We start from the raw sequence: 141605 nt of genomic DNA on the forward strand, positions 1-141605 counted from the left end.
ATCTTAATATGCATATTCTAGTTTGATTGGTTTTAATTAGCGTATTTTCTTGCATATGCTGTTGGGGAACAAGTTTGGTGGTCTATTTTAGATCAGAAACATTGAATAATTAAATACTGCAGTGTGTTTGAGGTGTGACCACACGTTCAGTTTTTTTTATACATAATCCCATTTTGCAGTATGTTACAACATTGCTTGATTTATATTTATATTTATAGATTTATATTACTTTCTTATAAGTCTTTGTTCTCATATACATCTACAGAGATCCCAGACCTCTGCTTTTGTGTGGTGTCTATATAACCCTCTGGAGGAGTCAGTTGGCAATAAAGAAAGGTTCAGGTAATGAGCAGAAGATTAAATCTCATTCGCATTTTTTATTAAATTACCTGTTAGATGGTAAGCAGAATTTAAAGTGAGAAATATGCTTATGACTGCTTATGGTGATATGCAAATTATTATAAATTTTTTACTGCTCTGCGGGTGAAGTTTCACTGGTGTTTTAAAACACCCCTGAAATTTTTCCATCAAGGGAGTAGATGTTTTTGAAATATTCTGAACTCGATGTGTCTGCGACTCTAAACTTGTGGCAGCTTAATTAGTCCAGTTTAGGGGTTTACAAAACTCTGTTTCAATTATGCGAATTCAACGCCCTCGAATCTTTTCTGTTTTTAATTAATTACATTTAATTTGTTTTTGCAAGTTTCATTATATTATTATTTGAATCCAAATCATTCTTATCATTTATTCTTCCACGTGCCTAAAATGTGTATCTGGTTTGCCTTTCAACAGCAAATAAAAATCTCTCAAAGAAGCCATTACTCATTAAATATGCCAAAATAAAAATGTTTCACTTGTCTAATATGGAAATGAGTGCATAGGTGCACAAGCGCTGTTTTTTTTGTGAGTAGGGACTTACGCTATGTTTGTTTTGGTATTTGTGATAGAACGGAGAACACAGCAAGCATTTGGGTTGTCAGTATACTACTGAATGAGTATAGAATGTTGGAGGTCCTTATAAAGTTCAGATGATTTTGTATCATTAATAAACTTTTTGTATTGAAGTAAACTTGATTTTCTTGTGTTGTACAAGTTTGGCTTTAAAAATGTTTTCAGCTTTGGTCAAATTAAGCGACCAAATCAAATGTTCAGACTCACAGTGGGTATGTGCCCTTAAAATTTATCCATATTCTTTCATGAACTAATAACAACTCAACAATCAATAGTGGGAGAAATAACCGTGATTGTTATTCAAAAATATGGGGCGATCACTTCATTTTTTCAGAACTGTAATGACTTGCCGGAAGACAACAACGTGGAAGACTTAACTCCACGGGATTCGGTAATTTATGCACCACTAGATGGCGACATTTCACAGTTTTTGATTCAATTGACTTTCATAAACGTACTGACGGAGGTTGACACCCTCCTATTTTCCCATTCATTAAGACGACATGCGGAGAATTTAATTATTCTGGGGCCGGAGAATTAGTTACCGCAGTAACACTACATCCACATTTACGAAATCGCATAAAATATTACATAAAACATAAAATCTAATGATGGTTTAGCATTTCTTGTTTTTTCCAAAAGCCTACTTCTAGTTCATCCGCGTGGAATGTATCATTTTGTAAATCTTGACTACTGGTTTTTATTGGTTGTTGTTACTGGCATGTTAAATTGCTGTGAAAAAAGGCAAAAATAAGCTGAGCATTTATTATTTGAGTGATAACAAATATACCAATGCTCAAAACTTTTCGCAGGAATACTACTCGACATTTTAAGAAACATTCAGATGCACTATAAATTTGGCATATTGCAGCCCCTGTTGCTCCTGTGCAAGTAGATTATAACAAAAATAAATTACTCACAGATGTTTCGAAAGTGTGGGTCCTATAGACCATACAACTTTTGTCATACAATTGTTTAGAAGTGTAAGGTTCGAGTTGAATGAAGGTAGATTAAACACAATGTAGTACTGAAGCTGTACATGGTTCTTAAAACAGCACGCATTCAGATGTGTGCGTACGTGAACATATTAAATCATTTTCTGTTGACCTGTTAATACGGGGGACTACTGTATGTACAAACTAGTGATTTGTATTTGTTTATTAAGCAGTGCAGAGAAATGCTCTCACCCTCTAGAGAGAGGGGAGAACAATGTGTTCTGTACACAACACCATTTCCAGCTTCCGTCTCGCCCTCATCTTCAACCTCCCAAAAACTGCCAGCAGGCTGCAGAGGTCAGCGAAAGGTCAGAAGGATCTGGGATCGCTCCCAGTTCTGAGATGGTTACAGGAAAAGACCCTTCACAGACCCCCCACCCCCACCCCCTTTTCCAGTAAGAGGAAGAAACCATTATGTAAGGAAAGGTGGGGTTCAGATCTAGGCCCCAAACCTCTTAAGGAGACAGTCCTAGTTTTAAAAGGTTGCTTTATTAGGCTTATTTTATGCTTTTCAGCTTTAGTAAAATTTCCTAAATTTCCCGCTTTCCTAAATGATGTAAAATAAGAAAATGTAAATTATGAACAGCGTTGAGATGTACCTATACCTGTTGTGCAGGGTGTGTTTCATAGAATTTCTTTAGCCAAGACGTGCACCGAACATGCTCCAAACATATTCCATGGCATACCCCCAAAAATCAGAACCCCGCCTTTACACAGGCTGCAGACTTTGATGTGGTGTATATTCTACGTTACATTACATTACATTTATTTTCCATAAATGTAATGTAACGCACCAAAGGTCTGAAGGAACAGCTACAAGACACAGGTCCGATAAGGCACGACACTCATTATGTAACAGCTGTTCATAGCCATGAACGCATTACGTCCAGTTCACACAGTAAACATTACTCTATAATGAGGTCATATCAGAGAGGCAATGTCATTACTCTCTGACCTGACCTATGCTAAGTCAAACTAGAAGGCATGACAAGCTACAACATGAAGATAATGATACAAAGTGAAATGTAAGTGCTAGAAGTACTATAGGAACAAAGTAGAGGGATTATATAGAGGGAACAAAGTAGTACAATGAAGAACGTCATGAGGTTTTGGGGATGTGAAGAGCAGACGAGGCACAGGCTTGAAGGTTTATCTATAAGTGTAACGTACTGATTATAGAAATATAAAATAATACTTTCAATGACACTTAAAATTTTTTCAGAACTTAACTACTTAATGAGGACCCCCTGAGAGACTCACATGGGGTGTGTGTGTGTGTGTGTGTGTGCGCATGTGCGTGTGCATGTGTGAGCGTCTGTGTGTGTGTTTGTGTGTGAGTGCGTGTGCATGTGTGTGTATGTGTGTGTGTGGGTGTGTGTGCATCCGTGTGTGTGTGCGCGCGCACTGCGTCTGTCAGTGTGTGTGTGTGTATTCCATGTATTTGCATGTGTGTGTGTGTGTGTGTGTGTGTGCACATGTGCGTGTGCATGTGTGAGCGTCTGTGTGTGTGTGTATTCCATGTATTTGCGTGTGTGTGTGTGTGTGTATTCCATGTATTTGCGTGTGTGTGTGTGTGCGTATATTCCATGTATTTGCATGTTTATGTGTATTCTGACATTCACATCATGCCAGTGTGAGTTTCCGGTCTGTAATGTTGCTTCAACGTTGTGGCCATGTTATAAGAACGTTGTGCACCAGGTGCGCTGGCATCTGTCTTTCACGTTGGGATGCATTCAAGAAAAACGCTGTAACCCTACCCACGTCCTCATAGGCCTAACTACTGAGCAGGACACACGGGCGCGTGCACACACACACACACACACACACACACACACCACATAAACACTGACTACGCACACGCGCACACAGAACAGCACAACATTCTTGAGAAACACCAGCCGCCAGCTGACAAGAGGGAGCCATTCTCCAGCCACCCAGCTTGTGAGTAAGTAACTAAGTAACATTTCTTGGTGCTTAGCTTGTAGTTTTTCCAATGTCATTTGTTCAGCATTCAGCTTCTGTGCTATTCCAGTCTAGCAATTTAACCCGGAAACTGTATCAATGATAAACTTTCTTTAACTTGCAGTGACATCACAAATAGAGGAACCGTATTAGGGAAAATAAGAATTTATAATCAAAAGATATGTTCGTTAGCATATTTAATAGTTACCAAACAATGGCAATTTATTTTCCACTAAATTTGATGTAGACTTTGATCAAATTGTTTTGTTAATTTGTTTTGCTTACTTAAATTGTTAATTCAAATGCAATAGACGGCAATCTTCAAGAGTAAGTTTCAATATCAGAGCTTATTATTCTCTTGACACAGTGATTGTCCTGACACTTTAATTTTTCAATTAAGAACACTGAAATAATTATTATGTTACTTTATTTGTGGGGGAAAATACAACTTAACACTGCTACAACACTGCTGATTATTTTTGAGGCTCATTTCCCCAAACCCCTTTCCCTGGTTAGGCTTTTGTGTTTTAACTAAAAATAAAATAATTATATGATATTGAAGCATTGATCCTTAAATATGTGCTGCCAAGCAATTACAAAATGCATGCATGGATCAGGAGATTAAATATGTTTTAATAATTGCACAGAATGATCAGAATTTCTCAATGTGGAAAACCACATCTGCATTTAAAGTGGTTTCCTGTCTTGTGAGTAATTTTAATTTATTTTGAACATTAGGCCACCCAAGAAAAGATGATAACAAAATGAGAGAATGAAGGGAAATAGGATTTAGAAAGGGAATGCCATGCTCTGTGTCCTCCCTCCTCCCTCTTATAGATTCATTTATTCTTCTTTGTTTGCCTCAAATTGTTGTTTGATTTGAAATACAAGAGGAAAAACAACCAGTTTGCCAGGACTGTCCCAATACTTTTGCATTTACCTGAATGTAATATATGCACACTGTCTGATATGCAAGACTTTGTTGATTATATTAATCAAATTTGTAATCAACAAAATAAAAGTCATATGCACAAATGCAAATTATTACAACATACAATCGTCTGAGCTATTCCTGCACTACATTTCCCATAATCCCTATCTCAGAGTTCCTATTCCATGATGCGTACCTCTGTCATTTAGGTGTTGTTCCTGTTGCCTGCTGGCCGCTGTGTCCACTCTGATTGGTCCCGTTTGAGAACCTCCACTCCTCGGCACGCGTAGGGTCACGTGATGTCACCGGCAGGTCCCGCCCTCGCCCTGCTGGCCTTCCTCTGCGCCCCGGGCCTCGGCCTGGGGTGCTTCTGCGACCACTACCCCTGGAGCGCGTGGACCGCCTGCTCCAAAACCTGCAACTACGGCACGCAGAGCCGCCACAGGTACGCCGGCGCTAACCGTGCGCCACATCGCCATGGTGACGCCACGGGCGCATACCGAATCACTCATTTTACCGTATGCCCCCTACAAAACGGCCATCCTAATAATACATGCTTAACGAAATCACTCTCATATCACCACAAACCCCCTACCAAATGGCCATCATAATACCACATGCTTAACTAAATCACTCTCATATTACCACATACCCCTTACCAAATGTGCATCATAATACCACATGCTTAACTAAATCACTCTCATATTACCACATACCCCTTACCAAATGTGCATCATAATACCACATGCTTAACTAAATCACCCTCATATTACCACATACCCCTTACCAAATGGCCATCATAATACCACATGTTTAACTAAATCACTCTCATATTACCACATACCCCTTACCAAATGGCCATCACATATATGTCTATGTTCTAGGCATAAACGAAGGAGGCAACCTTCCACCAATCCAAGTGTTTTGGCCAGGCGTGGTCTGAAACGTGCACCGGAAAACATTAACGGAGGCCAACTTTTCCACAGACCCGCATCAGTTCGCCACTATTTGGGGAAAATGATTGTATTAATTGTAACGGTCAAACAATCATAACCATTGCTTCTTCTGGCCATTTTTCTGTTTTTATTTGATAGCAGACTGCATACCGTTGGCCACGCTTGAAAAATTAAACTTTTACCAAATACTGTAGGCAAGCAAGCGAGTACATCTCTGTTCGATAACAGCGAATCCAAACATATGCGCTGAAGATCCTTCAACAAAGTCACGCCATGTATTTGGCAAGTCTGATATAACAGAATTGAAATCTTCTTCAAATAATTCTGTACATATTCTGTTTTTAGCAGATAATTTGGGTTAGCTCAATAGCTTTGTCCTTTTCTCTGGTGTGTTTCAGTCGAGACTTAGATTGCAGCAAACTCGGAACAGAGGGAAGAAATATCTGTTTCCATCGCATTATTCGTGCTTTCCCGAATACAGTATTCGGATTCAGATACATCCCTACCACATAGCCCCTACCAAATGGTTATCATAAAATCACATGCTTGCCCAAAGTACCCTCAAAATACCCACAGACCTCACTAAATCATCTTCATATTGCCATGCAGTTCAGACCAGGGCCGGCCCGTGGCATAAACGGTCTATGCAGTTGTTTAGGGCCACAACCGCTAGGGGGGGCCACACGATCCAATGTTTATCTGAGGTAAATAACGTTATTTTCGTAATTACGTTATTCATCCCCTATTGCGGAACTAGCGGTATAAATTTTAAATGGAATGGCAACCGAACATTTCATAACAATGTAATGTAAGAAGGATTTTGGATTTCACCCAGCGATCCAACTCCCCCCCCCCAAAACGCTTAGGGCCACCGAAATCCCAGGGTTCACACGAGTAGCTCTCGCCTTTGCCGTTAATTCGCACAGCGACGTGAGCTCAGCACGGCGCTCTCTGTATTAGGCCGGGTGGATGTCACGAGTGACAGCGGCTTCTGTGTGCAGGAGCATCACGTACGACGCGTATTACTGGAAGAACATGTGCGAGCAGCTCTGTGAGAAGCAGGAGAGCCGGGCCTGCAACGTGGAGGCGTGTCCTCTTCACTGTCGGCTGACCGAGTACGGACCCTGGTCCCAGTGCTCCCCCTGCGCCAAGAAACAGGTGAACACACACACACACACACACACACATGCACACGATTGTACGCAGGCACACACGCACACACGAGCACGCACGCACACACATACATGCACACGATTGTACACATGCACACAGACATACACGTACACACACAGACACAAATAAAATATAGATAATAAAAAATATAGATTAAAATATTGATAATATTGATAACATTCAGTCTGCCTCTCCATCCTTCCATCTTCCATTTTCTAAATCAAATTCTCATGACAATAAGTCTGCCTCTAAGTAAGTCTCTCTCTGTCTGTCTCTCTTTCTCAGTTTCGGACACGGTCATTGGTGAAGCCAGCCCAGTTTGGGGGCGTGGACTGCAGTGGAACGCTGATGGAGGAGCGGGCGTGTCACCCTAGCACTGAGTGCCAGATAGAGCGCGTGAACTGCAAGAACCGATTCGAGTGTGACAACGGTACACACTCACACACACACACACACACACACACACACACACACATTCACACACATACTCACCCACTCACACACACATGCATACTCACACACTCACACACACACACGCACACTCACACACATACTCACACACACACACACACACACACACATTCACACACATACTCACCCACTCACACACACACGCATATTCACACACTCACACACTCACACACATACTCACCCACTCACACACACACGCATACTCACACACTCACACACACACACACACACACTCACACACATACTCACACACACACACACACACACACACACACACACATTCACACACATACTCTCACGCTCATCACATACCCACACACATACTCACACATGCACATGCACTCACTATACTCACATACTCTCACACATACTCTCGCACTCACACATACTCACACACACACACGCACATGCACACCGCTCCAGTGGGGTGAAATCGTCAGTCACGAGACTCCTCCCCTTTTCCAGGTCGCTGCATCGACCCCAAACTGAAGTGCAACTCGCAGAACGACTGCGGGGACAATTCCGACGAGAGACACTGCGGTCGGATCAAGAAAGTCTGCGTGCGCACCTATGAGATCATCCCTGGCGCTGACCTCATGGCGAACGGGTGAGACATGACGTCCGCGGCGGTCAGTCTGCGGTCAGGGACGATCAGCGGTCCCGAGCCGTCGGCAGAGCAGCAGGACCGGCGATCAGTGTCGCCGTACCTTGCTAACTGTACTGAGCTGGTCTTGTAACCTTAAGGTCAGCAGGTTTGATTCCCGAGTAGGATGCTGCCGTTGTGCCCTTGCGCAACGTACTTAGCCTGCATTGCTCCAGTATATATCCAGCTGTATAAATGGATGCAATGTTAAAAACAAAAAACAACAAAAAAAGTCTGCTAAATGCCGGTAATGTGATGTAATGAGAGTTCAGAGTGTATTACCTCCCCCCTGTAACGAATGCTTACGGAGTTTATTTTGAGCGGTTGGGTTCCACGCGCGTCCAGAGCGGTCGCGGGTCGCGGGCGAGTGATCAGAGCGTTGCGGTGACGCAGGTTCGACGCCGTCGCCGAGCAGATGCGGGCCGCCGTTCTCGACAGCTCCTTCCTGGGCGACGAGTGCGTCACGAACCGCAGCCGGGAGGACAGGAAGTCGTACCGTGTCCCGGCGAACATCGAAAGCGTCCAGCTCAAGGTACGAGGAACGCGTGGCTGTATTTGCCTGCACGCACACACATACACACATACACACACCAATGTACACACGTGCACCTACACACACACACACACACACACACACACATACACACATACACACACTGATGCACACACACACGTGCACCTACACACACACGTGCACACACACACACACACACACACACACATACGCACATAAACACATGCACATGCACACACATACATAGACACATGCACACACACACACACACACGTGCACACACACATAAATACACGCACACATACACAAACACACACATGCACACGCTCATCATACACACATAGACACATGCACACACACACACACACACACTCACACATGCACACAAACTTAACATTTGGTGACATGGCGAGGATCTCACTTTAATGCAATCAATAGCGTTGTGACCGTTTGGAAATGCGCACATTATCAGGCATGTTCTGGAATTCACTGCTTCAGGCGAAACTCCATCTAAACATCGTGTCACCTGCAGGTGGAGTTGCTGGAGGACTTCAAAGAGCAGGAGGGGGAAGTAGAGAGTGAGCCGGTGGAGCTGACATCAGGCACGGCCGGTGCCCAGGGCCCCAGTACCTCCAGCTCCGGGATCACCATCTTCATCCCCATCCTGTTTTCCGTGAGCCGCTATCACCAGTCCCGCAGCTCCAGCTCCTTCCGCTCCACAGTCAAGGCCTCGCAGAAGAAGGCAGGTCATCTGACCCTATTCACCGTCTGTCCCTATTCACCATCTGACCCTATTCACCGTCTGTCCCTATTCACCATCTGTCCCTATTCACCATCTGTCCCTATTCAGCATCTGTCCCTATTCACCATCTGACCCTATTCAGCATCTGTCCCTATTCAGCAACTCAGATATTCACCATCTGACCCTATTCAGCATCTGTCCCTATTCACCATCTGACCCTATTCACCATCTGTCCCTATTCACCATCTGACCCAATTCACCATCTGTCCCTATTCACCATCTGTCCCTATTCACCATCTCAACTATTTACCATCTGTCCCTATTCACCATCTGTCCCTATTCACCATCTCAACTATTTACCATCTGTCCCTATTCACCATCTGTCCCTATTCACTGTCTCGGCTATTCGCCATTTCAGCTGCTCACCATCTCACATCATTAACTTCCCGCCACCTAATAAATGTACTCTGAGCAAACGAGTGAATTTCATGATTTCTTTCTGAATTTGACGATCGCCTTTTCTTCAGATGGTAGGATGAAAACACAGGACCAATTTAGGATAATTCAGGAAACATTGCATAGTGCTGCTTTGGAGTAGAGCTTGTTTAATTTAGCTTGTGTGAGCTAAGGTAGCCAATATTGTTTGTTGTAACTTGGCCTCATTTTGATATCAATACTTTTAATGACAAGCCTAAATTTAGCAAGTTTTAATTAAAGTCTTATAGACGGTGCTTTGTATTCGTGAGTAACGTGCATTTTTACACATTGGAAATGTGTTTTTTAATTAAATACACAAAGACTGCTGAACAAGAGAGAACTGAAAATGTCATAAAGAACAAAGCTCATGATTAGGTACAAAGCTCATGATTAGGAAAAGGTAGCATTACATTTATAGGGTTGTCTTCTGAATCACTGGATGATACACAGCAATGACGCACCACAGTTTTTCTCCATCAAAACTTTCAGACTCATTGCCTCTAATAACTTGACCTATATCCACCTATCTCACCGTTCTCTCTTTGCTCCCCACAGGATTCCAAATTCTTCCGCGTCCACCAGGTAGCGGCTGTGTCGACGTTCAGGACGAAGCAGTCGAACCTCTACATGTCTCTTCCCTTCCTGGGCTTTCTGAACGATCTGCCCCTGGATTACAGCTATGCCATGTACAGGCAGGTCTTCCAGGTGTTTGGGACGCACTACTTTGGATCAGGCACGCTAGGGGGGGTCTACGACCTCCTCTACCAGTATGACCGAGAGGAACTGAAGAATTCAGGTACGACAGCTCGACGTCTGCTTTTTCATTCATCAGATTTGCTCTTCATGTTTCTACAAAACATGTGGGGTGACATAGCTTAAGAGGTAAGAGCGGTTGTCTGGCAGTCGGAGGGTTGCCGGTTCAATCCCCTGCCCTCGGCGTGTCGAAGTGTCCCTGAGCAAGACACCCAACCCCTAATTTCTCCCAACGAGCTGATTGGTACCTTGCATGGCAGCCTTTCACCGTTGGTGTGTGAATGGGTGAATGAGAGGCATCAATTGTAAAGCGCTTTGGATAAAAGCGCTATATAAATGCCGTCCATTTACAAAAGCTATAATTGGCACTTTGCAAAAGGCAGATTCACTCAGGTAAGGTTGTAGTTCAGAAATGAAAGTGAAAAGAAGTTTATGTGCTGCGGTGGTGTGTGTGCCGAGTTCCCCCCTCTCTCTCTGCCTTCCAGGTGTGACGGATGAGGTGGCCAACAACTGCATCCAGTCAGGAAGCTCGTTTTCCATCCTGTTCTTTTCTTCATCAAGACGGGTCAATACGTGCAGTAAAAATACAATGTCTGAAAAATATGAAGGTATGTGTGAATGTTTTTTTACCGTTTTTGTAGAATTACCTTTTACTTTGCACTGGCGAGGTTTCAAAGTCAAGAACATTGACCGCTACCCCACACTAACCTTTGACCCTCAGGACCAGAGTCCAGAGCTCTGATGACTATTCCACACTGACCTTTGACCCTCAGGACCAGAGTCCAGAGCTCTGATGACTATTCCACACTGACCTTTGACCCTCAGGACCAGAGTCCAGAGCTCTGATGACTATTCCACACTGACCTTTGACCCTCAGGACCAGAGCCCAGAGCTCTGATGACTATTCCACACTGACCTTTGACCCTCAGGACCAGAGCCCAGAGCTCTGACTGTAACTCCACACTGACCTTTGACCCTCAGGACCAGAGTCCAGAGCTCTGATGACTATTCCACACTGACCTTGACCTCAGACCAGAGCCCAGAGCTCTGATGACTATTCCACACTGACCTTTGACCCTCAGGACCAGAGCCCAGAGCTCTGACTGTAACTCCACACTGACCTTTGACCCTCAGGACCAGAGTCCAGAGCTCTGATGACTATTCCACACTGACTTTTGACCCTCAGGACCAGAGCCCAGAGCTCTGATGACTATTCCACACTGACCTTTGACCCTCAGGACCAGAGCCCAGAGGTCTGACTGTGACTCCACATGCTGTGTTTGCTGTCTGTTAGGATGGAGTTCAGAGTTCAGAGCTTCTGCTCGTCTCCTCAGGGTCCTTCGTGAAGGCGTCAGAGAAGTCCATCTCCATGGTGAAGGGGGGGAGGGCCGAATATGCAGCTGCCTTAGCCTGGGAAAGACAGGGAGCCCTCCCTGACAGCACCACCTATAAAGACTGGTTGGAGTCAACCAAAGACAACCCTGCCATAGTAGAGTATGAGGTAACCAATCATATTGTTGTAGAGAATGACATAGCCAATGGGGACCATTCTAGAGCAGCATCATCCTTTCAGCAGCATAAGCATAAGCAGCATCATCCTTTCAGAGTTTGGGTTGATTATCTCCAACACCCTAAAATACAAAATAAACAATCCCTTTTGAAGTGTGTGAGGTAAAGACTACATAAGTTCAACAAATTTTTGTTGAAAAATATTTTTTGAATGTAATAGTTCTTTTGAGTTGAGAACATTCCTGTGAGTGGATCAAAGGGACTTTGTTTGAGTCGAAATTACGTTGAGTTTTCACTGAAATGATGTTACTGTATCTCCACCTTGATACGATGCCACCTCGAAGCTGAGACAATGTTTTCTGTGCATGGGTCAGCTGTTGCCCATCCTGAACCTGGTGAGAGGGTTTCCCTGCGCGGTCACTAAAAGGAGGCACCTGGAGAGGGCGCTGTTGGAGTACATGGAAGAGGTGGACTCCTGCAAGTGCGCCCCCTGTCCCAACAACGCCCGGCCTGTTCTGTCCAGGACCGAGTGTCTGTGTGTCTGTCAGACTGGCACCTACGGGTCCAACTGTGAGAAACGCGCTCCAGACTACACTTCTGGTAAACCTGCTCCTCTCCCTGTATGTACAGTGATCGCTTTCTTTCTTTCTCTCAAACTCACACACGCACATACATACAACTCCTATTGTGTCAACATATTTCAGCTCTGGATTCAGTGTGACTCCTGGTGTGTTTACATACGTCTGCTCTGGATTCAGTGTGACTCCTGGTGTGTTCACATACGTCTGCTCTGGATTCAGTGTGACTCCTGGTGTGTTCACATAAGTCTGCACTGGATTCAGTGTGACTCCTGGTACATTAACTTACTTTTCCCCTGGATTCACCGTGACTTCTGGTGTGTTTACATACGTCTGCTCTGGATTCAGTGTGACTCTTGATGCGTTTACATAGGCCTACATCTGCTCCTGATTCAGTGTGACTCCTGCCACATCTATTTTCCTCTTTCAGACGCAGTAGACGGACGCTGGAGCTGCTGGGGACCTTGGAGTGAATGCGACTCCTCCATGAGGAGGCACCGGGTTCGAGAGTGCAACAACCCCGCCCCTCTCCGTGGCGGGAAGCCGTGTCAAGGAAGCAACAGGCAGGAGGAGGGGTGCTATGTGTCCATCTTCCAAAAGTGCGTCTTTTTCAGCAGTGATGACGTTGTAGTAAGATTGCACAAGGCTGTGGTGATGTTTTTACAATGTTTATTTAACTACGTACAGTCAAACCACAATTTTCCAGCTGCAATGAAAATTGTTCCAGCTCACAATATAGCTTTTACCGCAGGAAGACTTTCTGTGTGTTAGTGTGTGTGTGTGGTGTGAGTTCATGTATGTGTGTGTGTCTGTGTGCGTGTGCATGTGTACATGTGTATGTGTGTATAAATACGTGTTACTCTGCCATCTCTCTGCAGGCAGGATGTGTGTATCAGTGATGATGAGATGGAGAAAGAGGTTGATCAGGAGGAGCTGGAGCCTAGCTCACCTGGATGCCGCAAACCCAGGCCGCCAGCGAACAGCTACCTGAGGGTGAGGAAGGCAGAGGGCCTCAGCTTGCTACTGCACCTGAAGGGCGGAGGGCCATATTAGCCATAATCTTCCCACTGGGCCTCATTTTCTAAAATTAAGTCTCATGAGGATAACGCTCTCTCTCTTGCCTTTTCCACTCCACTCTCTCTCTCTCTCTCTCTTGTCTGGCCCCCTCTTTCCCCCTCCCTCCCTCCCCTGCAGCTGGATAAGAAGCGCTATGATTTTGGGGAGCAGGAGGAGGTGCTGTGTTTCACCCAGTACAAGATGGAGGGATACCAGTACCTCCGCTGCCTGCCGGAGGGGAAGTGGAGCGAGCTGCAGGCAGTGTGCATCAGTAAGGGGGGGGGGGGTAGGGGGTGGGGCAGAGGGGGCCAGACATGTTGGGCTGCACATTCACACGATTAACGTTTTGGGATTTCGAAGCCCAGTTAGCACTTGGAGCTTCTGGTGTAAATGGAACCAGCTTCAGATTTATCCATTTTAGCTTCTTCTCTCTAAATTTGACCATTGTACAAAATTATGGGTAAATATTTTGTCATTTTAAAATTGAAATACTTTGACAAAATGGAGAAATCATACAAAATGGAACCAGCTTCAGAACTATCCATTTTAGCTTCTTCTCCTTAAATCTTACCTTAAATCAGTTTTAAAGTGCCCATAATTGCACAGAATTCTGGGTAAATATTTTGTCTTTTAAAAAATTAAGTAAATCCTGCAAAGCACCAGGCCCTCTGTGGCCTGAACACTGGGCTGGCGTGTGCAGAAGATCCGCTTCCAGCAACTCCAGAGCTAATCTGCCCATTTCAACGATTAGTTTGATTTGCACTGCATACGTCTCAGGGTTGAACAAAAAAAAAAAACGTTAATAAATAAATCATCCACGCTGGTTATGAAATAAATGCAGCTCGCGCTGACGCCGCGCTTTCCGTCGCGCAGAGAAAGTCTGCGCGAAGCCGTCCCTCCCCGACGACGTCGCGGCGCAGCCGCAGAAGGAGGAGTACGGGATCGGGGACACGGTGGCGCTGAGCTGCGCGGCCCCGGGCACGGTGCTGTCGGGACGCCGCTACTACACCTGCGGGGCGGGCCTCACCTGGGACCCGCCCCTGCCCGCGGACATACGCTGTGAGAACGGTAGGAGGCGCCTATTTAAGCTCCGCCTACAGCGGCCTCCACCGCCGCCACTCTTGAACACTGCGGGGTTAGCAGACTGGTAAAGGGTTGTGTCACTTCCTTGGCAAAGGTTTATAATTCACGTTTCAGATTCATTCTGATCGTAACTGCGGCACTCGGATGCCCTCAGATTATCCACAGCTTCCCGTTGCATTATGATTCTCATTTACGATTGGTTAGTCAAAGCAGTATTTTGTCTCGGTTTGAGTGACATCACCGTGGGCATTGTGCTCTGAGTGGCCTGTAGGGCTGTGCTTGCTTCGTCACGGTGTGCGCTGTGGATTTACAGCCGCGGTGCGATTGATAACAGCGCTCCCGCTGTGTCACACAGAGCGTCCGTTCGTCCCCGACAGCAGCTGCAAGAGAGGGGAGAAGAAAGACGGCTCCCAGTGCGTGTGTATCCCACAGGAGGAGTGCAGGTGAGGGACAGAAACGCACACACACACGCATACACGCACATACAACACACACACACACACACACCACATGCATACGTGCAAACACACCCACACACACACGCGCACTCGCACACATACACACACACATACCCACACAATACACACATGCACACACTCTTGTGTTTGCACCATTTAGCTTGTTTTGTCAGTGTGTACTATTTTTGTGCCCCCTTCCCCTTGATAGCTGAGCATTGCTAATGTTTCCCGTGGCTGAGGATGTTACTGTGCATGAAACATGGTTTGCTGGGAAATGTAGTCCATACAGAGCGGACCTCTGCGTACTGGACGCAGCGACTGGCAGAGCTGTGATGAAGTCGGCCTGTGCCTTCCACGCTGGCCAGTGCCGTGGAGACCCGCTCTTCTTCCTGAGCACTGAGGCCTGTGATGGGGTTCAGGACCAGCTGGAGTGGGCCCGCTTCCGAGCGAGTGTGGCCAACCGCAGTGTGGACCAGAACCCCTGTGGGCCTGACACCTGCTATGAGTGGGAGACCTGCCCTGGTATTATGATTATTATTATTATTTATTTATTTTTCTTATTAGTAGTAGTAGTAGTAGTATTGTAGTAGTTGTAGTCGTAGAAGTAGTAGTAGCAGCAGTAGTAGTTATTGTAGGAGTAGTAACAGTGCTAGTAGCAGAAGTAGTAGTAGTAATATGTGGAGGAAGGAAGAGGGGGAGGCTCGGTCAGCACACTAACATGATAGCTTCATTAATTTCAGGATGTAAAAAGAGCCCTACTCTGTTATCAGTGAGTTTTGTTAGTCGTGTTCAAATTCACAGAATCTTTCATCTCAGGCTATATACATGGTAAATCGTAAACGGACTGCATTTATATAGCACTTTTATCCAAAGCGCTTTACAATTGATTCCTCGCATTCACCAGAGCAATTAGGGGTTAGGTGTCTTGCTCAGGGATACTTAGACACGCCCAGGGAGGGGGATTGAACCGGCAACCCTCCAACTGCCAAACAAACGCTCTTACCTCCTGAGCTATGTTGTCCCTATACACTATTGTATCCCTGTATCCTTTCTTACACAAATGAACAACCTGTCCTCCTGTGCTTCTGTCCCACAGACTCAAAGCACTGCGAGTGCAAGCTGCCGCGTGACTGTCCCAAGGACGGACAGCACACCTTCTGTCTGGAGGTCCTGAAGACCAGGAGCAGGAAGACCATGAACCTCTGCTTCATGGCCGCCATGAAATGCGCCAGGATTGAGTTTGACATCGTCCACGAAGGGTCTTGTTAGACGTCTGCCTTGGGTTGGGTTTGGCATTGACAGAAGCCCGTCCCTAGCACACATCTGGATTGCCTTTTACCATTCGAAAGACTGTGGATAACAATACAATACAATACAACTTTATTTGTCCACACGGAGAGGAAAATTGCCTTTGGCTCACATGGCGTGACATAGTACACAACAATACACAAAGTATAAAATAAACACATAAGGACACATAAGAAACACATAAGAGCATAAAAGATACAAATAAAAGATTAAGAACCTAACAGGATAAGAGCAGCAGATCGTTACAGTGCATTATATAGAATTTAACATGGTGATTGCATGGTGATTAACTAATAAACCCACATCGTGTATTAAATAAATTTGAATAACATATCAGAAATTGTAAAAATGGTTGTAAAGTGAATGATTTTTTTTGTGCCAATAAATACCCTTAAATTTGATATCACACATTGGAGTAGATACTATTTTATTATTCCACAGCAACCTAAATGACATTTTCACAGACCAATTCTCACATAGAAGTGCATTTGTTTTACACATAATATATTGACTAAAGTCTCAACGTCTTTTCAAACTCGAAACAACAATAGAAAACATTTTCCTATCCATCAATGTTTCGAAATCTGTTATGCACTTTAATATGAAAGCATCAATGATTTTAGTTTTAGCTGGCAATTTATTTTTGTGTGATTACCGGTGAACACCACAAAAGTAGGATACTGTGATAAAAACATGTTTGTTAGAATTCCACCAAATAACTTTGAGCATACTGAACAGGACCTGTGTACAGAAAAACGAGGGCCCTGATCAATATCATTATTCCTTACATTTATATAGCGCCTTTTCTCAAAACTCAAAGCACTTTACAGTAATGAGGATAGGGAAGCCGACCTCAGCCACCACCGATGTGTAGCACCCACCTGGGTGGTGCAGGGCAGCCATTTTGTTCCAGAACGCCCACCACACATCAGCTGAGGTGGACAGGGTGAGAATGATTTTTTTTTTGCAATTAAAGTGGCAGATGATCAGGTGGCGGATTGTGAAAGCCAGGTTGGGAATTTGGCCAGGACACCCAGGAACCCCTTACTGCAGGGGTGCACAACAAAGGGCCGATATGTTTCAGGGTTTTGTGCCAACTTCTCTTCTTAATTATTCAATTAGCTCAATCATATCTTGATCTGAGAAATTGCATAAGCACCAGCTACAGCTGCACACTGCAAGCGTATCCTAAAGAGTTTACTGTGCTCAAGTCCAGGAGTTAACCAGCCTAGTTTACAGAGCTGTCAAAAAACTAAAACTAAGGTAATTGGTTGGAACAGAAACCAGAATGCACACCAGCCCCCCAGGACCGGAGTTGTGCACCCCTGCCCTACTGTTTGCGAATGTGCATAATTTAAACCCCTTACCCCTGACCTCTGGGGTTTGGGACAGGCACATTTATACAATAAAAGGGCGTTTTTCTGTGTGTGTGTGTGTGTGTGTAGAGGCTCCTAATTTCCACACCACTCATTATTCTGTCAGACGGTCACAGTCAGTCTTATTAGATGGTCACAGTCAGTCTCTGGGGGTGGGGGAAAGTTTGACCACTTGGTCAGTGTTGATTCGTCTCTTTGTGTTTCACAAATTCATTATTTCTATATTTATGATTACATGCTATGTTTGTGCATTTCCATATTACCACGTATATATGGATGAACAAGGGTAGAGACTTTTCAGCATAACAATCAAATGTTATATTATCTTAGACTTTAAAGGAAGCTCATTGGGCAAGCCACACTGATTAAAATAACAAAACAAAAAAGCACAAGATTAACCCAACACAGAAATCAAAATATTGTTAAATTTATTTCATGTCGCAGTCAAATCAAAGGTATTCATGCATCAGTTGAGCATCACATGAAACTCCCGCCCCATACAACGTTCTTCAATACTTTACATTTTCATTGAAATGGAAGTTCATGCTTGTCAAGTTTAATGAATGAGCACCAGCCATTTATTAGAAAATGAAGGACTGAAATCTGATGCTGACAGAGGGCTGATATACTACCAATAATAGACAGATTAGAGTTGCTCTATACTTGTTTTTCATTTTTTAATTAAAGCGTTGCCCTTGCTGTCTATCTGTACTGTTTTCTATGTACATTGCAATCGTGAACTCCCCTCGGACAAGGAGCACTGTGTGCAGTAGTCTGAATGTACGTTAAACTACCGATCTCCATTACAGAGAGAACATTTATGCTGCATCAGGAAGAGCAGGCTCCCAGGGCGACGATGGTGATCGGGTCCCCTCTGCACCTCCTGATTCCCGCCTCGCATTCCGCCATCGTCACGGCGACGGCGTCTTCCCCCCCCAGCCGGACGCACAGGTGGGTCCCGGGCTCGGGGCACTGGCCCACCTCTCTGCACGTACACACAGTGCCCCCCTCTGCAGGAGGAATAAACGTGGGTCAGACCCCGGTCCTGGAGGACCTGAACTCGTTCAAACCACAGACAGTTGGGCATTGTTGTCAATAACCAGGTTTGAGTACTGATGATAAAAACCACAGAGCATGACCACGCCCATTTGCACTGAGGTAAATTAAATGCAGATGCAAATGCGGAGTTTCAAAGATCAGAAAACAGTAGGGGGCGCACTACTCGCCTTCGCACTTCTCCCACGGCGGGCAGTCTGGGCAGGGTGCGGCCTCACGCTTCGGCCAATCGCAGGCGCTGTCCTCAGCCAGGGTGTAAGTCTGCCCCAGACACTGCAGGGCTTTGACTTTGCACACGCTCACTCTGTGCGTCGCTCTCCGCCCGGTCGCGCACACTTCCAGGGAAGAGCTGCAAACAGTCAGCGCACCGCAGTGCTGTTACAGCAGATTCATCATAACCTGCCCAGTTATTTACATTTACATATATACTGCTTTCTTTCAGGCCGTAATGTGGGTCAACCAGGCTCTCCTCTTTGCCCTGTGGGACTCCAGGCCTTTCGCTCCTCCTTGCTGTGAGTGATGGTTGGGGGGGGGGGTCGCGAGACTGTCCCACAGCCTGGAGATTGCCGCAGTCTTTAGCCTGTAGGACAATTGTCTTTCCAGCGGTGTTTACAGCCTTCTGGTCCTTACGGCTCCACAGGAGTTCAGGCAGTGGAAGGATCAAAGCCCAGAGACAGTCCAAATCGAACCTTGCACAGCACAATCACAGCCACACTACTCTGCTGTTACACCACAGTCACACTACTCTGCTGTTACACCACAGTCACACTACTCTGCTGTTACACCACAGTCACACTACTCTGCTGTTACACCAGCCACACTACTCTCCTGTTAGAGCACAGTCACCATACACCCGTACACATTAAATATAAGTGCTTCTGTTGAGAACACTGGGTTCTGTCATCATACAAACCTTAAAAGGAAAGTCTCACCTGCATTCATAGGGCAGTTTACACACACAGTGGTCCTTCACTGCTTTCTCCCATGGTTTGCACTGCTGTTTGGGTTGTTCTGGAACTTCTCTTGACACTTCTGTCCCTCAGAACATACACATTAAAACCGCTAATTAACAAAAATGAATGTGGCTCTTTTGTATTACTCTATGAAATGGGAAAGAATATATGTCTTGAGGTGTCGAGGTGTACATGGGGGGGCGGGGTGGGATCGTACCTGCTTGGCACCTTACGTCTCCAGCAGACGGCGACCAGTGGAGGCTGGAGTCGCACGCGATCTCGGCCGCGCCCTCTCGCCGCGTCCCAGGCGGGCAGAGCAGGGACACCTTCTCTCCGATCTGATAGGTCAGTTTCCATGGGGCGCCCGTGACGTTGTGCCGCAGGGGCGGAAACCTGCACACTGTGCCTGCATAGATAATGAGCAGGAAGGACAGGAAGGAAGGCCCGTAGTCAGGCGGGAGGGAAGACTCTTCGTCCGCCTCACCTTTACCTCAGCAGGAGGAAAGAAGACCAACTTTTCGCTTTGTTGTTACATTGGCAGCGTCCGCTGGTTGCAGTTCTCAGACCCTTGTTTTTATCAACCCTTTGAGGGTCATGTCCAGACCTGGGTCAAATACGTATTTGTTTTGGATTCAAATACTTTTCTACACTTCACTGATCTTGTCTGGTGCAGCACTGGAACCAATCAAATACTCTCAAAAAGTGCAAACCCCGCCTTCTGGTCATATTGACAGGCTCAATTACACCGGGCAAGATCAACAGCGCACAGAAAAGCATTTGAGTCCAAAACAAACAGGTCGGTCTGTGGCTGTCGTGGAGCACGTAAAGCCAAGTGTGTAAGGCATGCATGCGAGGTCAGCACAGTACGTACTCTTGCACTCGACTGCATGTTTCCTCCAGGTCTGCTGGTCTGTGCATACGGCCACCGGATCCCCGATGATGTGGTGTCCTTCGATGCACGAGTACACTATTTTACTGCCAATGGCGTAGACGTCTTTGGGGTCCTGAGTGTAGACGGATGTAAGCGGACGGAGAATAAAACGTTAACGATCAATATGGTTCAAACCGGCAAGACCGTTGGACACTGTGTGGGAGTACCTTCACATAGCAACAGCAGATACGATTCGCGAGACATGAAGATAAATTCTAGCAGTGAATCTTCGGTCATAGAGAAGGGGTTCCTTACCATGACAAATCCATTCCTCAGAGGGGGTGGAGTCTTACAGACTTTTTCGGGTTTGAGGGAGGAGTGAAAACAGTGAGACTCCATCATTCTTGAAAAGAGATTAATTAGGATTATTGTAGGCTAATGTCTAGCCTTGATACAGGTAAATCATTAGCTTTAATATGGGCCAATGTTGAGCTTCATTACAGGAAAACTGCTAGCTTTATTTCAAGAAAATCACAAGATTTATTGTAGGCTAATCATTATCCTTAGTATGGGCTGATGTTTAGCTTCATTACAGGCAAATCGCTAGCTTGATTTCAGGCTAATCACAAGCTTTATTGTCAGCTCATCATTAGCTTCAATATGGGTTACCAATTAGCTTAATTACAGACTAATAAGTTTTGGCTTTATTGCAGGGTATTTGCTAGCTTTATTACAGGCTAAATATTATTTAATTGTGATTAATGTAATTCTGTGCAGGGGGTCCAGTGGATGGACTCACTGTTGGTGTTGAAGGTCCTGTTCGGGGCACAATTGAAGTTCAACCGTCTCCCCAATGCAGTGCTTGCCTCCCATCTTGGGGGACGGGTTTGAGCAGGAGCGAGTCCTTGACCTTCGACCTTCGGAACAGGAAGTCCAAGCAGACCAGCAACTCCAGTCACCATGGATGACCCCTGAGAGAAAGCGCGTCACGTGAGTCTTAGCATTCAGATTCGCGCTCAACCCGAAGGCCGTTTCGCAGAGACGGAGCGCCACTGGGCTGGGGTACCTGGCTGCTCCTCCAGGACCATCCCATGCTGGCAGGAGAGGCCCGAGGTGTCTGCCGGGCAGATGCAGGTGCAGCTGGTTCCCCGCAGCAGGACGTGGCCGTTGTTCTGGCAGGGCCTGCAGTGGCAGGGGTCGTCCTCCTCCAGGTAGTCCTGAACCGCCCGTCTGAGAAGAAGCCTCTTCACCGACGCGCACGGCACCTCCTTCACCAGCTCGTACAGCGGCCTCAGCTACAGCCACCCACACAAAATGGCCGCCACAGAGTCAGCATCCTCACCAGCTCGTACAGCGGCCTCAGCTACAGCCACCCGCACAAAATGGCCGCCACAGAGTCAGCACCCTCACCAGCTCGTACAGCGGCCTCAGCTACAGCCACCCGCACAACATGGCCGCCACAGAGTCAGCACCCTCACCAGCTCGTACAGCGGCCTCAGCTACAGCCACCCGCACAAAATGGCCGCCACAGAGTCAGCACCCTCACCAGCTCGTACAACGGCCTCAGCTACAGCCACCCGCACAAAATGGCCGCCACAGAGTCAGCACCCTCACCAGCTCGTACAACGGCCTCAGCTACAGCCACCCGCACAAAATGTCCGCCACAGATTCAGCACCCTCACCCACCCACCCAGCCACGAAGCTCAAAAACAACACAGTTATCTCAGTACACTGACACACTGGTTTGATTCCCAAGTAGGACACTGCCATTTGTACCCTTGAGCAAGGTACCTAACCTGCATTGCTTCAGTATATATCCAGCGGGTGTACGTGGATACTTTTTGTTCTTCGCTTTGGATAAAAGCGTCTGCTAAATAAATGTATGTAATGTACATGGATGCAAATGTAAATGCTATGTAACAAAATGTTGTGTAAATCGCTCTGGATAAGAGAATCTGCTAAATGCCTGTAAAGTAATGTAATATCAAACCCAGTGGACAAGATACCAAGCACGTACCAACCTCTCTCATCATCTCAAAAGTTCTCCAGCATGTGCAGCACATGGCAACGCTACATGTGAAACGTAGCCGACGGTTTTCATGCGCGAAGCCCCACCTCCCCCGTTCCTGCTCTGAGGTTCGGGAGCCCCGCCCACCTTTTGCTTGATGACTTGGGGGAAGTTTTTCACAGACCCCGCCCACTTGGAGTACATGGCGCTGTTGCTGCCGGGGTCCTCCAGGTCCACGTAGCCGAGTCCGGCGACGTAGGCCGGGTCGCCTCCCAGAACGTCCGTCTTGACCGGGATCTTGTTCTTGCTGAACCCTGACCAATGAGAGCCGGGCGTTCGTAAGGGCTCCCCAGTATGACAAGTTCTCAAGCACCAGAATGTTGAAGTGATGTCACTGAATAAATGAGGACTCATTACCTTTTGTGCTCTTGAGATGCTCGATGAGTTTTTCGCATTTGGTGGTGGTCTTCTTCCGGAACAGACGGCGTTTCACTTTGGTCACGCACTTGTGGTAGTCGGTGTCGGTGGAACCTTCACCAGAGCGGAGGAAAGAGAGAGAGAGAGAAGTTTGCCATCATATCTTATTTATTTTCATACCGTCTTCATCGTTATCATCGCAATTGATTGTTACATCATATACGGTGTTTTATAAGCACGATGCTATTCTTGTGCTTGCTTGGTTGAAAGCATCAAGGGAGAGCAAGCATCACAAATAATGGATTAATAATAGCTTCTCAGTTTATGCATTGTAATACATGAAATGAGTCTTGCATGTAAAATGCAATACGCAGAAGTTTCATAATGAAGAACTGAACCTCACTGTCACCTCACTGTGCATCGGAGCTTAATGGAATGCTGCACGTGCAAGGGATTCTGGGTGTGCGTGCGGAGCTTTCACTCACTCGTCTCCTTCATGGACTCGGCGTCGAACTGCAGCAGGAGCTGGTACTGCCCCCCCAGGGAGCCCTCGGACAGGAAGTGGGTGCCGTACTTCCGGATGAGCGAGCGGTAGGCGGAGGCCTCGTACGCCGTCGGCAGGGCGGACAGGGCCTTCCAGAACTCCTCCGACAGCGGCAGGTACTCCGGGGGACTGTTCTGGAACTGGGCCACCTCCACCTCGTTCCTGACGATCAGCAGCCTGTGGGCCTGAGGGCATTCAACATTGTGATTCAACGATGCCATCAACTGTGAAATTGGACATCTATGGTTTTGGCTCCAAATCGAGAAAATGGCCGCGCCCGCCATTGAGCTTCAAAACGTGTTTTAGAGACCCACGGAGAGGCAATGGGTGATGTCAAAGTGGCTTTGTCCATATTTTTTACAGTCTCTGGACTGGACTCAAAAAAAAAAAAACCTGGACTGGATTTTTTTTTAAAAACTGGACTGGACTCAAAGAAATCTGGACTGGAATTTTAAATAAAACTGGAATGGACTCAAAAAAAAACCTGGACTGGATTTTTGAAAAAAACTGGACTGGACTCGGAAAAGAAAACCTGGACTGGATTTTTTTTTAAAAACTGGACTGGACTCAGGGGAAAAAAACCTGGACTGGATTTAAAAAAAAAAAACTGGACTGGACCTGGGCTCAACCCATTATCATTCCGGTATAGGGGGGGAAAAAACGCTCTGGCTTGTTTGTGTCTCTTTAAACCAATCATGATCGTCTTGGGCGGCGCTAAGCCCAGGATGCAGCGACGGTGCCCTTGCAACCACGGTAACACGCAGATAGCGGGAAAGAGGAGGAGAATTCCGACTGACATAGTCGGCCAATGGCAGGCTTATACCCACAGTCTATATCCTGTGAGTCAGGCTAGCCTCTAATCAAACCGGTTCATATTTTTTGTCTAAAATTCTCGACAGGAAGTCAACTAGCGTTGCACGAGTGACCGTCATACCACCTCACATTGCCGGTCAACCAGTTATCATCTCTGCAGCGTGTGCGGGCGGTGGTTGCTAATTAAGCGCGGTTAAATCTTCGGGGAGGTACGGGACACCAGTGCGGACGTGGTCTGCTGCCATCGCACATGCCACACGTGCCGCACGAAACTTAAGCAAACCAATTTTTACATGCATTCCACTCTGCGGAGGTATAAAACAGCCCTCAGGGCAGTGGTCTCCAACCCTGGTCCTGGAGAGCTACAGGGTCTGCTGGTTTTTGTTTTCACCTTAAAATCAGCACCCAATTGAGACCCAAGACACCAGGTCAGTCGAGTTAACAGTGTAATCAACTGCTCTAATTGATTCATGAAGTGCAGAGTCACTATGAAAACCAGCAGACCCTGTCTGTAGCTCTCCAGGACCAGGGGTGGAGACCACTGCCTTAGGGCATTTAGTGCACTGTGAGTCCGGCACAGCATCCCTTAAACTCAAGTGATCGTGGGCTCACTTATGCTGCGTTTAGCTCAGTTTAACTCAGTTTAGCTCAGTTTGGTTCAGTTTGGCTCTGTTTGGTTCAGTTCGGCTCTGTTTGGTTCAGTTCGGCTCTGTTTGGTTGGGTTTGGCTCTGTTTGGTTCAGTTTGGCTCAGTTTAGCTCAGTTTGGTTCAGTTTGGTTCAGTTTGGCTCAGTTTGGTTCAGTTTGGCTCTGTTTGGTTCAGTTTGGCTCAGTTTGGTTCAGTTTGGTTCAGTTTGGTTCAGTTTGGTTCAGTTTGGCTCAGTTTAGCTCTGTTTGGTTGGGTTTGGCTCTGTTTGGTTCAGTTTGGCTCTGTTTGGTTCAGTTCGGCTCTGTTTGGTTTAGGTTGCGTAGGTGTGAATGCATTCAAGTGTCCACTCCACATGGAATATGAAAGCGTGCGGAATGTTTTTTTTTGTTTGTTTGTTTTCCATATTTTTCCGTCAGAGAGATACATATCCATTAGAGGAATACATATTTCCAATATTTAATCTGATTCAACACATTCAGAAAGCTTGTTCAGTATTATAATACTCGCAAATGTGACAGAAATGGCTGATTAGATTTGATTCTACTCACCTTGTCGTTAGTCAGCTCGTTATGAAAAGTCTTATAGCGGTGGCCCCCTCTGAAAGTCTCTCTGTTCTCCGTGTGCTTCATGTAGGACCACGAGCTGTTGTAGAATTCATCGCTGAAGTCGTTCTCAACGCTGACCTGGAAAAAGACAAAGAAAATCGTCAAGGGATCGAGCTTTGCGCCCCTACTGCATGATAATCTGCGCGAAAGTGAGCCGCGAGCAAGGTCACCTGGAAGCTGTATCCCAGTGTGCTCTGGGGCAGCCGGTAGTAGTTCCTGTGGTCCCCGCTGAACACGTTCCTGCACTGCCCGCCAAAGCTCTTGGTGTTAATCACACCGCTCCTCAGCTCCCCCGTCAGTATGTCAAACCTGCAGAGATGAGTATCCAACCAATCACAGCGTCGTTCGCTGTCAACTGATCACTATAGTACTCACTATCAACCCGTCACAGCATTACTCACAGTCAACTAATTGCTATGCAAATCACAATCAACCAATCAGAGTGCCACTCACAATCAACCAATTACAGCATTACTTACAGTCAACCAATTAAAGCGCCACTCACAATCAACCAATCACAGCTTTACTCACAGTCAACCGATCACAATGGCACTCGTAATCAACCAATCGCCACGCCACTCACAGTCGACTGATCCCCAAATCAACCAGTCACAGGGTCAATCAAAATCAACCAATCAAATCAAGGATCCAGCCAAGAGGAATGCAAACTCACTCCAACACCATACCCCTTGCCCACAGCAGACCCATTGGACCCCTCCCACGGCTGTACCCCTTGCCCACAGCAGACCCATTGGACCCCTCCCACGGCTGTACCCCTTGCTCCACCCAGCCCGGTGGTCGTACCCCTTGCCGGTGAGCTCAATGTTGGGGGGGACTCTGTGGTTGTCACACACACTGGAGCTGCTGGACTCTGGACAGTTCTGCTCATCCAGCCCATCTTCCTCACAGTCCTGGTCCCCATTACAGACCAGCGCCATGCTGATACACTGCCCTGCAACACACACACACACTGTAATGTCACACACAGTATAACAGCGCACACACACACACACAGTACTATAGCGCACACATTCACACACACACACACACACTCACACACACAGTACTATATCACACACATTCACACACACACACACACTCACACACACACAGTGTACTGTCACACACGGTACTATATCACACACACACACACACACACACTGTAATGTCACACACAGTATAACAGCGCACACACACACACACAGTACTATAGCGCACACATTCACACACACACACACACACACTCACACACACAGTACTATATCACACACATTCACACACACACACACTCACACACACACAGTGTACTGTCACACACGGTACTATATCACACACACACACACACACACTGTAATGTCACACACAGTATAACAGCGCACACACACACACACACACACACACACTCACACACACAGTACTATATCACACACATTCACACACACACACACTCACACACACACAGTGTACTGTCACACACGGTACTATATCACACACACACACACACACTGTAATGTCACACACAGTATAACAGCGCACACACACACACACAGTACTATAGCGCACACATTCACACACACACACTCACACACACAGTACTATATCACACACATTCACTCACACACACAGTGTACTGTCACACACGGTACTATATCACACACATACACACACACACTGTAATGTCACACACAGTATAACAGCGCACACACACACACACACACACACACACACACTCACACACACAGTACTATATCACACACATGCACACACACACACACTCACACACACACAGTGTACTGTCACACACGGTACTATATCACACACACACACACACACACTGTACTGTCACACACAGTACTATATCACACACACACACACACACTGTACTGTCACGCACAGTACTATATCACACACATTCACACACACACACACACACACTGTACTGTCACACACAGTATTATATCACACACACACACACACACTACTGTCACACACAGTACTATATCACACACATTCACACACACTCACACACACACACTGTACTGTCACACACAGTACTATATCACATGCACACTCACACACTGTACTGCCACACAGTACTATATCACACACATTCACACACACACACACACACACACACACAGACACTGTCTGGACTAAAACATACACACACACAGAGTACACACACACACCTTACTGTAATACACACACACACACACACACACACACAGAGTACTGTCACACCTTACTGTAATACACACACACACACACACACACACGCATATGCACGCACATACATTACACATGCACACACACACACACAGTACTGTAACACACACACACACACACACACCTGACGAGCAGCGGAACCTCTCTCCACAGCCCAGGTCTAGAGGACAGCCTTTTGTTGGGACACACTCTCGTTTCTCAGTGGGCTCGCCCAAACAGGGGACCCCCCCAAATTGGGCAAACACCTGGACATGGCGTGTCCTTGTCTGGAAAAATTCCCCCCAAAACACTCCACAATGTCAACATTACCCACAAACATCTATACATTTATTCATCTACAGCATTTACATGCAGTACTCACAATATGAAAAATAAGCATTACAGCTGTGGATAGAAGTGACGATTCAGTCTCTAGATTAGCTCTCTGTAATCACAGCATTATGCTCTTCCCTACCATATTCAGATCTGGTAAGGCAGAGTGTATATTTATATTTTAACAGTAGAATGCAGGGCTAAAATGCTGTGGTCTAAGGCTATGATAAGGCTATGGCCTAAACCCTGTGTGTATAAGTGTTTCTATGTGTTGGTGCTGAGATTTAAACGTGAGGTGTCCAAACGCCTCATTACATGAAACCTTGTTTTTTCCCCCCGTTTTTAGAGCCCGTAGTTCTTTTGTTTCATTCTTGTTTTATAACCAAGTTGTCCTTCAATTCTCCACTTGTACTTGCTGTCTCTCTGGAGGCTGTACCTCTAGGAAATTACTGTACATTGAGCCATGATCATTGCACTCCTGTTTGCAGTGTGAATTGCTCCGGATAGGAGGACCTGTTCAATAGCAGAAAGGTAGGAAAATACTGGCATACCTGTGTTTTAGTGCAGCCATCACACTCCGTCCAGTTTCCATAGGGGCCCCAGAGACAGTTAATCGGCTGCTCTCCGCTGCAGAGAAACGCCACTGCTTAACATCTAAATCTCATCGATACTAACACGACAGCTTACGCTATATGCTAACATTAGTACCACCATCAGTAACTATATTTGCTTCAGAAACCAAAGGACATTTTAAAGCAACCTCCTGCCTGAAAATCCTCCACATACATGCTATATGTGCAGCATGTATGCTACAGTATGTCACATTGCTTATAATGGTACAGTACACGTATGTCCTTTGTGTTAATGGTGACTCACCTCACGAAGTGCAGGAGAGAGGGCAGAGCTGTCAGCCATGTCAGAATTGCAGTAATGCACACCTGTAAGGAACAACAGATAGGGCCTAAGATATCAACTGGTCACGTGAGCTCCAAGTGTAGAATTACAATAACAAGAAAGAACAGCAGCCTTCCATATAGCCGCAAGCAGAAATTCCTGGGGTCCAAGCACGTTATACTGCTTATATACAGTCAACTCCATAACGTTTGGGACATATACTTTTTCCTGATTTGGTACTGTACTCCACAAATTTAGATTTATAATCAAACAATTCACACATGGTTAAAGTTTTGGTTTCACCATGTATAAATTACACCACTCTTTATGCATAGTCCTCCCATTTCAGGATGCCTTTATGTTTGGGACAAATGGCTTCACAAGTGTTTCTGATTAGTCCAGTGTATTTAATTGTTGCCTCAGTGCATGTGTAGGAGAGCTTGTCTTGATTCTAGGCTTCCTCTTGTCTTTGGAGTTTATAATTGGCTTTAGTCAACATGAGGACCAGATTCTTTCAATTATAAAAACTATCTACATATAACCAATGCAATGTATGTACATGGGCATGTATGAAGTCATTTGTCATGAAAAATGTATTGTGCCAAAAAAGTCAGATTACACAACACTGCAGAAGAATGTGTCAACAGACAGGACTGCTCTTTGTGAAAGCACAAGTGTGGCTGTTTGTAAATGCATGAGAGTGCTGCGTCTTGTGAAAGTGTCACTGTGAAAGGGTGAGTATCACTCTGTGAAAGTGTGAGTGTTACTCTATGAAAGGGTGAGTATCACTCTGTGAAAGTGTGAGTGTCACTGTGAAAGGGTGAGTATCACTCTGTGAAAGTGTGTGTGTTACTCTATGAAAGGGTGAGTATCACTCTGTGAAAGTGTGAGTGTTACTCTATGAAAGGGTGAGTATCACTCTGTGAAAGTGTGAGTGTTACTCTATGAAAGGGTGAGTATCACTCTGTGAAAGTGTGAGTGTTACTCTATGAAAGGGTGAGTATCACTCTGTGAAAGTGTGAGTGTTACTCTATGAAAGGGTGAGTATCACTCTGTGAAAGTGTGAGTGTTACTCTATGAAAGGTGAGTATCACTCTGTGAAAGTGTGAGTGTCACTGGAAAGGGGAGTATCACTCTGTGAAAGTGTGTGTGTTACTCATGAAGGTGAGTATCACTCTGTGAAAGTGTGAGTGTTACTCATGAAAGGGTGAGTATCACTCTGTGAAAGTGTGAGTGTTACTCTATGAAAGGGTGAGTATCACTCTGTGAAAGTGTGAGTGTTACTCTATGAAAGGGTGAGTATCACTCTGTGAAAGTGTGAGTGTTACTCTATGAAAGGGTGAGTATCACTCTGTGAAAGTGTGAGTGTTACTCTGTGAAAGGGTGAGTTTGGTCAGAAACTGCTGCAAAGCGGCTCGGGTCTTACCTTCATGGTGTCTGGCGGGAGAGCGGGAGAGGAGAAGCAGACGGCTTTTTCTCTGAGCAGCCCAGAGCTGGGCTGATATACACCAGGAACGGCCATCCATCATGGTGCCAGAGTCGGGCAGATTCCTGCTCGGGGGGGGGGGTCTGCTGTTTCCCAGCTGCCAGATGCAGCCCGGTCGTGACCTCTCACCCCTCCATGTCCGCCATGTTCGCACATTCTGTGATTTCCACTGTTTCCTGACTCCAGCGAGCAAGGACAAGCTGCAGCTAAGATGCCTGTAGTGTCTTAAGCTCTCCTCTCTGCGCTGCATCGATTGCTGTAGCTGGATGCGTATACTGTATAATTACCATAGTGTGAAAACCTTGTTAATGACATCATTTAATAAAATAATTTATGCTGAGTATTAATTGTTTTCAGAATTTGAAATTTTCAAACGATATCAAAACGATTCTGAAGTATTCCACAAATCAAATAAACAGATAAATATAAACGATTGAAATTTATAGAAACGTTCTTAACTTTTTGTTTTATCAAACTAAATGTTATAATTAATCAGTTCTAATTATATATAGCATATTGCAGTAACCAGTTGAAAGGAATACAAATTATTAAATAAAAAATGACTCAAAGGAATTTTATTATTGTGAAATCTATCATTTCAGAAGACATTAAATATGGACTATTTATAGCATGCAAATGGACTGATCATTAGATATAACCAAATTTGTGAAAGTTTGGTCAAAACCAGAAATACTCAAATCAAGGCCAGTAGTTTTGCTGATTTTCTTTTCTACCTGAATTCTACTGATTGGGCAGATGTTTACTACCTGATTTCTACTTATTGTTTCCCAGGTGAATTAAGTACCCCTGCCCAGTTTGGACTAGGGGTACTCAGATCTGTTCCTCCAGGTCAATAATAATACTAGTTTTCATTATTTCCATTGTTGACCTGGAGGACCATATCTCAGTACCCCTGGTCTAAACTGAGCAGTGAAAACAGGTAAACAGTCCATTCCTGGCACAGGAAATGGAATAAGGCTGGGTTCTCCTGGAGGTATGCAGTGTCTGCAGGTTTCTGACACATTGCATCATTGACTGGCTAAGTCATCTATTAGACAATCTGGTAAGTAGAATATCTTCGAATTTTGAATCTACTGTTTTAAGGGGTGGATCTGTGCTGTTGTATGACCAAGTCAGACGAAGCCAAAGAAGGGAATTACTGAAGGGAATATGTTGCCTAATACAATCCAGGATAGTACCTTGTTTTATTCAATCGTGAAAGAACACTATTTCTAACCATATTTCCATTTATTAAATCATAGAAAGTATTTTGAAAAAAAAGAAAGAAAATAAATTCAGCCACATTATATATATTATATATTATATTCAGGAATGATTCTCGAGGGGCCTTGCAATCTGAATTGTAAAAACAGAAGAAAGTTTGTTCACATAACTGATGCTAAAGCACTGCCAGAAAGCACATTCGAATTAGAAGGAAATTTTTAATGAATAAACATCAAGTAAAAATACATTAATAAACATGTCCTTGGCTATGACAACGTCACTCTTAAAAAGCATTAATTCAATACATACATTTTCACAATACACATACACACACACACAAAATATCACAGTCATTACTCAAAAGTCACACTTTTAAAAAAAGACACTGTTACATATTTTATATGTTGGATGTCCATTGTGATGTCCATTGTTATATGTCGATTATTTTACACTAGAATGGCCCTCAAAACAGTATTAGGCAGAACAGAGATGCCATAATATGTAGATACGTACACACACTTATATACGTGTGTTTACACATATTTGCACTCACAGAAACACACACTGACATGCATACTCACACGTATATGCACACACACACACACATGCACACACACACTCACATACACACACACAGTCACACAGACACACACACACACACACACAACCTACATGCAGAGCGAGAGAGAGAGAGAGGGAGAGATGAGATAAAAGGGAGAATTAAACATAAATTATTCTCATGAGATTCGGATATTCAAAAAACAAGTGTCCCTTTCAAGTGAGCATCACATTTAAACATTACCATGTCGGAGTAGATTTAGACAGGATAATAGCACGTACTGACAATCAGTTGAGATGGGAAATACTGAGATTAGTGGAACCACACGACCCAGACCACGCCTCCGCCACCCCCCCACCCCCACCCCCACCCCCAGTTTTACATCTCTGGCATACAGACTAAGCAACACCTACTTTGCCTTCTGAGGTGACAGACACTAACTCTCATGCTAAATGTTTATTATAAGTGCTTATGACATCTGACAGTTACATTTAAAAACCACAGTCCACCCATTTCAGTTCTCACACTATTATCTGTTATAAGGGCTTAATGTATGACTGCTTTCATGAAGATCACAGTTGTTAATGAAGTCCTCTTTCATCCAACTGAAGTACTATATATGACAAAAATTATTTTTTTTAAATCAGACATGTGTATTACCTATTTACATTAATTAACAAATTCATGTAAGAAATTGAGCCTGCACGGATGTATTGTGTGAATTTTGGAAAAGAAAAATTCCCAGCAATTGTGTGGCATGCTGAATTGATTTATGTTGTCATCCCTATATATTTACACTTGGGTGGATTGTTTGATATGTTTCTGTTATGGCCCCTGTCTCTGCATCTGAACCCAAGGGACAGACAGTCAGGGCTCACACGCATGGCTTACCAAAAGACGCAACAAAAAGAGAAAGCTTACTGTGCCCCCTACTGGTGGAACTTGCACAATGCCCCTAATGTCCATTATTTTTGAATAAATTACATGGAATGTGAGCTGTGGCAGCACAGCAAGCTGTAAGGCAGACTGAAAGACTGGACACCTGGGGAAATCTTTAACATAGATGCATGGGAACTGGGTCTGAGAAACCGCGCCAGTATGGGAGGAATTTCCTTTACGGCAGGTCGGAAAACCATTAGGCCGAGGCTGCTGTACCCTGGAAAATGGATTTCGACCTCCTGAACTCCAGGGTGCCTTATTCAGGACAAGAACCATCTGTTTGCAGAGGTCACTGCCCGGCCACAACTGGACATTACTTGTAGACAGCGAAACACTACCATCATGAGGAAAAAGTGAGTCGGGACACCTCCTTCCTTTTTCCTTTACTCCAAACAAGGGATCTCACTCAGAAACCATGCACTGAGCTGGAAAAATACATTTTTCTTTCCAGAAGCACTGTATAAAGGAAACCGGACATTTTATTCAAATACTCTGCATTATGTGATCATTAAGATATTGTTTTGTCTGATGAAATATATTGTATTAGAGTAACATAATTACAATATACTGAACAAATGTAATATCTATATTAATACACATACTTTACCTAACTTAGGTTAACCCTCCTGTTATGTTGGGTAAATTGCCCATTAATCAGTTGAATTGGAATTTAAACATTATTTGTTCAGTAGAAACCTTCTCTGGCAAAGGGATCCTTATGACAAAGGTGAATTTCATGATGCAACCTGTTGTTATCTCATGGACTTTTTGTTACCTAATACAACAGGGGGTAAGTTATATTAATTTCATAAATCAGGGACTGATTTTTTATCTATTAATACTTAGTGAAGGAAAAACAGACAATGAGTGACAAACTATATCTCTTGCAGAAGGTCATCTCGGTCTTTTGAACGCTACATGGACTACCGTACTTTAATCTACACATTTTCTTATCTATTACTATGATCTTACTCTAATCCATTTCATATTCTTTTCGGCCAAAATTCTGACTAAATACTCAGGGGGACAATTCTGACTAAGACCCACTGATCAGGGGTCTAGTACAGCGAAAGTCTTTAGTGAGGTCCTCAAGTTAGATTGGCGACCAGGATCTGCCCGCTAACGGGATTGGCGTTGCATTGGTTCTGGGTTTTTGGTTAAGAGGACCCTTGGGCTTATACGTCGGTTCTTGTCAAATTCGCCTTAAGGAGCCCGATAAATGCGCACTGGCCTGGGCTCATAACTGTCTATGCAAAAATGAATGCATGTATTATGGTGGTCAGCCTTCTACCCTCTGTAGGCTTCACCGAACTGAGATTTAGCAATAGTGCTAATCCCGGGAGCATATATTGAGGAATGATGGCACAAGACAGAGTCGAGTGTAACCACCCCAAGCTCCACGTATAGTTAAAACCAAATTTTAAATTCTAATTTCATTTGGAGTCAGATAATTGCGAGAGTAAACAATGGTAACTGTTACGCTTACTTTCTGTGGTCACGGATATATTTGATGCATTGTTCCGCTCCTTTGTGAATTTTCTGAATATCCATTGGAATACTGACAGCCCGGCGACAAGTCAGATATATCTCTGATGACAACATAGCCCTGTTTGCGAACGGAGAGTAACAAGAATGTTGCTGGTCTGTTTCAGGCCAGTCTTAACCGGGATATGGAGCAGCGCATTCATACCTGAACCGTGGCGACGGATCCAGTGCATTCTTAAGTAAAATTGTGCCCTGTTCTTACGAACAGAGGAAAAATAAATAACATCTCTGATTTTGACTCACACCAGCCAAGGAAAAACACGCTGTGCCTTCCCCTTCAGCTACAAACCCCCATTGGTCTAGCTGTGAGGAGTTTACAAAGCGGTTCTCAGTGGTGACACAGAGTCACACACATGGTGTACAGCACTTTACAGCATAGCCATGACATGGGACAATGCGAGAGAGAGAGAGAGAGAGAGAGAGAGAGAGAGAGAGAGAGAGAGAGAGAGAGAGAGAGAGAGAGAGAGAGAGCACCCTTCATGTTAGTGGCTGGATAGAAAAACACAGAAACCTTTGGTCTCAAAGAAAAAAACAAGAAAGAGGAAGTCAGGAGCCCAGAGCCAGGAAGCTGGAATTTCGTGTGTTCTTATAAAATCTCAGACTACAGGTAGTGTGTAGATTTACTGTAAAATCTCAGACTACAGGTAGTGTGTAGATTTATTGTAAAATCTCATACTACAGGTAGTGTGCAGACCTATTGTAAAATCTCAGACTGCAGGTAGTGCACAGACCTGTTGTAAAATCTCAGACTGTAGGTAGTGTGCAGGTGTATTGTTAAATATCAGACTACAGGTAGCATGTAAATCACAGACTACAGGTAGTGTGCAGACCTATTGTAAAATCTCAGACTGCAGGTAGTGTACAGACCTGTTGTAAAATCTCAGACTGCAGGTAGTGTGCAGATTTATTGTTAAATCTCAGACTGCAGGTAGTGTGCAGAGTGACATAACGCATGGATATATGCATTATGTCACTCTCTCTCTTTCTCTCGAGTGAAGAGCGTGCCCGTGGGGGCTCCTCAGTTGGACGCGTTGGACGGCAGGCGAGGGCGCTCCCTCCAGGAGGCGCTGTCCTCCTCCTCCTCCTCCAGCAGGTAGTTGAGCGCGATGACAGTGCCGATAAAATCGCCAAGCTCCACAAAGTCCGCCGTCACGATGTTGATGCCGCTCTCCCCCGGCCTCTGAGCCTTCACCCACTGCATCATCCCTGGCAACGCCCTGCAAGGTGCACCAAAACGCCCCCCAAAATCAGACACACCCCACAGACCCCACCCACATGTCCCCCAATCAGACACACCCTACAGGCCCCACCCACACGTGCCCCAAAACAAAAGGCACTGACAGACAGAAAGGTACAGACAAACAGAGAAGATATTTAGAGGTAGACATGCATACAGATAAACAGACAGACGGACAGACAGATGGATGGACAGACAGACAGGCAGGCAGACAAACAGACAGACAGACGGACGGACAGACGGCCGGACGGATGGATGGATGGACAGACAGATCACAGACAGACAGACAGACAGGCAAGCAGGCAGAGAGACAGAAGTACAGACAGACAGACAGATGAACGAAAGAATAGACAGACAGGCAGGCAGGGAGGCAGAAAGACAGACAGACAGACAGACGGACGGACGGACAGGCAGGCAGACAGGCAGACAGACGGACGCGTCCCTACCTCTCGGTGATGGTCTCCCTCAGCCCGCTGGCCATGCCCTTCATGACGGTGCTGGCTTTGGGGGTGAGGACCATCTGGGACACAAAGAAGTTGCCCTGCCTCCGTCGGTCGGCCACGGAGGCCTGGAGGAACTGGACCAGCTTCTCTGGGTCGGTGGTGTTGGCCCAGGGGGCGGGCATCATCTGGCCGGGCCACAGGAAGGGCACCTCCAGCGCCACGGGGTTGTGGTAGAAGACCAGCACCTGGTACTCCCTCTCCCACAGGTACTTGAGCGTCACCTCCTGGGCGAAGAGGGCGGGGCAGAGGCGGTCGCCGAACACCTCGCGCAGCATGGCCACCAGGCTCTCGTGGTGCGCGTTCTGCACGCCGTAGAAGTGGTTGAAGTCCAGGAAGACGGCCTCGCGGGCGTGGCCAGCCAGGAAGCCGGCGATCTGCTCCAGGCCCTCCCTGACGGTGGCGCTGTAGAGGCCGTGCGCGAAGTAGAGCCTGCCGTCGGGGTCGCGGGGCTTGGTGGAGATGCGCAGGTCGAAGAAGCGCACGCCGGCCTCCAGCTGCCGGGCAAAGTCCATGCTCTGCGTGGCCAGCCACTTCCGCATCAGCTTCTTGGCCACGGCGCCGAAGACGGAGACGAAGCTCTGCACCGTCTCGGGCTGCTCGGGCCCCACCGGCGACGCCTCGTCGATGTGGAAGCTGAAGGAGTCGTGGGAGCCTGGGGGGGGGGGAGGGAAGGGGAGCGTCAGCCGCCAGGAGCGAGGCTCTGCTTTTCGGTCCCGCTCGAGCGGAAAATTGAGATCTTTCGATTGAATAAAGCCTGAGCTTCTGCAAGCGAAGCGAAACGGAGGAGAGCGGTTCACACGTGGAGTTCAGACGAGATCATATAAAGAGGCAAGCGCAGGATCAGGGAACGTTATTCTGTAGGAGTGCTGAAACCTGCCGTGTGTGAGTAAACAGCTCGAGCGCCTCCAGCACACACACCACACACACCACACACACACACATACACACACACCACACATACACAGACCACACACACACACCACACACACGCATGCACGCACACAAACACCACACACACACACACATACACACACACCACACACACACACACACACACACACACACACACACACAATCACACATGCATGCACACACACACAAATACACAAACTGAACATACAAATACAACAATCGGTAGATCTGCGGCTGTCTCTTATAGGAACCCAAAGCCCTGTATCAGCTCACAGCTGTATAAAGATGGCCGAGCTGTAGTCAGTGATAGTACAGTAGGGCCCTGGAGAGGCCATTAGCTTGGCATTCTGCACATTTCACTGGGACAAATGAAAAGGGGAAATTACATTTCAGTGTGCTTCGATTTCCTGACCCTTTCAGCCTCTGGAACCATGTCTCCGACCTCCCCCGCCCCCCCCAAGCAACTCCAGCCATGCCAGCCCCACTCAGCCACTCAGACAGCAGAAAGATCATAAACCAGCCACAATCAGCCAATCAGATCGCAGAAAGGCCACACACTGGCCTCAGTGAGCCAATCAAATCACAGAAAGATAACGCACTAGCAACAATCAGCCAATCATATCTCATCTTCCCTGTTATTGCATCATAGACTGAAAAGAAACCAAGAGGGTTTAGAACTCAAACTATAATTCTATATTACCGACTGCAGGCTATGAAATGTTCATGTACACATACAAGTGTACAAGCTTTAGGGACATAATGGACTGACAAGTCCGCCATCTTGGCAATGATGGATATCAATAATGGACTGCAATTACACAGTGCTTTTCAATCTCAGTGCACTTCAGCGTGAAGGAGGAAAATACGTCAACCACAGCCAATGTGTAGCACCCCCCGGGAGATGCACAGAAGACATTTTATTATGGAACGCTCACCACCCATTAGTTTAAGAGGAGAGAGAGGAAATAACAGCCATTTAAACAGTGGAGATGAGTACACTGCCAGGTGAGCCAGTTTGGTCAATTTTGCCATACTATCAGATGACCCCCCCCTACTCTTTGCCAAAAGTGCCAAGAGGCCGACAATGGGATTAGAGAATGAGGACCTCGGATTAACATGCGTTCATTTGAAACTCCTACGACACAGTGTCCCCATCGTTGCACCGGCACATCGGCTCCTGTACAAGTTTCCTTCCTGCCCTTGACATTTAGCCCACCACGGAGGAAACTGTGACGTAAAAGAGGAAACCACACAAGACCCATTATTCCCCATTAGGGCTCTTTGGCTTTCTCTCTGAAGCAGATTTAAAGCACCCTGCTCTTAAAATCCCAAACTTTAATGCTAATTACCCCGGATCCCATAATCACACAGGATGCATTAAAGCAATTACAAAACAATCAAATTATGCTGCATTCAATTTTTTTATTTATTTAGTTGTTTTTACTTGGAAACTGGTGGAGAACATAATGCCGTTATTCGTAATGACTGAAATAAATCTCATTTTCAATTTCAGAGGCCATTGTGGAAATAAGTTGGTGCTCTGCGTTTCATCAGAGAGCTATAGCCCGTACTCAAACAAAACATAGACTCTCTTTTACAGATATGCAGTGGAGCAGACCAGCATTGTGAATCAGACCAAATCAATGGAGCAGACCAAAGCTGTGGATCACACCAACGGTGTGGAGCAGACCAAAGGCTTCCCCATCCCTCCTGTCCTCGGACAACTCTCTGACCGGGTACGCATCACCCCGCACGGCTGGACATGATCCCGGAACATGTGGCATGATTGCTGCATTGGAAGCCAGTGCATTTTCTGGATGGACCTCAAAATATTGTCATTTGCTTTTAATCAATTTGTAAAAATCCCCAGAGTAGAGAAAAGCTGCATTGCGTACCCATAATCCCTCATTCTGCAGTATTTGTTTCCTGTCAATGGTTTGGAGGGGGAAAATGTGAACGACACGATGGCTTGGCAAATAAGAGTTCATGCCCTTAAACAGCAAAACCCGAAGAGACACACAACAAACGCTAAGTTCAGCCCAAGTTCATAGGACAGGCGCACGAGGTGAACACTTGCAGCTAATTGGCTGTTCTACCATAGGACATTACCCTGACTACTGTCACACTGTCTCCCAAGGGACCAATCAGACACAAGTGTCCCTGCCTCCTGTGTTGCCTTTCATTGTGTCACCTCTGACCCTATATCCACTATGCTGTCTTCACAGAGGTAACTCAAACCTAGAGCCACAAAGACATCAGCTTAAACGTGCAGTTTAACAACTGTCTGAGAGATAAGAGAGTTTAACTTGGCAGATACTCTCCCCTTTCAGCTCCTCCTTCTCTCTCAGGATCTTTTACACACCTCTTCTGTTTGCACTGTTGACCATTTCATCACAACAGCTCTGGTATTTTAATTAGTTTGACTTCTGCAGAACAACAAGGTCCCCAGTGAAGAATAAGATACAGATCAGGCAATGTATTAATTTCCCTCAACTAATTTATTTCAATATGCTGGAAAACAGCGTCAGCACAATCTCAAAGTGTGGAAGCAAATCTCTATATCCCACAGCTCCTGCTGATTACACACACAAAATGTAAAATGTTACAAATCAGGATTTATAGTTTTACTTGGCAAAAAAAGGGGGCGTGAAATTGATTTGATTTGAAGTCCACAGATATCCATCTCTCCAGTTAACTCCTCTATTTTAGAGCATTCCCAGAACTGTCACGGAGCTGCATGTGCTAAGACATAATACTGTTCAGTTTATTTTTTTTTTTTAGTAAATCCCGGTGGTCTTGTTATCAAATTTGTGAATGTTATCTCTGCAATGATACATTTTTATCTTCAGTCTGAATTACATTAGACACAATTTTCCATCGGTTCTCACCTCCATTGTTTTTCCATTGGCCACGTTAACACAATGGCCACAAACAGTGGCCATGTTTATTCATCTCATTATTCAGTTGCATCTCTGACCCTAACAGACAAAGAGCCTGGACATATTTTTGGAAGACATTCTGACAAGCAGATGTTATTCCTTTAAAACACTAGGATGAGATTTTGGATGGCTCTCCCCGCTGTTTAAAACAACCAGCTGAGCCTCTTGCCTATAATCAAACAATATAATTACTCTCCACAACAGTGTTGGGCAGTCTAAAATTTCTATCATTCCAATGAAACAAAAAGGATTTGACACAAATGATTGCTCTGGGAGTCTCTATCCAGCTGCATGAGAAAGTGAGGTGAAAACAGGGCCATTTTACTGAGTGTACTCACGTTTAGCACTTAACTATGATATACTGATTTCCAAACAGGTGTTAAAATATGAGGCAGATTGCCCCTGTTGGTTAGGAGGAATCACACACGGGTGTATGGGGACCCTTTGATCTGCAGCTTGCTGGCAACTCCTCCGTGGGAGAAGAATGAGAACTTATTTGACCTCAAACACAACCAGAAATCTGCCTCCTGGGGTGCTTGGGTGCAAACACACCAACGATGATATAAGAACAGCACCTATCACCACTTCCAGAGCCGTAGGAAAGAAGCAGGTGCTAGACATCTGTGAAACCTCATGTCCCCCTCAGAGAGAACACCTACCCTAGACCATTATATTATATTATATTAATTATATTATATTATATTATATTATATTATATTATATTATATTATATCATATCCTCTGTGGGGATTACTAATACATAAATGGACTACTAACGCCCTCATGTGTGGGACGATTTTGGTGCAGCCAACATTGTGACCAGCGATTGTCTTTAGCATTCTGGCTGTAATGAGCCTGGGTTTAATATGCGGCACAGCCGACGATACGCTGGGAGCAGGGAATCAATCACAGCCCGTTTCCACGGTGACAGAAAGCCGCGGACGTAGTAAATAAGAAAGCAATTAGACGCGACACGGAGCAGTGTGGCGGAGAGGACACGGCCAGCCACACCCAAACCCCAACATCCCCCCCCCCCCGCTGGCAGCTCTCAGGCTAATAACAGACAACACCACAGTTTCACCCCCACCAGCTGCAGCAATTAACGGCCAATCTACCAAGGAAATTACAGCATACGCCATACAAATATGATTTTTGGCAGAAATATTGTTTGGACAGAGGTTTTTCATTTTCTTTTTCGATGTGTCATTAGATTAGTCAGACGGCGGTTTGCGTTAGCATCGACATTTGCGGTCTCACCGGCAGCAGTATTCAGCGGAACAGCAACTGTGTCAGAAGCAGCACCACTCAGAGCAGTGGCAATGCAGTTATAGCACGTCGCGTATGCAAATACGGTCTTTTAGCTGGTGAAGATGTGCTCCTTCAGCTCAGCGAATCACAGCCAGGCTGGGTGCTTCAGTGCTCCGTTACGAGAGTCAGGGAGACTGGCCTGGAGAAACGCCGTTCTGTCCAAACTTTTACTACACAGTCGGAGTGATTGATAGGAAATGTTCTGAATCTGAATGGTAAAATGCTATGTATTGTACCTCCTGAATGTAATCACCCGCATTAATAAAACCAAATAATCTAATTACAGTCAGTTCCAAAAAGTTACTTATGTAAAACAGTTTTCAAAGATTATTGGTAGTAGAATTAGTTTAAGAGTAAACCTTTGACTACGGTAATAGAAGTAGTGGCTAATAATATATTGCGATCTTGTGTGCATTGCTTGTTCAGTAGTTCATTAGCTATAGGGCCTAAATGGCTAGCTCTTAAGGTTGTTACTATGTATTGTAATGCAAATAGGCACCAGTAACGATATACTAGATCGTTATCTTAGCTAGAACTACAGTAATAAAATCTCAGCTGAAATTATAGCTACATCTCATAAATATTACATCATGCTCACAATATAACACCATTTCAGCCTTCAGCCGATTCTCGTATTGAGAGAAAATTGTACAGATTATGAATTTTTCCTTTCATTTTGTGATTATTACTATTATGACATCAATTCAGGTTAAGTACCTTGCTCAAGAGACCCAAACCAGGAATCAAACCCGCAACCTTTGAATTACATATCCAGTTCCTGGGATTGTAACTCAGAAACTGCCACCCAGATTTGGATCTACGCCAAGTGTTATCTCACACTCAGAAGATGGCGCTGGAGGCTTTATCTTGTGCAAGAGATAATTGGCTAACAACAAAAAAAGTCAGTGTTCCTACCAGGGCTCTGAAATGTTTTGCCTTTGGCAATGCTAAATAATCATCTAGACAGTTGCCCAGATGGAGGACATGCCAGAAGAATCAGTTGCTTTCCAGGAACAGGGCTGTGTGAGAGAACTGCAGCAGACCGATGTGTGTGAAGGACCAATGGGATACGATCACAGGGCTGCTGCAGCCGTAAGAGCCCGACCGCGCAGCCATTCACGTTTCTTTAATGCCATCTCTGGGCCAGTTAATCTACGCCCCCGTCCAACTACAGCACTCTGCTAATATCAATATTACCCTCGCTGCTTCGTTATTCCCCCCAGGGGGAAAATGAAAGTAAAGTTTAAGACCGGGGGGGGTGGGGGGGGGAGCGTTTTGGGAATCTCGGGACAGCCCTGCCGGTTTCGATGTGGACCTCCGGTTTCCCACCATTCAGATTAAAGAGTGCGTTGGGGAAACTTGCTACAGTTATACACGCGAGAACAGCCAACCGGAGAATCAAAAACCTGAATGATTTTATGAGGGCCCCCCCCCCGGATTAAACGTCTGGGAAAATCCTCTGAGCCTAGCTGTGGAAAGCCGAGCTCGTTGGTATGTGCACGGCCAGGTTGCTTAGCAATAATTACATTCAATGAAAATTCACCTTAAGTGTGATAAGCTCCCCTCACACTGCTTTATCAGAGGCCTGATGGGAAGGTTTTAGTCCTCCTCACTAAGCTTCACTCCATTCCACATGGATCTAAGGACACCTGTCATGGAAGCATAGATCTGCTGGGATGGGACTAGGTAAGGGTGCGGCAGAGGGCATTAAGGCTTAGAGGCCTGGTTCTTGGAAATGATATTGCACAATGCACAATGAGTATAATGAGCACTGCCATTGTACCTAGTGCAATTACTAAATCCCTACAATTATTTTTGATGTAAGTGGGTCAAATATGGATCTGAAATACCTCAAATCTTTAGGTGCACTTAAAATATGAAGAAAAACAAATCCTACAGACCCCTTTGAATAAGGATTGGACAAGGAGGGTGATGAGAGAAGCTTACTGGATGTAGAGACTAAGGAAGGAAGCTGGTTGGATGCAAAAAAAAAGACAAGAGATGCTGATTAGAGGAGTGTCATGTCAACTCGGTTAAATTTGATTTGGATATCTATTTTTACAATCACAAAGACACTTATAGCAGGAAATAAGGAATTTATGTTCCTCAGTTGTGCATCTTCGTGGCCACATGATCCACTTCACCCTCCAAGCTGATGTATCTGGGTCCATTGGTCAGCTGATAGACACCTGATAATAGCGGAATCAGGGCAAAAGCAATGTGCATAAGAGCATGCAAATGCATATGAGGCAACAGCACAAGTACTTTGGGTATGTTGCTCGGTGCCAGTTGGCTGGCTCTGATGCTCTGTTCTGATTGGCTGGCTGCGTCACTCGGTTCATATTGACTGACTCTCAGAACATTTAGTCTCCCACATAGTCAGTTCGCACACACACACACACACAAATAGAATTGACTCCACCTTTAATTATTTTTGTGGCAATGATACTGATTCTGCGCATGCTTACATGAGTGTCTGCTCTAACACTTTAGCCAGTAACTGGAGGAAACAAGTTTATACACTAATTAAATCTCAGCAAAAGAAAACGTAAATAATTGAATTAAACTTCACGGCAGTGATGTAAAATTACCCAGCATTCAGTGCAGAAGGCTGTATCAATAGTCCTGCGAAACGATTGGCCCTCGGCCACAGCTCTTCATTTGTACTTGCCCTAGCACAGGGAACCCCGGGCATTCATCTCCCAGACGGTGCTTGAAAACCACTTCTCCTGCTACTGCTCCAGGGCACTGCTGGCTAAGACCAACTCTCCCCACCTGCAGTGATTTTGATTTTTTTTCTGTGTTTCGAGAGGTAGCAGGACACGGTTGCTTAGAGTCACTCGCCAGCGATATCGTTTAGCATGAACGTTACCGAAATTGAATTATTGCCTTATCAAATTCGTATTCCCACGGACTTAACGGAGACACTCGGGGGGGGGGGGGGGGGGGGGGGATTTGTGTGGCTGCCATATTAATTTATGCAATCACTCTGTGTATGTCTATTGGAGGCGGGAGTTCGATCCTTGGGTGGAATAGGTTGGGCACGTCTCTGTCCCTGTCTGTGATTTTCAGTTTTGATTCTTTCATGACCGGTAGTATAATGTCCACGCCAGCTTCATGTTGAATACGGTACATTTATTTAGTGTAGATGGACGGCCGCTGAATCAACTTCTCCACTGTCTCTGAACAACTCCGTGATCACATCATGTTGGATTAGCCCATCTAATAAATGCCACAAAGTTACAGAGACTCCTGCTATAAGTTCCAAACATGTAATTGCTCCATGGGTACCGGTAGTTTAAATTTCCATTTGCGATCTTGGATATTTATTAGATTCGTTCAGGGCGCTTTCCAGGAATAGCTCCCGGAACGTTTTGATACTAAAATCTTCCTCCTGCATTGTTAATTTTAAGGTTATGTTACGGTAACGAGGCAAAACATCTTTCTTCATCTGCTGCTCACATGTCTATCTTTAAGCGACAACACGCCCATCATATAATCGCATTTAACTTCCACGCCTGGTGCCACTTCCAGTCCCCATTAAATGTACAGTATGAACTGCTAAATATTGTTACCGCTCGAGGAAGGAAAACTAGTAACCTATATCTGTTTAGCCACGATATGGGAATTGTGTTTTATGCGTCAGTGCGCGTGGCTGCCACGGAACTAATTCTGTAGAGATATAACGTCTGAGTTACACAGACTATCTGCCACCTTAACCATCAAGCACGCGGAAACACCATTAACATGAATATCAAATCATGTTACTGTTGTTTGGAGACAATCCCAGCCGCGCATAGAAGAGAGTAGACTACTCACCCGGTATGGCCAGATTCGTGAGGGGCGTGTTGTGCATGTGCTCCGGCAAACTGGCCATCCAGTCCGCGAACCTGAGATCCTGCTTTCCTTCACTTGAAGCCATCTCGCGCCTCCTATACTCACCTTCTGCGCCGGTTCCGTTTTGTGCGAAACACCCCACTGCTGCGTGGAGGCGCTGGGGGTTGGGTGGAGACAGATAGACAGGGAGAGAGAGAGGGGGGAACCCGGAGCACGCCACGCCCACAAATATTTATTCAAATTGAGAAGATTAATAGTTTCACTTTGAATATAAACGGAAAACAGCGACTATCAGTATAGCGGTCCATTATACAGTCGTAAACACTAATGGTTTATTAAACGCTGTTTGTTTTTATTGCCTTCCGTAAAACGTGATCAGTTTAATGATTAATGAAAGACGCGTGGAGCGCATGTACAGTCTCTACGTTTCTCTGAGCATTGGCACTAGCATGTTTCGTGGTCTTTTTTATTACAAGTGATCACCGTTTTTATGGGGTTGCAAATATTTCGAACTCATCCGAAGAGGAACTGTTTAACTTCGCAAAAAAAACGAACACCCGCTCTGCAAACGGCCTTTCCGTCGTGTAGCTCTTTGTGGTGCTGTCCACGAGGGTAGTGCTGATCTATTTTCATGTTGTTGGTCTAGAGCGGTGGTTCTCAACTCGGGCCAGAAAGGGCCGGTGTGGGTGCAGGCTTTTGTTCCAACCAAGCAGTTACACACCTGATTCTACTAATCAACCTCAAGTCTTTACTAAGGACTCAGTCCAGATTTTATTTGTTGAGCTTAAATATTGAATACGCTTATTATATTATGCAATGAGGTATTAGCTTATTAAATATGTACTAATTTGCATACAAGCGTCTTATATGCAAATGAGTGTATATTTAATGAGCGAATAGCTCATTTGCATATTTGAAAAATAAAAAATGAAAAGTCATAATACAAAAAAAACCTATTTGTATTCAACTGGTAAAATTTAATTTGATATGAGTAAAGGAATTTTTTTTTCCTATTAAGGGGTGGTGCCTCCCCTTAAACATCAACATTATTATTTCGCTTTTAAATTGTTGTTACATCCCCTCCCCCTTTCAATGTCCAATTTCACAATTGATGGCAATGTTTAATCACATTTCTAGTTCCTGTGTCTAGCTTTATTTATGGTTGTCAACCATCCCGCAAATTGGAATCGTCCCTTATTTGGACAATAGAATAGGCGTTCCACATTTACCTAATGGCTACGGGATGCATTTTCATCCGTATGTTTGTGAATTTTGCGATTGCGTTTATAGTAACCGCTGTTTTGAATACAATTCAATGGTTAGCTAGCTAGCTAGCCGGGATAACAAGCACGCAGTGAGACCATTCTGACCTGAAGCCAAGAATTTTAATCTCACCTAGGCTAGGTGAGAAGTGACGGCGAACCTGATTGACTTATGGTTTCATGCAGATTTATTAAATAATGTAATGACATGGTATATGTATGGTATACATGGTATAAACAAATTGTATGGTACAAAATAAGAAGGAACTATTTTTTCTTGATAGAATCATTGTTTTCATAGAATTAACGACCAGAGGTTTTTGCTTAACAATGGTGCAAATGAACTACCAACCAGAGTTTCCGCATTTAACGGCGGTTGCTTGACAACGGTAAAATAATATGCCCAAACGCCCAGCTGATTGAATCTATAAAAATCAATAAATCAATAAATATAAAAGTCATTGTTGGTATTACTAACTCACACACACACACACCAACAAACTTTGAGCCACTGCGCTGCAAAACATTTAATAGATACATTATGTGCGTCAGCCATTATGTTTCTTCAAATCAATTCATATCATTGTGGATGATGGCCACAAGATAAAAATGCCCATTCTGTTTGCAACATAGGACTCTGATTTCACTAACTAGTCATTTCAGACAGTTCATAAAACTTAGTTTAGTTAAAAATAAAAAGAGAGAGAAAGAGATGAAAAGTACAGTATGAGGATGTGGATATATATTTCATAATTAATTATATGCCAATATTAAATCAATTTGATGCTTTGAAGGCACAACATTGGCAATGAATATAAGGTTAGAAAATACAACATTTGCCTGATTTAACGTGACTTCCGGTATAAGCCACGCCCACTTCCTGTCTTCTATCCAAATACAGATACATAGACGGATAATTTTGTTGGTTGAACACATACAGATACAGATAATGGCGTCTCTGCACACCCCTAACGGTGATAAATGCAAAGTGCTGTATAAATGTAGTTCATAATTATTTTTCTTCTAAGCATCTCTCTCTCGGGCTACGGGACACGAGGAAACAGACCCGCAGGCATTCCACTTGTGAAACGTGTCGGAAATGAGCTGACCATTAACAAGCGGGGTGGCGGTGGTCTGCACTTATCACACCGGGGACAGCGCACACTAATCTTCCACACAAAGGAACGGAGAGGGCAGGAGGAATATAGAAGATTAGTAGGCTACACGAGCAGTAAATAAAACACCTACGCTTCACCCCCTCCCCTTCTACACTCCGTCTGTCGCAAGTCATTCAGTATTGTTATTATCTGTCCTCCTGTTCAACATTTCAGACAGATTCTTCTACATCCACAGGTCATTCACATCTCAGCCACGACAGGTGATCTTTGTCACGTTATAGCTACAGAAACAAAAAGAGGACAATTCTTTTCCATCCCATAATGTATTTATTTTTGAGAGCTCAGTCACATTTACAGGAGGTGGTATCACCATGGTTCATTGCGTTCCCTGCTGAAAATTCCAGCGTAAACCAGCCTTAGCTGGTCACGCTGGTTTAAGCTGTGTTTTTGACACTTAGTTGGACAACCAGTTGACCAGCCTATACAGTCGGATAGTCCACCAGTTCGACCACCTGCTTACTCTACCAGCGTAACCAGCTTTGTCCAGCTAGAGGTCAGCTTTGACGATGCCACAGACCAGCTATGACCAGCTACAAGTGTCAAAAACACATCTTAAACCGTCTTAAACTATCTTAGAATCCCAGCTGGTCTTAGCTGGAACGTTCAGCAGGGTTATACACACCAATTATCAATTTGCCCGGGACTGCACTTCAAACACAAGTAAATGAGCACAGTCTGTTGAGAAGGGTGTTCACAAGAAACAGATCCAACACCCTTAGCCTCTCCCCAGAGTTGCTACAGAGGGCTGGTTTGACTGGCAGTGCCAGAACCACATTCAATTATACAGAACTCACCACATTTACAATCCACATCCAGTCAAAATGAAGGAAAGGTAAAGAGGTAAAAATTGGATTAGTAACATTTGCCTTTTAATTCACGAGACAGGCCTTGAGCAGATTAAAAGGGGGCTTTGTGCCCTTGCTGTAACAGTGAAAGTTTTTTTGTATTTATATTTTGTACAGATATACAAAACACACACGCATCTTTAACAGAAGCCGTGTTTTCTTCACACTGGAGCCTTGTAAAGCCGGTCTCCGGTCTTGATGCTATGTTTCCTTTAGGTCGTTGGTTGGGCCTCATATCTGCTGCATTGGTCTCAAGTTTGGAGACACCTGTTCCGCAATAATATGACCACGGGGGTTAGGAAATCCACGTAAAAAATATCAAAGACTTTAAAGTATTACAAATACATTGATACAAAAGCATTAAAAAGGGCAATTATTTTGCAGTGTTATTGACATGCTCAACGACACACTGACTGCAAACAGAGGTGCATTCAAATTCAGCGAACAAGGCGAACGTTTGCAAACTATTTCAAATTGTTTTCTGTTAGCTTTGTGTTCGTTGCAAACATAAGCGAACGGTCTGAAAAGGTAGTTTGCGGCGAACAAAAATGGACGCTGGACTGAGGGAAATGTGTTCCCAGATGGGTATTTCAATTGAAGATGCTGTTAAGTGTGATTAGTTTTTTCAATAATGTTATTGCTAACGCTAGCCAATGTTATTATTGTTTGCTGGCTAGCTATTGTTTTTTATCATCGATGATCACGGAAGCGGCTGTGAGTACAAACGCTCTCGTCGCCATGTCTGTGTATATTTAATGCAAACAAGTAGGAACGTTCTTAAAAAGCCGTTCAAATTTAACCGTTCAGAGAAAACATGTTCACCACGAAGGTTCGCCTCTGTTCGCTGAATTTGAACGCACCTCAGGACATTCCCACAGAAGGCAAATCCTAGCCCAGAGCGCAAGAACGCTGAACATGCTGAACGCGCTGAACGCCACTTTATTCAGAGAACTGCACGCCGCTGCGTGACCTGCCCACTGCGCCCAAATGCTAAAACCCCCACGCTCACCTCAAACTCCGCGCCCGTGCACGCCCTGATGTCATCCGGCGTCAGCCCCTCCCAGATCTCGATGAGGGTGAGGCCTTTGCTTTTGTCCACGTCGAAGACGGCCTGCGCACAGAGAGGAAGGAGAGGCGACAGAGGGACAGAGCCAGAGAGAGACGAGGATGGTGACGCATCAGGAATGCGAATCGAACCTCCGATCGACGCCACGGTCCCTCAGGCACCGCCCGGGCCACCTCCTGAACCTTTCCGTTTTAAAACGGGTGAGGTTTCGGACGGCCTTTCACACGCAGTGACAGAACATCACATTTAAAAATACATTTCTTTCGATTGTTCTATTCAACACAGACTAGACTGAAGACAAACTGAGGAAACGTGGTAGCCATGTCAAACAGCAATCGTATTAATAGTGATTTCTTGTCACAGAAGATGGCGGCTGTTTATATCATGAAGCTCAAAGAAAGCTAATTTAGGGACATGCTGGGAGTTTAAATTGTGCTTTTAAAAATCAGACAATAGCCCTCTTTAACAGAACTGCATGATGGTTAATGTATTTTTGCCTATTTATTTAAATGCTGGTTCATTTGGTATAGAGGTGTGGTCTGGTTCTTAAAGCAACACAGAAGGTTAATATATAATCAATTTTAAGGTTAATTTTTAAAAAAAATAACAGGAACTACAAGTCATGAAAAAACAATCACCGCAAAGAATGACTGCAATGACTGACTTTGTGATTTGTGTTCTGAGAAACGTGTGTCACCGATACACACAATCGCATAAATAATGAGGGGGCGGGTTTTTCGCCGCTCAGAGCTAAGTGAGAACGTGCAGAGGAGAGGCCACACCTTCTCGGTGATGATGCGGTCCACGCACTGCTTCCCAGTCAGTGGCAGGGCGCATTTCTCCAGGATCTTGTGTTTGCCGCCCTGAAGGCAACGAGACGACACGTAAAGAACGCGGTCAATAAAACAATCTGCCATGCCCCGCCTGCAGCGTCATACAGTCTGCTGTGAAATAATGTGAAGCGGTGCGATGGGATCTGATGAGGTGTGATTTAATGTAGTTTGGCATGATGCAGCGCGATGTAGTTGGCTATAATATAATCTACTGTGATGTGGTAAAAATTTAATCGTGATATAGCTTGATGTAGTGTGATGTAATGTTATGCAGCGCGATATAATGTGATACAGTTTGATGCAATGCAATACAGTGTGATGCAATACGATACAGCATGATAATGTAGTGATGTAATGTGATTTATTATGATATAATATGATGCAGTATGATGTAATGTAAAGCCAAGACGATCCATATAAGGGCACAATGCTAGTCATTCATTCTGATGAGAGATTCATTTTAATCAATTACAGCCACAGCAGCATTAATCCTAAAAGGGGTAAATCTAATTAACGGCCCCAAATGAGGCTCCACATTTCCAGTCAGGGAGTAATTAATTAAAATCTTAAAAACCTTGATCTGGCCTTTACAGCCTTAGGGCTTCAATTCATCACATTCTCCCCTGATCGAGTAACCACGGCAACTCGGCAAGAGACTTAACCTCGTCGCAGCCGAGACAAGGTTCAGTCACCCAATGTGAACAGTGGCACGCACGAGCGTAATACAAAACCCACCCCAAATCTGACTACAATTCCCATGAACCAATGAATCTGTGCGCTTGGATGAATTCATGATCAAAAGGTTTTCTGACATCTTTATATATATATATATATATATATATATGAATATATTTATGTATACCTCAACCCTGCCCCCGTCCTTAGATCCCTCATCACCCCCCCTCACCACGGTAGCGCTCGCTGGGGTTTCGGGGCCTCGTGGATAAAGATGGCGTACGCCGCTGTTCTTAAAGCGCTCACCTTGGCGGAATGTTCCATGGTGACGACCACTTTGGTCGCGGCGCTGGCGACCAGGTCCATGGCTCCGCCCATTCCCTTCACCATCTTTCCCTGCGGACGACACGAGGGCTCGTGAAAGGGGAGGTTCCGTCGCCCGCGGGAAAGCCACTGCTTCTCGTGGAAGTGCTTCGGTCGCCTTTCAAAGCCGCACCGGAAACCCATCGGCGCTGTACGCCAAGCTCGCTAGATTTCTCAGACGAATCCCCAGATTTACCATCGTACCCCCTGGGTTTACCCCTTTCACTGACTCCCCTACTCCTTGCAGTGAAGTCAGTCTTTGCGTGAAGAAAACGGCTCCATTTTGTGCACGTGCTGTTTATACTGTGACTGGAAGGAGCGTAAAGCATTCCTGACTCAAATAGCATTCTCTACTCTCTGTTCTCTATGACAGTTCTTGAGCAGTCAAGTACATCAATCATACATGTCAGTGGTAATGGAAGGGCTCACATTGTGTGCAGTGTGCGAGTTTCGCATGTGAGAGTCTGCAGTAGGTGTACAGTGAGAGTATCAGGAGTGATGCACAATGTCGCTTCTTTCAAGTAAACCGCATTGGAAATGGACAAGGTCGCACGCGAACAGAACAATTTAACTTGAGCCGTAAAAAGGCAGAGACAATTAGAGGGGAAAATGCGACGTACAGAAAAGAGCAACTTAGACAATGCACCCCTTTTCGTGCCAAAGCGATTCCATGGCAACAAATCTCTTATTTTCCTCGAGCATTTCACAGATTGGCACACTCTAGCAGCTAAAGGAGGAGGGGAGCAAGGGATAGCAAGGGATTTCTTTCTGCACTCTATCCATCTTTCTCTCACTTCCTTTCTTTCTCATCCTTTATTCCGGATGAGGGGAAGGGGCGGAGAACAGGCATGGGAGCTGGGTGCTTATTGATATTTCATAGATTCTGAGAGGCTAAAAGACTGATTAAAGGATGGAAATCTATAAACCGTGCAGTGGTTTCACTCTGGTCAGTGAACTTATACAGCTGCCAGACTGTGGCTTTCTATCATAAATACAGCACACGGCATGAGCTATATGTTATATCCATGTAATATGCTGACTGTAAGTCAGAAATGTGAAACTTGTAGACGCAGTTTCCAAGGCGACAACGCCTCGATCCTGAGAGGGACCAGCGATGAGGGGGACGTCTGAGCCTTTAGCCCAGATCGGTCAGTGTGCGGTGATCCTATCAATGCTCATTCCAACCCTATTCTTAATAGTTAATACTCACATAAACACTAATGCTAGTGTTTATGCCCACAATAGCCCTAACGCTAATCCTCAGGCTAATGCTAATGGTAATACTGACGACATCGCAGGCAACTTGGCCTCGTACCGGGATCATCCAGTTAGCCAGATCTCCGTATCTGGACACCTGCATGGCCCCCAGCATTGTCAGGTTAATGTGGCCCCTGGAGAGAAAGGCGAAAAGAGAGGAATTGTTGTCACAGTCTTGAATCAGTTCTCTTTCAATCAGTTCTCATTGAATCAGCTCTCATTGATTCCTGAGGACCATGTTACCTGGAACAGAATCCGTTAATATGAAAACAACCTTCACACCATTGTCTCTTACCGTAAACCACCTGAAACAACCAACAAGGGCCAGTTGTGCCTTACCACAAACCGCTTATAACAAATACCCTTACAAAGCTGCTTCCAACCTTGCCTCCGTCAGCTTCCCGAGTTGTGTTTGCATTTCAGTACAGTGCATGCCTCCTTGCTAAGGGAGCGATACTTAGACAGAAATGATTAGCCTGCAAGGCCGGCTGGCAGGTAATTACTGTTTTCCACCCATTTTACGACGCCCAGAAAACATGCCAGACTAATTCAATAGGAGAGCAGGAGAACTGAAGAGCACTTGGAGGCCCTCAGATTTATAAATCCAAAGCTATCGTACACCTGCTGCTCTTAAACCCTCAAACAGGAAATAAAACACCTTCACTCCATCTGTCTGTCTCACTTCTTTATCACCATCCTACCTTTCTATATCCTTTCAGGAATCTTTTCATATCACCATTTAAGGTGTCAGGGAATAATTCACTAATTTGTCCTGCCTTGGCCCAACTGGGGTTTTCTTTCTGTTTTTTATTTGTTTCTGGAAAATGTCCACATGTATAAAACGGATATCACCACAAAAACACAAAAACAAATGTTGAACAAATGCTGAATTTAAAGTTTTTTCAAAAGAAATGCTGTTTGAGCAAAGCAACTGACTACAAAACAGTGACATTGACACTAAATTGAAGCTGGATGAAGACAGAATTTGTTTTCACCCCTAATCATGGAGAAATTCTCCATCCTTGTACTTTTTCCCAGATCACACAGAAATTCCCCATCCAAGCACTCACCCCCGGATCATAGCGAATGACTCGTCGCTGGAGAAGTAAGAGGCACCAGGAAGCACAGTGACCGTTTCTTTACCTGCAAGCATTCCACAAACAGAGTAAACCTATAAACTGCAACTGCGAAATGTGTTCAGCTTTACTTCATTTTCTGTAAATAGTCGAGACACATAAAACCAGATACAAGCTGTTTGTATGTGGTTTATATCTGATGCAATTGTCAGCCATCTTGGAAGTGTTGGTTCTCATTGGTTAATGTCATTGCCATGCGTTTACCATGATCCTTCATGTTTCGATACCCAGTACGCATGCTCTGAATCGCTAAAGCCCCATATTCAAACATGGCACCCTCCACAATTTGGCTTCATGTGCCATGAGCAGCTCCTATAGAAATCCATGGAACCAGTAAGCAGAAGCTGTCTCCAGTTCTTATATATCTTGATGCACAGAGCACACAGGGTTCATTCACAGTTCAGAAGTCCGTCACACGAAAGCTCAGATAAGATGTGACAGGGTTTTTCCTTGTGAATGCACAGGATAAACAATGACAAGACTAATTTTTCCCCACCATCCCTACAGATGCTTAAGCGAGCTGGCTTATCTACACAGGAAACCTACCCGCGTTGATGAGGTCCGCATCCACCTCATCTTCAGTGGGGTAGGGACCCTGAGACACACAGAGACGCACTGTGATGACATCATCGTTCACTGAACCGACTCATACGAGATGACATCACTCACTACCCCAACCCAAATGGGACAGCGTCCTCATTCGCCGATGACACATTGTTAAAATGTATGATGTCACAACAGAAATCACGATATCTGAATGCTGAGGCAACACTTACCAGTCCCAGAATGCCGTTCTCACTCTGCAGGTGGACGGTGATGTTGGGCGAGATGAAGTTGCTGGCCAACATGGGGATCCCGATGCCGAGGTTGGCTGAGGGTTTAGCGGTCAAGGTGCTAACGTGTGCAAACATACATGCTACACATGTTCCAAAACAACGCTATATAGAGCTGTTCCTTACAAAACACATAGCTGTCCTTTATTGAGTTTGTCAATGCTGGGATCCAGACTAAATTCTATATTCACTAAGCATCTCAGGGTAGAAAGTGCTGATCCAGGACCAGCTTTGCTTCAGGCTCATAATGGGTAAGGCTATAAGGCTTTAATTGGTAAGATATAATGGGTAAAGCTACCATACAGACTGGGGAAACTTGATCCTAGGTTAGCGCTCCTACACTGGGTCCAGGTCCACCATTTTATCCAACTGATTTTAATAAAATCGCTTGTAAAGTACGTCCACCTAATGCAGTTTCATTTCAAAGCAGGCCTCTCTATTTTAATTTGGGTTGAAAAAAGGGGGCGTCCCGGCAGGATACCGTACATCCCGTCCTCGAACTCCAGCGCGGCTCGGCGAATGATTCGTTCCCGCACCAGGTCCGATTCCTTCTTGGGTTTGGGTTTCTGGGCCTGGTCCTTCTGAACCGTGCGCTTCTGCAGAGGAAGGCCGAGTGTCAGGCCTGGTAATAGCATGGGGTACAGCACCCCTTTGAAAGAATCTGAAAAACCACTGGACTCAACTGAATTTAACCGGACTGAACTGGACTGGACTGGCCCAGATTTAAATTTTGAATGGCTTGGGTCACAATACCCATTTTTGAAAGCTAAAGTTCTTCCTGACTGTGCTAAGCCACTTTCTGTAAAAACTGATGTTAGCTTAAATATATTTTTTAAAATCAACGTTAAGATTTAACGCTGCCTGCAACAAAATAAAACAACACTGACAGAGTACATTTTACTCTGGTAGAGTACATTTGATCCCTATTGTCCCCTTTTGGACTCATATAAACTGTTTTGAGCTGAAGTAAGAGGGAGCAGTTGAGACAGTTTAACCTTGCCTGCCGTGGACAGGGAGAGGACACACATCCCAGTGTCACGGTGGCTGAGCAGCAGGTGAAGACAGGACAGACCTGCTGACTCTGCCCGACAACAGCATGACTCCTAATGACATCACTGATTACCGACTGGGCGGTGGGGGGCGGGGGGCGGGGGGCGGGGGCTTTGGGGCGTTTCAGTACCACATACGTGAGAGCAGCAGCTGAACAGAGAATCGAATCAATAAGTGCTGAACGCCTCCCCTCCCAAGAGAAGAAAACCTAATCAATCTGTCTGTTGCCTGCCAGATAGGGATGTGACCTGTGTACAGGTTTCAGACAGCCATATGTTTTCAGGGATGTGACCTGTGTACATTTCCATAGCAAGTGTGTGTATGGACTGGTCCACAGAAGCAGCAAGTTACATCAACCCAAAAGTTGTAGAGTGAATGTAGCTGTAATTAGCATCGGGGATACGCAGTATATGAAATCATGCAGCAGCCGTAGCACAATGACGTCTCAAACAACAGGAAGTGACTGCGGTCTCTTCAGGTGCACTGACCTCAATCCTCTTCTGGTAGCTACCTCCAGTCACAATGCGGTCCACGTAGATACTCGGGATGTGTATGTTCTCTTCAGCAAATGTCCCCACGTTGACCACCTCTTCTACCTGAGGGAGCACCAATGAGAAAGAATTACTTAAGAGTGGGGGAGGGGATTAAGTCAATGTGAGCCAATCCAATCACACAACTGGAAGAAGCAGATGACAGCACAACATTAAAAATGTATGAAAGCAGTATGATATCATTTATCTCACATATGATATACTACCTGTGGGATATGATGTGATACCTGGGGGCATGATATAATGCCTGTGAGGCATTATGTAATTCTAGTGAGTTATAACTGCGGGGTATGGCATCATTTCTGTGGGGCATGATGTAATTCTTGTGGGGCGTAATTCTAGTGGGTTATATAATGCCTGTATAATATGATATAATGTTTATGGAATGTGGCATAATGCAGCGAGGTCGTTGGGTTTATATCCTCTTATTTCACATAGTGGAGTGTTTCTATTATATCTATATCTATCTATATCTGCTATGGTATGTTATTAGCATGTAGATGTCCGTGCGACTAAGGGAGAAGCAGCCGGTGCTCTGAGACAGCACAGAGCGGCTGGGCCAGAGGGCCGGCTCGGACCGAATCGATACCCAATCAGCTTGCACCTCGGGGCCGTCAGCGCGGACCAGAGCTGTCGCAACGGAAGAGCCAGAGGCCACGCCATTGTGCTTCGATAATGCGATCCGAGCGCCTCGCCGTGAATCAACCCTCTTCCTTTCCCCCCCCACAATGCACCAGGGCGCACGCCGCATCTACGATAACGGGAATCAGAGACCTCGGGTCTGGGCAATGGCCGGTTGCCTGGCAACGGTCCAGCCGTTCCGCTAATTCTAGGATTCCTGTTCCGAGCGGAGCCGGTCTGAATGCTAACTGCCGCCTTGGGAGAGGCCATCGAAGAAAACGCACAATTCTGCACGAGCACACTCTGTCATGTGATTGTTTTTTTCCTGTAAGGACATTGCTGCCCTTGCTTCCACCACTACTGTCGTCCATTTTAAACTAAAAATAAATATGACAAGACTATAAACCGAACGATCAATCAATTCACTAAGAGCCTGCGTGTTGTTGGTAAATACAAAGTAGTGAACAGATGGCGAGCGGTTTCAAATTGACATTGTGATAGCGAACATAAATCAGTTTGAAAAATCCCTTTCAGCCCTTTGTTTTCAAATTATCTGTGACAAACAAACTATATTTTCAAACTTACTGTTTCATTTTCTAGTAAATAATTAATTTTAAAATACCGGTAGCCTTTCCTAGTAAATAAATACATGTTAGTTTATTGAAACAGCTGGTTAATGATTACTCAGCCTGGAGTATCTGAATATTTACACAGAGAATTTGTGTGTTGCTGGTGTAAAATCCAAGTCAGAGGAACAAAGCATTTTTTGATGTACAGTATCGTATGGATCAATGCATCACTGTATTTTATATTTTATGTGTTCAGTCTACATTAGTGCTGTTCGGGGTTCAGTTCCCATTTTAAATGAAGACACGTTAGTTTAAAGGCAAGTTGATTCTGCAGTAATCAGCAAGATTTATACCGAACTCAGCAAGTGAATCTCACTTTCAAAGTAAGTGTGTGCGTGTGGGTGTGTGTGTGTGTGGCACAGGCACACACTCAGGCATGCACACACACGTGGACACACACATGCACGCACGGACGCACACGCAAGCACACACACACATGTGCATGCACACGTACACACACACGCACGCCATTGACCAATTATAACCATGTCGTAACCAGCATTTGATTCACCCCACAACAATTGGGATAAACAACAAACTTCAGTTTCTTTGGCTAAAAATGTCAAACGACAACACTGTAAATTGTTTTGGTTAGCCAGGCACTCAAAGGCAGATACCATCAGAGACCATTTTTTCTGTCCTTCAGCACTGTCCCTCTGTAATACTCCCTGTAGTCATTACCCAACCTGGCAACCTATGCTGTGCATAGATTCTGATCTGCGCTACCGTATGTGGCAAGCTGACGCATACTTAATCCAAACCCCACGATCTGAGACACACTAGCACACCTTCTGTGAAAAAACAGAACATGAAGATGCATGTAGAGCTCCAGGCAACAGGCATGTTCCAAATAGGCGACATAGCTCAGGAGGTAAGACCGATTGTCTGGCAGTCGGAGGGTTGCTGGTTCAAACCCCGCCCTGGGCATGTCGAAGTGTTCTTGAGCAAGACACCTAACCCCTAACTGCTCTGGCGAATGAGAGGCATCAATTGTAAAGCGCTTTGGATAAAAGCACTATATAAATGCAGTCCATTTACCAAATAAGGGGTTTGCACGACTCAGTACGCACAAAAGAGGAATATCCTCACTCTTAACCGGGATATTGGCTTGAATAATTGAATTAAAAAGAGAATATTACTTGTGCATATAAACTTAGTGGCGAAGTCACTAAGTCACCTCTATGTTAAAAACCACGCACACCACACCACACGATCACAAACCTCCACAACTGTGACTTTGGCTGCCTTGCACATCGGCTGATTGAAATTTCTGGCCGTTTTTCTGCAACAAAAAAGAAAGAAAGAAAGAAAGAAAGTCAAAGGTGCCAGGGCACAGACTCTTACCCTTTTCCTGGAAAATGTTTGGCGCTAATATCACTTCCAGTGGCCAGTGGTTATTAGTGGTTGCCTGGGACCCTGAAGTTCAACTGCACTAACGAGAATGGTAAGTCTTAATGGTAGGCAAACACTGCCTTCTGGTGGTCAAACATAATCTTTGCCTACACACTTTTTTTTTTCTTTTTTTTGAAGATTCTGGTAGATGTTACTGCGTGGTCTTCCATTTGAATACAGGCAAATGCAGACTTCAGCATATGGTTGTACATACATGATTTGTTCATACATGAGTTGGAAGCTTCAATGGTATTACAAGATTAAGTGAGTAGTACAGATTAAGAATGAACTACAGTGACTTAGCATGATATACAGTAGCAGTGCAGGGATTCAGTGTATGGCTGCATTAACCATGACAAATAGCCCAATCAGATACCATAAGACGCTTGATGATTTTCACCTGAAGATAATGTTTCCGGCCCGGTCCGCTTTCCAGGCCTTGATCAGGGCGAAGTCGCCGGTGATCGCGCGCTCCATGACATAATTTCGGCCATTGAACTCCTGCACCTGCGTGCAGCGATGACATCACGGGGATCAGGGCATTTTGCGTGAAAACGTGCTCGTGGGAAAATGAGCATAAAGAGTGCACACGCGTGGGCGCAGGGTGACCCTGTTTCAGCAGAGGGGTCGCGTGGGGAATGAAACATAGTTAGACAGTGGTAAGTAGGTAGTGGTGTTAGGTAGTGGTTTGGGCGTAGGATAGTTTGGGTACTCAGTGGGGTGTAGGGTTATGGTTAGGTAATGGTTTTGGTGTAGGACTGTTTGGGTACTCAGTGGGGTGTAGGGTTATGGTTAGGTAATGGTTTTGGTGTAGGATTGTTTGGGTACTCAGTGGGGTGTAGGGTTATGGTTAGGTAATGGTTTTGGTGTAGGACTGTTTGAGTATTCAGTGGGGTGTAGGGTTATGGTTAGGCAATGGTTTTGGTGTAGGACTGTTTGGGACTCAGTGGGGTGGAGAGTTAGCATTAGGTAATGGCTGGAGTGTAGGATAGTTTGGGTACTCAGTGGGGTGTAGGGTTAGGGTTAGGTAGCGTTTTGGGTGTAGGACTGTTTAGGCAGTGCATCACCCGTAGCTCTGCTCACCTCTCTCTTCTCGCTGGCGATGGCCACGCTGCCATCTTTGTTGTATTTGATGGGCGTGCCCCCCTCCTGGATTAGGGTGCCAAACCCTGTGGCTGTGAAGAAGGCGGGAACGCCTGCACCCCCCGCCCGAACCCTTTCTGCCAACGTGCCCTGCAGGAAACACCCTCACATTCAGAGTGTGTGTGTGTGTACGTGTGTGCACGTGTGTGTGTGTACACGCATGTGTGTGTGTGTGTGTACATGTGTGTACGTGTGTGTGTGTGTACACGCATGTGTGTGTGTGTTATTCACTCTCACCTGTGGTGTGAGCTCCACCTCCAGCTCCCCAGCCAGGTACTGTCTCTCAAACTCCATGTTCTCCCCAACATAGGATGAGATCATGCGTTTAATCTGCTTGGACTGAAGGAGCAGACCCAGCCCAAAATTATCCACCCTGTGAGAGCACACACACGATTAGAGATAATCATTAGCACAAAGCAATCAACACTGCAACAGAGAAATTCCATATCCACCCTGATATACCTCAGTGCCAGAGGAAAATGGAGTTTTCCTAAATCCAGCGGCAGAACCTCAGTGAAAGTTTCACTCTTTTGATCACTGCTCCACAATGCTGCTCTGTCCACTGATCCACTCTCCTGCTCTGACACTGCTCCACACTGCTGCTCTAACCACTGCTCCACTCTCCTCTTCTGATCACTGCTCCACAATGCTGCTCTGTCCACTGATCCATTCTCCTGCTCTAACCACTGCTCTACACTGCTGCTCTGACCACTGCTCCACAATGCTGCTCTAACCACTGATCCACTCTCCTCTTCTGATCACTGCTCCACAATGCTGCTCTGTCCACTGATCCATTCTCCTGCTCTAACCAGTGCTCTACACTGCTGCTCTGACCACTGCTCCACAATGCTGCTTTAACCACTGATCCACACTGCTGCTCTGACCACTGCTCCACATTGCTGCTCTGACACTGCTCCACACTGCTGTTCTGATCACTGCGCCACAGTGCTGCTCTGACCACTGCTCCACAATGCTGCTCTGTCCACTGATCCACTCTCCTGCTCTAACCACTGCTCTACACTGCTGCTCTGACCACTGCTCCACAATGCTGCTCTAACCACTGATCCACACTGCTGCTCTGACCACTGCTCCACATTGCTGCTCTGACACTGCTCCACATTGCTGTTCTGATCACTGCGCCACAGTGCTGCTCTGACCACTGTTCCACAATCCTGCTCTGACCACCGCTCCACATTGCTGCTCTGACCACTGCTCCACATTGCTGATCTAATCACTGCTCCACATTGCAGGTCTGACCACTGCTCCACATTGCTGGTCTGACAACTGCTCTGCATTTGCCGATCTGACCACTGCTCCACATTGCTGGTCTGACAACTGCTCTGCATTTGACGATCTGACCACTGCTCCACATTGCTGATCTGACAACTGCTCCATATTGCTGATCTGACCACTGCTCCACACAGCTTCTCTGACCACTGTTCCACATTGCTGCTCTGACCACTGCTCCACATTGCTGCTCTGACCACTGGTTCACTTTCCTTGCTCCAACCACTGCCTCATAATGCTATTATGACCACTGCTCCACAATTCTGGTCTTGTCATTGTTACATGCTGCACTGCAATGCCGAAATAAAAGCCGTCATACACTGAAACACAGATGACCATTATCACAGAGAGTGCATCATGTGCATTTTCAAAAACAGCTTTCTTGTGCAAACAAGGAAAGTGGGTCAAAGGGATGTTAGCCTAGCCTTCATCGTGTCATTCCATCGATGAACTCTGAGTCTTGTGCCATCACTTTTAAACTTTGACCACTTCATGCCTGCCAAACACATAGCATTGATTTTTTTTGAGCATGTTTGAAACCGTTTTACTTTTTAAAATTTTTTTGCACAATGGGTCCTTTTCCATAAAGTACTACCATCATTTTCCATCCATTCAGGAATTTAACTCCTGAAGATTATCTGGATTATTTTTCATTTTTAAATCTCAGTTTAAATAAAAACATGATTTGTGGTTTTCATTACAGATCATTACTGCCATTTAGCAGACATTCTTATCCAGAGCGACTTACACAACTTTTGCATCCATTCATACTGCTGGATATATACTGAAGCAATGCAGGTTAAGTACCTTGCTCAAGGGCACAACGGCAGTGTCTAACCCAGGAATGGAACCAGCGACTGTTATGTTACAAGAGCAGTTCCTTACCGGTTATACAACACTGCCACCCAAACTACAAATATTACAACTGCATAATGACTGGAGCTTTTTATTCTCCGGCTATATATATATCAGTTAATGCATAACATGTTCCTTCAGGGTTCTTCCCTGTAAGAAACCACTCAAATCGAACAACCAAAAGCTTGCGGCCACAGCCAGTGGCAGCTTACGCACCAGTACAGGTGTGAATTACACAGGCGGACCTCACTGACAGTCCCCACTTTCCACTGCCACTCACAAGCTCTGCAGCCAATCAGCTTCTGATCACAGGCTCTGGGTTCTGCCCCCTGAGCGGGAAGCGTACGCACGGGACCATGTTCTCCAATCAGAACCCTTCAATTATGTGAACGCGGCTGCTCGAAAAGCCAAAATCCAAATGCAAATGTATTTGCTCTACCGGACTGACCAGTAGGGCTCTCAACTGGCCTGAGAGGATTAGCCAATCACATACCAAGTCATGAGTTCAAAGGTCATGGTGAGGATATCAGATAACCACAACTTTCCTTTAATCATCCATTTCATGTTGTGTGCTTTTTACTTTTGCTTTTCTGCACGATAGTAAAATGCTTTGTGTTCATGGCTGCTTGTATGCGAGTCTCCTCGGATAAAGAACTCAGTGACCCAGCCAAATTGGAACAGGGGGATCACTCCGAGCTGCGTTCTCTAACCTTTGCCCTGATTCGCCACTCTTCACAGTGACCACTTGTGATGGGACCCGACACTGAGGTCATTTCTGTCAAACCCAGGCACCATGTTAGTACAACTAGCGCTATCAGTTCTCCTCTCTCCTTCATTAGAAATGTGTCATTTGAACATCAGAATAGACTATTTATTCTTTTGTAAAAAAGCACTGTTTAGATGTTCCTTTCAACGTAAAAATGACTTTTTCTCTGATATCATTTAATCGTCTGCTTAATGAAAACAGGGTCAGAGCACACTGTGTTTTGTAATCGAGATGGGAATATACATTATACAAATTATATGAAACAGCAGCTATATGCAACAGCGTAGTACAGTGAGCTAAAATTTGGCAGGACACGGAACAGTATGGCACACATGGTAAAAATGTCTTGGTCTACTCTAGGAAAAGGATTTGGAATTGACCCTCTCGGGAGGTTGTGTACCAGCACACACAGTCCCTATGGGTCACCAAATCCAGACAGTATGAAACAAGGCTGATGACATCATCATTATGAGGCAAACTCTGCACAGCTCTGTTAGATACATTGGGAATCTGGATTTAAAGTCAACTCTGTGCTGCTCTTTGCTTGTCTGTCTCTCTCCCTGTCTCTGTCTCACTTTCTCTATCTGTAACACACAAACACGCACGTGCACATGCACATGCACACACACACATGCATGCACGCACACACACATGCACACACACACACACAAACATGCTTGTGCATGCACACAAGCATATGCACACGCACACACACACACATGCTCACATGCACATGCAGGTACTCACACACACTCTTACCCAGCATTGTTGCTGACCGCAGTGATTTTCTTCACCCCTGTCTTCAGTAAGCTGTTGATTAGATTCTCTGGAATTCCACACAAACCAAAACCTGGAAGAAACAATCAGGAGGAGGAAACAGAGTTAAATAGAGAGCGAGGCTTCAGTAATTTCTAAAACTAATTCTATTAATTTCTGTGTAATGCAGATTATTTAAATTCAAAGGTAGTCTTCAGACAAGTATCATGCAAAAACAGCGGGGCATAACGTAAACACATAAGAGGTAAGACAGTGGAAAGGGTGCAGTGACAAGACAAAAAGGGTGTAGTTATAAAAGGGTGTAGTAAAAGGGTGTAGTTATAAAAGGGTGTAAAAGGGTGTAGTAAAAGGGTGTAGTTATAAAAGGGTGTAAAATGGTGTAGTAAAAGGGTGTAGTTATAAAAGGGTGTAGTAAAAGGGTGTAGCTCACCTCCCACCAACAGCGTGGCTCCGTCAGGGATGTCCCTCACAGCCTCTGTGGGGTCGCTGAAGAACTTCACTCCTCTGTTGCTGGAGGTGGAGAAATAGCAGCCACATGCCTGGGGAATAAAATGCTGAATATAAACAGTGCATCTCAAACGGTCCTGGGTCTCCCCTATGTACGCTGCTTTAATTATAGCTGTCTCCTGCACAATTAAGGCAGTGGAACGTATGTGTTTAAGTTCTTTCAGAAGTTTTTTACTTTAACTTGTTAGCACAATGTAGTTTCGGCCAGTTATCATTTGCTTTATCTTTGAATTCTTCATTATCTACCAAATAGGTACTTTCAGGGGTCAGGTGTGCACACTTTCACCAGTTAGGAATGTGTGATTCACCTCAATCTCTAATTAGGTCAGTTAATTAAAAAAAAAAAATAAACCTATTTTTATGTAACTGGTTGCAAAATAGCATAACGTGAAAATGAGATTTTTATCCTTCACGGCGTGCATAGTACCTCAAAACATGAAAATCGCATAATTAGGAAAAATGATCAACTTGTTCAAATTCTGGGGATTGCAACTGTAGTTGGAATGAAAACACACAGGGGATGCCTTGGGACTGAGTCTGAGAACCACGGACATAAAATAGAATAAAGAAGGACGTGGGCTTATAAGTCTGGAACTTGTAGTTCCATTTGGACAAACACCTGTATCATGTTAGATGCAGATACCACAGTGAAGACACAACAAAGAGCAAGAGCAAGAGAAACAGCTGAGGAAGAGCAGGCTCTGTGCAGAACATTCCAGCAAATATTTATGTATCTGAAAATGTTGAAATACAACCAGCAGTGAACTGCAGCCCATCAAGCTTCACTTTAAATTACAGTCGATTTTTATTTTATTTTATTTATTTTTTTACATAGCTGGGAATTGATACAAAAAAAGTGCACAAAAAACATATCCTGCGCAGTGTTTTTTTAACCTGTCCTCTGTGTGACTACAGGATGAAAGGTATGGTGTTGTGAAAGAAGAGAAAACACTATGTGGCAATGTCCAGAGCCAGGATGGCTATTTAAACAGCAGGTCAATAAGATAACACACAGAGATGCAGCCATCCCACATCTATCAGACAGACCTAAAAGTGTTACACCACAGTTTCACCGTATCGGACTACAGGCAGATGAACCACGTTAGGCGAGTTGTTAAGGAGTTTTGGTTGGAAGTTCCTCTGGTTCCTCTGGTTAACGTGACACAAGTTCCCTCCGGTCGCTGCGTACATTGTACTGTGCAGTGCAGGCACTGGCTCCTAGTAAAGGCTTTGGCTATAGTGCTCCTTGTGCAGATGTGGGTGGCACAGCTGTTACTCAAGTCCCAGTTAGCCTTTTCAAATTAGGAAGAGAAAAGCCAAACATGTTTTTTTTACACATGAGTCACATAGGCATAACTGTGCAAAAGATTGGCTAGCCATACAGTGGAATTTACTTTTGTTTACGATATTAAATGTTGGGTAGTTCAGTTAAATGCACACTTATTCATTATAGATGGGCTTTCTTGATGATACTGCAATTTTGCCTATCTGAGACTAGCATTGACGTTCTCCACTGTCCTAAGCTGTCCTGGATAAGTCTCTTAAGAAATCGCAGTGACACAATACAGGAGATCAGGAATCACAGTGCGCAATGGTGTGATCCATTCAACCTCAGCAGCCCTGATTTTAAAAAATGACCTTTCTGGATCTCTCCACAGCGTTACTGCTGGGAGCCACAGAATGGCCGGTGTGCCCTGATCCTGCTCTCAAAGGCTCCACACCGGTCCGTCCAGCGTCTCACAGCTCCATTCAGCAGCACTCTTCAGTCCACCTGCTGTTAACTTGATTTCATTGAACTGTACTGTCTGACCACATCGTAGCTTAAAAGTACGAAAATCGCCCCACATTTGTAACTCATACTATCACGTGTAATAATGCTACTTATGTTCATTGCTGTAGTAATCTCACTGAACACATCTCGATTTGTTTCCATTAGTTATACATTAATACGTTTTAAGAATCTGCGTTGTGCTCTGCAAAACCAGCTTTTCACCATCATCCTGGTGACCTTGGAGACAATGACACTGCAACTGAACTATGCATTCGGGAAAGGAAAAAAACAGAAATGGCTGCATATGCTCTCTTTCAAGATAACGATTAAAAGATAGGAACTCTGTATTGACACACCAAATTGTTGTACTGACAGAGAGCAAATGTCCAATTGCATGCACAAGTAAAGACGATTGATTTTAAAATAGAAAACAGAATGACAAGCAGTCAGGAGTATGAACGCCAATTGACATTAAACGGGAGTACTCTTCCTACCTATTTCATCAGGAATATTTGGCCAAAATTTTATGACATGTCAGGCAGGGCATTACATGTGTTCTCGGAATTTCTGTGTGTGTGTGTGTGTGTGTGGGTGTGTGTATGAGTGTATGTGTGTCTGGAATTTGGGACCAAATGTTATCTATTAAGTGTTGAATTAACACTTGACATTTTACGGCATATCAACATTTATGTAAACCGCATCAAACGCGTTACATTCACTGGTATATGTTTTCGTACTACGTATTATTGGGAATCATGAAATACAGAAAATGGATTGATAACAGTTCACTTCATTTTGAAACTTAAGTGCTGTATGCGATTTAATGTAACTAAAACTCATCCACACGAGATTGCGGATAACCCAGTGTTGTCAGGATATCAGCAAAATCCAGATATATTTTCGTCATAATTATAATGCAGATATATGTGCTTGCGAGCAATTGCGTCTTTCACAGAACGATTACTATTTCTATTTCCTATTATTAAACTCTGACCTAGTCTTAAAACTGTCTTGCAAGCCACTAAAGAGCTGCAACATTAAACGGTTTGCTATATATGAAATTCACGAAGCTAGGTATATTTCGCGAAGTATATTACATTGATTACCCACCTGGTTCACTGATTTTGTGGTGATCTTAAATCTGCGGGTTATAGTTCTGTAGACTTTTTCCGATCTTGACAATACTTTCCAGGTCGCCATTCTCAGGAGCAGCCGATTGTATATGAAATCGCGTGGTGATGCTGTCAAGCTCGTGCGTAAATCTGGACCATGCCGGTATCACCGTCCTGTGATTGACAGTTAAGGGAGAGGGGGAGGGCTGTCCAGAGGACTCTCACAGCTGATTACATTTAAGCCCTCTCTTAGCCAATGGCGTGCGCGCGGAAGGTGCACACTCAGTAGAATGTCTAGTGTCAATTGAACTCCACGTGTACGATGTAATTTAACACTGAACAAGTTAGTGGATATATAACCCGGACCTGTTTGTTCGTGTGTTTATTCTTACAGCCGTGAACAAATCAGAGGTGACGATTAATATGCAGACCTGTCAATGCAATGACCATCCAGAATGGCCGCTGTCCACAGGTTTTTGTGGTTTCTTTTTAGTCAGCAACTCGTATATCCTTGGATAAGCCAACCAATTACTCAGCACGTAATTGCTGAAATGCATCAAAGAATCTGGAGACACTGTTCCTTCCAGGTTTGGAGTTGGAGACCTTTGACTCGCTGTTATAAAAAATTTGAACATTTGTCAACAAATTTAAGTTGTACCCTTGCCCTAAAATTAATTTTGATGGTAAACGGGTCTGTCCATCATTAATATGCCCCAAAATATCAGCATTTGCAACGTAGTCATTTTGTGGATATCTGCTCCCATCCTGGAAAGAATCTGCTTTAGTGATGTCACAGTGATTTGATGACTTTGACGCATGGAATGCGATGCATGGTTTTTTGATGACGCAATTAGTCCATATCGCTTTGAATCTGAGTACACCATTGAGAAGCTACAAGAGGCCATGGCAACACACAGTTTCTGTAGATGACTCTGATACCCATGCTATGGATAGGAGTTACTGACCAAAATGGAGTCGACAGATGTGCTGTGCATCACCTGCCACAAAGCAGGCAGCTTTTTAAGAGAGAAGTTATTAAGACAGCTATTTAGAGTTATTCAGACATCTAAACTGAGTGTGAAAAAGTGGCAAGTTTGGGTTGGTTACGATGGGGGTGTTGTAGCCCATTTACAGGTATGGGAGGTGTGTTTGGTTTGTTTGTGGGGGTGTTTGGCTATCATAGAGGGGGTTTTGAATTGTAATTTTACGGTTGTACGGCAGGTTTAAGGCCGGTCAGAGTAAGTGTTTTTCACGTTCAAATATTTTATTGAAAAAAATTTTTTTACACAAAATGAGTGTCATAATTCTTTGATAAAGAAAAAAGGAAGCTGTTAAAAACACCATTGTACAGTCTTTATACGGCCACCAGAGGGCATCAAAACAGAACCAACGGTATTTCAGAAAAACAAACTACTTTTGAGTTTCGCAATAGCTTAAGTCCCGCGACATATCTTGCATGTTTTTAGACAGCTGTACAAAATAGTTTAAACTCCAATACTTTGCAGTCATTCTGACATTGAGCAACTGCAACAAGAGTGCATATTAAAGTTAACATTATGACAATTCAGACGTCAGAACGTTATGCAGAACGTTACGACAATCTGGAAGTGATTTTCATCTTACTCTGTATAAAACAGCCCTAAATGATTTAAAGATGTCTTCTGGATTCTAATGCTTGCCATTCATTTTTGTTTTTTGCAGTATGGAACCAGACTGTATGAGAAAGAAGGAAGTGATCACAGTAAAAAAAAAAATCGGTAATAGTTCCGAAGGAAATAGTCAATTGTCTAGCAATATTTCAGCTCTTCAAAATCACCAAATCTTAAACAAATTGTGCCAGTTAAAATGTTTAAAGGAAGGTAATGTTCACTGTTACTAGTGTGTTTCTGTAGTCTAGTTTAAACACAAATAATAGGAAACATCCCTAGAATGAAAATAACTGCTTTGCAGAATAAAAAGCACTTTCATGAAATGCCATTATTTAACCAACTGAGAATTACAGTTTAATTTGTCATGCCGAATTTTCTTGGCATAGCACTGTTCTCCAAACCCAGAAGTTGGCAACACTGGTCTCTGAGAGCTGCAGAGTCTGCTGGTTTTTGGTTTCATCTTAAATCAGTAACCAGCTTTCCCCCAAACAAGCACAAGAGGCGAGCTAACTGCATTACTGCGTAAATTTTGTGGGAAATTGAATAGTACACTTGACACAATGCAGTCTTGTAATGGCCACAGCGAGTCGGGACTTTTTCCCGTGGCTGTACCTGAGTTTGGGATTGTATTTATTCCACAAGAGTTTACCACACTCTGTTGGCAAACCAACACTACTTCAAACAGCAATTCATTTCTAAGGTGGTCTCCCATCCAACACACATGCACACACTGATATGAACGCAGCACATGTGAACCCTTGGCTCCAGCAGATTAAAATGATTAGAACAGTGTGGCTGCTGGAAAAAATGGTGGCATTCATTCGTTCTGTCAAATGTCGGCTGTGGCAACGGGGAGCTCAAACCGTGACGTTCATGTAATTCAGCTCAAACATAAAGCTGGCATTGAATTTAAGTGAAGATGTGTTTTCGAAAGTTCAGCGGCAGAGGGTGCAGTTTTAAACAATTGAAGAGTGGACCTGATGAACACGCTGAGACTTGTCTCATTGAAGCAAAGAAAACACGTCGAATGTAGTATTTATGGAGCGCTAGACATTCATTTATTTGCAGGAAAAACCAAGAAGCTGAGGATCTATTACAAAATGGAGCGTTTTTTCATGAAGGTGTTTCGAAATTAAACTTCTTTCCCATGAGTACCGCCCTCAACATTTTGCTGTCAGTGTGTAGTTAGCTCTGTCCAAGGGTGTTGGCAGTTCCACGGCGAGTGTGTGAACTTGTCCGCAAGTTCGGCGTTTCGCTACTTCGTGATTGATCAGGTAAGTTTTTCACACGTGCTTGTCTGATTCGCATGTTTTTAAAGAATTTTAGCCACATGTGAATGATCCTCACGTTGGATTTTTGGTTTTGATTTGAGTACAGGGGTCTGGAAAAGAAAAATGCCAGTTAGGTACAAATGCTTTATCAGAACCAGAAAAAAACAAGGAGCACTTATATCTGTAGTAGTCGGGGGTCCCTGATTTTGGGTAGCTGGTCTACAATTGTGAGAGATGTCGATTTCCAGATATGATGATGTAAGAAAAGAGCATGACTGTAAGGTGTAGTGTGAAAACCTAACGTTATCCAGTTTATTTCTTCGGAAATGCTTTCTGATAATCGAGCTGGCGATTATCGATTGAGGTACGGCAGGTTACTGCACAAATGAAACGGCTTGTCGGATATGCTCGGGTTGATTGACGAAACTGCAGAAATATTAATGCAAAGCACGTATTAGACGTAGCAGACGTACATTAACGTGTACCCTACTGTGGCATTATTTACAATTAGAGGTATGCAGATGTTTCCCATTGTAAAACTGATGTTTGCTCGTTTGGGAACTTCAAAAATCTAACGTTAACTAATGGTTAATTTGACCAAAAACGTGGGGGCTTAATTGAAAAAAATAAATACTAGGCTACTGGTAAACAAATACAAACACAATCGGCTTTTCTTTCTGTTGTCACAACGTTCATATCAACATTAATCCAGATTAATGTCAACGCATTGATATGAGTAGAGCAGGGGTACACAACTCTGGTCCTGGAGGATATGTCTGCGTGGTCGTTTTTGTTCCTGGCAGTTAGCTACCATAGTTTTCAGACAGCTGTATAGACTACGCTGGTGTACTACTGTACTTGAGCACAGTAAAATCCTTAGGATACACTTGCTGCCTGTGGCTGTGCCTGGCGCTTATACAGCTGTTATATCAAGAATATAATAAAGCTTGTTAAATAATTAAGGGCACAAGTCGGAACAGCATCTTGTAACTGTAACCCTTTAGCTGTAACCCCTTAATGTGTGCCCTAGGGTTACAGCTAAGGTAGGGTTGCAGGTCTTTTTCATATGTAAGTAATGACACCCTTGTTGGGAGTACCATATGGGGTAATAAATGTGACATGAAATGCTCATTTTTACCATGCATGTTCCCCACATTTTACAAATATATCCTTTTTCACGTTTGACAGAAAAATGTCTTTGTATAATTGTGATATTTGAAGTGACAGGTGTAAACATTAAATGCGTTGTCCTAAAATAAGCTAATTATATTATTCTGTGGCTTGTAATGTTTAGCTAAACGTATAATCATTTAGCTAAACATATGAACATTTAACTAAATGTATGAACCATTTAGCTTAATATTTACCCACTGAGCAAAGTTGCGTCCATCGAACGTCACCGCGTTGTCTGTGGGATGTCCCCAGAGCAGGGTGAAAGTTTAACAGACATTAGCTTTGTAGGCTATGTTCTTACACCTCATTCCTAATTGGGAGTTTCAGTGAGTTAAAAGACATTGTAGAATGTGGATGTCCAATGGACATTTACAAGAGAGCCAAGAACGACGAATCCATGTTTTTTTGTCTCAGTGGATAATTAAAAGTATTAAACATTTACCTAAATGTCAAAAGAATTCTGTAAATGCATGGAAGACTTGACTAAATATTTAGCTACGGTGCTTTCCATGCATTCATTTTATTTGGGCAGCCTGCCCAAATAGATTTTCCACTGCCCAACAATTCTTTTTTTGTGTTTGGTTGTTTATTTCCCCCGTCAACAGTTTCTAGTTTACCACAATGCAAACGGTGCAAATGCGGCTCCAAATGAACGGAACTCTGCTTTACTGTAGCATACAGTCATAGGATTTCAAGAGAATAATCTAGCTCGCCGATTGCTATTTTGTCCACAAAGTGCAACTTTATATCATAATTAATCCATCCAAGAGATTGTTGTTCCTGTTGATTGCTTGGACGTCACGTCTGGTTATTGTGTTCACCGTACCACAGTATTCTTTTTCCCTGAAGACTGGGGCGACATAGCTCAGGAGGTGAGAGAGGTTGTCTGGCAGTCGGAGGGTTGCCGGTTCGATCCCCCGCCCTGGGCGTGTCGAAGTGTCCCTGAGCAAGACACCTATCCCTCAATTGCTCCCAACGAGCCGATTGGTACCTTGCATGGCAGCCTTTCACAGTTGGTGTGTGAGTGTGTGTGAATGAGTGAATGAGAGGGATCAATTGTGAAGCGCTTTGGATAAAAGCGCTATATAAATGCGGTCTATTTACCATTTACCAAGACTGCTTTACATTCCATGCAAATTAAAGGCTCGTTCAGATCAAAGATTTGCAATGCGACAAGCTGCACCTGGTGACACTCTTTGCAAAACTATGTTTGCAATATTATAAAGCTGACCCATTCGCATCAATGCAATGATATGAGATGATGCTTGTGGTTACCATGGCAACAAATCTATCCACTTCCTTGTTTACAGTTACTACCTTGTTGTTTGCTGTTCTCATCTGGAAAATATCTAGGTCAATATAGTGAAAATGGATGAAAGTAGTAGTGATGGTGAGATGTTTGCTGTAGCAGCAGTACCACTAATACAGACGAGGCTTCATAAGATGTGTGCCGTAGCAGCAGTACCACTAATACAAGCGAAGCTTCGTAAGAGCTGAGCATCCAGTCCTTGGAGGCAGCCACGGGCACTTCGGTTACCGGTACACAGAGCGTACGGAACTAGATTTACCGTCATTTCTTTATGTCACCCGTCGTTTCCCTGAGCTCTGTGAGCACCGAGGAGCTGGCGTCACCGTTGATGTGGGACGAGACCACTCATGTACCGCATGCTCTTTTAATTAATTACCACAGTGAGTTTTTTAGAAAGTATGTTGTCGCCCCACGCGCACACACACACACACGCACACGCACATACAGACACACACACATGCACACCACTGCCCACACCTGCTAAATGTACAAAACATTTACTAAGTGTATGAAACATTTAAATATTTTAAAAATTAAGAAAATGTGCACGCACGTGTCTCTCTATCAATGCGGTGTTAGCTACAACAAAATGGAAAACATGAAAAATAAATAAATAAAGAAAAGCTTTCTCTGTCAAACTCCAAAAGGACTAGAGTTAAATTCCTGGTGTTGAATATGCATTTTGAGTTTGTCGCTCTTGTCTCTCGACATGAGGACCAAATAAGTGTCAACACCAGCATAACCTCAGAGGGTTCACAGCAAGACGTATACCACTGGCAAGCCTCAAGAAACAGAATGGCCAGGTTAGGGTTAGCTAAAAATGAGAGTTCAGGAGCAGACTGTTATGGACAGATGAGTATGAACCTATACTAAAATGATGGAAAGAGAAAAACCTTTGAAAAATGGTAGTGTTATGGCTTGGGCATGTAGGGCTGCTGCTGGAACTGGCTGACCTGTCTATATCGATGATGCAAGCAAGTGCTGACGGCAGCAACAGGATGAATTCTGACGTTTACAGAAATGTCTGGTCAGATCCAACCAAATGCCTCAAAACTCATTGGATGGTGATTCACCTTGCAGCAGGACAATGACCCCAAACACCCTGCTAAAGCAACCAAGGACTTTTTGAAGGCCAAAAGTTGGACTGGCCAAGTCAATCACCTGCATGAAACTGAACATGCGTTTCATTTGCTGAAGACAAGTCTTAAGGCAAAAATCCCCCCCCCCCCCCCCAAAAAAAAACAGAAAATGAAGATGGCTGCAGTCCAAGCCCGGCAGAGCATCACCAGGAAAGATACCCAGTGTCTGTTGATGTCAGTGGGTCACAGACTTCAGGAAAATAAATTACAACCAAGTACAAAATATAATTACTTTTGGTCCCCTAAAGTGGGCGATATGTATACCCTTAAATTACAGTAATTTAACCTCTTATTCATTGTTTCAATTAGGCTAAAATCTAGTGTGCTTCAGTGCCAAGCCAAAACAACAGAAACTGGGTTGTTGCCCTTACGGACTGCACTATATGTATTTTTCAGATTAAAAATGTCCATGTGTCATTTCAAACAATTCATAAATGTGGGAAAATTGACATTTGTGTCATTAAATGTGCAAAAAAAAAGGGGTATTTTGGTTAAATGTGGGGAAAAATTTGTGATAAAATAATAGAATTTTGTTTCGCATTTGGCAACCGGGGTACCACATGTAAGACATTTAAAAAAAAAGTTTTTTTTTTCAGTCCCAGAATATTTTAAAAACATTTTTTAGTTTTATTCCTGTTGAAATTGTGAAAGTGCTATATAATACAGCACTGTCTGAACACCTTACAGGGAACCCAGCTGGACCGTTTAAAAATGAAATGATATTCCTAATGAATTGCTGAATCTAGGATTGAGGCTTATAACTTGCCTTGCCGCAGAAGTACTCCATATTTAGGATACACGCTTAGGAAGAATGACATTCTAAACTCCACAGAATAATCACATCCCATTTTGTGTTCTGTGAAGTGTGTTTTCTTCGTAAAAGCCTTGCTTTGTCGTTGATATTTTTGAATGAAGGAGTTAGAACATAAAAAATTTCCTCACTGCCCTTGACATTGCCAACTCTAGAGGTTGTTTGTTTTAGAAGTAGTGGTCCTAGTCTTACGCAAATATAAAATTATCTGATTAGACTGAACTGAATGAGCTCTCACAAACAAACATCACATTTTACTGATTACATCCTACAGTGCACGTGTTCTGCAGCACAGAGATCTGAGGTCTAACTGCGAGACATTCTACAACACAGAGATCTGAACTCTAACTGTGAGACATTCTACAACACAGAGATCTGAGGTCTAACTGTGAGATATTCTACAGCACCGAGTTCTTAACTGTAACTGTGAGACATTCTACCGCACTTTGTTCTTAACTGTAACTGTGAGACGTTGTACAGCACAGAGATCTGTGCTCTAACTGAGACATTCTGCAGCACAGAGATCTGAACTCTAACTGTTAGACATTCTACAACACAGAGATCTGAGGTCTAACTGTGAGAAATTCTACGGCACAGAGATCTGGGTTCTAACTGTGAGACATTCTGCAGCACCAAGTTCTTAACTGTAACTGTGTGCTTGTGTGTGAGAGAGATAGAGAGGAGGGGGGTGCGGGGGGGGCGAGAGGTTGTGAAATGCTTCCCCTGCTTTGGCCCTGTACTTTAACCCACTTTTTTTTAAAGGAAATTGGCTTGTTTATGAGAATGCTAAAATCCCGGTAACTGTTTCCCACATGGAGCACAGGCTTGCAGAGCCCGTTCTGTGGAACATAGTAGAAACCATTATTTATTAATTAATTTATTTATGCGTTCATTTATTTAGAGGGGTTAGCGGCAAGCGAGGCCCCTGGGAGTAGGCGTCGCCCAACCTGCAGTGGGACGGGAATGGTTCGTTCCTTGAACTCGCTTTATTTGCTTTGTTCAGACGCGGACTCTGTTCCGCGTCCTTTGAGCCACGATGGCCGCCGTGCGCGGTGGTGGCCTTTGTGTTTACCCTTAATGAGCCTGCTGAAAGAGCGAAACACCCCCCCCCCCCCCACCCCCACCCCCGTAAGCTACAGCAGGAATGTCTCGCGCTCCTCTATTTTTAAACCCCGCTCCACCAGAGCTCCCTGGTTACACGGGGTTCAGGCCTGGCCTCCCCATACGACGCCCGGACGACACCGTCGTGTCACAGTTAAACTGTCATCGTTCGTTGTGTTTCGTACAGAGGACTGAATTCACTGCCAACTCGGAAGTTGTTGTTAAATGTTATTACCGTAATAATCGTGCTGGTGAGAGTAGGAGTAGTCATAGCGGTAGTAGTAGCAGTGATATCATTATTATGATTATTTATTGTTTGATATAGTAGTAAAACAATGGCTGCTTAGCTTTTAGAGGGGCACTGGGAGTTCTTAATTGGAAGAGTGATGTGCTGCAGGGGAGTGCCACAGTTTGAGTTCCGATTTTCGAGCCCTTGACAGAATTCCATTTTGATTTCTGCAGAAAATATGCTGCGCAGTTAACATAGCTAACATAGCATTTCATGTTTTGTTCTATGACATAAATTACACCTAGCTATTGATATCTCAACTGTGAATTTCGAAGCTGTTATGTGTTTCAAGTTGATAACAAGTTTCTATATTGAAACTACAACAATGGTCGCTTTCCGTCAAACCACCACTTAAGTTTATATACTAGCCCACCAGCAGGCAACAACCATTGTATTTTCATTTTAGCATCTTGTTAGCAACATACTTTTTTAAAGCACATAATGACTTCTGAATTCATGGTTGCGATATTAATGGGTGTAAATTATCTCGTAGAACAAAACGTGAAACCCGCTTAGGTTTACGTTAAGCACAGACATTATTTTCTCCAGAAAACGAGAAAATGAAATCCTTACGGGAAAAAAGCATTGGAAATCTGCCAAGGAAACCCATGGCGGAAGAAACTTTTGGGTTGGCCTACAAAAAGACATCATCACTGTAACACCCTATAGAGAGGAGGATTATGAGGTCATTGCAGTGAAGTACACTCCAGAAGAGAAGTTTCATTGTGAGGTCATAACAGTGAAGTACTCCAGAAGAGAATGGTCATTGTGAGGTCATAGCAGTGAAGTACTCCAGAAGAGAATGGTCATTGTGAGGTCATAGCAGTGAAGTACTCCAGAAGAGAAGGGTCACTTAGATGTCATAGCGGTGAAGTACAGCAGTAGAGCAGGGTCACTGTGGCAGCTATGTCAACATCTCTCCTGTTTCCTTCACGCAGGGGCCAGCATTACCATGGCTATTGTCCTCCTCCTGGTCCTTGCCCTGGTGACAGGGGTCGGATCGCTGGCCTCAACCGCTCCACCGACCACATCACAAGGTAACCCCTAAAAAAACAACAATTACCATCCTGCTTTGCATGCGCTTTGTGGTGCTGGGAGTTCAGTCACAATTTGGTTTTGAGTGTGTGACATTGTTAATTCCTGGAAGCTGCGTATATCCACTGCACATATAACAACCTTCTACTAAGCACCCCGAGGCCTCTTCTCTATTTAAGAATTCTATTTTGTTTAAAAAGTCGATTTGCATTGATTGTGTTCCAAGTTAAATTGGAGCTGTTTGCCGTTGAAAGAATAGCATTTTAAATACTGGCTGAAGATTCAGAGCAAAGCAGAGCTGAGCACATTATGTCTCGGTTTCTGCAAAACAAGCACACAAGGACAAACACAACAAAATTCCTCAAATTAAGAAATACATTCTTGGAATGATACTTAAATACATACCAGAGTGATTACGGGGTCTGGTTCACTGTATTTTAATATAGAACAAACCAAGCCAGTTTTAAAGTGACAGGGTCGGTCTCTTTTGTAGGCTGTTCTGAAGCCACGAACAGCAAAACGCTTTCCGAATTAGTCTCGGCCTGGGGAAAGTGGGTCGGGCACGTTTCCGTATGAGAACCGCTGCGGTACTCCCACAGTGCCGAACAGCGTTCCCAGTGTTCCTGGCACTGGCCCATGGAAATCTGCGGTTAGATTTATGGCTCAGGTCGAGCTCTTAGTCTACACGTGGGCTCCGGAGGTCAGTGACCTCCTCGGCCTGCGCTTGGGTTGGCACCAAGCCAGCGTCCAGCATTCCCGATGACTGAAAGTCCACTGATAAACTGAGTCGGTACACAGAGTACTCAGTGCGCAGGGGGAGTGTGTAATCTCTAGTAAACATAGGTTTTAGTGTGTAAACTGTAGTACACAGAGGACTCGGTGTGTAATTGTGGGCAGATTTTAGTGTGTAATCTGTAGCACACAGAGGGCTGAGTGTGTAATCTGTAGTACACAAAGGGCTGAGTGTGTAATCTGTAGTACACACAGGGCTGAGTGTGTAAACTGTAGTACACAGGGCTGAGTGTGTAATCTGTAGTACACAGGGCTGAGTGTGTAATCTGTAGTACACAGAGGGCTCAGTGTGTAATCTGTAGTACACAGAGGTTTTAGTGTGTAATCTGTAGTGCACAGAGGTGTTAGTGTGTAATCTAGTGCAGGGAGATTTTAGCATGCTATCTAGAACACAGAGGGCTCAGTGGGGAAGAGGGGGGGTAGAAAAGTTATTACCTTTCTTTAACCTCACGATTCCAGTCACACAACATAGGGCAACTTCTGTCGACCACTATTTTATCCTACATTTGGGGGTTATTTTTTAACTCATAGAAAGCGAAGTCCAAACAAGTCCTAAGAGAATCAATTACTGAGAGAGAGAGAGAGAGATTATTTATAATTATTATAATGCTACTAATTTAATAACATATCATGTTATTAAATCAATGTATACAGGCACTAAATGTGCAATTAAAATTGGAAAACACAAAGCAGATTCTTCAGTCAGGGGCATGGAGTGAGACAGACCTCACTTTTTAACATTTATATTAATGAACTGGCTACAACTTTGGAAAAACCAACTTCCCCTGGTCTCACATTACCGGACAAAGAAATCTAATTTTTTGCTCTGTGCAGATGGTCTAGTTCTACACAGTCATCTTCCAAACAGGGGATGCTGCAGAATCTAGACTCTTTGGAGACCTGGGCCCTTGCTGCAAATAAAAAAAATACAAAAATAGTAATTTTCCAGAAAAGATTCAGATCTCAGGAAATCAGATGCAATTTTACACTGGGGAAAACAAGTAGGCCTATAGCTCACGCCATAAATTACACATAGCCTAGGTTTAAAGATTAGCTCAACAGGGAGCTTCAACCTGGAATGAACTGAAGGAGATAGCATGCAGGCCATTTTATGCCACAACGAAACAATTTAAAATTGATATACCAATTAGGATTTGGCTCAAAATATTTAAATCAACAATTGAACCAATTGCACTATATGGCAGCGAAGTGTGCGGTCCGCTTACAAAGCAAGATTTTTCAAACTGGGGTAAACACCCAACTGAAACCCTGCATACAGAGTTCTGTAAAAAATATCCTCCATGTGCAGGGAGAACCACCAATGCATGCAGGGCAGAATTAGGCCAATATCTGCGACTTGTTAACTTCCAAAAAAGACCCAGTAAATTCTGGAAGTGCCTATAAAATGGTGACCCCCCACTCATGCCATTAGGACGCCTTGAACCCCCTCTAACACCATCCAGCTTCAGGACAGCCCCATTCCAATTACTCCAGTTAGGACCAACCAAACCATAACACATCAAAAACAAAATGACATTACCCATTGGGAAGCTGAAACAGAAAATCTGAGCAAATTGGCACGTCAGCACTTAACCGAGAGTACACTGTGGCAGACAATCTGACCACGGCTAAAAACCACTAGCTAAGGAAAACATTGACCGAGTACACATTCGGCGAGCACAGCCTGGTGATAAAGATCGGTCGACTCAGGCAGACCTGGCTGCCCAGGCAGGAGAGGCTGTGCTCCCGCTGCAACGAAGAGCAGGTAGAGACAGAGCTGCACTTCCTCATTAAATGTGAGAAGTATGAATAAATTCGTGAACATTTTTTCCCCAAATTCATGACAAAATTCCCAAACGTCTCAAACCTACCTGAATCATAGAAAATTCTAATTCTCCTGGGAGTGGAAAGGTGCTCCCAAAATTTGGTTGCACAATATATATCTACCTGCCACAACCTGAGGGACAGTTGTGACCCTTATAAAATAATAAATTGTGATGAATTGCCATTTGTTGTTTAAATATTATTCTGCATCGAATAATTATTGGTTTACATAGTTGCATGTGTTTGTTTGTTTATAATTCATGACATTGCACTGTAGTTAATGTACATTGCAATGTGTTTTGTGAAGCTTTGGCAGTACATATACTGAAATATGTCATGCCAATAAAGCATTTTAAATTTAATTCAGTTCAATTGAGAGAGCGAGCGAGCGAGAGAGAGAGAGAAAGAGAGAGAGAGAGAGAGAGAAAAAGAGAGAGATGGAGAGAGAGAGAGCGAGCGAGCGAGAGAGAGAGAGAGAGAAAGAGAGAGACTGATTTATTGGTTTTATAATCAGAACCTTAGGCTCTCAGAAGCACAGTTCCAGGGACAGTAGCACCTGTTCCAGGCTATTTTTAACCTGCCCTGGACTTCAACCTCTAAGTAGATCACTCTCAAGTGTTTCTGATACCAACTCTGAAAGCATGCTGCTCTGTGCTTATGATCAGACTACAGTATTAATGTCATGATATCCCACTGCATTATTATTTATTATGAATATTATTATTATTATTATTATTATTATTAGTAGTAGTAGTAGTAGTATTAGTAGTAGTAGTAGTAGTAGTAGTAGTAGCAACAGCAGCAGTGAAATGATGATGCTTTGTTTATTTTTATTGGCTATAATAACAACAACAACAATGTTAACAACCATAAGTGTAGCTGCAAGCAGCAATGTCGGGGGCCAAGCACAGAAGGTGAGCCGCAGAGTGCAATTTGCATCTTTCTAAACAAGTGCTGAAGTTTTGTAACAATTTAGTTGCCTTCACACCACTGTAGTGTTGCTGGGGTGCAGTGAATGCTTCAATGGAAGAGGGAGAAAGGTGGTGTAAAAAGGTTCAGTCCTTTCTTCTTCCCAGCCTGGCGCTTGCACACATATGGTCCTTCTGTTGGTGAAGCACTTGGTCATTTGCCCCTCTGGAGCAAAAGTCCCCCTTTGAGCTGTCGATTTTCCCCCCATTGTTTCCACATAAGCCAGTGTATAAACTGGTTTGAAATCTGTGTAAATAAGTGTTTTCTCAGAGAGAGGCTGTGACTTGCAGATCAGGGAGGCTGGGAGCTATCTCCACGGTGACTTGAGCTCCCTCCGATTGCACAGTCACATACGGGAAACACACAGGCAGCTGGGGCTCAGGGTCGGGCACAGGATCAGAGTCACGCTCCGCACACATCTGTGCGCTAGTGCATTATGGGTACAAAACGTAGTTCCACAGCGGGGTTTGTTATGGGAAACGGAATACGCTCTTCCGAACAGCAAACCTGTAGGGAGCATAACGTTGTGATAGTAACTCAACCAGCAGGTCTGCAGTAACCTTACCACCAGTTTGCTGTTTTTATAATAGTAATTCTGAGAACAAAAAGAATCCTAATAGCTGTCCTGACAGGACAGAGTCGGCGGGAAGCAGAAAGCTGCTACTGCGTTTAGCCTCTGCAGACTGTCATTGGCTGTTTTCTGCAGAGAGAAAGCGTCTCTGTTCTGTCATTGGCTGTTTTCTGCAGAGGGGAATCCTCTCCATTCTGTCATTGGGTGTTTTCTGCAGAAAGGAATATCACAGCTGGCTGGATTTGTAGTTTCTGGCCCGTCTTCTCTGAGCGCCCTCTAAAGGTCCCCACTTCACCAGATGTGATTTCTGTTGTGTAACCGAGCGAAGGAGAAACACGCAGCTCTGTCAAATTTACGGCCGCGTAATATGGAAAGCAGATGCGAGGGAGGGTCTCTGGTTTGCGTTTTACTCTGTGAGTGGACCGCGGTCGGCGGCCATGTTAGCAGGCGCACCTCCCCGCTGATGCCGAACGGAAGTTTTGTCTCCGCTCTCACCGGGCTGTAACGACCGTCTGACCGTCTCCCTGTCTTCCTCCCTCTCTCCTTCTCTTCCTCCCACTTGCCCTCTCTTCCTCCTCCTCTCCCTCTCTTCCTCCCCCTCTCCCTGTCTTCCTCCCCCTCTCCCTCTCTTCCTCCCACTCTTCTTCTCTTCCTCTTGCTCTCCCCGTCTCAGCGCCCCCTGGAGGTCCCCACTTCACCAGCTGTGTCTCCCGGGAGATGGAGACATTCCGCTGTTGGTGGACTGCAGGAAATTTCCTGAACCTATCAGAGCCTGGAGCCCTGAGGGTGTTCTTCCTGAAGAAGTAAGAGAGCAGGCAGCACTGGAGGAAGCACAGGGTTTACCAGAGGGAATGAATATGCAGTGTGGACTGAGAGACCTACATTAACTCCTATTGGTAGTTCATATTAGTGGCCCACATTAGCTGCTATTGCTAGAATCATTTCCTAGGTCATTAGTTCTGACACCAGTGGAGATGATCTTTAGTTCTGACACTAGTGGAGATGATCTTTTGTTCTGACACCGGTGGAGATGATCTTTAGTTCTGAGACCAGTGAAGATGATCTTTAGTTCTGACACTAGTGGAGATGATCTTTTGTTCTGACACCGGTGGAGATGATCTTTAGTTCTGAGACCAGTGAAGATGATCTTTAGTTCTGACACCAGTGGAGATGATGTTTAGTTCTGAGACCAGTAGAGATGATCTTTAGTTCTGAGACCAGTGAAGATGATCTTTAGTTCTGACACCAGTGGAGATGATCTTTAGTTCTGAGACCAGTGGAGATGATCTTTAGTTCTGAGACCAGTAGAGATGATGTTTAGTTCTGACACCAGTGGAGATGATGTTCAGTTCTGACACCAGTGGAGATGATGTTCAGTTCTGAGACCAGTGGAGATGATGTTCAGTTCTGAGACCAGTGGAGATGATGTTCAGTTCTGAGACCAGTGGAGATGATCTTTAGTTTAGTGACCAGTTGAGATGACGTTTACCCCTGACACCAGTGGAGATGATGTATACCCCTGAGACCGGTGGAGATGATCTTTAGTTCTGAGACTAGTGGAGATGATCTTTAGTTCTGAGACTAGTGGAGATGATCTTTAGTTCTGAGACCAGTGGAAATGATCTTTAGTTCTGAGACTAGTGGAGATGATCTTTAGTTTAGGACCATTTGAGATGACTTCTTTGAGTTCCTGAGACTAGTGGAGATGATCTTTAGTTCTGAGACCAGTGGAGATGATCTTTAGTTCTGAGACTAGTGGAGATGATCTTTAGTTCTGAGACCAGTGGAGATGATCTTTAGTTCTGAGACCAGTGGAGATGATCTTTAGTTTAGTGACAGTTGAGATGACTTTAGCTCTGAGACCAGTGGAGATGATTTATTACCTGAGACGTGGAGATGATCTTTAGTTCTGAGACCAGTGGAGATGATCTTTAGTTCTGAGACCAGTGGAGATGATCTTTAGTTCTGAGACCAGTGGAGATGATGTTTCCTCCTGACTGTTCTCCGCAGTGGATCGCCCAAAGTCTGGCAGGAATGCCCGCAGTACAGCTGGTCCGTGGAGAGCGAGTGCTTCTTCAACAAGACCCACACCTCCATCTGGACGACATACTGCCTCCAGCTGGTCTCGAAGGACAGAGGCGTCACGTATGACAACACATGCTTAAGCGTGGAGAACATAGGTGAGCCACCGGGCCCTGCACAGATCTCCGTTTACCCCGAGTCACATTGGTCTCCGTGTAGGTGGAGGACAGCGGTTAAGAATGTGTGGTTCCGGAAAGTTCTGCGTAAGATAGTGCAGAACACTTCACGATTTGATTTTGGCTCCTTCCACATCGGGCACTTCAGCCTCCAGGGAAAACGAACTCATTTATCAGAGTGATTTATTTAATTGTGATTGATTTAGCTGTAAACTGCTTCTCGTTTTATGATTTAAAAGTGATTGACATGTATGCGTCGTCGATGCTTTGCGCCTCAGTGCACCCGGACCCCCCCGTGGGCCTGAATTGGACCCTCCTGAATGTCAGCCAGTCCGCGTTGCACTTCGACGCCGTGATACACTGGAAGCCGCCATCCTCGGCTGACGTGGAGAAGGGGTGGATGACCCTGGTGTACGAGGTGCAGTACCGCGAGAAGACTAGCCCGCACTGGAACACGGTGAGTGCTACCAGTCTCCAGCACCTTCAGTGAAACTAAGTGCTAAATTCAGTGAAGCTAAGTGCTAAATTCAGTGAAGCTAAGTGCTAAATTCAGTGAAGCTGAGTGCTAAATTCAGTAAAGCTGAGTGCTAAATTCAGTGAAGCTAAGTGCTAAATTCTGTAAAGCTAAGTGCTAAATTCAGCGAAGCTAAGTGCTAAATTCAGTGAAGCTAAGTGCTAAATTCTGTAAAGCTAAGTGCTAAATTCTGTAAAGCTAAGTGCTAAATTCAGTGAAGCTAAGTGCTAAATTCAGTGAAGCTAAGTGCTAAATTCAGTAAAGCTAAGTGCTAAATTCAGTGAAGCTAAGTGCTAAATTCTGTAAAGCTAAGTGCTAAATTCAGTGAAGCTAAGTGCTAAATTCAGTGAAACTAAGTGCTAAATTCAGCACTTAGCGATACCAGCACTGTGGCATGCCGCCAGGCGGGGGTCAGATGTCCCGTGTGAAAAATGCTTTTAAAAAAAATGTGAAAGTTCAAATGAATTTAAAACATTTTAATGAACAAAAAACCCATTCACAAAACCAAAGGTAAATGTCATTAAAATGGAGACCGCTGAATTAAAACCCTGAAAGAACACTTAGGCCTGCTGTTGAAATGTCACATCGACGTCAGTAAGTCGCTCGCATTTGAGAGTGCGTGTGTCATGAAATTCTTGAAATTTGGATAGTGTGCCGTGGAAGGAAAATAGTATGGAAATGCTGGTAGTGTTTTTTATGTGTTTTGTGTAGAGTGATGACTTTACTTTTTGCGTAATGTTTTTGTGTGAGTTGTGTAGAGTGATGATTTTACGTGTTGCGTGATGTTTTTACGTGTGTTGTACAGAGTGATGATTTTATGTTGCGTAATGCTTTTATGTGTGTTAAAAACATAAAAGCATATGTGTGTAGAGATGATTTTGTGTGCACTGTTTGCTTAGTTTAAGCGCGTGTTGTATAGTAATAATTTTGCATGTGTTGTCCTATGTGCTGGTTTAGTTGGATTAGTTTAAGCGCGTGTTGCGTAGCGATTATTTTGCGTGTGTTGTGCGAAGCGGTGGTTGAGTTGGCTCGGTTTCGGCACGCGGTGCGGGTGATTTTTTTGTAAATGCGTGATTTCCGCGGTGCACTGATTTTTCCGGTTCTCTCCTGCAGCTGGACTGGGAGAAGAGCTCGTCTCATTCGCTATACGGCCTGCGCGTCAACACGGAGTACGAGGCGAGGGTCCGGTGTAAGATGCTGTCATTTGTCAATGCCGGCGAATTCAGCGAGCCCATCTTCATTTCCCTCCCAAGGATACACACTAAAGGTGAGTACGGTCCGGCAGTAGGGGGAAAAGTGTGTGTGTGTGTGTGTGTGTGAGTGTGTCTGTGTGTGGTATCTGTGTAACCATATATGTTTCATGCTGTCTGTGTGTGAAGCACTTTTCACACCAAAGGACATAAAAAAGCACAGCCAAAATACCCCCCCTCTGAGAGGCAAAGTTATTGGGTACTCTGTGGTCACATGACACTAATGTAGAGCAGAGGGTGCATTTGTTTTTTTCATTCAAAGAGTCAGTCAGTTGACTGGACAGACTTGTTACTATGTGAGCCTTTTTTTTTCTGTGGTGCCCCTCAGAGGTGCTTTGTAATACCGCCGCTGGTGTGAAATACAGGGTGGATTAATAAACTTACCGTAAACGATAACAGTGGAATTCCACTATGGCAAATTGTTTTCATCCAAAAAGTTTCAAATTCAAAATTTACACTTATATGTGTAACATGTTTTGAATGTGGTACATTATCAGTAATGTTCCGCACAGTCACTGCCCATAACAATCAAATGTGCTGTAGTTTAGCTTGCAGCCCTAGGAATATTTAAACAGTTGAAAAACCTGTTCTGTTTTTCAGAGTCGAGGATTCCTGTAGTGGTCCTCCTCATTTTTGGAACGGTGGGGGTTGGAGCCCTGCTCCTGCTGATCATCTACTCTCAACAGCAGAGGTAGGTGTTAACTGCTTACACTAGTGGCACTAGTAGCAGTAGCACTGGTAGGCACTGGGGTTAAATTAATTCAGTGAGCACCTACAGATTCGGTCTTTCTCACTGGCCAGCGTTGGTCTCACAGTGGGGCTTTTTCATTGGACAGCACTGGTCTCACAGTGGTGCATTGTCATTTGCCAGTACTGGTGTCAGAGTGGTGCATTCTCATTGGCCAGCGCTGGTCACACTGGGTGTCTTATCCTCTATAACTCCTCCCTTCTTGCCAGGCTGATGGTGATTTTCCTGCCCCCTGTACCCGCCCCCAAAATCAAAGGGATTGACTCAGAGCTGCTGAAGGTACTTTTCCTGCTGAACCACAACATGACCACTGAACATACCGTTTAAACACAGTCTGACCACTGAACACCAGTTAAACACAATCTGGCTGCTGAACATACTGCTTTAGTTATAGGCAGAGAGAAAGTCATAAGTATGTAAACAGGTATGTGAATATGAAATATGTCACTCCACGTGTAAGACCAAATATGACAATATAAAGTACCGTGTGATCTCAAAGTTTTCAGTGTGAAGCGTATCTGTGAATAGTATGTTCCTATGGTAACATCCCCCCTCTCCCCCCCCCCCAACAGAAAGGCAAATTTGACCAGCTGAGCTCCATACTGAACAGCCACCACATGTACAAGCCGGACGTGGCCTTGGAGGACCCCTGGGTGGAGCACATCGAGCTGGACTTCGACGAAATGGGAGAGAGGGAGGAGCACTGGGACACCCAGAGCCTCCTGCAGCCGGCCCCGCCCACTCCTTACGACCCCTCCCTCAGGGACGACGACTCGGGCCGAGCCAGCTGCTGCGACCCGGACCTGCCCGACCCGGACACCCCTCTCCCGAGCCCCGCCCTCTCCGCCCCCCGCCTCCTCTCCCCCCCGCGGGCGGGCAGGGACTTCTACACCCAGGTGGGAGAGGTGACCCAGGCGGGCGTGGTGGTTCTGGCATCCGGGACGGGCCCAACGAAGGAGGAGGAGGAAGAGGAGCTGAAGAAGAAGAAGATGTTCCAGCTGGTGGTGGGGACCCCGGCGGGGGGCGGGTACACCTCGGAGGATGACGCCAGGCGGTTTAGCGGTAACCCCGCCCCCACCTTGGACTACACCCTGGTGAAGGACGTCGGTGACCAGCGCAGCCTCCTCCTCAACCTCGCACCGCCTGACCCCGCCCACACCAAGCCCCTCCCCCTTGCATGCTCAGCCCAAGTAGGTCCTGCCCCTACTAAGCCCCTCCCCCTGCCCGCTGGCTACCTAACCCCTGACCTGCTGGCCAGCATGTCACCGTGATTGGCCCCGGGGGGTAACGAGCACACGGGGTCTGAGTTACCAGGCAAACTCTGGGCGTGAGGCCCAATTCATTTTTTTGGGGAATGCGTGTAAAAGTTCAAAAAGGGACACCCGCCACCTTAACTGGAGGATAAAGCTTACCAGTGTTATTGACTACGAGCCTGATTAAATGTGACATTCATGGAGATACACTTGTTTACTGAGAATGCCGCACAGTATTCACCCCGTGACACCCCTAGGCTGTCACCACCTACGACACCCTGTTCCACGGCAGTGACGGCACTGCACCACCCTGTTCCGTGAGAGTCACTGACACACTACACCAGCCCGTTCCGTGGCAGTCGGTGATACACTACACCGTCCTGTTCCGTGACAACCAGCGACACACCACCCTACTGCCCTGCTCAAGGTCACATTACATGCTGCTATGCTCAAGTCCGCCAACACGTTTAAAATTAAAAGTTTACTCCGAAGTGCACTGAGGTGAACCCCTCTCAGTGCAACAGTAGTAAGCTGATCCACTGACTAATGTGACTTCTGAATTATAATGGTACAAAGCATATTCTCTCATATGAACCGTGATATTGGCTTAAAACACTAATAAGCTTACGCAGTTACGAACGCGAGCATTGAAATTGCCTCAGCAGTAGTACGCTTATTCACAGATTAATCTGGACTTATGAAGGATGTAAACTAAGTGAACTACTTGTATCAACTCCTGTATCCTTGGCCTTTTTCGAAGGGAGCCTGGAGCAGCTAGTCTTGGATTGTGTGTGCTTTGTGTAAAAATGGTTACATCATATCCACTTGAGACTTCTAAAGAACACGACGTGCGGTTTAGGCTGCTGATTCACCCCAAGGGTGTTTAGCTGTGTGCTGAAGACTCCTGCCTTAATTGCGCTCCTACAAAGCCTTTTATTCCTGTGTATACGTGAATATCAGTAGAGATAGCGGTCCAAAGGTGAAGTCGCCAGAGTTCAGAGAAAATACAGATGGATGTTCTTTCAGCCACTCTAGCATAACTACAGTATTTAGCAAAATGCCACAAAACACACACACATGCATTTACAAAATTGTGTGTGATGAACATGTATGTTTTACAGCTAACCCTCAGGATGTTATGATGGGCTCAGATATGCCTGAATCTAATTATAGCACATTCAGTATTAACCACTTGGGAAACAGATTTTTGTATTTGTGCGATTCTGTGTAAAGGGTGCCAAAACTTTAAACCCAAAGTATGTATTTCTTTATTCCACATATTATGATGGCTGTTACAGAAGAGTGTGGAAAACAGAAACTTGTGTGTATGATATATAAACAGCATGCTAAATGGAAGTTCGCCTGTAAAATGTAAGCTGCTTGCTCATAGGGAAAACTGTTTCCTTTTCAGTGTCTCCTCGCTGATGCCATTTGATTTTGATTTGTCTGACAGTGTAAGAAGCCGTTCCTCTCTAGCTTTAATTTTACTCAGAGTCCAGATGGTGCATCCTTCTGGCTAGCACTTTTAATGGTCAACAGATTTCAGTTTCTAACTTTTTTCTTTTGTTGCTTCTGCTTTTGTATCGAGAGCATAACATAACATTTTTGTCTGCTGACGGTTGACGACTATGTTAGTTATGCAGTGCCCAGTTTTGAAATATCACAGTACGTTATGTGTCAGCCCCACCAGCTCAAGTCATCCAAATGTGCAAGCTATTGGATGAATTATTGAGGGGGAAGGCATTGTGAAAATAGTGTATTTTTTGTGACAAAAGTAATTATAAATACAGTAAAAATACACCAAATAAAAGTCTAATTATCTCCTATTTTTTGATTAAGCCCAGTTTTTACCTACACGTTCATAACAAGCCTTTACATGGGTGATGCACAATGAACTTAGTTCTTTACATAGGATGTACCGTACCACACCATGGAGACAACTCTCTACATGAGAGATGTACTATAAGGATGGTTCTTTGCACAGGAGATGCACCATGAAGCCAACTTTTTCATTGAAGCTACACTAAATTTCCACGAGAGATGTACTATGAAGTCAGTTCTTTTCACAGGAGATGAACGCAAAATAAAAAGTGTCCTCATTTCAGCTCTGTTGCAGCGTGTCCTTCTCACCAATTCTGCAAGTCATTGTCTCTCCAAAGAAAGACCTTATTGGACCTAAATGGCCTTATTTCAAAATACCTAAGAAGGGAAAAACCGGCAATGGCCTCTGCTGGTTTTATATTTTTTTAGATTGTGTGTGGTGGTATTTATATTGAAATGTCTTAAAATGTAGTAAACTTGTGATACAGTATAGGCTATGTGAAGTACAGTATATGTGAACCACCACGTATGACTTAATGTACCACATTAACAGAAGTCAAAGGCATACTATGCAGGATTTTCTTTTTTGCCTTGCTGTGGTCCTGTTCCATCTACAATCCCGCCCACTCAATCCAAGTACCTGACTGAGTCACTCACACACTGGTTCATAAGAAACTACTGGTAAATTTCTCCCATCAGTTACTCGGGCCAACATTAAATTGTCTGGTCGGGACCACGAATCGGACATGTACAAATAATTTGAAAACGGGACATTCCGGTCAAAAATCCGGACGTGTGGCACCCTAGCTGGATACCTAGGTGATGTAACTTACAGGTCCAATGGAAAACAAGCCAACTCCATGTCGCTTTTCAACCCCTTGGCGAACTTCAGCTGACATCACCCAGGAAAAGCAATTGCAAGTTTATATCGAATGAGTCCTGCTGTCTGCTTTTCTTTTTGCTTTGCTCAATCTGGGCCATTACAACTGCTAGCAAGCTAGCACAAACCACAAATCTGATCACAAACCACAGGCTCTGTAGCTACACCCACCCCTCCCCACACAGAAAAGACATACATGCCCAGAAACATCCCAAACACATTTTAGAATAACGAATACAGGTAAAGGTGTATGAATTCAATGAAGGTGCATGAAGACAGATTGCCAGTGCATCATAGATATGCCTTAGCATGGTTATTTAATAATACTTTCAAGGTAAAAATCCTGCATAGTATGCCTTTAATGTTGCTCATTATTAAGCTTTCAGGTTTACATTTATACCTGAATATACACTGTGTATTTAAAAAATCACAATATTTGTAATTACAGTTTTCTTTTAAGTAAATTTAAATCTTTTTTTTTCTGGCAGTGTAATGTTTTCTCTCAGGCATAACGTGCTGTGTAGATGTAGAACCTTAATTTTGTATTGAAAAATAAGCTACTTTTTTAAATGTCATTTTTACCTGCTGGTACTTCGTAGATATTTTTGTTGTATATGGAACCCATATGGAAATAAAGTGTATGCTGAAGCAAAGTATTTTATATTTTAGCAGACTTTAACAGTGCAATTGAAGTTCATATAATGCTTAAGTTTGCTGAAGTACAGCTGGTGTTAGAGCTTTTTGGATGTGTGCTTTTGCCTGTGACTAACCTTGCTGGTGGAATCTGTAACTCTTTATACTGGTCTTGCCAAAATAGATAACATGCAGAAAATGTCATTTCTGGTTTCCTTGTTATAATTTTTCTAACGGGCAAGGCATGAGTGTTTAACTGTTGCATGTGAACAGCTCCAAGTTTTTGTGCAAATACATGAACTTTGTCCTTCTAAATAGACAGCCTGTGAATTGGCAGTTGCCAACCATCTGTTATTCCAGTGGAGATTATGCATCTTATTTTTCACTCAAAATATGAGAACTCAAGCAGTTGTAATCCTTAGATACACATTAAGCATTGTTGTCTTTTACATGGACAGTAAGAAACAATCTTTTTTTTAAATGTGTGTTTATACATAGCTGTATATCCCAATGACACCATGGTAGCCATTGAATTATGCAGACCATATATGTAGCAGGGTATGATTTTATGAAATCTTGCATTTTGCTGCTACGTTTCATAATACTGCTATACTACTATTTTTAAAATGTTGGAACTGAAAATACATGTGCTTTTATTTGTCACTTTCATGATGCAAATGTTGTTAGTGGGGATGTGACTCTACAGATAGGTTAGATCTGGACCTCAGTCCAACCACGACCCCCAACGGGTCAACCCCTTGGGCATAATTTTTACGATGTTTCTTTCTGGCTTTCACTTGCAATGTGAAATTATGCATCAACACATGCTATTGCCCAAAACTCTGTGGGGTTTTTCCTGACCTCTGCCCTGTTTCCGTGGTGTTTAAAGATCACATGGAATCTAATAAATGAATGTATTTTTTGTTGTTTTCTGTTTCTCCTTGTTTTGTGTGATCTTTGTTTCTGCAATCATCCATGGAGCTTGCAGTTCATAAACTTCTGATAAACTGAGTTGTATTCATGTATCAGTAGTGAGATATAACCATTGTCATTTCTTTACACTAATTTTAAGCTTAAGATTTACATTAATAATGTTCAGGTGTGACCTCATTAAAATCAGATTATACTACTCACTGGATCTAATTTATTCTGTTAAGTGGAGATAAATCTGGCCACCATAGCCTCAAACATCCATTTCCTGAATCACTAGTGTTCTTACATTGTGCTCATTTGAACAGTAACAGCAGGGGACAGATCTCATGTCCCAGCTAGTCTCCTGCAACACCGCCTGGTCTGTCTGATCCACAGTCTGATCCCCGTTCTCAGGATCCTGCCGTTGTATTACCCCTGAGCCAGGCTTGCTAACTGCAATTTGTTCCATGTTACTGTGTCATCGTAGTTTACATAGTTAATTTTAAAAATCCGTGAAGCCAAGTCGGCCATTAAAATTGGGGTGAAGAGGAATCTCTTAAGTAAAAAAACTAACGCCTCTTTGGAGCAATGTGCCGTTTTGCTACTCACTACCTCCTTCCTGACGAAACTGGGGCTCGCAGAAGAATTTCCTTGTGCGGAAGCGACCAGTGGGGCTCGGGAAGGGATAACTACGCGAGGGGAGTTGTAGATAAAGAGCGACACCTGCGGTCAATAAAGGGTAGCAACATAGGCCTAAGTATTGATCTGAAGGACACTGGACACACTCAGTGTACGTTTATTAATCTACGTATTATGAACGTTCATAACGGCTCTCCGCGTGCGGGACAAGTGGGGCTGAACCAAGGGACTGACCAGCGGCACGAGTACAGCAAACCTGCAAATTACTTAACGGAAACTTTCTTTATTTTCGTTTAATATGGCGTCACACGTCGCTTAAAGTTCATATGTGAGAAATGAAGAAGTCCACAGCTGTGAATTTGGACAAACTATTGGAAGACTTCTGTCAGACAGAGCAGGTAAATGTTAGACAACTTTACACGGCTAATTTAGATTAGCCATCCGCCAGGGCTTTAACGTTAGCTAATGTGGAAGACGGTAATTGTTATGAAATTAGAGACGATTATTATCAATAGTCATTTGCCGTTTGCGTACATTCACTGAATTGTGCAATAATCATTTCATATGTCGTAATGCGTATAGGCCTGTTTAAATTATATACGTAGATGTTTGTTAGTTGCCTTCTAATACAGGAAACCGTACATAAAAAAGAAGTAGCCTACCTGTTCAGATAATTCATTTGAAACGTACATTGAGGGAAATAGGCCAGATAAACAGAGATGTTCTTTCTCAAAACAGAAGATGACAGATATGACAGCAAAGAACAGTCTGCTAGAGATGAAATTAAATGAGACCAGCCGGATGTTGACGCTAAAACAGACAAAAGAGAAGTATTTGCGGGAAGGTAGGATAGCAGGCCAGGCCCTTCTGCCATATGTTATCTCTAATTCCTCCTGTGGTTACTGAAGATATGTTCTCATTAGTGTAGCCAAGACAAGCTGGCCCGAACTATTTGGCTCTCTATTGTTATTTCCACTGTTAAATTTGCACGTTGAGCAGTCTGCACAGTTATGCTGGTGAGGCAAAATAGTAGTTTAAGACAAAACGGCAATGGCCTTCAAAAAAACTGCTGACTGTGGCAGCGCTATGGTAGCAATTTGAGTCTGTTCCAGCCTCAACACCAGAGCTAAGATCAACAAACCCAAACAAAACATCCGTCCATTGTCAGTACACAGTGGATATAGCTTGAAATGCTGCTGCTACCGTCTTTCTCTTGCGCCGTGCGGATACGGGCCGCAGTAACGCTTGAATGTTGAAATAATTGTCTGGGTTGTTTGAGATACTTTCGTATATGTTTTTGCTCGTTGTTATTCGGTTAACTGTGCAAAGCATTACTGAGAAGAACTGAGTGTCCCTGTTTTTTTATGTCACTGGCTGCAGAACGAGACGAACTGCTGCAGGCTGTTATTGGACTCGAGCACACCATAAAGCAGCAGTGTGACCTGAGGGGTAGGTCTCTCTCCACCGGGGGAGTGCGGGTCTCTCCTCACCTCGCGGCAGCAGCGTAGGTCTCTCCTGACGAGGGTTGCCAGATTTAGAACTGTCAAAATCAGCATGCACAGCTGCATGGGTAATCGCGGACTGTCGGACCAGGGGGCGTCCCCTCGGAACCAACGTCTGACCAAGTAATTAACGCGCAAATTCATTATGAACTACCGGTAAATTTCTTCAATCAAAATGTACTCGAACCAATTACTCAGTTACATTGACCACGAACAGGACCTGTACAAATAATTTGGAAAACCGGACATTTTGATGTCCAAACAGAAGTCTGGCAACCATACTCCTGACCTTGCCACAGAAGTGAACATCTCCCCTCATGACTAAACAGCATACAATTTTAGTGCACCGCACACCATACTTAGAGTGAAAGGACTCTCCCCTTGTCTAACATTAGTGGTGTAGTCCTCTCTTCACCACACAATATCAGTGTAGGTCTCCTCTGACCATAAAACAGCAGTGTAACCTGAGGGTTAGGTCTCTTTCAACGCATTCAACAGCAGTGTGTGCCTCTTGCCATACCACATTGCCATACCATTCTGTCTTTTATAGTACAGCCACACATAGGTTTCAAACAGAGCCACCAGTTCTTCTTTTTTTGTCTTCTATTATTATTATTGTTATTATTATTATTTTATTAATAATAATAATAATAATAGTAATAATAATAATAATAATCCCCCCCCCTCACCCATAGTGTTTATTTGATAGGCCAGATCAAACACATACATCCCTTTCTGGCAGTTCTCATTCTCACATCTACACTGGTGTCAGGCATGACATGTAAATCTCCAGATTAACTTATGCTATTTCATTTTACATTGCATTTCATCTTTTCATATCACATTCATTTTTAATTTCATCTTAAAAACAAACAGGACAGTTAGTTTTTACCTTTTTCAAAGAAATGAACAAAGTCATCTACCGTAGATTTTTCGGTCAGTCAAGCATTCTTTAAAGGTTGATTTAGCTGATATCAGGAAGTCATTTTTCCACAGTGAATATGGTAACACACGGGGTAGCTGTCAGGGCGTGCCATAGAACCAGGAACCCACGGGCTGTTCGGGATCAGGCTGAACACGCCACTCGATGCTGTGCTCATTAAATAACATGATGAGCCCGAAAGGGCTGAATGGCTGCTTCTCTTTATCATTTCTCTCTTTCTCCCAGTGGAAAATGAAGAACTGAAAAAGTCCATCAGCGACCTGGAGAGAGACAATTATTCCAAACTGCAGGTGGGGCGAAAAGCAACATCAGAGCATCAAATGTGCTGTTTTTTTTATCTGCGTGTCCCAGATAGAAGTGCAACGTTTAAAACACATGGCATGGTGTTACGGCTGCTCTCTCTGGACTTTCTACGGTTGCGTTGCAGTTGTTTACTGGTTTATCTGTGGTTGTTCTGAGATCGTTCTCTTTGGTGGTCTAAGATTTATATGGCAGTGCTGTGATTGTTGTGCGATGACCGTGTGTGGTTGTTACCTAATTGTTGTTGATGACCGTGTGTGGTTGTGCTGTGATTGTTCTGTCATGACCGTGTGTGGTTGTTACCTGATTGTTGTTGATGACCGTGTGTGGTTGTTGCCTAATTGTTGTGTGTTGCCCGCGTGTGGCTGAGCCCAGGACAGTGCTGCTAGCATAGAGGGGCTGCAGATGGAGATGGCAGCACAGGTAGCAGAGCACCAGAGCGACGTTGCGGAAGTTCGGGGGCAGCTCCAGAGCAAACGTGAGCCCAACGACTCTCCTACCCCAACCACTGTACCTACGGAGCACCAGTGTGACTGCACTGCATGGAAACCCACTTAATTACATAATATTAACCAATCACCCAGCTATAACACTTACACCCTGCTAATAATACAGAACCCCATCAATAAAGCATTCACCCTGTTAATTACACTTTCACCTTTTTATAAACCATTAACCCAGCAATGAACCATTCAGCCTGTTAATTACACTTTCACCCTTTTACAAATCATTAACCCAGCAATGAACCATTCAGCCAGTTAGTGACATTCACCCAGCGATGAGCTATTCACCCTGTTATCACACTCACTGTTAAAGATAGTCACCCTTTCACAGACAGCTATCGCACATTCAGCCTTTCACTCAGTCCGGCTCACGCTGGTTGCGTTTAAACAGTGGAGGCTAAAGAGAGGGAGATGGAGGAGGCCCTGCAGACGAAGGAGGCAGAACTGGAGCAGATGAGGAAGAGGATGAAGGAGCAAGAGAAAGACAAACAGAAAGAGATCATAAAATTACAGATGGAGGTACTGACACATAAAACATGGAAATGTGGAAAATGAGGAAGTCGCTTTTCGGTGTGTTTGTTGACCTTACTAGGTGAGGGTAAATATGGGATGTGTAGTTCAACGCTGAGCTGTGATGAATACGGGTGTGTCTGATTGGCAGTTCAGTGCTAAGCTTGCGAGGGCCCAGACCACCTCCGTGAAAGTACAGCAGCAGCCAGTGGCATCTTGCCCCCTGCCACAGGACCTCTACAAACGCGTGAGTGAAGGTTACCCTGCCACACCCTCTTTACTGGCCCCTCCCATTCCACCGTGTCACATTCCCGCCTTCCAAAGTTGCCACCCCTTTCACTATGTCACAGTCTAACCCTCCTTTGTCTCCTCCCCCTTTTATTCTGTCACAGTCCCACACTCCTGAGTCTCCTCCTCTTTTTACTCTGTCACAGTACCACACTCCTGAGTCTCCTCCCCTTTTACTCTGTCACAGTCCCACACTCCTGAGCCTGTCTCCCTTCCTCTCCTGTCCGTGTAATTGATAGTGTCGTTCATAATCCAGTTAAAGTCATTTCTACCAAGTGATGCATTACTGGTAGAGTGGGACCTGGGGCCAGAACTGGAAGTGTGTCTGTGTGTGTGTGTGTGCATGTGTGTAACTGGCCTGTGTGTGTGTTTATATATATATATGCAACTGCGTGTGTGTGTTGCAGAAGCTGCAGTTCATACAGGAGCAGAGTCAGAGGGAGGTGGAGGCTCTGAGGCAGAGAGTGAAGGAGCTGGAGCAGAAGAGCAACGGCAGCTTCACTGAGTGCCGTCTGAAGAGGAAGAAACTCTGAGAGCCATCAGACTGCTTTCTGCACGCAGCTGAACAGCAGAGCCGCTAGCCTGTGTGCCTGCACAGAGCTTAACAGACCTGTGTTTCTGCACACAGCTTAACAGCACAGCCGTTATAATGCCTGTGTGTCTGCACAGAGCTTAACAGCACAGCCGTTATAATGCCTGTGTGTCTGCACAGAGCTTAACGGCACAGCCATTAGCTTGTGTGTCTGCACAGAGCTTAACAGCACAGCCATTAGCCTGTGTGTCTGCACAGAGCTTAACAGCACAGCCATTAGCCTGTGTTTCTGCACACAGCTTAACAGCAAACCCATTAGCCTGTGTGTCTGCACAGGGCTTAACAGCACAGCCGTTAGCCTGTGTGTCTGCACACAGCTTAACAGCACATCCGTTAGCCTGTGTGTCTGCACAGAGCTGAACAGCAGAGCTATTAGCCTGAATTTAACAGGCCTGTGTTTCTGCACGGTTAAAAAGCACAGTCGTCAGCCTGTGTTCCTGTACAATCAGAGTTTAATAGCACAGCCTTCAGTCTGTATTTCTGCACACTTTAATAAAACAGTATGTCTAAGATCTAGTTCATAAGGAACGGAAACTGTTTTCATGTTCATTGCCCTGTTGTGAGGCACTACTGGTAGCGTCCTTTGTTTGATAATTGTCCTGCACTTGCCCTAGAATATTCAGCAGAGCTAGCAGGCCTGCTAAATGTGTTAAAGACAGCCTATAACAAACCAATTTCTTGTACGCATCACTGCATCTGCCACAGTGTTACCTTTGGCTTTGGATACTTCACACAAAATCCTCTATAAAAACTGAGTGTCTCATTCATTAATCCCAGACCTTGGGAGAAGCGGTCTTTTCAGGAGCCGTGTGTTTAGTCTCCGTCTCTGAATTGACTCTATAATGCAGCATAAACATCCTGCCACAGCAGCCTTGTAAGCCTTGCCCTGGGTAACAGGATAACAAACGCATACGCGTAGGGTTTTTCACTAATGGACACACCTCACCTAACGCAAACCTGTAACGACAGAGCGGTATTTTGCCTGTCATCAGACACATGAACCCTGAAGTACGGATTGTGCCTGACACGGCCTCGGGGCTGGAGAACATCCCCGCCCGAATGCACGTCCGACACCGGCTCAGGCCTCTCTGCCAACTCCAATCTGCGGATAAGCGGCCAAAGAGAATCAAAGGCTTTTTGAGCGCGGTCAAGAGCGTGACCCCGGCCAAGCTGATTGGCCGCCGCTCGACGGAGGTGACTGTGGACGGGGGTGCGTCGCCTGACGACGGAAGAGCCGGGCGCTTAGGTTACGTAACGGCTTTAGCTCGCGTCCAGAAGGTCAGGAGAGCAGCCCTCTTTAACAGCGGTGGAGTAACGGAATTACAATCGACCTGTCCCTGTTGACGCGGGGTCGTCATTCTCCACGGCGACGAGACCGGCTGGCGGTCTGGAAGACTTCCCTCGCTCCGTGCTGTGCCCCGGGAAGTCACGTGACACCGTGTCACCTGGCAACAGGACATGGGGAGAGTTCTCCCCATCGGCGCGTTCTGAAAGCGGCCAGTCAGATGCGGCTCTGACGTCCGCTCTTCAAGGTTGCCGCCGCAGAGCTCGGCTCGTACCGTTCCCACAATGCACTCTGAGTCTAGTGAGCCGCGATACATTGTCCTGCATTTCTGTTCCCGTGTGCTTGCGCTGTTTAATTCAGGGATAAGGGGATCTGCAGTGACCTAAACTGCTTTCATCGTATGTTAGTAAAGCTTGACTGACATCTCCTGCTCTGTGTTGTGAAACTGAGCCCTAAATGTTCTGACTGTATAATCTGGCTAATATTTTTTCTGTGTTTATTTTAATATTATCTGCTTCAGCTGGTAATATTTTGCTTTAAAAAAAACTGAGAAACAGCCATGCTATAAATTTAGAAATGATACACAGAAATCAGTTTTCTCGTGTTATTGTGTTTCTGGTTTTCTTCGAAAATCCCTGGTTGTTTCATGATTTTCACTTTTATGATTTTTCAGTTCTCACTTGTGAAAGGGAGTTTTCCTCCAGTTGAGCTGATTAATAAGGCCATCTGCTGGTTGCGTTTAAGTGGACAGGCTCTCTATCCTCCTGTCTGTTCTTTAGCAGACACATGCAGCACAGGCAGTATTAAAGAGATTCATGGTCGCGTGGTGTCCGTGTGGTCATGTGCGGTTCCACACGGTAACGCCCTACAGCCACAGCAAAGCCCCTCCTCTCTGTGAACTGGAGCACCAACTGACCCACACAATAAGCTCTGTGCTCAGTCTCACCCACCCAATCACCACTGTACTCAAACCAGACCTGGGTCAAATACGTATTTGTTTTGGATTCAAATACCTTTCTGTGCTCTGTTGATCTTGCCTGGTGTAATTGAGCATGCCAATATGCCCAGAAGGCAGGGTTCGCACTTTTTGAGAGTATTTCATTGGTTACAATACACCAGACGAGATCAGTAACGCATAGAAAAGTATTTGAATCCAAAGGAAATACGTATTTTACCCAGGTCTGACTCAAACCAACCCACCCAATCACAGCTGTTCTCAAACCAACCCACCCAATCACTACTGTACTCAAACCAGCCCACCCAATCACAGCTGTACTCAAACCAAACCACCCAATCAACACCGTACTCAAACCAACCCACCCAATCACCACCGTACTCAAACCAAACCACCCAATCACCACTGTACTCAAACCAACCCACTCAATCACCACTGTACTCAAACCGACCCACTCAATCACCACTGTACTCAAACTAACCCACCCAATCACCATTGTACTCAAACCAGCCCACCCAATCACCACTGTACTCAAACCAACCCACCCAATCACCACTGTACTCAAACTGACCTACCCAATTACCACTGACTCAGCCAATCACCATTTTTACCAAAACTGACTCAGCCAATAACCATTTTACTCAACCCAGCCAACCGACCCAACCACCAGTAGGTTTAACAGACGAGTAGTGCTGGTGACAGTCCCGTATGGCAGGATTCAGGGTATGTGAATAGGGAGAGTGAACACTTCACTGTGATGCTGTGGAAACCAGGTATGACAAAAGCACCCGGTCACACACCCCCTCACTGCACTCAGTAAACCTAACAAGGGCAGTCAGTGTCTCTGCTTCTGTCTTACAGCCTCCTGCAGCCAAGGGCAGGTCTGATGTCAGAAACGTGGGCTCCCCTGTGCCGCGCTAAAGAGATTACAAAGCCTAACGCCACCTTAATCCCGCTTCCCATTAGAGAGAACATAATGCCACCTTTATCCCTGCTCCCGCCAGAGAGAGAAGGGGAGAGCGCCTTTCAACGCCTCGCCACATCGCACCTCAAGACGCGCGAACGAGGAGGCAGAGGTTCCACCGGGGCTTGGCCGCGAGTTCAAGTGCGAACGCGGGGAGGGAGATACAGAGCCGGAGGTCTGATTTAGGAGCTCTGGAAACGGGGTCCTGCAGGGTCAAAGAGGAGGAGGAAGACCTGTGGATTCAGCGACAAGACCCTGGGCTCCGATCGGCTTTTTAACCCTTTTTAAGAGTAGGTTTCTTTGGAACATTTTCTCAAAATTCTAACTCAGCATTCTAGAATCCTCGGTTGCGTTCAATTACCAGTAGTGATTGTGACATCGGCATTGGAATGTTACGTTCAAGAACATTCTAATTGCATGTTTGTGATCTCGCACCTTAAAGGGTTAAGGGAGCCCCGGCATGAGTGGCCTGGCGGGAGCCGGCGAAGCCGGGGTGGACTTCGGGAGCCGTTCCTGAAGCAGGCGAACGCTACCTGTGCAGGTGAGACTCGCCGTTGAGAGATCCAGAACACTGACAGTACGTGCAAGGACATCAGCTCTCAGTGCCAGTACATAACACCACTTAGCCTTGGAGAGCTCAGTCTCCGGATGGAACAGCCACTGAAGAATTCAAGCCTCGAAACAATGCGACCGACAATAACAAAATGTAATAATGTACGACTGTATCGGCTGCTGTCCGTAAACTGCAAGGCCCTTTCACGAGATAAAGCGAGACAAATGCGCGGAATGCTAGACCAGCCAATCAGAACATCGTGTGCTATGGCAACCCTATGTGTCTATTGTTTACTGGGGCTTTATCTGAACCCAAATGCTGTATCGAGGAATGCACGGATAATGCGTTTTTAACGGAAGTTGACCGGAGATGTTCGGAAGATGAGATTAGCGACATGAGCATCAAATGAAAAAATGAAAGAACTGTATTGTTTCCCACAATAAACAAGGTGGTTTAGCGGATTTCTCAACTCACTGACAAACTGTCGACCTTCCCCACCAATAGTCCCCAGTTTGTCTGCACCCCCACCCCCACCTCATTCCGAATACAGACGCAAACAGAGATGATGATGCATAACTGTAAAACGAGAGGCGAGCTTACAGTCTAAACTTCCATCTGGATCTGTGTATGATTGTGTAACTGCGATATGTGTGTGTGCATGTTGTGTGTGTTTGTGTGCTTGCATGTGTGTGTGTGTGCGCTTGTGTGTGTATGGATAGCCACCATATTTGGAGGTGGTGCTGTTACCTATACCTCTAATGAGCCTGCAAATTCTCATGTCATTATTATGTACTGTGTCTCTACTGTTTATTTCCTTTGATGTTACTTTGGAATGTGGACAATAATAAAAGTATTAAAATGTGTATGTGCGTGTGTGTTTGTATGCATGTGTGTGTGTGTGTGTGTGTGTGTGTGTGCGTACGTGTGTGTGTGTGTGTGTGTGCTTGTGTGCATGTGTGTGTCTCATTACAGAATGACTGCGGCGTACGTGGACAGGAGGCCTGCACTGGGGGCCGGCGCCCGTGGCCGGCAGATATGCCAGGGCGGCTCAGACCACCGCGCAGGAGATGGGCGGCAGCCACGCCCCCTCACCCCCCTCCAGAGGCTCAACCTGGCCATGTGCCAGGACGAGAAGACCATCCGCGAGCTGGCCGTGGGCCGCCGGCTCGGCCTCTACAAAGTGCGCGGCGAAATCGGCCGGGGGAGCTTCTCCAGTGTCAAGCTGGGCATCCACGCCCTCACTACAGGTCAGAGCCACAGCCCGCATCACTCAAAATGGCGGCCATTGCCTGTGTTTCAAACCTGCTACACAACATTAACTCATATCTCACTTAGGGTTGCCAGGTTTAGTCAAAACCAACCAACATGCTGGAAGCGTGATCGCAAACGAGTTTGGAAGCTGTCGGACTGTTCTATTGGACCCGGGGAATCAGTGACAAATTATAAATCTGGCAAACCTTAAGTAAGGTGCCAGATTTGTAATTTGTCAAAACCAGACAAACTGGAAGTCTGAACGCGAATGAGTTTGGGAGCCGTCGGAACATTCTATCAGACCAGAGAGCCATTAATTCATCACAAACTAAAAGTAAACATCTTCCATCAATTGCTCAGACATTACATTGTCCAGTCGGGACCGCAAACCGCGCCAGCGCAACTAATTTGAAAACCCAGACATTCCGGTCAAAACGCAGACTGTCTGGCAACCCTATTCTTACCGTAAGTGCTTTTCTTAGCTGCTGTGACAGGGAGATTAATAATGCAAGGCAGGCAGGGCTTCCGAGTTGACAGAAACCACATGGAAATAAAGCACCTGGTCAGCATCACAGAGGGGTTATAACATGGTTATGACAGGGTTATAAACTGCGCACAGACAGAAATAGGGCAAAATGTCCTCTTTTCAGAAAGCACAGAGAAACTATACATCTGAAATGTCTACATGGAAAGGGTCCACTGTTAGTTCAACTCTAACGGTGTTAATTCAACTTAATTCAACAGATAACGTTTGGTCTCACATTCCAGAGTGGCACCAAATGCCAATAAAGAGTCAAATTAACATTGTTAGAGTTGAATTAACACTGTTAAGTGTCGAATTAACACTGTTAAGAGTTGAATTAACACTTTTAGAGTTGAATGAACATTGGATATTTTACAGCGTAGTTATAAATGAAGGATGGTTCTCTCTATCTCCCTCTCCCTCCCGCTCTCTCCCTCTCTCAGATAAAGTGGCCATAAAGGTGCTGGAGAAGAGCCGGTTGGATGAGAATGCGCAGCGGCTCCTGTGCCAGGAAATCGCCAGCATGGAGCGGCTGCACCACCCGAATGTCATCCGCCTGTACGAGGTGCTGGAGACGCCGTCCCGCCTCCACCTGGTCATGGAGTACGCCGAGGGGGGCGAGCTCCACGCCCGGATCAGTGCCAAGGGCAAGCTGCCCGACGCCGAAGCCAAGCTCGTCTTCGCCCAGATCGTCTCCGCCGTCAAGCACATGGTCAGCATGGCAACAGGATTATGACGGGGTTATGGCAGGGCTATGACGGGGTTATGACGGGGTTATGACGGGGTTATGGCGGGGTTATGACGGGGTTATGGCAGGGTTATGGCAGGGTTATGACGGGGTTATGATGAGGTTATGACGGGGTTATGACGGGGTTATGGCAGGGCTATGACGGGGTTATGATGAGGTTATGACGGGGTTATGACGGGGTTATGACGGGGTTATGACGGGGTTATGGCAGGGTTATGACGGGGTTATGACGGGGTTATGGCAGGGCTGTGACGGGGTTGTGACAGGGTTGTGACAGGGTTATGGCGACAAGGTTATAACAGGGTTATGACAGGGCTATGGGAGGGTTATGACAGGGTTATGGGAGGGTTATGACAGGGCTCTGACAGGGTTATGGCAGGGTTATGACAGGGCTGTGACAGGGTTATGGCGACAAGGTTATGACGGGGTTATGACAGGGCTATGGGAGGGTTATGACAGGGCTCTGACAGGGTTATGACAGGGCTGTGACGAGGCTACGGCAGCGCGCAGGCTGAGTGTTAATGTCCAGTGGTAATTCAGCTCTAACGGTGTTAATTCAACTCTTATCCACAAAAAACTATACATCTGAAATGTCTTCACAGTAAAAGTCCAGTGTTAATTAAACTCTTAAAAGATAACATTTGGTCCCACATTCCAGACTGAGACCAAATGTGATCTGTTAAGAGTCAAATTAACACTGTTAGAGTCTAATTAATTTCAATTTAATTGACTTTGATCCGCAGCACGAAAACGACATCGTCCACCGGGACCTGAAGGCGGAGAACGTGTTCTACACGCGCGGCGGCTGCGTGAAGGTGGGGGACTTCGGCTTCAGCGCCGCGTGCGGGCGGGCCCAGACCCTCAGCACCTTCTGCGGCTCCGCCCCCTACGCCGCCCCGGAGCTGTTCCGGGAGGGGCGCTACGCGGGCGCGCCGGTGGACGCCTGGGCGCTGGGCGTGCTCCTGTTCTTCGTGGTGACGGGCGCCATGCCCTTCCGGGCCGACACCGTGCCGCGGCTGAAGCGGCGCATCCTGCGCGGCGCCTACGCCGTCCCGCCGGGCGTGCCCGCCCCCTGCCGCCGGCTCATCGCCGCCATCCTCCGCCCGCTGCCCGCCGAGCGCTGCACCGCCGAGCAGATGGGCGGCAGCGAGTGGCTCCTGCCCGTCGCCCTCCCCCCCCCGATCGGGCGCTTCCGCCTGGACCCCGCCTTCCTGGCGGAGGCGGGGCCGGGCGAGCTGGACGAGGACGAGCTGGAGGCGCGGGCCGCCCTGGAGGAGCTGGGCATCACCGCCGAGCACGTGCGTAACAACCGCGACAAGTGCCGGCGGGGCGGCCTGGCGGGGGTCTACCGCATCCTGCTCCACCGCGCCCACAAGCGCCGGGGCCTGGAGGCTCCGCCCACCCTCCGCCTCCCCGTGGCCGACCCCCGCGGGGACTGGATCCGAGCGTACTGGCACCTGCACCACACCTCCAAGCTCTGCACCATCGCGTAAACCCCACGCCGTCCGCGAGAGTTTTAGTATGACTTACATTTCAGATGTGCCACACCTTGATTGTGCTTGTGATATTTGCGCTTTGTCAAAACTTCATGGACTGCAATGAACTGCGAAGGTTGTTATTTGATGATGCCATATCTCCGCTGTATTCTCAACTTTGAGTTTAAAACGTGAATAAAAAAGCCAAAATATTAAGTCTGTTCTCCTCCTATTTTAGTTTTACACTGCTGTGTGTAATGCTATGTGAAATCTAAATATACTTGCCTATTGAAAGGGTTCTCTGATTTTTAGCTCCAGAGTTTTATTGAGGAAAATAAATTTACATATGAAATGTAAATATTATAAAGTGCAACTGTCAGAGTAGTTTATTATGGCAATACAGCTCAAGCAAAAAGTATTTACAATTCTATTTGTCATGCCACAAAATAACTTTAATGGAATAAAAAATAAATGACAAATTGGCGGACTACACAGTAAAATGTCCAGTGTTAATTCAACTCTTAACAGATAACATTTGGTTCCACTCTGGAACATGGGACCTCACCAAATGTTTTCTGGTAAGAGTTAACTTAACACTTTTTAGAGTTGAATTAACACTGGACATTTTACTTCGTACATTTCCTATTAAGAAGATTAGCAGTAGGGCAAGCAGGAATATCAGTAGGGCAAGCAGGAAGATGTTTTTCAGGGTGGGATAATGTCCTATCTGGAAAATAGTATTGAATACAACGTGACCTTTGTGTCCAGTATGTTCCATTCAACACGTTCTTATGGTTGAATTTAGACTTAGACACAGGCTGACATTATGCACACATTAATTACCATATGCACGTGTTAGCCTGTGGGTTCGCTGTACCCAGTACACAGCTATGCAATAAATCAAAGCAAGAGAGTCAGCTCACATGCCTCAATTGCATAAGGATTGTGCAATAGCCAAGAAAAGAAAATCTGCTGAACTAAAGTTCAGTGCTCTAGCTACCCCTAGTGTTACGGGTGGGTCACTACAACTGGAGAAGCTTGAAATATAGTAGCCTACACTCTAGCTCTGTGAAGATCAGAAAGAAATGGTATCTGGCATAGAAATGATATGCTTTTCACAAACAGTATTTTTATTATAACTAAATCTCATACATATAATACTACAAAGTGGGTTCTTGCTTTTTTTTGTAATTTTTGTGTCTTGTTTTCACACTTCTGGCTGAGAGAGATGTTCGTGATGGAGGAGGAGAGGAGAGCCTTGCTCAGAGGAGGTCAGTCTCAGGCAAGGCGCATGTCTCTGACAGCTATGACTGTTTCCTTGCATCTGCTAAGCAGTGCCATAAAGGACATTAAAGAGCCATTGTGTCGAGATGGTTCCATTGAAATGCTCCTCTGTACATAAATCACTGAGAGCATCAGTTCAGTGGATGGGTATACAGTTTTTCATTCCAATAGACCAGTTTTAACCTGGACTTGTGCATATGATGGGTGTGACACGTGTGGGTTGGTGGTTATTATGACTTTCTATGACGTTTTGTATTGCAAATTGAATGAATGAATGAACCATTGCATTTATACAGCACTTTTCCGAATGCTCAAAGTTCTCAACAGTGATGAGTGGGAACTCACCTCACACACCAGCAATGTGTAGCACCCACCTGGGTGATGCACGGCAGCCATTTTGCACCAGAACGCTCACCACACATCTAAGATGGAGAGGGGGAGAACATTTTTTTTAGCCAATTAAATTATCCACAGAATATGAATAAAGGTACAGTAATTCAGCTCAAATGCTTTATGCAGTGTCACACTCGAGAGCCACATTTGAACCTGCAACCTCAGTCACGTTAAGAAGCAGACAGATATGAGCACACAAAGCCATACGTCATATTACTACGCAAGTATGAGGTCCAGTATAAGGCATTTTAAAGATATGCAAGGCAGGACATTAATGCATATTAAATGCTTGCACACTGATATGATTAGGGCCTAGAATATTTTATTTTGACAATTCTGAATTACATTTATAATGTCTGCAATTTGGGAAAATATATTTGTCTCGCTATGATAAGGAAATGAAAAATGCCATGGCCGTGGATAGGTTTTTGTACAACACAAAAACAGTGAAATTCCTGGTGGACATAATAATAGTAATTTATAATTAATAACGTATTAATGATGAAACAGACAAACTGTAGCAGAAGCGGGTGTGCAGGAATGGTTGTGCAGTACCTAGTTAATACGCATTTTTTCAGTTGTTTTTCTTTTTTAAAAGTCATCTTGACGTATAGGCTACTTTTGTAGTAGCCTACCGGCGGTTTGTATTTATACTTAATTGTTGATATAGGAGTCTATCTCGGGCTTGATTTGTCAAAATTCAGATTTAGAGGATAATTTCCAATATTAGAATTTTTCATTTGTATTTTATTTCTCATTAATCTCATCATGTGCTGGTGCCGGTTTTAGCCTCTGCGGAGTGTTCTTTCGGACCAAACACTCCAGCTGAACACAATTTAAATTTGCGCTCACATCCTGTTTTTTGTTATCACGGAGGAACATTGTAACTTGATCGCACAAACTTGGAAGAGAAATTTGGCGAGAAGTTTAGCAGCCCGCATACGGAGAGTTTACAAAGGCCGAACCCAAACAATACAGCAGCTGAATGTTCACTCTGACAATAGGAATTGAACCCCCTGCCCCAACGCGCCCACCCTAACTAACCCCTCCTCTCGCCCCCGCCCTAACCCCCTCCTATAGCTGATCTGGCAGATGGAGCAGCGTCGGCGCGGGGACATCTGCCGCCTGACAATACCGCTTCTGTGCGTGACCCGTGGTGTCACCGGGCGGCGGCGCTACCATTGTTCCTACCACTATACACATGCAGATCCGCGAGGTCTGCAGCTCGTGGCGGCGAACTCCCTGAACCCTTATATGCAAATATGTACCGTATTGAAAAACCTACAGCCATCCCCCCACCCCCCCCCCCCCCACCCCCCCCGAAAAGTATTGAAACAACAAAACTGCAAGAGCCATGTGAGCGCACATGCTCGTTTCCTTAAACGAATAGGTTATTAGTTATATTTCAAAACCACATGCTATATTCTGAATTAAGAAACTGCAAAGTATTAAACCAAAACAATGTGTAACTTCATTTTTTATAAACAATGACACAACCATGATGCAATATTGTATGTTTATTGTTTTCATAATTCAGCACCGTCAAACTGAAACCATGCACAGGAAGCGTCTGTCAACCCCAAAAAAAGTGAATCGACAGGTGTAGGCTACATCAAGTGTCCGGTTTTAAAAGAAAGGTTTCGTTTAAAAAAAATAAATACATTTTTTAAAAGCTCCTCGGCGGTGTCTGCAGGCACACCTGCCTGCATCAACACCAACAGAATCTTCTAACAGAACATTTCCTCACGGAGCACCAGAGAAAAGTTCGATTCCCTTCACTCTTGTGGTGTACCAGACCACATCCGCACAAAGGATGGGTCATCCTGGTACAAGCCGACCACCGCGTGACTGCAGGGGAGTCCTCGCTGCTGCAACCGGGCTTCCTGGAATGAGATCCTCTGCAGGAACATCCAGGGATGATTGGAGTTTCTCCCATCCTTGTTTCGTAGGATGTTTACTCCTTCGGGTTTACAGAATCTCCGTAGAGAGTTGTAAAGTCCTGGTTCAGCGCTCGGGAAGAGTAATTTCCGGAACCCATTCATTCAGACTGCGACTTTCCTCGCAGAACAGGTGCAGTTTATCCAGAGCCGGGTCCTGCCACGAACCTTCAGCAGGGTTCTGCTGCAAAACAAGAAAAATAAAACATAAGCGACATTGTAAAACGTGTATAATTAAGCACAATTTAAATAGCCTATGTTACGCAATGGTTTTAAGAAAGTTTTACTCAGGTACAACACATACCGTGATAAGAACGCAGTGCGCATCCTCAAGTTCCACTGACTTTTCGCCCACGATGTTAGACAGCCGCTGCATGTCGTTCACGCGGACGATGCTGATGTCGTTGTCGAAACAGAACGCCTGGATCAGAGTGAAGTGGATCTGCAGGGCGATGTCGCATTCAAACTCCTCATCAGTTGCCAGCACACAGAAAGCCACGCTGTCAGGGTCTCTGTCAAATGAGATTTGAAAAGAGATAAACACCTTGCACGCGAATATTTCAACACGGAATGACATTTACGCGTAGGCTACATATCAGTAGTAATTAAATTAGCACCAAAGTTCATACTTACACATTCATAACTTTTGCTGATTCGTACACCCCAATGGTGAGACATTCGTTCATTTTCGCCGAAACCAACACCTCTTCCAAGATCTTGCCAGTGCACGCGGCACTATCCTGAATGAGAACCTCTTCGAGAGTCATGATGCTGGAAGACGAGTTCGCAGTAGTTTCGAGTCGAGAATTAGTCGGTTGCTATTATTCCGAAGTTCTGTGATTCTTCAGTTTGGAGGCCCGCTTTTATACGTTGCAGCCCTCCGTCTCTGTGAATGACCTGTTACCTCATTGGATGCCGGGGCGGTGTATTGGTATGCTAATTTTTTATTGCCACACTGGCTCGTGGCAGATTGATGAGGGGACGTGGTGTCAGATCTTCTGTCTGCTGGCATAAAACTTTGACCACAGATAACCTAAAATTAGGCTACTTTAAAATATTTACCTACTTTCGACGTGCTAATGTTATGGACGAAAACGGGTGAAATTAATACTAAAACCATTTGGAATACAAGAGGCCACAGTGATGTAGATTGTAAAATAAAGTTTCATAATTATTTAATTTAATACTTGTTACTTTCGATCGAGAGGGTAAGTATGGTTTCTATACCCCATCCCCGCCCTGTTTCGGAAAGGCAGGTGCAGCCGCGACCTTCTGTGCAGAAGTGGGCTGACATGTCCCATTGTTCGTGGGACTAAGTTTGAAAGGGCTATTATTACAGTCTCTATACAAATGCAGATGACCAACGTGTGCCGCGTGCTGCAGGCGCATGCCCCCCAAACAACTCCAACCGCGACCAACCCCTACTCAATAGGCAGGGGGCCCTTAACTACCAACTCTGAAGCTATATGAAATTGCTGAACTATTTATGCATACAGGCCTACATTTCCACTGCTTATCAATGATGGATGAATTGTCTAAATTACTTTAAAGACTGCAGTTATGGTTTTACGGTTTTGCAGTTGGTTAATAGATGTGCATAATTATTAATAGGATACGCAACCTCAATATGTAACTTTTATCCGTAATGCCACCACATATTCATCTAGGGATGAAGAACAGCGGTTCCAGATTATCATACACATTGCATGGCGCAACAGATAGTACGTTCAGCACTCGACGACGAATTAAGCATTGTGATAACGATTGGCTTCAGCTAAAATGGAAAACGAACATCTTAGCTGTGTCATCACTGAACAGATGGGAGAAGTTTTACCGGTTTCCCCTCCCCACCCCACAGGCATTGACCTGACCCCGGCCTCCCCACCTCAAAAAGAAAAGAAAAAAGAAAAAAAGGAAAAACCGCACACACATCCTACTGACGTCCCTTTGATTAGACCCATTGTTCGGAACAACGCGTGCCGTTAAAAAAACTAAATAAATAAATAGGGAGCAGTGACATAGGACCTACACTCAAATTAAACAAACACCTTTCGCAGACCGAAACACATTTTGAAATGCTCCATACTGAAGTAAACGATGATCATACGTATCAAAGATTATGTTACGCTACAGACCAATTTGCCTTTTCAGATATTTTGCTACAGTGAACATTTCAGCTTTAATTAAACTCTAATTAGAGTCCAGCAGTCCAGCTTGGTGTAGTGTCTAAAAACCTGGTGGACACGATCAGCATTTGGGTGTAAATTGAATAGGCCTATAAAAGTTACACTATTTGCAGACTACCTTCAACCAGCTCGTGCAATTTTATATTGATGTGTGTCAATGACATCTGCAGGCCCAACAAGGCCCCTCCCCGAGTTAAACAACACGGCCACGGATGACAGGTGGTGCAATGTGTGCTGAACTATCCAAGCGCGCACATGTCGTAGAATGACCCATTATCCGTCTTCTCTTTACAGATGTAAATTAGCGCGTGCGTGGCAGAATTTCGGCCTGTCTCAAAATTTTAAGCATCGGGACAGCTACCTCGAGAAATACCTCGAGTGTTTTTGTTTTTCTTTCTCTCAAATAGAATGCTATTTTCGTCAGTGTCACGGTTTAAGTCGTCGCCCTTTTAAAAGTTTCATTGCAAAAGCACGAAATCGTCTTCGATGCAACGCACAATAAACACAGACAAAGGGAAAATAAGGCCAATTATGCATATATTCGCAATTTAATATTAATTTCATGTTACACCGTATATACAGTACATAGGCTATAATATATATATATATATATATATATATATATATACACACACACACCCACGTTTACATTGCCAGTAATTTCTTTTATAATTAAAATGGTAAAATGGGGAAGCATTTGCGTAAGGCTATAATGACATACCACAACTATACAACATGCAATTATATATGCAAGCGCAAATATCTACTTTAAGATCCAGACGCAACAGCAACCTCCGCTGACCCCATACCCAACCCCCACTTCGGCAGATGGATGCCTGCAGAAACAACCCCTGCAGAAAAAAAAAAAGGGGGGGGGGGGGGGGGGTTTCCAGATGCCACGCGCCCGAAGTTGGCTTATTGTCTAACCAGGTTTTACACATGCAAATTAGCAGCGCGTGTCACTTTCAAAAAGCACCTGCAATATGTTTCAATAATTTATATTTAGGAAAATTCGTGCTTGCACTTTTATTATTATTATATCATAAATAAAAATTACACCAAGTAAATCACGCATTTCATGTTTAATTTAACAATAAAAATAACGACAACGCATATCTACACTGTAACTACTGGTATTGGGCATATTCGTTTAAAGAGCCAGTGCAGTGCTGAACCATAAATTATGTGACATCTTAGACCGAGAGTCTGCGCGCAAAAAAAAAAAAAAAAAGATTTCATTACTTTTCATTGTTATTGTTATAATGTCTTCCAAAGTTTTAGTGAATGGGCACGCGTATGTTAAGAGCTGCCTCGTGTATTGTATTCCACTGACCAATCACAGCGGAGACTGAGAAGTCGCGCCGGCAGCCGACTACAAATACTTGACCCGGGTCGAGGATTTGTGGAAACAATACCGGGATTCTGTGATTCTGTTAGAACACTAAGCAACTTAACAAGATGCGTAACGCAGGCAAAGTTTTAAAGGAGGCTCTGTGGACTGCCAATGCAGAAGACCGCCTTGTCATCGGCGTCTACGAGTCTGCAAAAATAATGAACGAGTAAGTAGGCACTCAATTGTGCAAAAAAGTCCAGGCGTGTAGAGCCTCTGCATGTATCAGAGTCTTCATTTTTTACCAGTCTGAACCTTAACGATGAACTGTCAAACTATGAGAAACTAAACAATGTCTTTCATTTTTCAGAGACCCTGACAGCGTGGCTTTCTGCGTGCTGGCAACTGATGAGGAGTTTGAGTGCGACATCGCCCTGCAGATCCACTTCACTCTGATCCAGGCGTTCTGTTTCGACAACGACATCAGCATCGTCCGCGTGAACGACATGCAGCGGCTCTCCAACATCGTGGGCGAAAAGTCGGTGGAACTTGAGGATGCGCACTGCGTTCTCATCACGGTATGTATTGTACCTGTGTAAAACTTTCTTAAAACCATTGCGTAACATAGGCTATTTAAATTGTGCTTAATTATACACGTTTTACAATGTCGCTTGTTTTATTTTTCTTGTTTTGCAGCAGAACCCTGCTGAAGGTTCGTGGCAGGACCCGGCTCTGGATAAACTGCACCTGTTCTGCGAGGAAAGTCGCAGTCTGAATGAATGGGTTCCGGAAATTACTCTTCCCGAGCGCTGAACCAGGACTTTCCAACTCTCTACGGAGATTCTGTAAGCCCGAAGGAGTAAACATTCTACGAAACGAGGATGGGAGAAACTCCAATCATCCCTGGATGTTCCTGAAGAGGATCTCATTCCAGGAAGCCCGGTGGCAGCAGCGAGGACTCCCCTGCAGTCACGCGGTGGTCGGCTTGTACCAGGATGACCCATCCTTTGTGCGGATGTGGTCTGGTACACCACGAGAGCGAAGGGAATCGAACTTTCTCTGGTGTTCCGAAAGGAAAAGTTGCGTTGAAGAATGGTGTTGATGCAGGCTGGCACGCCTTGCAGACAGAGCCGAGGAAAGTTTTTCCTCTCAAGGACACATGACACGACGCGTTCTTGAGTTTAGACAATGCTGGTATGAAGTATTAACATGCTTGGCATGAACAACAGTAAAGAGTTCACAGGTTTATGCGTAGAAGCTTCCTGTGTCACAGGGGGCAATGTTAGCGTCTTTAAGAAGACTTTGAGGGAACTCAGAAAATAATGTCTATATCATATTCATGTTACTAAATAAACATGTTATCTTTATATTTTTGTCAAGTTCCATTCATTCTGGGATGCTAAATGGCTGTCTATCCTTCTAAAATACAATAGTATACAACATTTTACAACATACAGCACTTTTTTTTAGCAACATAAAATTTATTTTCTTTGTTCCAAGACAGGAGGCTGTGTTATGACAATTAAAGTCCACAAGTTGAATCATTTTACCTAATAACGTTTTTGGCCGATTCCGAAAGCACTGCCTAGCTTTCTCACGTTGAATGTAATGTAATGTAATGTAATTACTAAACAATCAACAATTGCTCAGAATCTCTCGCTTAGCCTGCGGCAATAAGCAGTAGGTGGCGGTACAAGCTGCAGAGCAAATGCAGAAGGGCAGAATTGATGTCGAACAGAACCAGTCTACATCTTTACAAGGAAGATAATATTTTTACAGCAGCTGTTCAAGATGTATGCAAGATTTTTTTTTTCATGAACATTAATTTGCAGTGTATTGCTGTGTATTACAATTTATGCTAGATCACATCGGCTAAAACTTTAAAAATCATCGTTTATCCATAATCCCACTATCTGTATTTGGCTGCAGCCCTCCCATGCAAACTACACATCACAAATATCCAGGTATATGAAGGAGGAATGGATAAGAATTTAAAGAGGTAATCGGTGACACATCTTATAACCAAGGCAGTCAATAAACGCTAGCTGTTATTGAACAAGCATATGACATGTGTAGCCTACATAGTTTCATAACAAAACAATATTGCGTGACAAAGATATAGCGTAACCTACACAGTAAAACGATAAATCGACGTTGATGGTGTAAATATGGGCTATTTAAACATTTACTGGAGGTCGGGAAGCTCAATTGAATGTGAAATTCGTTGTGAGACTAAGGTTAATGTGAACATTAAAGTTTAGATAAATGTAGGCCTGTGTTTTAATATTTTCGTCAGTTTCTCGAGTTAAAGGCGACACTATAAAACAACTGAAATACAAACGTGTATTAGGCCTAAAACAGAACGGGCTGTTCAACAAACTGTTTTAGCTTCACAATTCATACAAACAGTAGTTCATGTGCATTGATAGGCTACATGCTTCCAGAAACACTTTTCCCCGGGAAAGGACTTACATTAGACAAGCTGGCCAAAGATGTGAGATGAAGTCGATAGGCTATTCAGTAAGTAGCGCAGACACGCTTACTTGAAGCCGCTAAAACGAACACGTGCATGCAGACTGAGTTCAGCGATAAAAAGGCTGGAAAACAAGGACTGCTCACCTGTTACATGCTACCAACACAAAGAGAAGTTCAGGACGACCGCGGAGGCCCAGGTCAGTGCCACCACACGCCATAATTTGGCAGCATTTATGCAAAACACTGGGATACGCTGCAATTATTTTGCAGAAAATGCAGTTGAAGTGCACACTGTAGGGGAGAGCGGGGCAAAATGTAACATGGACTTTTTTGGTTGATGCATCGAGCTTGAACGACGTATTTCAGTTCAAACACGCAGAATTGGCATCTGTTTGTCTCCAACGAAGGGCGGGAGAGTTCAATAAATATTTCGGGAGATATTGGCAAAAAGTCTGTTTTGGCTATGCAAGTGAATTAAAAAAAAAAAAAATACCGGAAGGCTATTGTATTGTGTGTATGTCAAAGAATCCAAATATAGGTAATCGTAAACAGTCTTTTCATGACTAACAGATTGCATAGTTTTGATATAGCATGCCAGCTTTCAGGGATTTCTAGCCACCGTAGCCAAGCAAAAGTGCCCTTCGCGCGGTTAAACCGAACGGGGTTAGTCTGTTGTCAGTACTCAGTAGACTATTAATGAACCAGTCGATTGGATTTCTTAATCTTAGACTGGATCTTCGTACATGTATTTAACTCAGATTTAACTTTTGGCAACGTGGTCACATGTGACATCGACTGATACAGCTGTTTGGATCGAACACACATTAAACAGGAACCGGAGAATAGTCTTGTTGTAGATTTTCACCGATATAGGTAGGCCACAAAAAACATAGATGTAATCAAAAAATAAATTAAAGTCTGTATCATATAACATGGAATTGCATTGAATTGCCTTACTTTGTGCTAACTTGTAAAGCTATTAAGACTGTTAGGTGTACCCCGCGATGCGTTAGTTTTTACCCCCAACCTTGGGGTTAAATGTAACAATTCACTGTCAGTACTTTCGGTCAGATTGCTAGTGAATCGTATGTCCCAGAAATTGAATTGTGGTGTGTAATCATATCAAAGGAATGCAGGTTATTTGTATTTAAAAAATGATTAATCTATCTTACTTTACTTTATTTTTACAGGGACAGTGCACATTAATAAATCTTTCTGTAAATGTGCCAGTTTAGCCAGCATGGCTAATTTTCAAATGCAGTCCCTGGGCAGGTACATTAAAAACAAATACAAAATACAAATTCAGACATAATACAAATACGTTAAAACAAAGATTGTTTTTTATGCATAAAACAGACGTCACATGTTGGGATATTACAGAGCATGGTCACACATCTGGTTGTCTTTTAACCACACTTTCAGGTAAGTTATGAATGAACTATATGTGTTGCAGTTTCTTATGTATGTAGGAAGTTTATTCCATGTGTGAGCTGCCCTCACTGAAAAAGCTGACTGTCCAAAAGCAGTCCTCCTCATAGGAATTATACAATCCCCCTTGACAACAGATCTAGTTGATCAGTTGTTCTCTGCTTAACAAAGGCAGTAACGGGGGGATGAGCCAAGCCATGCAAAATCTTGAATACAAGACAGGCTTCTGTGAATTTTATTAAGTTGTCCCAGCTCAATAAATTCAGATTTCTTAAGCAGTGACAGTGGTGGTAACTATTGGGCTTCCTATCAAGCACCTTAAGAGCCTGGTGCTAAGCTGACTGTGCAGGTTTCAGTGTTGTGCATGAGGCTTGAGCCCAGCTTGTCAGACAGTATGTTAAGTGTGGAATGATGTATGCATTAAAATATAATATTGCTGCCTTAGTTGTCAAAGAATTTCTAATATAACGGAAATTTGACAAATTATATTTTACTATGTTTTTTTAAGTTTTTGATTTGCTTTTTGAAGGTGAGATTGGAATCAGTTGTAATGCCAAGGTAACTGAAGTCCGACACTTCCTTCAGCTTTTCCCCTGATACATATATGTGTGATACAGAATCATCGATTGTTCTCTTTGTGAAGAACATACAGACTGTTTTCTTTACATTGAGATGAAAACAAGAGTCATTGAGCCACTGTGTGACATGGACCATCATTGCAGATAACTTACGTGCAGCTTGCTGTTTGGTCATTTTATGTACATAAATCACAGTATCATCTGCATACATATGTACCTCAGACTCACTGCAAACAGTGGGCAGGTCATTTATAATTAAGACTGAATAAGAGGGGACCCAAAACTGATCTCTGGTAATATTGTCAGAATTGAGCCAAATACAAAAATTGTTAGTTGTTTCTCCGCTCTCTTCTGTCACTAGATAAACAATTAACATAAAATCGGCATTGGTAAATAAAATGTTGCACCAATAAAATTAGAACAACAAATAACTTTTCCTATAGTTCATTTAAGTAGGCCAATTTCAAGTCACGCTGTTTGGAAATGCAGAGCAAGATTAAGTAGGAACTGTGTGGTCCTGTTGTCAGTCTGCAAACAAGCTTCTCTATCATCTCTGTAAAATAAATTGAAAGTCAAGAACAGATTTATCCCGCAACAACGACAACAAAAGGAGCACTCAATTCCGTCCAGCGAGGGGTAGACACACGAGCCCCAGTAAATTGCTTTGACATATTTGCATAACTCCTGTCCCCGGAGCCAATCGTAGGAGAGCAAACAGGGAAGTAGCAGCCCACAACCGAGAAACGCGACCTCTGGCTATAAATACAGTCAAAGGCTGCAGATCCTGTATAAATACAGTCTTCTGGCTATCTGCTGAACAGACACACTTCAGTGCATCACTCCACTCTGGACAACTGGGATTTCTGAGGACATTTCGTGGTCGTGAGGATACAACTGTAACCAGTAAAAGGTACATCCGTTGCCCAGTTAAGTAGATGTGGGATTTGCTGAGATATCTGGGGATCTTGCAAGAAATCTGTGAGTGAATTTACGCTTGACGAATTTGTCTTCCTTTTTTTTCCCTTTTTTTTTTGTTGCAGAATGCCTTGCGCTGGAGACACACTGCAAGACCTGCTGCTCTCGGCGAGGAAGCACCACTGCCTGACGGTCGGAGTGTACGAGTCCGCGAAAGTAATGAACATGTGAGTGTCTCGCTTTCGGGCTCCGTCAGAAACACGGAGCGCGGAGCGTCTGTTTCCCTGCCGATCCCCCCCCTTTCCCCTCCATTGGCAAAGTCGCAGCTCCTGATGTGATTCTGTAACCCCCCCACCCCACAGAGACCCCGACAGCGTGGCTTTCTGCGTGCTGGCGACCGGCGAGGGGTTCGAGTGCGACATCGCCCTGCAGATCCACTTCACCCTGATCCAGGCGTTCTGCTTCGACAACGACATCAGCATCGTCCGCGTGAACGACATGCAGCGGCTCTCCAACATCGTGGGCGAAAAGTCGGTGGACCTGGACGACGCGCACTGCGTTCTCATCACGGTACGTGTCCTGCCCGCTGTACCCCCATTCCAGAACTTTTTTGGCAATTTGTAATTTGTCCTGATATTGTAGCTTGTTCTTCTCCCTTGTTTGGCTTGGCGTAAGTTAGGTCAGAGTAATGTTCACTGTGTGAACTAAAGCGTGTTCTCGGCTAGCAATAGCTGTACGAGACGAGCATCGCATCTTATTGAACCTGCGTTTTGTAGTTGTCCATGACCGTGAAATGCACTTTTGTACGTCCCTTTGGATAAAAAGCGTCCGCCAAATAAATGTAACGTGATGTGACGTGCCTGAGTGAAACGATCTTAAAATGGCCGCCGGAAAACCCGTTTTAACCGGTTCCTTATGAACGTTTTTTTTCCCCGGCGTCGCTAACGTGAGTTTCTTGTTCCCGTTTTGCAGCAGAGCCCTGCTGAAGGTTCGTGGCAGGACCCGGCCCTGGCGGAGCTGCACCTCTTCTGCGCCGAGAGGCGAAGCCTGAGCGAGTGGCTGCCCGCCGTCTCCCTGCCCAAACGCTGAAACCCGCTCGGGGCGCGGGCTCCTGATCCGGACCAGAGCTGCGTTAACCCACCCGCCGGGGGCTCCGTCGTCCCGCCAGGTATGCGCGGGAATCGCTGACGGAATTACTGCCCGGCGCCCGCCTCTGGATTACCCTTTCTTTCGGAGAGAGAGAGAGGGGGTCGTTTGTTTGGCCCGACGCGCCGAACCGATCGAGGAGCCGCCCCGGGGTCCACAGCGGAACGGGGCGACGGAGGGTTTTGAAAACGGGGCCGTCCCCCCCCAATATCTGGAAGGGGTTCGGCCAGCCAGGGCATCGCTGGGGAGGAGAAGCGGAGAGTTCCACGAGGAGAGTGGGGGAGAAACCCACGGAGTTAAATGGACAGTTTTGCTGAACGGGACGACACGAACCGAGTTGCGGAGAGGGGACTCTTGACAGACTTTCGAGGTTAATCTGGAAATGATGGAAGGACTGGCAGAAAGCGTCATTCAAGAGTCTGTAAAGACTGCTTTGGAGACAATGAGTGGACCAAGGAATACACATTTGACTATGAAGCCTGATCCAGAGACAGTGAGTTTATACTGGACTACATCAACCAAGGACTGAGAAAACGCTACGCTACATGCAGGAATGCTCTAAGACTGCAGCGTCTTAATGTGCTTAATATGCTTAATGTACTCAACATGAATTTGAAATAAATTCCTATAAAGCTACCTTTATTGTGTCGTGCGTCATGTTACGAAACACTGTGACGCAGTTTCAATTGCGGAGTGATTTTGTAAACAGTTTGGATGGGGATTGGTGGGGCTGAGTGGGCTAGCGTGATCATTCACCAGGTATAAATGCACTAGGTGATGCAACGTTTGGTTAAAGAAATGGCTACTGTTTCTGATGTAACCGGCTAGATGCAGCAGCACCATACTGTAATAACTCCCCTACCCCCTCCCCTCGATCGGGGTAAACCACATCCGTTGTCATGCCACCCGACCATGACCGTTCATCTGTTAAGAACTGGCTTCTATTGTTCAGACCATTTTTTAAACAGGCCATCATTTTTCCCCTCACTGAAAGACTGAAACGGTTATAACTGCCCTCAGCTGTGAGAGCACTCATCAATACATAACCTCACCTCAACCGCCACCGACAGCCTAGCACCCATCTGTGTGATGGACGGCAGCCATTTTGAGCCATGAGACTCGCCATACGTCAGATCAGAGGATTACTGAGCCATTGTAAATAGGAGATTATTAAATAGCCAGATTGAGAGAGCGGGGTTGGGGGATTTATCGGGACACTCTCTTTAATAAGTGCCGTGGAGTTTTCAGTTATCAGGAGCGAAAGATTTAACGTCTCATTTGAAAGCCGGTGTCTTACACAACACGGTCTCCATTCCTCAGTGGGATATTGTTTATCTTGTTTTTCAGTCATTTATGGTCGAGTGGGAAGCCTACCCCCTGCTGGCCCAAAAACAGCACTTCACTTAGTTTTCCCAGCAAGCCTCTGCTTTAGCTAGTCAGCAAGAGCCCGATAAACAGTGGAGAGTGCACACACACACACACACACACAGACACGCATGCATAAACACGCACCCGCAGAGAGACACAGACACATGCACACACACAAACACATGCACACAGACACACACAGGCACACAGACACACACAGGCACACACACACACACACACGTGCAAACACACGCACGCACAAATGCACACACACACACACAGACCTTCATCTACTGTCAGCTGTGTTTTCATCTCGGTCAGACCCTCAGTACAGTGAGGACAGAACAGAGCGTCTGTCTTTCCCCACAGTGAATGGTCATAAACAAGCTTCTCCGCTCTTAGATCAAAGACTCTCTGCTCAGTGCCACATGATACCATCTCAGACCCCCTCGCAGTAACAGTCCCTGCTCTCCCCGTCACCTGAGAGCAGCTGTGAGTCTCCGTCCTTCCTCTCCTCGCCGTGGCCCTGTTTCAGAGCAGCAAGCTCTCCTGTGTTCAGTGCGCCTTCATTACGTTTCACAGAGGGAACCGCACACGGACTGAAAGTCCAGCATGTTGGGACCCTGAGGACCCTGTAACGCTGGTGCGTAAACCGAGTCACCCAGACTTGTGTTATTCACATCGCCTTCTTATCTCAGACACAAATTTACACACACACACACACACACACACACACACACACTCACGCATATGCACACGCGCGCGCACACACACACACACGTGCGCACACACACACACTCAAGCATATGCACATGCACACACACACGCGCACACACATACACTCACGCATATGTGCACACACACACACACACACACACTGTCACACAGTCAGTCCCCGAGGCGGAGTCACACGCAGTCACGAGCAGCCACTCACAGACACACAAAGCCACTCTCAGCTGTTTAAAACACATAAACCAGAGGAAGCTTTTTCACACACTCCATTTAAATATTTAATGGACTGACCTAAAGCCAGTAATACCCACAGGCCCAGCGGCCACAGATTACGCATTACCCACAACCCCCCGGGGCAGCAGCAGTGCCAGGCCCGTGGCGGAGCACCTGTGATTGATTACGAAGCTCGGAGGCGCGAGACGGGCTAAAAACATCCCAGACGAACACGGAGGCAGCCAGGTGTCTAATGTACCGCAGCACAGCCTGGGCAGATCAATGGGGCAGATAACACCGCGCGCGGGGTTAGCGACAGCGCTTTGTTTTCTCTCTCTGTGGTCGACTCTGAGCCGCGGTGGAGCGCAGGACCCGGCGTCTGGAGCAAACAGAGTTGGTATGGCAACAGGCCCCTCCAGGCCCCCCCCCCACAGATGGGCAAACGAGACGCGTGAACGGACGCGGAGGGGAACGGCCAATCGCCGGGGATGAAAAACAGCCTGCAGGTGACGGCCGCGAACGGTGGTGTTTACGTCGCCCCGGACACGTGCGCCGCGGGTGCGCCCAAACCCCCCCCCCCCAACCAACCCCCCGCTCTCGCGTCCTCGTAAGTCCCCCCCCCCGAAACCTGCACGCCGCGTCTTTAGTTCATTCTCTTCCTGCAGCGGACTGCGTGTACTCCCGCTACGTGCGTGCGCTGGAGGACCCATTCAGACGAAATAAGTGGGGGCAGACTGTGCACTTGAGGAGAAAGAGAGGAGAGGAGCGGGGAGGGGAGGGGAGGGGGGAGAATACTAAAAGGGAAGGGGTTTGACCATAGACTGTCGAAAAAATATGGACAATGTCACTGCTTTGTCACCCATCGACTCTCCGTGGGCTTGATGAAAAGCGTTTTGATGGCAGTTAAGTGCAGTTTGTGGGCGCCGCCATGTCGTGCAAATTGGAGCCAGAAGCTCCGCGGTAAGGAAAAGGGGGCCCCTTATATGGGCGTCAAGGGCGGTCATTCACTCAGCGCGTGAGATACAATGACTCAGCAGTAACGCAAACTCTCCCTGATTTGTTATTTTTTTTAAATTACAATCTTGTCCAAATAACACAATAACATAACAAATCGGCACATAGGGAGACATTAGATTGTAAACACATATGTGGGAAATGATATCTTGTTTCTTGCGAGAAAAAACTTATTGGGTCTCATTCACGAAACGTGTACAATCACATTTGATCATAAATTGTGTCTAAGAATGTTTCCAAGAACATTTTGGCATATTTTTTTTCTTATCTGTATTTGTTCATGGCTGTTTCTTTATGCAAACCACATTAACAGGATTGTGCACAAAATGTACAGCCAGCCAGCATCCATCATCTCATACACCTGGGATATGCAGAAAAACGAAGGTCTGCACATGTCATGAATCTCATGTTGTTTTTTCATAGGCACACTTTTAAGAATAAAAGTAAGAATAATTTAAGAAAAGTTTTGTGAATGAGGATTATTGACTTCTTATGCTGACCGTATTGTTATTATTGACTTACATTGAAACAGGTGGCTGAAACACCTGTACTGGAGCCAACCACACTGGCGCTAGTGAGCAACGTCTCTCAACAAGACCAGGAAGTGAGCTTCAGAAACGCAGCTCGGGTTTGTCCACTTGGGTTTGACTGATATCACTTCCACCAAAACACAGCCCACATAACCAAAACATGTTTATCTCACCAGCACCAAAACAATGAACGAGGGGGGAAAAAAAATCAGGATACACACATGGATATTTGAATCCATGTTTTTTTATGAATGGTCACATTAATGTTTTTATGAATATTTTCACGAGCATTTGCAATGAGTGTTTTGTTTCGCTGCAAGGGAACTCGAGTGTGTTTGTTTGGGTACTGTTATTTAATCTCTGTTGATGTGAGAAAGGGATGTGGCTGCAGGCCAGGGGCTTGTCCTGATGCAGCCAATCAGGTGACAGCATGCCTCCTGTGACAGGCTCAAATGTCAACCACTGCTAGCGGCAACAGGGCTGTGATAGGTCAGGGGGATTGTTGCACAACTGAAACTGAATGTTGCACAAAGTTTGTGTGTACAAGGCACTGTTATTGCTGCTGTTGGAGGAAGATTGTTTCATTGCTGCACTTCAAAAACACCATCACTCCAGGTTAATCGTTTTACAGGCTCTGTGGCCGTGTTTGAAACAGCTTACTTGCCTACTATTGAGTATGCAAGTTTTGTGTGTGAGAGGGTGTGAGTGAGTGAGCATGTGAATACGTGTGAGTGTGTGTATATTACATTACATTACAGGCATTTAGCAGACACTCTTATCCAGAGCGACGTACAACAAGTGCATTAGTTCAAGGTGCAGAGGTGCAGAAAAACACACTAGAGTAAAGATCATAGTGCCAGAAGCCAGAAGTGACCACATAGATCAGGACTCCAACCCTGTAGGGTAACCTGTTAAGCAAACAGACAAACAATCCTGCCAAGTACAAAACTAGCACTGAAGTCACATTTGCCTAATCAGAATCAGACAAAACAATCCTGCCAAATACAAAACTAACGTGATCGCATTAGCCTAACTAGGTACACTGAGCTAAACTAGAGGCTAGGGAGGGGTGGGGAGAGGTGCAGCCTGAAGAGATGAGTCTTTAGTATATTCCTGAGTATGGGTGTGTGTGCATGTGCATGTTGGTGAGTTAGCTCACACTAACTGTTCTTTTATTACTGAAAAATGAGAAATCACACTCATATTGAAGTCTTATTTTAAAATTCTTATTTTATCTTAAAATCTTCATAATTTGGCTCATAATATATTTCACAGAAAGCTTTTTTTTTTTTTAACAATGCACTATGCAGTAGCTGTTATCTGCACTTCCTCCTTTGAGCAGTGACTTCCTGCCAGCTTGATACAAATAATGAAATGATTTCTTTCCAATTCGTGACCACCACCTGTAACTAAAAAAATCTTTGTTGTGAGTGTATTTTTAGAGGTAAAATTTTTTTTTTTTTTTGTAACTCCAGCACCTTGAAAAATCAGGCAACTCTGACCAAAAATCTGCCCAGCAACCACCCCCCCGGCAACTGTTTTTCCCAGCAACAATGGGCTGGGGGGGGGGCTCCCCCCACTCCAGTCCCCCAATGGGTCACGCAGAGGGCCTGCTGGTTGGCTGCGGTGGGGGTGGGGCCTTGGTTTGACGTGCCAATTGTGATGGGGGCAGGACCTCGGTTTGACGTGCCAATCATGATGGGGGCAGGACCTCGGTTTGACGTGCCAGTCGCGATGGGGGCGGGGAATCAGACGGAAGGGCCTGCTGATTGGTTACAGGGGATGTATGGTGGCTGGCCTGCAGTGCATTCATACTGCCATGACTGTTTGTGTGACGGGCAGCACACAGGTTTCTGTGGGGATGGGCAGTGCGGCCTAGCGGTTTGGAAAGCAGGCCCACGGTTATAAGTTTGATTCCCAGCTGGGAAGCTCTGAGCGAGGTGCTTAGCCTGAATTAGCTCAGTATATGTCCCGCAGTATTAATGGATTACGTGTAAAGCAGGGATCAGCAACTCATGGTCCTCGAGGGCCGAGAACTGCTGGTTTTCCACCCCCCCTTTGCCTGGGAGTCAGGTGTGAAGGCCGTCTGGCCAATCAGTAGCACTAATTACCCGGGAGAAAAGAAAACCAGGGCTGGATCTGGATTTGAGGGCCAGAGTTGATGATCCCTGGTGTAAAGAATGTGAGCCTGGTAAGTTACTGTGGATAAGAGTGTCTGCTTAATGCCTATCATTGAAAGAGAAAGTAATAGTGAAGGGGGGGGGGCTTTTAGGGTGGTGGGTGTCACCCTCTGATATTTCCATTCATCTTTGATCCACTCCTTCCCTGCACCCCTGCTCTTTAAGAAACACCCTCCCAAACTTAATGGCTTAATTACCGTTTGACCGCCAGATATTGATTTCACCTTCTCAAAGGGGGGGGGGGGGGGTGGCATTATTCAGTGAAACAGAAACACACCCAAGCACATTCTGCCTCCTCTTCCTCTTCCTCCTTTTGGTCAGCTCAGTGTGCTTTAATTTCCTTCGTGGTAACGTAATTATCCCTGCGCTGTGGTGACATTTCTCAACGAGCTTCAACTTAAGTCGCAAAACGTTAACGTGGTCTGAAATTCATACCGGCGGTGTGATGTCATTATTCAGTGGCAATTACAGCACGTTACCCAGTGATCCAATTCCTTGTGCTGCGGTATAATTATTCAACATGGTGTGGTGAAGTAAGTAGGCACTGTGATGTAATGAGACGAACTGTGATGCAATGAAGCGATGTGTTCTTGTGCATATTGTGATATTCCCTTGCCCCCCCTTGCAGCTCGGTCCAGCTAAAAGCAGCGTCCGTTACACAGACACGCCGCTGATAAAATCTCTGCGTCGTCTCAGTGTGCGTGCGTCTGTGGGAGGGTATGAAGTAATACTGCGTGCAAGCGCGTGTGCGTGTTTTTGTGCATGTGTCTGTACGAGCGTACGTGTGCACGGATGTGTGTGTGCGCGACGTGCACGAGTACACATGTGTGTGTGTGTGTGTGAATGAATGTGTCTGAATGAGCGTTCGTGGGCACGCATGTGTGTGTGTGTGTGATGCATGTGTCTGTACAAGCGTACGCGTGTGCGCATGTGTGTGTGCGACGTGCATGCTTGCGTGTTCAAGCGCACGTGCATGTGTGTGTATATTTCTGTGTGCGCGCGCGCGCGTGTGTGTGTGTGTTATGAGGGACGTATGGAGGCACATGCTGCTCACTGCTGTGGAAACACAGCACCTCCTGCCAGTCCTGTCCCCGGGCCTCTTCTCCATTGTTCCCCTGAATAGGAGGGTTTAAGGAGGGTGGGGGTGGGGGGTGGGGGGTGGAGGGTGGGGGTGGGCGGCAGCTGGGTCCTGCTGGTGTCAGTAGCAGCTGTCTGGCCTCGGGTCCGAGGGCTGTGGTTGGGCAAGGGATGGAGATGCAGACATCAGGCACGTGTGTGAACCCCACCACCCTGCCACCCCCCCTCCAGCCCTTCCCCCCTCCCTGCTGCTCTTATTCTAAAAATGAACAATAAGAGGAGCTGAATCATGGAGGCACAAAGGGCCCGCCCCTCCCCGGCCGAATTTGCAGCAGCTAGCAGCTGCTACACCCCCCAGCCGAAATATGAGGGGATTTCAAGCAGACATCCAGGCCTGTGTGTGTGCGTGCGTGCGCGTGTGTGTGCCTGTGTGTGTGCATGCGTTCGCTTGTGCATGTCTGTGCATGTGCGCATGTGTGCCTGCGCGTGTGTGTGTGCATGTGTGTGTGTTTGCGTGTGTTTGTGCATTCGTATTTGTGCATGTGTGTACATGTATGTGTTTTGTTTTGGGGGGTGGGGGCACAGATTAGTAAAATGACTGCTGCTTTGCAACTGAAAGGTCGGGGGGGGGGGGGGACGGCCTGCAGTGACTTTCGCTCAAAAGGACGACGGCAGCAAATCAATCAAAGCACAAAGGTCCCGAAGCCGCCATATGGAGGCCGACGTTTCCTCAGAACCTCCCCTTTCAACCCCGCGACGCGGCCGAACGTCTGGGCGCTGGCTGGAATTCATTCACCCAGCCCTCTCTCTTCATTGGCTGAGGCTCAGCGTGCGACGTAGGGTAAGGCTTGAAAACGAAGAGGACGAAACTGTTCTGCGTTTTTTTGCCCTCAAAAGAACACTGTCGCAGACTCAGGGGACCTAACGAGAGGCGACGCACGCACGCGGCCCAGACGTACGTTAACTAACGAGCCCGCTCTAATTAAACGTAGCTCCTCGAACCCAGATCACCCTTAATTACCGTCTGTGTTTTTTTTTTTTGCATGCTAATAGAGTAACTATGACAGAAGGGCAGGGGTTGAAAAAGCACTTCTATGATCATGTTCCGCACTTCCAAACAGCAAGACAAACACACACAACACAACGAGCTGGAGATATCCACCATATTTAAGTGCAGTGGTCAGAATCACCACTCCTCTCTGTCGCATTGACATGCATATTACACCCCAATGCCAGTATGAAGCACACCACACGTTACTATCATAATTTTACATTACACTTAACTTTAACATGCCCATGGAGTTATTTACAACAAGCTAAAGAGCCCCTGTGCTATACCTAGTACTGGTGAAGTACACACATGCAGACACAGTAACGTATAAGAGTAACAGCCAATTTTCCATCACAGCTTATAGGAGAAAACGCATTTGATGCCACTCAATAAACAAGGTCTTCAAAGGCCACGACATTCGTGGGAAGAATCAGGACTTCTTATTTTTTTGCTTTCAAATAAAAACGAACAATAATTGAAAAACCTCAACAGAACGAGAAGGGTTTAAATATTATAGCATCGATTTTATTTTGCTCTTTATTTATAATATTCATTTTTAAAACATAGTTTTGATTGCACAAGGTCTCGACTCAGTTTTTAACCGTTTAGCCTTTGAAAGGAAATCGTCCGGATTTGTATTTATCTGGGTAGTTTAGCCGAGCGCTTCTCGTTTTGCAACAATGGCAAGGGGAATTTAAGTGGGTACGGAATGCAAGGGTTTGTCCAACCAGTCAGCTGCGGAAGAAAACGTTTCGTGCCGAATGTGGAGCGGGGCATTTTGGGAAACCCGTGCACATGGCAGCATGTCGGAGCGGAGACATGTGCAGGCGCGGAACCAGGCCAACGCCATGGCAACAGAACCAGGCCGACGCCGCGGCGACCGAGGCCCTAATGACTCACTCTCAGAATCCAGCTGCTTCCAGTAGAGACGCGCAGTCGCCCCCGACGGCACAAGCGGCCGTCCTCGGCACTGCCGGTCCTAACGCGTGACGCGCGTTGCAGTGAACGCCCGTCGACTGAGCGCACGTGAGAGAGCCCCGAAGCCGGGCTGTACCGCCGGGTGCGCTCTGCGGATCTGCGTGAGGCCAGCGTGCCCGCCAGACCCGGGTCAAACGCGTATTTGTTTTGGGATTCAAATACTTCTCTGCGCTCTACTGATCTTGCCTGGTGTAATTGAGCCTGCCGATATGACCAGAAGACGGGGTTTCGCGTTTTTGAGAGTATTTCATTGGTTGCAATACACCAGACAAGATCAGTAAAGCGTAGAAAAGTATTTGAATCCAAAACAAATACGTATTTGACCCGGGTCTGGTGCCGACTGCAGATAAGACAGGGGAAAAGGAGAACGGCGCACCTGTTCACAATGTGAAGCAAACCAGAGTGAGGTTGCACCGTACAAAACGGACAAGGAAGTAGCCTGATGCCTCTATGGATCAACCCCACCAGTAAGTGTGACTGTGGGGCATGGCTGCCAAAGAGCCCCCGCCCCCCCTGCACCCCCGCCCACACCCCCACAACCCCCGCACCCCCCGCACCACCTTCCCAAATCGCTCTGCTCAGCATCTGCCTGCTCCAGAGACTGCCGGCTGAATCCCATCCCAAAACAGCTGCTGAATACCAGCTTTGCTGAACAAACAAACAGTCATTACAAAGTGCTATGTTAACAAAATAAAACAAACAAAACAAAAAAACAGGAAAAAAAAAGTTTATAGGCTTTCGAAAAAGCAAACAGCTGAGTATAATGCTAGCCGTGATCAGAGAGGATTTGTGTAGCGCTTGTAGCTACAGTAGCTTTTACCCTGTCTGGCATTAGGTTTACTGGAACGCACAGGGTCTCGCTGGACTGTCCCACCACTTAGCGGCCAGTATGTGGGGCACAGGGGGTGGTCTGTGGGTGCCATGGTAACGGCCCTCACTGGTTTATAATAGAGCTGGAAGCCATGCCGCTCTGTGCTCACCACGAACGCAATCTCAAACTGCCACACGGATTCTGCACGACTCAGATCTCAAATGTCTGTCCTGACCTCTGCTTCATTAATAATAATAATTATTATTATTGTTATTATTATTATTGTTATTATTATTATTATGTTTTGCATTTATATAGCACTTTTCTCAATCTCAAAGCACTTTACAGTGATGAGAGGGAAACTCACCTAAACCATCACCAATGTGTGGTGATGTATGGCAGCCATCTTGCACCAGAACGCTGAGCACGCATCAGCAGAACTGGAGAGGGAGAGAACCATTTTAGCTAATTAAACTGGGGCATCATTAGGTGGTAAATTAAAGCTGGGAGTTTTTACCAGGACGCTGAGGAATCCTCAACTCTTTGCAATAAGCGTAGTGGGATCTTTAACGGCCTCGGTTTACGTCTCATCTCCTACAGCACAGTGTCCCCATAGCTGCACTGAGGCATTGGGGTTTATTCGACTAGAAGGATGGTTGCCCCAAATTAGCCCACCAACACCACTTCCAGCAGCAACTTAACTTTCCCAGGAGGTCTCCCTTCAAACCCACACCAGCTTAGCTTCAGCCATTCAGCAGGAACAGGGAACATGCTCCACTCTAATCTATGTGCCACTTTGGGGTGGCAGTGTAGTCTAATGGTAAAGGAGTTGGTCTTGTAACCAAAAGGTCACGGGTTCGAGTCCCAGGTTGGACACTGCCGTTGTACCCTTGAGCAAGGTACTTAATCTGCATTGCTTCAGAAGATACCCAGCTGTGTAAATGGATGCAATATATAAATGCTATGTACAAAAAAGTTGCGTGAGTCGCTCTGGATGAGCATGTCTGCTAAATGCCTGTAATATAATGTAACGTCTGCCAGTGGAATATACACTGCAGGCATTTTTATGAGCAACCATTTAACAAAACACAAAACATAAAATCATTCACAACTTTGTTTACAATTTAGTAGTCATAAGCGTAATTGACACTTGACATTGAAGCTGCTGGAATCCTATTGGGATGGTTTTGAGTATTAATATTAGGGTGCCAAGCACCAAAGGTGCACGGTGCCTGATTGTTATTGTACGTTTTATTATTTTAATCTTTAGTAGGTGTTTATGGCAGGATCCATTTTGGCCCGATTGCTTTTTCTGAAACTTGGCATACTCATAGAGGGCCAAGCCACTTCTCCCCCAATTTCGGGTTGATCAGAAAATGAAATATTATCAAAAATGTTTCGCCATACCGCTCCATGGACATGCATATTTAACCAGACAGGCGAAGGATACATCAGACTGTGGTATAGTGCGTCATTTGTCCAGCGCTGCTTGGACCAAATTAATTGTCACTTGAGACTCTATTTATTTTTCAATACTGAACTAAAGTATGGAATCTTAGGCAAACTATTTTCCACTGTCACTGAAAAACAAAAAAAAAAATAGGAGCGTGAGTTTAATTGGCCCAGGGTTCCCTGGGTTACGGTAGCTCCTCCCAGCAGCATGCCAGGAGCCCGCAGGTCACCAGCTCTCACCGCTGAGGGAAGCACGTCTCCTGCAGGTGGCGCTAGCCCCTCACAGCGCCGCCTGGCTTGCGGGATGCAAAATGACAATTAGCACAGTGGGACCTCGAGGGGAAAATAGGCTATTCCAAACTGGTGTGAGAAACAAAATGGAGGAATGCTAATTTTTTTTTCAAAAAACAACCGCGCAGGAGCATACGTGTATTTGGACGTGAGGCGTGCGCGTTCGCCGAGTTATGTCTCCGTTTAATCGGCTGGAAACAGAAAACCCGGTGGATATTACTGTGGCGCTCCTGCGCGCGCCCGGCCGGTGCGGAAAAAAACAGGCGATTTATCGAGACTGATAAAAAAATCAGCGTGAGCCGGAGCTTCTCCCCCCCCACCACGGGCACCTGCAAACCACCGGTTCAGAATAGACGGGGGCTTAGAGTGCAGGCTTAGAGAGAGAGAGAGAGAGAGAGAGAGAGGACCACCAGCCTGAGTGGCTGCTGTCGACCCCCTGCGGTCTCCACGCTCCCTGCTCCTCATGCCTGGATCACATGTTCCACCCCATGGCGAGTGGGGGGGGGGGCTCGGCATGAGTTGGCATGGCTACCAGTTGCCAATCACAGAAGCCGAGGGACGGGGGGGAAACAGGATGCTGTGCACATGGCGTGCTCAGTGGTGCAGGACGGAATAATAAACGGGGAGAAAAAAGAAAAACAAGCAATTAATGTCCTACTTGCTAGAAATACTGTTTTTATACACACATATTCTTCTTCTTTTCCTTCTCCAATAACAACAACAATAGTTTCATAGAGTTGATAAATAGAACATTTGCAAGTTGGACCTAGCAACTATTCAGAAATCATAATTATATCAGAAGCACAGTCTACCAGATATCCAGCGCCAAGGTCATATGGCTCACGTGCGCAGCTCCTGCAGGATGAAGACCCTGGTGCTAGGATGCTATGACCTGGACACAGTGGCCGCGACAGGGCTGGGTTCCATCAAATTTTTATTGAAACTTCAGATGCTAAATATGCTAATAATCCCTCAGTGACAGTAGTTTGTGCTTTATAACTATTGATTTATGCAAGGACATGAAAAGGAATGGGAGCGAACTGGGAGCCTGACGACGGGGAGAAACGGCAATGCTATTAACGGTTAGCAGAGACAGCTGATGTCGCTAGCATTCACGCTATGCAAATACTATGGGCTACGCTCCACAGAATTACTTCGGTTACAGCAAAGCGAAATATCCCTTTAAGATCACCGAGGAGCCTATCAGTTTCCAGAAGAGACATCCCTACATTTCCAATGCATGTGCATGTGCATGAAAGAGCCAACGTGTCCATCCTGGCATAGAGTGCATAGTGGTGATAAGTTTCATTATTTCCTTGGAGCGAGATAGCATTAATGCAATATGTTAAAATACATGTGTTGATCATTAGGGATTTTGGATGTGTCCGTTTTGCAACCCTGGGTCAAATGCGTATTTGTTTTAGATTCAAATACTTTTCTACGCTTGACTGATCTTGCTGGTGCATTCGAACCAATGAAATACTCTCAAAAAGGGTAAACGCTGCCTTCCGATCAAATTGGCAGGCTCAGTTGCACCAGGCAAGATCAATAGAGCACAGAAAAGTGTTTGAATCCAAAACAAATATGTATTTGACCCAGGTCTGCAGTTTTGCATTTCTATGCATATTTCCAGTTTATTGTCCAGTAGTTGTCCAAGATCCTTGGGCAAGGTCAGTTCAATATACATTTATAGGTTTAGAGCAGGAAACTACAAAGAGAGAATACAGATCTGACACCAATCCCATTGTTCCACCTCGTGAGTCCAAGGTAGTATGCAACTAATGTGTTGCCACGGCACTTTCTAAGGTGCACCATATGCTTTTAATGAAGACTTTAGGTGAAGATAACAGAAAAAAAAGATGAACTGGGTAAATTGTAATTAAAATAATTGTATGAAATAATTGGAACATAAAGCATCAGAAGACCTAACACTGTTATCATTGTAGATGCCTGCTAGAATATGAAGACCTCTACTGGACCATGCTGGGGATGAAAAAGTCCCCCCCCCCCTCCCAAACTAAGTCTCGTAATCTACATGTGGAGGCAAGGTTTTCTCCAGTGGGTTTCCAGGACACCGAAGGTCCTGGATTTAACCAAGATGAGAGAGAGGCGCCTCAAAACAAAGGAACAGAAATAATACAAGTAGACAGAGAAAGTCCTCCCTCAGACTTATGTCCATGTAACGTGGACATCCTAATCCACACCTCAGATAAACGCCCCCCAACGCTCAGATAAATCTGGAGACTGAAGGATGCAGTTTATTCCAACAATTAGAACAGGGAAGGCAGGGTAACAGAATGTTTTTTTTTTTAAATTAAGCTGGGTAGGAATGTCTATTTTTTACAATTGATCTGGGGAAATGGGATCACCTTGCAAGATCTGAATCCATTTATTTAGAAACGCCTAATACGTTTTCGTTGACAACGGAAATGAATGAATGTAAAATCTGGGGTAGACGAAACTTTTTGACAACAGGAATGTGAGCGGGGAGGGAACTCGTTTTGCGAGATAAGACTCGAGCGGTAGCAGGACCGGCTCGGTCCAGTTTCGTTCGCGCAGCACAGATAGCGAGCTAAATTCAGAGACGGTGTTTAAAACAAGCGGAACGGGGTCTGTCGACATATAAGGAAACGTCGTCCACGTACAAGGAAATGGAGTGGGCAGCAGTAATGAAAGTGAAGGGGGGAGATGAATGGGTGCTCTGATCTTTTGTGCGAGAGGCCCCGGTGACAGGGCACACAGAAGAGAACTGAAAGGACGCAAGATCGGGAATTTTGGGGAGGGCAACGCCACCAGCTATGATGACGGCTGAGGGCGTTCTCATCGAATATTTGAGGCATTTTGGACAAAATATCACCCCGACCAAAATCGTTTGAGTACCTCACAAAAGGTAGTCCCATTCAAGCCAATGAAAGGCTTTTTCTCCCCCCCCCTCACGTCTAGACTTGAAAGGGGGATTTAAAATCTTCAGCAGCGTGTGTGACGTGGTTGGCGAAGCATCTTATCAGCAGCCAATCGTGTTTTAGTAAACCCTCGTCTGATCGCAGTGAGCCAGTTCTGTCAGGTCTAGACAAGATGTCAAAACTTGGGCAAAAACTCTGATTGCCGTAATGAGAATGGACAGGAGTCTATAACTGCTACATACAGTATAGTGGGGTCTTTGTTGAGTTTGGGTAAAACAGCTAAAAGAGCTAAGTCTATATCGCTCGAAAAGCTTCCATTTTCAATAGGCTAATCGATCAGATCCAAAAGGAGCTGTCCTAACAAATCCCCGAAACCCAAAGAACACCGGTGGGATCCCATCCCACCCCACCCTGGGGATTTACCCCTGTCCATTCCAGAAATGGGCTCTTCAGTTCAAAAAGAGTAACAGGACCACCTTTCCACCCTAACTCATTTGGGGAGAGGGTGGAAAGGGTCAAACTTTGTAAAACAGCAGCAGACTTTGCCTTGTATAAAGATATTTCATCGGTATATAATTTAGAGTAATAGGAGAGAAATTTGGGGGGGGGGGGGGGGCGGTCATAATTTTTTGATCAGTGCGAATAGCTGTGATTTCATTAATTTCTCACATTTCTGTTGGCTCAAAGCTAAGAGGTGACTTGGTCTACATCCATTAAATTCGTAGTTCCTTCTGGTTCTATGTATCTGGAGTTCTGCTCTACGTCTTAGGAGAGAGTTTAGTTCTAATTTAACAGAGTCGATTTGTTTCCGATTTGTTTCTGAGAAGCCTGTTTTTTGTTGGTCATGTTTGACATAGATTCATGATCCCTGATTACATTCTCAATTAAGATTGAAGAATTTGGTTAGTTTTTTTTCCAATCAGGTGAGACAGGTCTGCAGCCTGAGCTGAACACATTTTAGCATTTATATTAATGAACTCTCTGTCCCTTTGGATAGAGGAAGAGCATATTATTATGCACTGTGGGGTTACAGAACTGAATCAGGTATCGCACTGGACTGTGTGACATTCTGCTTGTTAGGCCCTGGTAGAGGGCAGGGGTGTTCTGTGTGTTCATGTGACTGTGTGCATGTCCACCCATGTGTTTGTGCCAGTGGGTGTTCATGAACGTGTCTGAGTGTGTGAGAAGCGTACGTTTGTCTCAAATGGCACCGAACACAGGGGGTCTTCTCCCTGCTGGAGTAACTCTGATCTCTGCTGCCCCCTGCTGGAGAAGAAGGGAACAGTTTACCATTTCCTCAAATTAAGCCATAGACATGGACAGCTGACTAAAAAACAACTGATAGATAAATATTTGCAACTAATATAAGGAAGTAACAATTTTATTTATATTATATTATATTATATATTATATTATATTATGGAAGGTTTTTAAAAAGAAATGCTTTATTGTATGAATCTCATAATTCTAGCAAGTAATTTTCAACATACTGAACACTGCGCATTCCAGTGAAAAGTCGATAAATCCTGCCATCTAGTGGCGATATTTACACACTGCGCACTATCCGACATACGCGGATTGAATGACGGACAGCAGCAGAACAGAGCCGTTGCTGGTTCTCTCTACCGGCTTGAAGAAAACATGACGCACATCCCAGCTTTTGCGCAGATGCTGAAGTTTTAAAAACCTCGCAAGCGACTCTTCAATGTTCCAATTTATCGAGCTATAAACTATAAACACACAAAGTTTCGACCATATCTGACACGATAAAGCGGGAAGCTCTCATTTTGTTTCCTCGGCAGGAGGCGGGAAAAACGAGTGATTTAGGGAATGCAGTTGCTCCCTCCCTTTTCATGAATCGGAACCGAAGGCCACTTGAAGTTGCCATGTTTCGTCCTGGGATTTTTGGGGGATTTCCCCCTTGAAGCAAGCAGAGAGGACGTCAGGAAGAAAGCCTGAAACTCACCCTGGTGGCCGTTGTTTTTTGAACCAATATCACCACTAGCAGCTTGTGGGTCTTATGGCCAGGGAGGCAAACGCCATATAGAAGCTGCGGTAACTGGTGAAATCCCCTTTAAAACATGAACTGAAATGATAATCGCGAGTATGCAGATCAATAGACTGGATGTATTTTTTTTCTTCTCTCTCATGCATGTGAATGGGGCAGCAGTTGCACAAACATATTTTACTCAAGGATTTTACCACAAAAAAAAAGAAAAGCTCTATAGTGCCACCTTCAGGTAAGGCATGTTTAGTGCATTTTCACCATGACTTATTCATTGGTCGAGGTAAAATATGTGGGACTGTGCATTCAGTAAACAGGGCTGAAAATGAATTACACAGTTATTTATCTCTGCTATATGCCATTCTCCACAATTTAAAACATTGCATTCCATGGACCAAAATAACTCCTCCAGGACTGATGGGCCACTTTCCAGGAAACACAGGATTCTGACCCTCATGGGGGTACGCTGAAGAAATGTTAAGAAAATAGGTTTTGATATCGGCCATAATGCACTTCCAACATTTGTGGCAAATTTTGATGGGCGACCCGGATAAAACTCACTTTCCCATGTTGCCTCTCTTCCTCTGGCCAACTGCCACTGAATGCCAGAGGAGAGCAGCTGTTCACTGTTCGCCAATTAATCAGGACGCTTTAGCCTGGACACGGAGCCTTATATGAGCCAAGCCACGTCATGTGAAGACCACCACAGTCCACTGAGCCCCAATATTACCCTATTCACATACAGTACAACTGTTAAAAATGAAGTTACCCCAAGAAGAATCCAACGTTTCTCATTTAAATTAGCTGACGACTTAGTCAAATGGTTCTAACATGTGATGTGTACACAGTACAATTATCATCGTTTACTGAGTTCAACAGGCACCATAACTACTTTATAAGAAGTAAAAGTACTCTGTTTTTACGCTTTCACACAGATTTTACATTGAACGTTTTTCTGTACTGTTGAAATAAAACCGCATGATGATTACTTTAACCATTATTGATTATTGATAAGGTGAAAATAGACTGCATTCATTGCATGCAAGGACTGACCGCATTTCCGAGAGGCACTACTGTGGGTATGATATTTGCATATCTTGTGCTCAAGCACCGCCAGTCTGTTTAGACACGTTACAACAGTGCCATCTAGTGAATACAAATGCATCTGGTGCTTCACTTTTGCACAGCTCAATTCTGTATTTTTCTGTATGGGGAGCAAGTGTAGCTTAACGGGTAAGGTGGTTTTGTAACCTAAAGGTCACAGGTTTGATTCCCCAGTAGGACACTGCCGATGTATCCTTGAGCAAGGTACTTAACGTGCTTCAGTGTATCCTGCTGTATAAATGGATACAATGTGAATGCGATGTAAAAAAAAAAAAAAAAGAAGTTGTGTACATTGCTCTGGATAAGAACGTCTGCTAAATGCCTGTAATGTGTATTTCTTCATGTCTAATTCTGCCCCCCCCACTCCTTTTCTCTCACATTCTCTCTCCCTAACACACACACACACACACGCGTGCGCGCGCACACACACATACGAGCACACACGCACACACACACACGCACGCACGCACACATACACACACGCACACATGCACGCACACACCACCACACAACACGCACACACACACCCCGCACACACGCACACGCGCGCGCACACGCACACACGCACACACACACAGACGCACACAGACACACACAGACGCACACAGGCACACACACACGCACACACGCACACAGGCACACAGGCACACACACACACACACACACAGAAGGAACTGCAGGACCAAGCTCAATCTGGGAATTCCTTGTCCAGAGTGCTCAGTAGCACATCACTAACAATGACTTGTCTAATGAGACGTCCAAAACAGGAAAGGGAAAATCCACGTGCTTCACGCCGACTGTGACCACCCACTGTGAACAGCAACACGCGGACGGTTCAGTCATATAACCTTTTCTGGGAAACAACACAGAGCTGCCATTGTTTAAACATTTTACTGCCTTTTTATTTCCCACGATAATAGGAATGTTATGTGTTTACTGCGCATCGCACATATGCTTGGATAATGTTTTATTGTTTTAATATTTGAAAATGGTTGATCCTACATTGTATTTTTTTTTTTTCAAGACAAGAAAATGGCTGAATTATTCTCAGATTGTCAATGATTTGTTTTCACGAGGGACTGCAAATATGGTAGAAACAGATCGTCCTCTTGAGGTATCGTTTATAGGCCACATGCAACATTAATGTGAGAGTGTGTGTGTGTGTGTGTGTGTGTGCGTGCGTGCGTGTATGTGTTTGTGTAGGGTGTGTGCGCGTGTGTGTGTTTGTGTGTATGGTGTATGTGTGTTTGTGCTTGTGCTTGTGCGTATGTGTTTGCGTAGGGCGTGTGTGCATCCGCGCATGTGTGCAGGTGTATGTGTAGTGTGAGTGTGTGTGCGTGTGCGTGTGCGTGTGGTTGTGACTGTGTGAGTGTATAGTGTGAGTGTGCGTTTGCTAGTATGGATCATTCTCTGTAGGGCTGTGGCTCTGTGTGAGGGAATGTATAATGAGTCCAACGAGCCGATTAACACGATAAACATCAATAAACACCGATAAACACTGATCAATAGTGATACACTGATAAACACCGATAAACTCCGCTACACATGAACACTAATAAACACTGATAAACACAGATAAACACCGGCAAACACCGGTAAACACTGATAAACATAAACATTGATAAACATCAATAAACACAAACACTGATAAACACTATTCAATTGTTTATGAAGTGATAATATTTATTTACAGCATTATGCATATGTTCATATGGTGAATTGTTTTACTGTGCTGCCAGGTAATCAATACATGGTTGTTTTCTCAGTGGGAAGCAGCTTCCTAGCTCTGCCTCCTCACTGGCTGTGCTGGCTACACACAAATGCACAAACGCACACTTAACACACACACACACACACACAGAAATATACACAAACACACACATGCATGCACATAGACTCACACACGTGCACACACAAATACACACTAACAGACACATGCACACAAATGACACCCACACACATACAAAAGTGCACACACACACACACTCAAAATGTACCACAGACGCACATAACTGCACACACACGTACGTGTGCATGTACACATACACACTCGCACACACAGTTCTCTGCTCACAGGCTATCCCCCATGGTTCTCTTTCTTAAAGGCCTGGTTCTGCTCGTCCCAAACCAGCGACAGCACCAACTGTTACCTCGATGAGAGTTACACCTGACCCCCCTCCCCCAAACTTACACCCCTCTCATCCTTCTGGAACACATTGTACACGTTTCGTTGATTGAGGCCCAATCACATTTGATTGTAAACCGTCTGTATGAAGGCTTTCGAGGACATTTCGGCATTCATAATATTTTTTATTATCTGTATTTGTCCACGGCTGTTTCTATACGCTATATCTATATCACATGAACAGGATTGCGCTAGAAATTCACAGTCAGCATTCATCTTCTCAGAAACCTGAGATACGCCCAAGGCCTGCACATATTGGTTTTTCATTGGAAGAATAGTTTACTAAAGGTTTTGTGAATGGAGCCCATTATTATTATTATAAACTCTGAAAATCCAGTATACAAATGTCCCAAAAAAATTAATTGTACTGGAAAACGAGTGACCCGTGGCGGGTCAAGATGGGAGAAAGTTTCTGTCGTTCGTCTGTGCGCGCGGATGATTGCTTTCTGTTGCCATGGAAATAAGCTGCGTCCTCGCGAGCTCCCTCTGAAGCGCGTCGGCTGCTTGAGTGTTCCGATGAGCCGCGCGCCTCGGCAGGGGAACCAATAAAAACAGCCCCTGCCCGCGGTCCTCAGCCGCCCGCTGCGGAACCCGGAGGAGAAAGATCCGGAACAGCGAAATGTATTTACATACAGCCCAGAGAACAAACACAAAAAAGACTATGTTTAACTCCGCGTGCGTCCTTTTAAGTTTACGGCTTTGAGCGAAGTTTAGAGTTCCCCAGCGATTTACGATCGCGTTTTGAGGTGTGGCAAATTCGGGGGGAAAAACAGCGAACGAAACGAAGCCGCGTGCCGCCGATTCTCCCTTTCTGTGCGTTCTTTGACAAAAGGAGAACAAATAAACGTTAGGCAAGCCGAGGGCCTGAGCGAACGCAGTGTTTACCTTACTGAAAACACAGTCTCTTTGTGGCGGACGGCGAGTGCGTCAATGCCGCCGACCCCGTCGCCCTCTCTCGAAGGGGAAAACCCGTACGTCCAGCGTTTGACGTGACTGATGTCAGACAAACAGGAATCGGGCAAAGTAAGGAAGGAACGGCGGACTCTGTTTATGAAAGAGGGCCCCGTTCGGGAGACAATGGGCACCTAAAACGTGAGAAGCCTGCGGCCTCCCCGTTGCATTCTGGGGTCTACATTTCATGTCAGGAAAGACTCAATGTCCTGTCCGAGCTGCGTAATGTTTTGGTATCTCCCGCAGTGCAGCGAGCCCGGTCACATCACCAGGGAATAAGTCCTCTGCTTGGCACGGAGGAAAGGGCGCCCTCTGCTGGCCCACTGACACTGACTCCACTTCCAGCGGCAAACAACGGCTTCCCAGATCTCCGGACCAGGTTTTGGCAGCTTTGGCAGCGACGAGCTACGAGGCGGAATATCGCCTCACATATTTGATCTTTATTTAGGGACGCAGAAGCTCTTCTTCTAATCAAATCTCATTTGCCACCAAAACGAGAAAACAAAGATTCATTTGGTGGTGGGGGGAGGGAGGAGGAGAAGCAGTAACCAATAACCCCGGTCACACTTCGCCTAGCAGAACATGAGGACTTCAGCCCGCAGCTAGCATTGTCAATGAAAGCATTACCAATAACAATGTCACCCCAGGGGCTTTAATAAGAAACAAGTGCTTTTTTATTTGGAATGCAATTGTTTATGAAGTGATAAAAATCTTCGGAGGGGAACACATCTCCGTTCCGCGGACCGGTCGTTCTCCAGGAACACCGAGCCCATTTCCGCACGCGCGCTTAACCCTCGACCCGCAATGCACGAGCCGGGACTTCCTGTCCTCCTCAAATGGACCGCACCTTCCTGCACACCAGAGACAGGGTATGGATGAGATGGATTTCAGCTAGCTGCCTTGGACAGAACATGCACGATATGCTACTTCATGCATGACGCTACATCCCTTAATAGCTCAGTGGAATTTATACATACACACACATATATATATATATATATATATATATATGAATGCATGCTCTATCATTACAGGCCGGAGTCACACAGGCATTTGCTCGATGGTTGTCTGTAATACTACTGCATATCGCAGGAAGGCACCAGTTTGATTAATTACTGTTTAATTAACATACTGAAATATGACCAGGCTAATACATCTGTCTGGGGTGATTACTGTGCAAAAACTCCAGCGCGTGGCTCTGTTTCCTTGGGGGGATGTTATATCTCAAAAACTAATTAAAAGGTTTTTTTTTTACGTTTATGTACACGGCGCAAAAGGAATGGGCTAGACCGTAGCGCTGAGCTAAGCTACGCTACAGCTCTGCGCGTAGCGGCGGTGTCCTCGCGACAGCGGTGCGCCGAAACACCGCGGGACCACCGGGTCCCCCGCAGCCGCGTATATTTAGCACACTTCTCACATTCCGGCCCGGAGAGAGGGGGACCGGAATAACTGCGACACGCCTGTCCTCCGGAGATTCGTGCGCTTCCATAAAGGAGCGAGAAAAAAAAAGTGACTCACGGAACGTCCCAGCGTGGCTGGAACAGAAGCCTGTGTGTACGGGCCTCCCCCCCCTCGACTGTGTCCCACAAGAAACCTAATGCGGAGTAATATGAAGATATACGGAGGTATCTATACTGTCTCTGGCGGCACGGTGGTGCAGTGGGCAGCACTGTCGCCTCACAGCGAATCTCGGCTCGGGGCCTTTCTGTGCAGAGTTTGCATGTTCTCCCCGTGTCTGCGTGGGTTTCCTCCGGGTACTCCGGTTTCCTCCCACGGTCCGAAGACTGTGATGAGTGTGTGAGTGAGCGAATGGTGACTGAATGGTTTGTGTGTCCGGCGATAGATTGCGGTAGTCCTGCCTCTCGCCCAATGCATGCTGGGATAGGCTCCAGCACCCCCCGCGACCCTGCCCTGGTTAAGCAAGTACAGCACAGATAATGCATGTATATACTGTATATACATATATGTATGTATGTATTAGTGTTTGGGGAAAACATCTGAAAAATAACAATGCTCTTTCTCTCCGTTTTGTGAATTTACAATTCCTCATTGCTGGAAAGACATGATTATAATACAGCCTTTAAAGGCCAGTTCAGATCAATGATTCGCAACGAGACTGGATGCAACTTGCAAAATTCCAAGACGTCTGATTGTAAACGTTCTAAAACTGCACTTGGCGATTTGACAAGGTGGGTCTTTGGAGACCCCAGGCAACGGCTTCAGACGCTCTGCAA

At 45.1% G+C, this 141605-nt stretch overlaps 10 protein-coding genes across 13 annotated transcripts; 6 read left to right on the forward strand and 4 right to left on the reverse strand.

Moving 5' to 3' along the window:
• The first annotated feature begins 3737 nt into the window (after positions 1-3737).
• Positions 3738-16968, forward strand: c6 (complement component 6). Its single transcript, XM_064309039.1, has 18 exons — positions 3738-3887; positions 5049-5284; positions 6797-6953; positions 7254-7398; positions 7905-8046; positions 8476-8614; positions 9129-9338; positions 10371-10611; positions 11054-11176; positions 11903-12069; positions 12452-12677; positions 13086-13254; positions 13534-13648; positions 13850-13982; positions 14585-14779; positions 15150-15237; positions 15533-15774; positions 16349-16968. Exons 2-18 carry the CDS (start codon positions 5139-5141, stop codon positions 16519-16521), a joined length of 2811 nt encoding a protein of 936 aa, XP_064165109.1. The 5' UTR covers positions 3738-3887; positions 5049-5138; the 3' UTR covers positions 16522-16968.
• A 1379-nt stretch (positions 16969-18347) lies between these two features.
• Positions 18348-30850, reverse strand: c7b (complement component 7b). Its single transcript, XM_064309040.1, has 18 exons — positions 30710-30850; positions 29266-29327; positions 28941-29016; positions 28202-28343; positions 26656-26803; positions 26022-26160; positions 25795-25929; positions 23727-23970; positions 23242-23355; positions 22972-23138; positions 21883-22111; positions 21616-21787; positions 21132-21219; positions 20817-20949; positions 20163-20351; positions 19925-20024; positions 19163-19341; positions 18348-18946 (listed from the first exon to the last, which is right to left on the reverse strand). The coding sequence occupies exons 1-18, from the start codon at positions 30803-30805 to the stop codon at positions 18765-18767; spliced, it is 2595 nt and encodes an 864-aa protein (XP_064165110.1). The 5' UTR covers positions 30806-30850; the 3' UTR covers positions 18348-18764.
• A 4640-nt stretch (positions 30851-35490) lies between these two features.
• LOC135239989 (PI-PLC X domain-containing protein 3-like) lies at positions 35491-45978 on the reverse strand. Its single transcript, XM_064309046.1, has 3 exons — positions 45755-45978; positions 36720-37428; positions 35491-36253 (listed from the first exon to the last, which is right to left on the reverse strand). Exons 1-3 carry the CDS (start codon positions 45855-45857, stop codon positions 36055-36057), a joined length of 1011 nt encoding a protein of 336 aa, XP_064165116.1. The 5' UTR covers positions 45858-45978; the 3' UTR covers positions 35491-36054.
• Positions 45979-48456: 2478 nt separating this feature from the next.
• Positions 48457-67908, reverse strand: LOC135239421 (succinyl-CoA:3-ketoacid coenzyme A transferase 1, mitochondrial-like). The gene is made up of 17 exons (XM_064308061.1): positions 67680-67908; positions 64722-64830; positions 64274-64364; positions 60844-60979; positions 60547-60696; positions 59864-59970; positions 59293-59353; positions 56759-56866; positions 55702-55816; positions 55164-55258; positions 54934-54982; positions 54322-54394; positions 53310-53385; positions 51938-52027; positions 50906-50986; positions 50067-50168; positions 48457-49324 (listed from the first exon to the last, which is right to left on the reverse strand). Exons 1-17 carry the CDS (start codon positions 67767-67769, stop codon positions 49289-49291), a joined length of 1569 nt encoding a protein of 522 aa, XP_064164131.1. The 5' UTR covers positions 67770-67908; the 3' UTR covers positions 48457-49288.
• A 2305-nt stretch (positions 67909-70213) lies between these two features.
• Positions 70214-91847, forward strand: LOC135238873 (growth hormone receptor-like). Its single transcript, XM_064307012.1, has 9 exons — positions 70214-70604; positions 77362-77460; positions 82288-82417; positions 83625-83794; positions 84091-84269; positions 85440-85593; positions 86177-86267; positions 86534-86603; positions 86897-91847. Exons 2-9 carry the CDS (start codon positions 77376-77378, stop codon positions 87593-87595), a joined length of 1578 nt encoding a protein of 525 aa, XP_064163082.1. The 5' UTR covers positions 70214-70604; positions 77362-77375; the 3' UTR covers positions 87596-91847.
• A 147-nt stretch (positions 91848-91994) lies between these two features.
• On the forward strand, positions 91995-98975 carry LOC135238875 (coiled-coil domain-containing protein 152-like). Its single transcript, XM_064307015.1, has 8 exons — positions 91995-92860; positions 93201-93306; positions 93843-93911; positions 95133-95197; positions 95583-95685; positions 96102-96229; positions 96372-96467; positions 96916-98975. The coding sequence occupies exons 1-8, from the start codon at positions 92798-92800 to the stop codon at positions 97039-97041; spliced, it is 756 nt and encodes a 251-aa protein (XP_064163085.1). The 5' UTR covers positions 91995-92797; the 3' UTR covers positions 97042-98975.
• A 75-nt stretch (positions 98976-99050) lies between these two features.
• LOC135238874 (serine/threonine-protein kinase NIM1-like) lies at positions 99051-105159 on the forward strand. Its single transcript, XM_064307013.1, has 5 exons — positions 99051-100594; positions 100747-100845; positions 101830-102104; positions 103075-103343; positions 104123-105159. The coding sequence occupies exons 3-5, from the start codon at positions 101831-101833 to the stop codon at positions 104870-104872; spliced, it is 1293 nt and encodes a 430-aa protein (XP_064163083.1). The 5' UTR covers positions 99051-100594; positions 100747-100845; position 101830; the 3' UTR covers positions 104873-105159.
• A 2876-nt stretch (positions 105160-108035) lies between these two features.
• Positions 108036-109316, reverse strand: gadd45gb.1 (growth arrest and DNA-damage-inducible, gamma b, tandem duplicate 1). Of its 2 annotated transcripts, none has more exons than XM_064308477.1 (3): positions 109102-109316; positions 108773-108980; positions 108036-108649 (listed from the first exon to the last, which is right to left on the reverse strand). In XM_064308477.1, exons 1-3 carry the CDS (start codon positions 109233-109235, stop codon positions 108536-108538), a joined length of 456 nt encoding a protein of 151 aa, XP_064164547.1. In that variant the 5' UTR covers positions 109236-109316; the 3' UTR covers positions 108036-108535. The 2 variants fall into 2 exon arrangements, with proteins under 2 accessions (XP_064164547.1, XP_064164546.1); XM_064308476.1 differs by having other exon boundaries at positions 108036-108652; positions 109102-109315.
• Positions 109317-111745: 2429 nt separating this feature from the next.
• On the forward strand, positions 111746-113302 carry LOC135239838 (growth arrest and DNA damage-inducible protein GADD45 gamma-like). 2 transcript variants are annotated; one of them, XM_064308822.1, is made up of 3 exons: positions 111746-112213; positions 112355-112562; positions 112684-113302. In XM_064308822.1, the coding sequence occupies exons 1-3, from the start codon at positions 112113-112115 to the stop codon at positions 112795-112797; spliced, it is 423 nt and encodes a 140-aa protein (XP_064164892.1). In that variant the 5' UTR covers positions 111746-112112; the 3' UTR covers positions 112798-113302. The 2 variants fall into 2 exon arrangements, with proteins under 2 accessions (XP_064164892.1, XP_064164890.1); XM_064308820.1 differs by having other exon boundaries at positions 111766-112213; positions 112681-113302.
• Positions 113303-114394: 1092 nt separating this feature from the next.
• Positions 114395-119162, forward strand: LOC135239754 (growth arrest and DNA damage-inducible protein GADD45 gamma-like). 2 transcript variants are annotated; one of them, XM_064308688.1, is made up of 4 exons: positions 114395-114656; positions 117506-117607; positions 117743-117950; positions 118353-119162. In XM_064308688.1, the coding sequence occupies exons 2-4, from the start codon at positions 117507-117509 to the stop codon at positions 118467-118469; spliced, it is 426 nt and encodes a 141-aa protein (XP_064164758.1). In that variant the 5' UTR covers positions 114395-114656; position 117506; the 3' UTR covers positions 118470-119162. The 2 variants fall into 2 exon arrangements, with proteins under 2 accessions (XP_064164758.1, XP_064164757.1); XM_064308687.1 differs by lacking the exon at positions 114395-114656 and adding an exon at positions 116761-117375.
• The last annotated feature ends 22443 nt before the right edge of the window (positions 119163-141605 follow it).

This window comes from Anguilla rostrata, chromosome 14, assembly GCF_018555375.3.
Source record: "Anguilla rostrata isolate EN2019 chromosome 14, ASM1855537v3, whole genome shotgun sequence".
Lineage (NCBI taxonomy): Eukaryota > Metazoa > Chordata > Actinopteri > Anguilliformes > Anguillidae > Anguilla > Anguilla rostrata.

What these genes read in the sequence shown, in the direction of transcription:
- c6 (XM_064309039.1), top strand. Translation starts at nt 5,139, where the DNA reads ATGTCACCGGCAGGTCCCGCCCTCGCCCTGCTGGCCTTCCTCTGCGCC. An exon ending in AATGTCTGAAAAATATGAAG is followed by an intron (nt 11,177 to 11,902) that starts GTATGTGTGAAT and finishes TCGTCTCCTCAG; the next exon opens with GGTCCTTCGTGAAGGCGTCA. An exon ending in ATCCCACAGGAGGAGTGCAG is followed by an intron (nt 15,238 to 15,532) that starts GTGAGGGACAGA and finishes TGGGAAATGTAG; the next exon opens with TCCATACAGAGCGGACCTCT.
- c7b (XM_064309040.1), bottom strand. Translation starts at nt 30,805, where the DNA reads ATGGCCGTTCCTGGTGTATATCAGCCCAGCTCTGGGCTGCTCAGAGAA. An exon ending in TCCCGCCAGACACCATGAAG is followed by an intron (nt 29,328 to 30,709) that starts GTAAGACCCGAG and finishes TGTTCCTTACAG; the next exon opens with GTGTGCATTACTGCAATTCT. An exon ending in CGAGTCCATGAAGGAGACGA is followed by an intron (nt 23,356 to 23,726) that starts GTGAGTGAAAGC and finishes GCTCTGGTGAAG; the next exon opens with GTTCCACCGACACCGACTAC.
- LOC135239989 (XM_064309046.1), bottom strand. Translation starts at nt 45,857, where the DNA reads ATGGCTTCAAGTGAAGGAAAGCAGGATCTCAGGTTCGCGGACTGGATG. An exon ending in CACGAATCTGGCCATACCGG is followed by an intron (nt 37,429 to 45,754) that starts GTGAGTAGTCTA and finishes CCCCCCCCCCAG; the next exon opens with GCTCCCACGACTCCTTCAGC. An exon ending in AGGGAGACCATCACCGAGAG is followed by an intron (nt 36,254 to 36,719) that starts GTAGGGACGCGT and finishes TGCACCTTGCAG; the next exon opens with GGCGTTGCCAGGGATGATGC.
- LOC135239421 (XM_064308061.1), bottom strand. Translation starts at nt 67,769, where the DNA reads ATGGCGACCTGGAAAGTATTGTCAAGATCGGAAAAAGTCTACAGAACT. An exon ending in AGAACGGCATTCTGGGACTG is followed by an intron (nt 54,983 to 55,163) that starts GTAAGTGTTGCC and finishes TGTGTGTCTCAG; the next exon opens with GGTCCCTACCCCACTGAAGA. An exon ending in ACCGCATCATCACCGAGAAG is followed by an intron (nt 50,169 to 50,905) that starts GTGTGGCCTCTC and finishes CTCTGTGCGCAG; the next exon opens with GCCGTCTTCGACGTGGACAA.
- LOC135238873 (XM_064307012.1), top strand. Translation starts at nt 77,376, where the DNA reads ATGGCTATTGTCCTCCTCCTGGTCCTTGCCCTGGTGACAGGGGTCGGA. An exon ending in CTAGCCCGCACTGGAACACG is followed by an intron (nt 84,270 to 85,439) that starts GTGAGTGCTACC and finishes TCTCTCCTGCAG; the next exon opens with CTGGACTGGGAGAAGAGCTC. An exon ending in ATCTACTCTCAACAGCAGAG is followed by an intron (nt 86,268 to 86,533) that starts GTAGGTGTTAAC and finishes CCTTCTTGCCAG; the next exon opens with GCTGATGGTGATTTTCCTGC.
- LOC135238875 (XM_064307015.1), top strand. Translation starts at nt 92,798, where the DNA reads ATGAAGAAGTCCACAGCTGTGAATTTGGACAAACTATTGGAAGACTTC. An exon ending in TCATAAAATTACAGATGGAG is followed by an intron (nt 96,230 to 96,371) that starts GTACTGACACAT and finishes TCTGATTGGCAG; the next exon opens with TTCAGTGCTAAGCTTGCGAG. An exon ending in CACAGGACCTCTACAAACGC is followed by an intron (nt 96,468 to 96,915) that starts GTGAGTGAAGGT and finishes TGTGTGTTGCAG; the next exon opens with AAGCTGCAGTTCATACAGGA.
- LOC135238874 (XM_064307013.1), top strand. Translation starts at nt 101,831, where the DNA reads ATGACTGCGGCGTACGTGGACAGGAGGCCTGCACTGGGGGCCGGCGCC. An exon ending in CATCCACGCCCTCACTACAG is followed by an intron (nt 102,105 to 103,074) that starts GTCAGAGCCACA and finishes TCCCTCTCTCAG; the next exon opens with ATAAAGTGGCCATAAAGGTG. An exon ending in TCTCCGCCGTCAAGCACATG is followed by an intron (nt 103,344 to 104,122) that starts GTCAGCATGGCA and finishes TTTGATCCGCAG; the next exon opens with CACGAAAACGACATCGTCCA.
- gadd45gb.1 (XM_064308476.1), bottom strand. Translation starts at nt 109,235, where the DNA reads ATGACTCTCGAAGAGGTTCTCATTCAGGATAGTGCCGCGTGCACTGGC. An exon ending in TCAGCAAAAGTTATGAATGT is followed by an intron (nt 108,981 to 109,101) that starts GTAAGTATGAAC and finishes CTCATTTGACAG; the next exon opens with AGACCCTGACAGCGTGGCTT. An exon ending in CGCACTGCGTTCTTATCACG is followed by an intron (nt 108,653 to 108,772) that starts GTATGTGTTGTA and finishes CTTGTTTTGCAG; the next exon opens with CAGAACCCTGCTGAAGGTTC.
- LOC135239838 (XM_064308820.1), top strand. Translation starts at nt 112,113, where the DNA reads ATGCGTAACGCAGGCAAAGTTTTAAAGGAGGCTCTGTGGACTGCCAAT. An exon ending in TCTGCAAAAATAATGAACGA is followed by an intron (nt 112,214 to 112,354) that starts GTAAGTAGGCAC and finishes TTCATTTTTCAG; the next exon opens with AGACCCTGACAGCGTGGCTT. An exon ending in CGCACTGCGTTCTCATCACG is followed by an intron (nt 112,563 to 112,680) that starts GTATGTATTGTA and finishes CTTGTTTTGCAG; the next exon opens with CAGAACCCTGCTGAAGGTTC.
- LOC135239754 (XM_064308688.1), top strand. Translation starts at nt 117,507, where the DNA reads ATGCCTTGCGCTGGAGACACACTGCAAGACCTGCTGCTCTCGGCGAGG. An exon ending in TCCGCGAAAGTAATGAACAT is followed by an intron (nt 117,608 to 117,742) that starts GTGAGTGTCTCG and finishes CCCACCCCACAG; the next exon opens with AGACCCCGACAGCGTGGCTT. An exon ending in CGCACTGCGTTCTCATCACG is followed by an intron (nt 117,951 to 118,352) that starts GTACGTGTCCTG and finishes CCCGTTTTGCAG; the next exon opens with CAGAGCCCTGCTGAAGGTTC.